The 114,041-nt window shown below is 36.7% G+C and overlaps 1 protein-coding gene across 41 annotated transcripts; it reads right to left on the bottom strand.

Moving 5' to 3' along the window:
* Positions 1-4,075: 4,075 nt before the first annotated feature.
* PHF3 (PHD finger protein 3) lies at positions 4,076-81,257 on the bottom strand. Of its 41 annotated transcripts, XM_036249097.1 has the most exons (20): positions 69,341-69,454; positions 67,531-67,636; positions 53,212-53,270; positions 51,400-51,502; positions 46,651-46,729; positions 42,117-42,162; positions 39,012-39,173; positions 32,571-34,356; positions 26,316-26,625; positions 23,599-23,779; positions 20,047-20,194; positions 19,808-19,964; positions 18,397-18,513; positions 16,634-16,765; positions 15,915-16,050; positions 13,076-13,274; positions 12,427-12,574; positions 10,215-10,304; positions 7,327-7,522; positions 4,076-6,924 (listed from the first exon to the last, which is right to left on the bottom strand). In XM_036249097.1, exons 5-20 carry the CDS (start codon positions 46,651-46,653, stop codon positions 4,808-4,810), a joined length of 5,928 nt encoding a protein of 1,975 aa, XP_036104990.1. In that variant the 5' UTR covers positions 46,654-46,729; positions 51,400-51,502; positions 53,212-53,270; positions 67,531-67,636; positions 69,341-69,454; the 3' UTR covers positions 4,076-4,807. The 41 variants fall into 41 exon arrangements, 38 of the variants coding, with proteins under 38 accessions (XP_036104990.1, XP_036104987.1, XP_036104998.1 ...); XM_036249094.1 differs by lacking the exon at positions 53,212-53,270; XM_036249105.1 differs by lacking the exons at positions 46,651-46,729; positions 53,212-53,270 and adding an exon at positions 40,049-40,144 and having other exon boundaries at positions 42,100-42,162.
* Between the last annotated feature and the right edge of the window lie 32,784 nt (positions 81,258-114,041).

Raw genomic sequence — 114,041 nt, 5'->3', positions numbered from 1 at the left:
GGCTGGTTTCGCTCAGCGGTTAGAGCATCGGCCTGCAGGCTAATGAGTTGTGGGCTTGATTCCAGTCAAGGGCACATACCTCAGTTCCCATTTGTCCCTGGCACTGGTCGGGGTCGTGCAGGAGGCAACCAGTTGATGTGTCTGTCTCACATCGATGTTTCTCTCTTTCTCTCTCTCCCTTTCTCTTACTCTGTCTGAAGATAAATAGAAAAATATACTGGGGTGAGGATTAAAAAAAGAAAAGGAAAAAAGATAATAATGACACTCTTCTCACTAAACCGATTTAGTTTCTAAGTTATTTTCCATTAAAAAAAAATTCTAACACGATGGGATTATCTTTAAACACATTATTCCTCAAAAACAAAAGCGTTTAAAGGTCCTGAAACCGTTTGAGAAGTTTGAGAATTGTTGCTTTAAAGCTGCTTCTCAAAGCTGACTTACAGGGATGTACGTGATCACGCCTTCCATGCTGCAGACGCCGAAGGGTGCAGGCAATGGCGTTGCTCACCATTGCATTCCGAGAACCTAGCAAATGCCTACAGAATAGTCACAAAATAAAAGAACTGAAAACTGCCACCTGGAGATTCTCCTGTAAGTCTACACGATTTGGTGAAAAAATTTTTTCACCTTAAAACTCCATGTGGTAAATTTCAACGTTTGTTTTTGCTTTCCTAGTGATGGTGTTGAAGACAGGTGAGATACTTTTCCAGCACAAAATATGTAGTAATCAATGAAGACCTTAAAGATAATTTTACTATAAATGTTATGATGCTTCTGAAACTAAGTATTGAATGTGAACATGAGAACACTTTTTAAATTGAGTTCAAATATCTAAGCCAGAGGTTGGCAATACTTACCTCGTAAAGATTCCTTTTAAAGAACACGTTCCTGGGGGGGGAAATCAAGGTATTTGGGGATACTGGGAGTTACTTTGGACTCACCATCTTTTCTTTAAACACATATACTTGGGTTTTCTCCAAGGACTGATTTCTGCATCTATAAATGAACAGTGGGCTCATGTTTTCAAAACATTTCTAGCTTTTGATGTATTTGTTTTTCAGCTCCTCTATTCATGTACCCTCTTGCTCTACACATGAATTAGTGAAACTTATGAAACAGGAATCAAAGAATCAGGGTATTTTGCACTTTTTAAAAGCAGTAACTAATTTTGTTTGTGATTTGCTTTGGGAGAAACAAGTCAGGAATTGATTATGTATGTTGCCCTTTGTAGTCAGTAGTTAAGTGGTAACCTGACTGTTTTGGATCTGATGGGAATAATGCAACTGGTATATTCAAATGTTAAAATTATGTGAACTACTTGCTTTAACAATAATTGGTTCATTAGGAAGCTCTTATAATGCAGCTATACTTGATTCATATCCTTCTTTAAAGACACAGCTACTATATTAAAAACTAAGAACAGCTGATTATAAACTTACCAGTTGTTTTATGTTAATACATAAACATGTTAATATCCAAAGTTTTACACTCCATTCTCTCTAATGTTATTATTTGCTCTTACTTCTAAACATACTATGGTCTTAGATGTATTATAACACCAATATTTTAAGATTAGTTCACCCACAAAACTAAACTACAATTAGTATCAAGAGCTGTGTAAGGAGAATGGCCACCCAAGTTGTCTATATCTAATACCTGAAATCTGTAAATGTTAGATTACATGGCACAGATTGAATTTGGGTGCTCGTCAAGGAATCTTAAAAAAAGGAAGATTATCTTGGATTAGCTGGGTGGGTGAGTCCCCGCAATCACAGGGGTCCTTAGACGGAAGAGGGAACCAGAGGGAGCCTCAGGCCCATGTTGTTGGTTCTGAAGATGGAGGAAGGGATCATAAAGCAGGGAAAGTCAGTGGCACCTGGAGGCCAGAAAAGGCAAGGAAATGGATTCTCCTCTAAAGCCTCCAGGAAATGCACCCTTCCGACACATCTTGATCTCAACCCACTGAGATCCACAGCATTCTGGTTTACAGAAATGTTAAGATAATAACTTTGTGTGGCTTTAAGCCACTAAGTTGGAAATGATTTGTTTTAACAGCAACAGAAAATAAAGAGTGGAGAATGATTTGAGGTGACTGATTTGTAGGTACAAGAGAACCCACAGGCCTTTGGTTTTTATCATCTGCTCACTTTGAGGAGTCGGGTGGCTCTGTACAAGGTTTCAGGTAGGTTAGCGGAATGGGCAGGAAAAAGGCTGTGAAGGGTATATGTAATAATCAGGCTTTTGTTTCTCTCTCTAGTTCTCAATCCTCAGAGGACAACTGTCACACATACTGACTTTGGAGAAAAACAGAACTGAGCTAGAATCTCAGCTGATCATGGTAGCCTAACCTGGGTCAAAGTTTTTCCAAGTGCCAGTTTCCTCAGCTCTAAAAAGTCTTTACCTTTCAGGCTGAACAGTTTCTATAAAGCGTTCCGCACAAGGTCTGCAATACAGAGGGGCTGTGGAAGCTTTCTTGTTCCCACAAGGTTACAAGGGGTGGACTTTTTAGGTACTGAGACACCCTGGTACATTTCACTTAACGGAGGTATGTATTATTAAACTGTCTTTAGATGGTTCTAAATTTTAAAAAGTATGAAACTTTTTTAAAGAGCAAGTTTTCCTTAAAATAGAAGAAATAAAGATGGACTTCATATAACTTGCTAGTTTGTAGAAGGCAGGCTGTAGGTGATACTTAAGGGTTGAGAATGGCTTTGGACCTACTACTCGTTGAAAACGTCTCATTTTCCCTTACATTCCCCTCAGAAGTTAAAACCTCAGCCCATATGCTCATATTCTCCCTACTTGCCCCAGTTTCAGTCAACCAGGGGTTAGCAGGCCTATACTCCCAAGAGATGGTCATCACTAACAGGAATGGGAGAAGATCCAATGAGATGTGAATACTTTTAAAACAAGCATCACAACAATATGTATAAGAAAGTACTGGCTAAGAAGCAATCAAAACTGACTTTAAGGTTTTTTCTTCCACTGGTTAACCATTCTTTAAGAAAACTGGTGTCTGATCAACCCCCCCCCAATTTACTGACAACATACGTATTTGAAATCAAAAGGCTAATTTTGGAGGATTTGAGCCGGGTTTTTTTTTTGGGGGGGTGGGTTGGGGAAAAGGGTTGAAGGAAATCCTGACATTTCTTCATAATGGTGCAAAAGATGATCCACTGACTTGAGTTTTGTTTGCAGACTGTTTTCAAACAAGTTTCCAAAAGAAAAGTAGACCAAAATGAAACAAATTTTATTTAAATACAAGTCCTCTGTTTCAGAACTTTTATGGTGAAAAACTTCAGATGATAAAAAAGTTGCAAGTTGTTGAAATTAGACAAAATGTATGGTTTGGAATTTCCGCTCCTCCACTGATTCCATTTCAAACCCTATTTTTAACTCTAATCCTTAAACTTTTTAGGAAATCAATCATTACCTTAATTTTGTGAAGCCATTTATATTCTTCTTCATTAATATAAATAAGTAAAAATACTAGTTTCTTCTCTATTATTTTCTTTTGGCCTCAAATGTTAATATCATTTGGTAGCCACTGCTTTAAATTATATCAATACGATATGTAGTTTAGACGTAAATTAATTTAGACTTGGATTAACAATAGCTCCTGTGTGCCTTCTATTTCACACAAAACCAGCATATGAAACTGCAGTTACCCCCCAAAACAAATTAGGGTTAATTACACATTTTACAAAGAGATTCACCACGTTTCTCACAAATAAAAAGTTCTGTGGTCTCACAATTAGTCAGTGTACCAAATTTTGATAGTATCAAGTCTTCAGAAGCATTACCTATAAAGTGGGCTATTAGCTGCAGTTTTTCATTGGTAGTTCTAAATTCTTGCCTCTCCAGAACTACATGGTTTTTTTAATCAATAACCACTAATCTAACACAAAGAAATAGCTTTTCCCCTCATCTAATCGTCTAATGCCCAACACATAGTTATGCCTGTATGTACGTTCCTGGTTGAGTAAAAAAAAAAAAAAAAGGCAGTATCTGAAGGTAATTAAAGCTTTAGAGAAGAAACTATTTTACTACTGAATTTCAAATCACACACACAAAATAGGTGAGAAATTCTTTTATCATATTTAGAATCAAAATATCCCTTAAAATATTTACATTTTACAGTAAAAAGATAGCAAAACACAAGATCATGTACAAGCTTAAGTATTCAAGTTCCTGAAGAGCCGAAAAGGAAAAGGAAAACAATGGCTACCACAAAGCTGTCGTACACATGGTAACAAATGCCTTCAATGAGTGCAGATTAAAGCAGGAAATGGACTCCTCGGGCTTCTGATTCTTGCTCAAAAACTGCTCAACAAACTGATTAATATAATCTGATTATGAAGTTGCTTGCCTTTTTGTTGTTTCTCTACAGTTCCTTTAAAAACAGTGCAATTTAAAACAAACTTACAGAGCACACATTACTTTCAAATTAGTCATATAAAGAACATTCACTAGAGGCAGTAAATATATTCCATAGTTAACCATATTTACCAATTAAGGAATAAAACTAAAATTTCTAAGCCTTTATTGCATATTAATAAAACAAATCTTTGAATATACAGCAATGTAAAACTTTTAAAAATATTAAATTCCTCTAACTAGGACAGTTGGTATAAAGAAGGGAGGACGAGCACTGGTACAGAGCACTCCGCACCAACACACGACTTTATTGTTCTGCAAACCACCAACATTAAAAACCTGAAAGATGGCACAATCCTAGCAGGCAATCATAAAGTTTTTAAGATACAACATTTAACATTAATTAAAATCTTGAAGCAGCCCGCAAACTTTACCTTTTGCTTTTAGCTCTGTCAGTGTGGTCCCTATCTTTGTGGTACCTATCTCTGTCCTTCTCGCCTTCTCTATGTTTACTTTTTTCTCGTTCTTTGTCCTTGTCATGGTCTTCACTTTTAGGTTTATCTGGTTTCTTGTCTACATTCCTACCATCTCTGCTTGCTTTTCCATCTGCTCCTCGATCACTGTGTGATAACCGTGCCCTCTCTTTATCTTTGTGCCCTTCCTCCCTGCTTTTTCTGTCTCTGTCCTTGTCTTGGGTTCTGTCTCTGCGTCTATGCCTTTCAGATTCTTGCTCCCATTCCTTTTCATGTCGCTCTCTTTTCATATGGTGTGAATCACTATAAAATCTCTGGCGATCCCCTTTACCCCTATTAAACGACCTATCCGGTTGCTGTTGGTCTTGCCTACCCCAAGGGTCACTATGGCGCCTTTCTGGTCTTCGAATGTCTTTAACCTGGTAAAAACTTTGTGGGCCTATATACCTTGATGTTTGTGAAAGGGGACCCATCATACGTTGAGGTTGGCCTGTCAGATGAACAACAGGTGGCCAGGGAACCATGGGATTTTGAGCAAAGCCAAAGCCGGGAGGGGGAAGTAATGGGGGTGGCAAATGTGGTGGAAATCCAAACATGCTTTGTGGGGGGAAATTAGGAGGCCCTGGAAATGGAAATCCAGGGGGGTTAGACTTGAGATGCTGAAGGTTGGGTTGCTGTGGCCTCATGGGTGAAAAGTTTGCACTTGTTCTGGGACTGGTGCTTCTGGAAGTGAAGTTGATGTTTTTTGAAGGAAATTCTGATTGACTTGTATTTCCAACTTCAAAATGAGATGTTGCTGCTGATCCTCTTCGAAACGGGTGCACAGTTTCAATATTTTGCATTAAAATATTCTCCTCTACGGGTTTTGCTTGTTCTGTTTGAGAAGTGTGTATGTCTTCTACTGAGGCTGAGTCTTGTGCAACCCCTGAATTATCACTCTGCTGAACACTTGAGTTTTTGTCTACAGAAGACAACTTCTCCTCTACATTGACTTGTTCTATTAAGTGTTCCTTGTGTGACGGACCAGATGGGGTTTGCTTTTCTCCATTCCCACAACTATCTCCATCTTTGCTTTCTGAAGCAGTTACCTGCTGACTTCGTCCTGCTGCTTGTCTAGGATCCCTTTTCAGGTTGATGAACTGTGGGGACTTTGCCGAATTAACAAGGTTTTCACTGCAATTCACATTACCATCAGTGTTTCCTTTCCCTACATTTGACCTGCATGGAGAACTAGTATTTGAAGTCTGATTATCTTGCAAATTATTCTCTTGATCTTGTAGCAGCTGTCTTTTTAATGTTCTCTCTTTACTTTCCACAGCTTCCTCTGGTTTTGACTGAATTGATAAATTTGTTAAGAATGCTTCTGTAGAAACATCTGGTGGTTTACCTCTGAGACTAAGATTTGTCAAAGGCCCAGGAGAAATGGAGGAAGGCCCCATTATTGAGGTTTCTTCTACGAGTACTGAATTATCTGTAGATTCTAAAAGATTATCTATTTTAACCTTCACCTCCTTAGTTTCACCATCAGTTGCTTCTACTTTCTCTACTTTCTCTGCTTTGTGGTTGGTTTGCTCATTTATGAATGGAATTTCGTTAAGAGTGTTTTGTTCTGTCACTGACTGAGCCTGTTCGTATACTTCACCAGTAGTGCCCAAAAGGCTCTGAAGTATATCGTCCACAGGAAGAGGTTTATTTGCTAATTCCAGAGTGGAAGGCTGATTTTCCCAGCCAATCAAGACCCCAGGAAGGAATCTTAAAGGTTTTGGTGGCTCCTGTTTGGTGACTTCCACCAATGGTTCCACTACTGCTGGAAGGTCTTCCTGAAGAGTTTGCTGAGGCTTCGCTCTCTGCTTGTGTAACACAGTTGTGAACGAATTAAAGAAGTCATTTTCTTCCTCTGGTGCTTCCTCTGCAGAAACTTCTATTTTACTTTTTTTATCAGGTGGCAATGCTGCCGGTACACTTTCAGAGGTCTCAGCAGTATGACTGGCACTGGCACTAGCACTGTGTTGCCGCTTCAGTTTTTGACGAATAATTAAGCCCAACAACAGATTAGGTCTATGCAGTTCAAGCCCTGTATAAAATAAAAAACATAAATTAAGTCACTTTCAATCCCTAAAAGAAAGGATAAATTGCCCTAGCCGGGTAGGACAGTTGGTTAGAGCATCAACCTGATATACCAAGGTTATGGGTTTGATCCCAGATAGGGGTATGTACAAGAATCGACTGATGATGCATAAGTAAGTGGAACAACAAATTGATGAATCTCTCTCTCCGTCTTTCTCTCAAAAATAAATTAAAAAATAAAAGTAAAACGTCAACTTTTGTATCTAGCATATTACAGCCTATTAAATGGTGTCTTTCCCTGTCAGCTCTAGAGGCCTGGATCCCAAGAAAAAGCAGACTCAGTTTTTTCACTCTGGTCCCACCTCCCATTTTGTTTTATTCACACTCTATTATTAAAATGTATACCTACCAGGTCCATCAAAAGGCACGAGAGGGTGTGGAATTTTATCTGTGGCACCCAAAGGAATAAGGTACATATCTTTAACCTGCTTCATGTTGTTAGCAGCTACTCCATAGCGCTTTCTGCTACTGAAGTATGCAAACAGCAAAGTATAAGAAATTTGATCTTCTTCAGTTACAGGTGTAAAGCGAACCACACAAATTTCCTATTCAAGAAAATAAATGGTTGTTCAAAATAATAACCTAAGCAATAACTTGGTTTTAAATACCATTTCTCAACCAGTAATAATCTATTAAATTTTATAATAATGGTTGCCAAATAACATGGTTTACCAACTTAAATGCAGGTAAGAATACTAAAAGAAACATCTCTTCAGAAAAGATCTTTGCTGATCCACTGATGGACTTATCTGAAGGTGTCCCATAAGAAATTAAGTCCTGAATTAATTATTATGTTCTAAAAGACACACTTCTCGGTGGCAGAGATTTTTAAACTCAAGTCTTTTGATATTGATACTATATTCTTATTTCGATTGTTACAACCTCCACAGATGACTGCCTGTGTTCTCAGCATACTACACATTAATAGCACCTACCACCACTACCACCCTACCACGTAAACATACCCACAAATCCACTGATAAACTAATCTGGGGCTGAATTTAGGAATAAAGGGGCTGGGTAAAAAGACCTCAAATACACATAGGACATATATTGTGGAAAATAATTTGGCTTACTTGGGACTAATTTGTTTGACTTTGGGTTCTTGGCTTTGTTTCAGAGAAAAAAAGAGAGTCCCAATTTGGTATTAATTTGGTAGTGTAAAAAAATGGATACTCTGCCCGGCCGGTGTGGCTCAGTGATTGAGCATCGACCCATGCACCAAGAGGTCGCCAGTTCGATTCCCGGTCAGGACAGGTTGTGGGCCTGATACCCAGTGAGGGTCATGCAGGAGGCAGCCAAATAGTGTTCTCTCTCATCGATGTTTCTATCTCTGTCCCTCTCCCTTCCTCTCTCTCTTATATCAATAAAGAAAAAAAATGAATGCTTTTTCATGAAGGTATACTGTCAAAATGGGTGGAGCTAGATCTGTTGCAAAGCTTAAACTGATGCAAGATCCTACAGAAAACATGTGAATGAGCTGAATCATGGTTCTACCTCTTATAAAAGGTCTGTCATCTAAACTGCCCTCTGTCAGAGGTATCAACTATTATAATGTTTCAGTCAGTTCAAGATGGAGGCATAATATGGTTGTTCAGCAATAATATATGGATAGATCAAGAGGGATTCCCAAAATATCTCAGAGTACTACTATCCAATACTTTCCCATGACTTTTGCTATCATGAAAAAGTGTCAGCAAAAAAAATGTAGTTAATTTTTTAGCGCTTCAAAGTTCACTGTATTCTAACACTATTAGTTTAAGTTCTAAAATCTACATTGAAAAAAATATTCCTTTTAGATTATCCATTTTAGATTACATCTAATCCTACTAGAGACTTCTAATCTTATTTTAAAAAAGAAAAATGCAGATTCAAAATTTATTCTTTAAATGTCTATAATATGCTAGGTACTATCATCCGTACAGGAAGAAATAATTTCTTCTAATGATTCATTTTTCCTGTTTAGTAGTAGTGTTCTATGAGTTAAACATATGGTAGAAAATAATCCAGCCAGTGTGGCTCAGTGGATTAAGCGTCCACTCCATGGACTGAGAGGTCCCAGTTGGATTCCCGGTCATGGCACATGCCCAGGTTTTGGGTTTGATAGCCAGCAGGGGGCATGTAGGAGGCAGCCAATAGATGTTTCTCTTTCACATCGATGATTCTCTCTCTCTCTCAAAAAACAATAAAAACATATATATTTTTTAAAATGATAGAAAATAGAAATGCCCGGCCAGTGTGGCTCAGTGGTTGAGTGTCAAGAGGTTGCCAGTTCAATTTCCTGTCAGGGCAAATGCCAAGGTTGTGAGCCAAATTCTCAGTGTGGGGCATGAAGGAGGTGGTCAATCGATGTTCTCACTCATTGATATTTCTATCCCTTTCTCCCTCTCCCTTCCTCTAAAATCAATACAGGAAAAAAAAGAAAATAGAAATAGTATTGTGATAGAAGCTACTAATTATCTCTCAGTATCTATTCCCCTCTTTTCCTATTACAAAAAGAAGCCCTTAACTTTTAGGTGGCACATGGCCATCCAATACATTACATTTCCAGAGATTACACTTTCCATCCTTCTTAGCAGCTATATAAGGCTATGTGATTAAACCCTACCAAAGGAAGGTAGAGGAAGTGAAATGACACTTGCAATTTCTAGGTCTTGCTTTTAAAATAACTGGACATGCATTCTTTATTTTTTGCCACTTGGTGCTATTAAGTCAGCTCTGACAATGCTCGACCGATAAGAATAATACACTTAAAACCAGCAAATTATCAGGACAGAGGAGCTAGTCCCTAAATGATTTGTAGAACCAGAACTGCCGAACAACCCTGAATGAATTACCTCCCTAACTTAATAAAAAAAATAAATAAACTTTCATATTTATTGAACCATTATATTTTAGGGCTTTTTTGTTGGAGCAGCTTAGCCTATACCCTAACTAAAACAAATGTCTATAATCAAAGCAAGGCAGGATGAATCTCAATATTTACTCTAAAACATTTCTTCCAAAACACTGAAGAAGTTACTGAGAAAGCACACCAGGAGGAGAAAAAAAAACGTGAAAGGAATGATGGGCTGTTTTGAGCCTTAGCAAATGGTGTTAGTTTAGTTTTGTCAGGCATATTACTTAGATTTAGAAATTGTATTGGTTCCCTCCCCAGGGGATCTTGTAAAAGAATGCTTAGTGGCTTACTTTGCAAATATTCTCTCAAACTGGTATAATGAAAAAAGTTTTCCTTACCTTGGTTCCTGAGGCTTTAATTTTTTCCACATAATCCCAAACCGTCTGAGGTGATATCCTGCCACCTACTTGAATACTATCTGGTAGATCCTGTGGTAAAAAAAAGGAAGGTGATCAATGTATACAGAATATATTTATTGTAATATTCATAGTTCATACAAATTTAGCTCTGTGACTAATTTGAAATGGTAATATAAAATAAGTACATAAGAATGCAGAGAGACAGCAATTAAGCTTTATCTCAAATTCCAAATGAATTAGGTGAATGCCCAAAATATAGTTAAGAAACAATCTGAGGTCACGTTCATTTTCAGAAGGAAAGAGAAATAGTGGCAAGCATACCACAAGTATAATCCAGACAAAATGCAGATTTCAGAATATTAGGGGAGATTGTTCACGCCCCCACTCTGGTGGTAGTGGGCAGGGGGTATGACTTAATCACTAACAGCTGACTTCAGAAGTTGAATATGATTATAGGTTATATTTCTACACAGAAAAGAATATCACTGTAATAATATAAGGTTCATTTTTTCAAAAGGCACAATTTAAAAAAAAAACAATGATTACATATAAAATCAATTAAGAACTGCAATTAAAAATATTTAAAACTTTAATTACAATACTTCTATTTTCTCCATGAAGACTCAAAAATCATAAAAAGTATAATTAATTTACATTAAATGCAATTAAGTTTATTTAAATTATTAATTACTTTAAATATTTCATTTGGGGTTGTGGTCCCAATCAAACTAAAAATATGCAGAAAGCAGAAATGGGGTTCTGGAAAGCAATCACAAAGAAACTTGCTCAGAAAGAAATTATTACCATTTTGTTTAAAATCTGTCTAAAGGGTTCCATAGTTCAGGACTTAAGTTTCCATTTAAAACAGTGACCTTCACCATGGATGATTAAAGACGAAGTTTCTAAATAGATTTGTTCAAAAATAAGAGTATCATGGGTTCATTTAATCTTTCTCTTATAAATGTCTTACATATATTTCTGAAATAGTTTGTCAAGCAATATTTACAAATAACAATTAGATTATTAATCAAAAACACAACTGCTAAACAAACTGATTAATATCAGATAAGCAACATTACACTGAGTTAAACTAACTTCAGCCTAATAAAAAGAAAAGTGAAATTTATGGTAGTCTTAAAAAGAACAAGCATAGCCCTGGTAAGGTGGGCTTAGTTAGTTGGAGTGTCGTCCCATACACTGAAAGGTTGAGGGTTCTATTCCTGGTACATACAGGAGGCAACCAATGGATGTTTCTCTTTCTCTCTCTAAAGTCAAAAAAAGCATATCCTTGGGCGAAGAGATAAAAAAAAGAACAAGCATATATATGATTTAGACTTCATACTGAAAAAAACATATTTTTTTACTTTTGTCTTTATGGTCAGTGGACTGAGAATGGAAATGGTTAATGTTAGATGTGACCATGATTAATAGAAAAATATACAATACTGCCCTGGCCGGTTTGGCTCAGCGGTTAGAGCGTCGGCCTGCGGTCCTGAGAGACCCGGGTTCGGTTCCTGCTAAGGGCATGTACCTCGGTTGCAGTTTGTCCCCGGCCCTGGTCGGTTGTGCGGGTGGCAGCCACTCGATGTGTTCCTTTCACATCGATGTTTCTCTCTCTCTCTCTCTCTCTCTGTTCCTCTCTCTCCCTCCCACTCTACTTGAACAAAAAAATGGAAAAATGTCCTCGGGTGAGGATAAAAAAAAATATACAGTATATATATATACAGTACAGAGTACTAATATATTTTCCTTCTGCATACACACTGAAAAATACAAGCTTCAGTGTTCAAAAAATGTCATACTTTCTCATTTATCATAATAGTATATATAACAATATAGCTGTTTATTTTCCATAAACATTGCAGGCATAATAGTTCCTTCCTCTTCCCTAAGATATAAAACCAGCCAAGGATACCACTACAGCAATGATGGTCATTGGTCTCATGGGAGCATCAACTAGCTGTAGAGTTTCAACTTCAGTTGATATCTCATTCACAGAAATAGGTAAGAACTGTAGTCATGAAGTTGAGAAAACTGGGACCTCTCAGTCCACGGAACAACATTCAATCCACTAAGCCACACTGGCCAGGCCATTACTTAACATTTTTGTAATTTTTATTATGTTATTTCTTTGCCTACTGCTTCAGAAACACGTCAAGAAAAGCATAAAAGGGCAGAAAAGTTCAATTACCTCTGTCAAGTACTCAGGGGAACCAGACACTGGGTAGGCTTTGGTAACAAATTTTGCCACAGAAGGCATGTTAATAAAACCTTTCCAGATGAAATTCAATCGAGCCAGGAATGTAGATTCAACTTCAACAGTTCCAGGCATCTCTGGACTAAAAAATGACATTAAAAAGTTTTTAGCCTAAAAATATATTCATGAATAAATGCATTTTTTTACACAGTCCTTAATTATTTCTATTTTAGCACATCAAGAAGGCCAAAATATGTAAAGGCTATTAATTAGAGTTTATATTTTCACCTTATAAAATTATAGTCATATTTACATAGTCACATTTGACAACATCATCCTTCTTGGTTGGCTTAGGTAGACTAATGTCCAGAGGAGCACAAACAATTTTTCTTTAATGACCTTTCTCCTGCCTTTTGGGAAGAACATAATTAAAGGGAGTTTTTATAGTTAAATCCCCACATATTCAAATCCCTAATTTAACTTTTCCAGTCTTGTTCTTTTAACTTAATTAGTTTAAAGCACAGGGAGGTACAATTACTTTCTCAAAAGAAAGGTTCCTTGAAAATATGTCACTTTTCTGTTTTTGTGTAAGTTGGCAAATATTTATGATGATTATTATAGAAATTTCGAAAGAGATAATTACCGTGGAGCAGGAGAGAATGTTGTTGACTTTGGAGACTCTTGTTTCTCTTCCTCGAAGAATTCAGAAGCCAAAATGTTTGAGGTTGAAGACAATGCATCTGCTATACTTTCTGCTTCATTGTCTGAATGTTTACGAGATACTCCAACAACAACTTTCACCTTTTTTGGAGAGAGATCATCTACAGGTGGTGCCATTCGACCTACAGCCAGAAGACACCAAAACAAGCTATATTTGTAAACTGAAACTTCTGTAATTTCACTCACTTTCACTCCTAAACTTATTCAGTTTCTCTGACTGAACAATTGCATAACCATACATTTTTTCCTGGAGTACTTTTTAACCCTAAACTGTTCTCATACTGACTTATATTATATCCCTCTTATTGATGTGAAAAATTAAGATGTTAAGCAGCTCAGACAAGTTGAAATGGAACTAACTAGAACCTACAATAGGTTTCTTGATCCCTTAGCAAATTCTTAAAACTAAACTACACCGAATTCCAACAGTCTTGAGAAGTAACTTGAACTGAATAAAACAAATCCATATCCTACTTCGTATTACATATTAAGAGCAGTTAATGACACATATGCTTAGTACAGTGTTATTTCATTACTAAACATGAAAAGTATTAGTCAAGTTTAGAAAATGACACTGATTTTATGCTATTGCATCAAAAAAGGAAATCAATCACTAAAACATTCTGAAAACAAGTCAAGTCTAGTAGCATTAACCACTGTTTATGCTACTAACAGTGCAAAAAATTTTTGTTGTTACATGTTTTTATTGATTTTTTTTTTTTTAGAGAGAAGGGAGAGAGAAACATCAATGTAACAGATATATCAACTGGCTGCCTCCTGCACATCCCCTTCTGTGGATCAACCCCACAACCCCGGCATGTGCCCAAACGGGGAATCAAACCAGGACCTCTCAGTCCATGGGATGATACTCAATCTACTGAGCCACACTGGCTGGGCACTAAGAGTATTTTTTATTAAGATTTTCCCCAGATAAAAAAACTAAATGAGTGTACTTAAAAATATTATTGTGCCACGGATAGCTTTCTTTAGGGATAACAATGTGTAAAAACACTGCCCTTTCATCTTCACCATTGTACAGACTGTAAAATATGTAAATACACTTAATTTGGAGAAGATATAATTTTTTTATTATAGGAAAATTATGTAACTTATAAAACATTTCATATAGTCTAATATAATAATGCAAAGCAGCATATCAACTAACCTAAATAATTTTTCGTATTACTATACAAAGTATCATTCATTTAGCATACTACAGTAAAAATATAAAAATTGAGAGCCAATCTCTAGAGTTTTAAAACAATTCTTGATCCTTCACCTTTACCAATAAACTGAATATAAATGTAAAATCTTTCTTAGCACATCACCATTTCTTAGGTCCTAACTCCAGTCAATCGCCAACATCTGTTAATAGTACTAACTTGAATATTTCAAAGCCCCTAACTTAATTCCATCTCCAATGCTACTGCTCTAATTAAAATATCGTCATCTCCCACTTGGACTAGTATAAAGGCCTCTTATCTATTCTCCCTCCTTTCTCTATTGACTTCTTCCACTATAATCTCTACAGTCAGAGATAACTTCATAATAAAATTCCAATCTTATTAAGTCATTCTCCTGCTAAAATCCCTTCAGTCACTATCCAATGCTCTTAGATAAAAGACCAAAATCTTTAATGTGGCTTACAAAAGTAGATTTGAAGCATTTTTAATTATGATCTCTAAAGTAATATTTTATATTATGATCCATTACTTACAGGGATGTGTGTATGTACATGTGCATTTTTTGTTATTTAAGTCAGTCTGAAGTTTGAAAAGCAATGGCTATAAGATACTACAAAATCTGATTTCTAAGTATCTCTTCAAACAATCACGCATCTCTCTCTCTTTTTTTCATTCTATAAAGAGGAACAGAGAGAGACATCGATTGGTTGCCTCCCGCACATGCCCTGACCAGGGATGAACCCGCAACCTGGGTATGTACCCTGACCGGGAATCAAACCCACCACCCTTTGGTGCATGGGACAATGCTCCAACCAACTGAGACCCACAGGCCAGGGCTCTCTCCTCCTTGAATTCAATTCAAGCTCGTGCCATTCCCAGTATCTACAATGGGCTTTCCTCTCTTTGCAGGCATAGTTCTCAACCTTCATGTCTCAGCTTTAATGTCAATTCCTCAGCTAAACCTCCCCTAACCCACAGTCTAGGCTAGGTCTTTCTGTTACTTAAATACATTTATAACAACTGTACTTCTGTAACTCAAATAATCACCTGTCTGTCTTTTTCATTAGACTATAGTTTCTCTTAAAGCCTGGATAACATGTGACTTTTTCCCTACCATATTCCCTGCACTAGTAAAGTACCTAGCAAGAACTCAGTAAATATTTATTAAATAAATGACCAAAGATAAGAACACTACAGAAAAGGTAATTTCTGACTTGTTTCATTTGTTATATATAATAATACAACATGAATACTATTTCATCCCTTCACTTAGTAAATGACAGTACTATCACCACTGTCCACAATTTCTGAAGTCTATTCTAATGGTTAAATTTTAGTCATTTGATCCTAAGTTGGTAAGTTCAGATCTTATATAATACAATTGATTCTAGATAGTAAAAATAAAGTACACAATAGTATCAAATTACACATCAACACTGAAGAACACGCACACAAAAATGTGCTATTCCTCAAAGGTGTTTCACCACCAATACTGGGAAAACAAAAACCTACTTAAATTACAAATACCAGTAATCCCCTTGTGAAAGCAACATTTTGGGAAGAAAAATTTCCATTTACCTATGCAAATTTTGCAGTTAAGATCAAAAAGATGTTGTCTGTGTTGACTAGTGGTATCTTTAGACATGGAGTCAATCTCTTCTTTTTGTTTTTCAGACCCTTCAGTCTTCTCCAACAACTTACTACCTGTAGGTTCCTAACAAAAGTTATAGTAAAAATTAGTTTTAGCAGACAAAATTTGACCTCAATTATTAAAATCAATTTATAATTCATACTAACATTTTTCTAAAATGAAATTGTTAAATTTAAAGGATGTTTTTCCCTATTTCTTTAAATAATAAATGTTTAGATATCAATTGACTTAAAATAGAGCAAAACTTATACATTCCTCTTTCTTCAAGGTGTCTAACAAGATTCCATGTAATTTCCTCATTGATACTTAATAAGAAGCTGCACCTACAACCTGCTCTCAACCTACAACCTGCATAAGAAGCACATACAGATTTCAAGGCCTACTAAGGAATTCAGTAAGTCATGAAAACCCCAGGAATATACATTTTAATAAGAGCTTAACAGATGCCCATGATGCAGTCTGCACACTACATACAGGGAAACAATACTTTAAATACTCCCAGAAAACCATTCAACCAAAAAAAAAAAAATTGGCTACTTTAAAATATATACATTTTTTAAAAATTCTTCTTTCTACTTTAAGAACATTAGGCAAATAAACCTTTTCTGAATCTGTATGCTTTGAGCACTATTTTTATTATCTTTACCTGAATCTCCATAGCTGCTTCCTGTTCTTTCATTGGAGCATCACTCTCAATTTCTATTTCACCTTTATGAGTTATTTTTGTGATTGGTCGTCTTTCCACTTCTCTCTGCTCTTTTTCAATCATCTCTATGGTCTAACAAGAAACATTTAAAAAAAATGTTTCAAAATTAAAAATATATATTTCCAAATGTAGTTTTAAATAGATCAGAGCTTACTTAAAAATAAAAACATCACAGGTGATTTGGAATCTTTAAGTAGTCTCTCACACAAACATATCCTGAGTACCCACATATGCCAGAGAAGGTTTTAAATGCTGGGGTTATAAAAATCAGACCCCATGCCTCAGCCTTAAGAAGCTCACAAGCACATTAACTGGAGGCCAATGAAATATAATGTAATTTGCAAAGTAATAAAACATAATATTTATATTTTAAATCTGCCTTCTAATTTAGTCTTTTTGCAACTGCCACAAGGAAATGAAAACTAACTTCCACTTAGATCCCTAACCTGAAGTTCATTAACATCCCCCAAATTATCAAGTAGTCCCTATCAGTTGTCTCCTAATCTAGCATATTTTGTGATTGGTATGATAATTCATAGTTGAACAAGCTCAGTGATAAAACATAATAAGTGCAGCAAGAACTAGTAAAAGGTAGCTGGGAGTGGAATAGGTTAAGATAGGTGAAGATGTGTCTGGTCATTTGTCTGGCCTTAAATACAAATCATCCTTTAAAGAAAGAAATCAGGACATGGCTTAAAGATAAAACAAGCTGGTCTCCACTGCAGATGATCCTTGCAGCCACAGTTTCAAAGACAGGCATATGTGCGTATTTGGGATATGGAAAATAAGAAGAGGAGGAGATATTATCTTCAAAAGTAAAAAAAAAATAAAATAAAAACAGGAGAAATTACACAGGGTGAAGTAAGAAGTGTGTAAATAAGCACAATATATATATCAAATCAAGGTCTCTGGCACTTCAAACTAGATTTGACAGAAGACCTACTTAGAGGTTTAATACCTAAGATGCAGGTAACTATCATGGAGAAAAGAATCAGGTAAATCATGTAGAGTTAATATGAACTATAGGTAACCAGTATTTTCTGTAATAAAATAGTAGATGATGTGGCTACCTCACTGTCCAATACTCAAATCACATACTCACTTAAATCTTTAAAGGTATTTCAAGTTCACAACCTCCAACTGAAAACCTTTGGGATCAGTGACTTTCAGATTTTTTTTAGCTTTAAAAATGCAAAATGGTGCACATATTATTTATGTTACATAACACTCCAATTAGGTCTGGGGCAGTGCTACTTAATTAAATACACATTTCTCTGAATATAAACATTCAGACATGACATTTCAGGTGAGGTTTTATGTTACAGAAAAAACATTTTTCAGAGCTTTTGGCATTTGAAACTTTGAATGGGGGATTAAAAACCTGCATTTTCATTCTGATTTAATCTGGCTCTATAAATTGTAGATATTCACAAACTGGGCTTTTCAAACTGGGCTTCTGAAAAATGCAGATGTAATTAAGATAAGATGCATCTATTTTCCTATCCTTCTGATTTACAAATTATATAACAAAACACAAAGTATTTATGGAACCTGATAACTTGAGAAAATGGGGAAAAAAGCAGCAGAGATCAGGAAAAACAAAAGATAGAATTTAAGAACAAGGTTAAGGGAGGTAAGTTACTAGAAGGCTTAAAAAACATAGGCTTTAATAGACTCAAACACATATTCATAAATAATCTTACATGTCTGTTTTCTCTTCGTCTCCAAGCAGCTAACTCTTTAGAAGCTAGTTCTTCTGGACTCATTCTTATAAGATGATCAGGGGTTACTTCTCCTTTCAGTACTTTTTTAAATAATATCTGGAAGTATTTAAAAATTGGAAGGGGAGAAAAATATTTTCAAAAGAAAGAAAAGCTGCTATACAGAAATGTGTAATAAATAAAGGTGCAATTTTGAAAACTCATTTACAAATGTTTTATAATTCACATATTGCCTACTATAAGAAAAATAAATGACAATCTTGAGCCTAGGCAGCAAAATATACATTTCATATAAACATCAGCACATGATGGGGAAGCATGTACACTGGAACTACTACAGCATCTATCCCAAAGTTGTACTGTCTTCCCGAGGACACAATGTCATAACAAAGTATTGCATAAAAAAATAAAATAAAAAAATAAAAATAAAAATTTAGTAAATATGATGTCTTTCATATTTTATAAAACAGATTTCATATGTTTAAATCCTAACAGGCTTTGAGGAACTCCAGAGCAAAGAACCAATGGCAAGAAAGAAACCTAAAGAAAATATTTTCTTACTGAAGAAAAGCTTCCAGATTATATTATTCAAGAAGTAACTGATCCCCCCTGGACCATAATGGCAGATTGTACACTGTACAATTCTCTTAAGTAGTTGTTAGAATACTTCAAAAATACTTAAATCACATACTATAGCAAATATACTTATACAACTTGACAAACTGCTATCACTTAGGTGAAAATCTTGCAAACGTTAAGCAAATATGCAAGGTGTTTGCATCTCTCTTAAGTCACAAACAAGAAATCCCAGGAAAGATGAACTCCACTGCTAATAGATATTTAGAACTAAAGTCATATTTAACCTAATAAAAATGTCTTTAAATAGTTTTGTTTTTTTTATCTAAATGCAATTTATTTTAAGGAATGTAGTTATTTTCAGATTTAAATCTGAAGTGTTAATATAGTATCAATTTTAGCTTAATAGTTTTATAAAAATACATATGAATTATTTTCTTTTTCATTTTCTTTTTTTTTCAATTTATCTTTATTGGTGAAAGTATTACAGGTGTCCCTCCTTTTTCCCCATTGACATGATTATCCCTGCTCTTGCCCCCCGATATTTTTTTTAACAAACTAGATTAAACAGGGCCATAAAGGAAAGAAAATTCACATAAATCAAATTAAGACAGATTTAGTATTTTATATTTTAATAGACTCATCCTATAATACTAGTCACCATTAAGCAGAACTCAATTCAGTAGCAAAAGACTATTCAAATTACATGGTCTCACTCCAATAAATTATAAATCTACTATACTACAATCTTAAATCCCTGTGTATTCAGAAAAGTAGGAAGTATAAAAATCTATGAACATGAACAAAACACACTTACATTGTTTTTAGGATCTTTCAGGTTAAACATCAAACTTCTATATTTGTTCTTATATTTAGCATCTGTGTCCCGAAAAAAAGAGAAAAGCTCTTTTTCAATTTTTGTGGCAACTTTTGATGCCTTTTCCTCTGGTACCTTCAAATTTGAGTCTGTAAGTCTTAAAATTAGAATAATTCAATTATTTTTCAAATACATGAAGCATATGTTACTCAATCTTCTGCAATAATAGTGTGTGTTACCTTTTCATCAGAATGTCTTTGAGAGAGTGTCTGACACTCTGTCTGATCTGATCTGCAGAGGGCTTGGCAGCAGGAGCAGCAGGAGGGTGCGCATTGGGCACTCCTTTCTCCACTTTCTTCTTCTTTATCTCTTGCTTCTCATGTGCACCTAATTTAAATAAATATCAAAGCCCATTACACTGTTTCTAAAAACATATTTTTCTTTTAACATGATATACATTTATAAACAAAATTCACTAATTAAAAATCACTACTTATTACTAATTACTCCATATTGAAATATTCTTCAAATTCTAAATCTATACATGGTGATGGATGTTACCTAGACTTACTGTGGTGGTCACTTCATAATATATAGAAATAGCAAATCATTATGCTGTACACCTAAAACTAAGATAATGCTATATGTCAGTTATACCTCAATTTAAAAAAAATCCTGAAATAAATTTTAATTAGAAATTAAGTGGCTAAAACATGGCTCTAAAGCTAAAAAACTATATCCTTTTTTCCATTTTAGAAAGTGGTTTTAAAAGCTAGTTACTTTTCACATATATACATAAATTAACTTTTAAGAAATTATTTTGAAAATTTGCCCTGAACTTATTAACTGAGCAAATAATTTAATGATTTTACTACCACAAAATTCATGAATCGCCTCTGGTTCTAAAATAATTGTGCTTGCCTGACCAGTATGTCTCAGGGGATTGAGCATCGGCCCAGGGACTGAGAGGTACTGGATCAATTCCCAGTCAAGGCACATGCCTGGGTTGCAGGCTCGATCCCTTGTAGGAGGCATGCAGGAGGCAACTGATGGATGTATCTCTCTCACATTGATGTTTCTATCTCTCTCTCTCCCTTCCTATCGATCTAAAAAAAAATCAATAAAAACACATTTTAAAAACAAACAAAAAAATAACTGTGCCTGATTGATACTGTAATTTGAATGTTAAGCTTTTCAAATGATTTTCCAATCCATTGTTACTAATTCATGTGTATCTCCAAAATCTCAATGTCAAAGACGCCACTACTCTGGCCTCCTATCATACCCAACTTATTTATTCTAGAATTCCCTCATTCCAACAATTCTTAGATCTATAACCTTTTTTTTTATCCTCATCCGAGGACAGTTTTCCATTTTTTGTTCAGATAAAAGCGGGAGGGAGAGAGAGAAACATCGACGTGAAAGGGGCACATTGAGTGGCTGCCACTCACACAACCCAACCAGAGCCAGGGGAAAACTGCAAGGGAGGTATGTGCCCTTAGCGGGAACCGAATCCGAGCCTCTCTGGACCTCAGGCCGACGCTCTAACCGCTGAACCAAACTGGTCAGGGCTAGATCTATAATTTTTACCCTTCATGTCCTCACTTTCTGGCATAACCAACTTTGATTAGATAGTCCAACACTATTACCATGCCCTTGCATACTTAATATACCCTTATTCTCTCTCCTTTAAACATCTTCATTGGCAAAATCACAACCACAGTGAAAGCCAACTTCAATCCTTCACCCAAATAGCCTACAAACAGTTGAAGATAACTGGAGAAAAATAAGCACTGGTGTGGACAGTTCTCAATTTAAATTTATATACCACAAATCTCAAGTAACACAATCTGCTGCCCTAACTAACCCTATTAAAAATTCCTAAAAAATTTGCTCTCCCACTATCCAAAACGTCTATTTTACACATTTTCTCCTCCCTTCTCAAACCAACAATCCCTTCTTTCCCAACTTCAATCTCATTTGATTTTCTCACTTCATATTTTTACTGAGAAAACAGAAAATGTCAGCTATCACATCTTCCCATCGTTAAATCAATCTGCACTTCTCATCCCTATCACATACAATCTTCCTTTTCCATGACCTAACCCTTCTTTGTGGGTCCCACCCCCTCATCTTATGGATATCTTAACCTCATCTAAAACATAATCTCTCTTGTATCACCAAATTCTCTCTCTCTACTGGATCATTCCCATTCATCTTTTAAACATGCTAAATCTCCTTTTTAAATAAAGCCCTAGATCCCACATCCACTTCTAGTTAATCACACCATTTCTGTTCCCTTTAACAGCAAAATTCCTTGGAAGAGTTATCTGTAATCAATACCTTGTTCTTCACTTTCCATTCTTTGATAAGCCACTACAATTGGCTTTTGTTCCCAACATTCCACCAAAATCATTCTAGTCAAGGTCACCAATAATCTCTATTTCACAAAATCACACACTTTTAACAATCTGTGTTAATCTTATTAGATGTCCAGACCAGACAGCATTTGACACAACTGATCATTTGTGGAACTTCAGCTGGCTTCCAGGCCACCATGGTCTCCTACTTCCCTTACCTCACTCAGGCCTTCTCTCTCTTCTTCCCAACTTCTAAATGCTGATGTGCTCCAAGGCTCTGCTTCTGCTTCTTCATTACTGAACTCTATCTGTAGCTGTTTATATCTAAGTTTGTAACTTTAAATTACTATGTACTGATAAATCTGAAATGTATATACCATCCCCCAAAATCTTCTCTAAGCTTGATTCTCATCAGCCAAAGGTTTATTCAAACATCTGCACCGGCATGTCCAATAGGCATCTCAAGTTAAAAATGCCCAAAACATAATTTTCCAATATTCCTCAAATTTTCTTATCTTTCTCATTTAAGTAAATAGCATTAACATTTACCTAATCATCTACTAAGACTCTCTTTCCTTCACCTACCTATTGCTAATCCATCAGTGAGTTCTGCCAACTCTACCATAAAATATATCTGAATCTGACCACTTCTCACTACCTACATTTTACTTCTGTTCCAAGCTACCACCATTTCTTTCCTTGGATACTGCTAATAGACTCCTAAATGGTCTACCCTCCTTCTCTCCTATTCTCCACTTGTAGTCCAATCTCCACAGAAAAATCATAGTAATCCATCATTCCCTTGCACAAAATCCTCTAATGTTTTCCCATGATATTCATGATAAAATATAAACTGTCATGGCCTCAAAGTGCCTACACAACTATCTCTGAATTCTTCTTCTATGACCATTCGATCCCACACACATTACACCTTCCAATCACTCTACAGTGGCCTCCTCAAATCCCAAGCTTGTTTCTACCTCAAAACCTTCAGACTGACTCTGCCATCTACCTAGTCCTTCCTCCAAATAACCGCACACCCTTCAAATCCCACCTTACAAGTTACCTCCTCCATTCTAAAACAAGCTCTCACCATTCTCAACTGTGACTCTATGCCATCACTCTACTTTTTCTTCATAGTATCTGAAGTCTGTAAACTAGCATACCATTTTCTTATCTGTCAGCTTACTGTTTGTCTTCTCCCATTGGTATTTAAGTGCCATGAGGACAGAAGCCTTATCTTAAATTCATTAATACTACCCCAGGTTTTGGAGTAATGGTTTTTAATTTTAAGTAAGGTTAACCACCAAAACTATTTTTATTAACATTAAAATGTTAAAATTTAAAAATTTCCCTAAATATACTAATTGATAATATATGAAATAAAATATAAATACATTAGAATATAATAATTTTTATTAATCTTACTACCTGGTTTTGAAGCTTTTTCTCCTGTGCAAATAACAGTTGTAGAATCTTTTATTTTTTCACTTTTTTCTTCTGAGGATCTCCGAGGTAAAACTGGTTGTCCCATCTTTCGAAGAGGAGCTAGCTGCCATTTTTTCATTTCACTATCTCTACAGTCTGATAAGTTTTTGCCTTCACCAGATTCCTGGAAAAAACAGTATTTAATTTGTTAGAATTAAAACTACTATACTATTTTTTTTTTTTTATCCTCACCCGAGGACATTTCTCCCATTTTTTTGTTCAGGTAGAGTGGGAGGGAGAGAGAGGAACAGAGAGAGAGAGAGAGAGAAACATCGATGTGAAAGGAACACATCGAGTGGCTGCCACCCGCACGACCGACCAGGGCCAGGGACAAACTGCAACCGAGGTACGCGCCCTTAGCGGGAACCGAACCCGGGTCTCTCGGGACCGCAGGTCGACGCTCTAACCGCTGAGCCAAACCGGCCAGGGCAAAACTACTATACTATTTTTTAACATAAAGCAAGCCTCAAGAGATGTAGATGAACAAAATTAAACCTAATTAGTACTACAACCTATTACAATAACAAACATATTCCATTCTTTAGCCCAGTAACTGTTTAAAGGGTTTAAAAATGTATAAAAGAACTGTCAATTAGCAAAAAGGAGAATCGTCCTTTCACTCAAAATCCATTTGTTAAACATTTATTTTCTACAGAACACGTAATAGGCTATTTAGTTGTTCTATATAAACAACTAAAAAATAGAGATCATGTTCCCGATGACAATATTGGAAAATTATATATAAGATAGTAAGAGTTCTCTTAGTTGGCTATGGATATGGGAAAAGGAGGCCGAAATAGGTATTTATATTTTTCAATATTTTCTTTAAAAAAATGAAGTTCTAGTCACCTATAATAAGTGTATCAGTTAAGTTCTCAGTATACCAATTGGCAATTTTAACACCCATAAGGTAGAACAACAGGACACCTGCTACACTTGTCCTAATATAATCCACAAAGAACTGGTAATGAAACTGCCATTCTGAGACCCTTGGGAAAAATTAATCACATCACACTAGTGTTTAAAAGACAGGGAAGAACACTGTGTATAAACATGCAACCATAGGCTTTAAGACACAGTAGATACAAAAACTGATTTTCTTGAGACTAGGAATCTTCTAATTATTTATTTTCTACCTCTCCAACTAGATTCACTTGAGAGTAGGAACATATTTTAATCAGTGCTATATACCCAAGTCTGGTACCAGGCTTGGCATACAGGAAAAATTCAATCAATGGTTTAACATAAAATCTAGGGATAACAAGTGATATTTAAAAAGCAGGTTTCATAAAATAAATCAGACAAGTCTAAACAAGATTGAACAATTCATCAAAAAGGAAATAGTAATCACTTGGATAGCACACACATTTACAAAATCAGACTAAACTCAGTTCTTTTTATGGAAAGGGGTTTCTCAAATCATTTATAATATTAAGTGTTTTTAAAATGTCTCTTTTGACAAGATGGAGACAACTCAAGCTAAATGACAAAACAATGAGGCATATTTCTAAATGGCCAAGCAATTGTTCCCAAGCGATAAGTAATAGTTAATGATAAACAGAAACTTTCTCAAGTTATGTTATAAATTCTTCTCAATGGAGCTTTCAGTTCAATTATTATCATTTACTTTGGTGCTAATCAGATCAACAGACAAAGCAACAGCATGTCAGAAGGACATAATATGATTCTCAAAAAGTCTTGGGGACAGAAAACTGAATATCACAAGGATTTGGCAAATGGGAACTTAATCCAGATTTGTCTAATCTACGGAGTGTGTGGAAGAACTGAGTTTGTAAGTAATAGAGATTTTGGAGAAAACATGCTTATGCTCTTAAATCTGAATGGTTGGAATAAAAGATTTACAAGGTTCCTTCCAACTCTACAATTAATGTCTTTAAGATTATTATATTTAACTCTCCATATATATTTATTGCCACTACATTTTCTAACACTGTATCTGTAAGAATAACAAATCAATTGAAAAAAATCAACAGTAATAAAAAGGCAGACAATGAAAATAAAGTTTAATCAGATAAAATGCTGTATCCCTTATTCATTGCTCCTGTAATTAACTAAATAACTGAAAATCTCTAATTAGAAAATAATTTTAGAAGGTAGTTAAAAATATAAGGATGAGGGAAAACTGACTACTTTAAAGAGTCCACTTTTAAAAAAAAAAAAAGATGAGGTGAGGGTTTTAATCAAACACTGGGACAAAGGTAAAACAAATTAAGATTACTTTTCCTTCAGAGAAAAACACTCTTCCACTTAAAAATAATAATGCCAAATGTAGTTTAAGGACTAGCAGACATTTATGGACCGAAAAGCTTTTTAAAGAAATTTTATCAGTAAGCACAATTTACACTTAACACTATAAGATCACACACACACATGTTCTACCACAGAAAATCCAAGTACCAAACTTGAGACTAGAACTAGCAAAACATAAAAATTGTAAGAAATAAGCTTTGTATGTTTTGAAGATGTCACTACCTGGTTCACTAAAATCACCAAATTATTTTAAGTAAAAATCCATCCATTTTAAAGAAAAGTAGATTTGAAAATGTACACTAGAATAAAACCTAATGAGAAATTTCAAATTCTAATGACCAGCCTAAACCAATTTCTTAAACAACAAAAGAATGTATTAGCAAGCTCACCCGTTTTAAAATTTTGACCTTGTGCTTCACTGTATCATCTAGATATTTGGTTTTGTCATTTGTTGATGTGTGCTTTGATAATCCAAGCTTCTCATATTCCATTGTTTTATCTTCACTATGGACTTCAACTTTAGCTTGGTTTTCTAAAATATCTGGATCTGCTACTTCAGTCTTTTTATCTTCTTCAGCACAACACTTCACACACACATATTCTTTGTCTTCCTCTCCCATTTGCTGTGCCTGAGAAAGACTTAACCCGACACAATCACCATGAAACCAGTCATCACATCTTCCACAGCCAACCATAAACCTGGAAGGAAAAAAAAAACACTCTAATTTGATACATTTTCTTAGAAACCAATGTCAAAATCCTAAATTAAATTTTCAATATTTGACTTTGGTATTTTGCATCGTTTCCATCTCTACCCATTTTATCAGTTCAACATGAAGCAAGTTTTCAAAAAGAATATTCAATGAAAATGAAACTCTTAATTAAGTCTAACTATTTCCCTTCTGGTATAAAGGTATAAATGAAAAGAATATTTAAAACAAACAAACCAAAAAAACCCCATAAGATGAAAGTAAAAACAACTGGCCTTAACAAAGTCCAGAATGACAATTTCTTCACTGATACTGGTGGGTAAGACCTGTGATAATTTGTGATCACAATCCATCAAAGTTACAAATACATTTACCACAGACCTGATTATCATACAATGGAGAAACATTTTATATGCCAAAAAGAAGAAACATAAAATGCAACTCAAAAACATATTGGGATATCTTAAATTGTTTCTTATTAACCATCTTAACTATATAACTATTCCAAGCTCAAAATATTTTGCTTCAGAGTGTGGCATTGATTTAGCTAAAAAATCTTAATGACTTCCTTACTACTGACCACGTACTTTAGCTTATAAACTTCTTCCAAAATAATGATCAATATTATATCTTAATGTGAAAATATTAATATTCAGAAGCTGACTTTTCAAAAAATTTCTAAACAATGCCCTTATAAAAGTTTTCCCTTTACTGCATTTTATCTAAGAATAACTTCACTATCCAATGAAAACATCCAGGGACATGAGATTTATGTCTCTAAAATTACATATCAGATAGATACACAGCAATTTGAGGGAGAAACTATCTTTTTTACATACTTTACAATCCACTGTTAGAAAAACTGCAAAGCTCAATTACATTTAACATTTTCATTTCTTCAGGTTAGTAACTCATGCTATGTTTGGAAATTTAAGATACGATTCAAGTAATATTTCTTAATGATTTAAAGACAGTGCTGATTTTGATGGTAAAAATAGTGATACTACCATGTGTCAAAACTTCTTTTAAAAACCTATGGTCCAATAGGAAGATGTTAAAGGTAAAAGAGTTATATGGCCAGCTCTCCCTACACATAACAGAGATCCTGTTGTAATATGGGAACTATAAAAATCATAAGAGCTTCAATTTTTATAGGGTATCTTGGAAAAAGTTATGCCAAATACCTCATTTCTCAATAGCAGCACTCTTCTTGTGTGGCTTTCTATTATGTGCCAAGCCACTGCTGTGCATTAAGGAAACTAGACTTCAAGTCTACAATTCACTATTCTTTATCCTGATAATGCGTGCTGGCTTTACCAGATTAAGCCATCATTTCCCCAATGATTCGGGGGGGGGGGGGGGGGATCTCATCCCTTACATAAAAACAAAACAACCAGCATGTTTTGGATTCACAACCCTAACATGTAAACTTTTAAACAATGTGTATTAGTTTGCAAATACAAATGGTTTCTCTAGGTGCGGAGAAATTTTAGATGGGTCCATGTTATAATGATACAGATCCTGCAGCCAACAGAAAAATAAAAGTTTGAAAACTACAGGTGCTTCAAAGTTCTATTTCACATTGCAAAGTCTTAAGAACTGCTATTTCTTGAAAGCAATGTCTGAAATGTTAAAAGAAAGCCAATAATGATTTTCCTTTATTTCCATTGTCAGAACTAATTATTTCTTCAAGACAAGTCTGAATATTTTCAATATGACACTACTTAAAAACCTACACATTATGACAGCTATACTTTTGCCTCAAATACAAAGTATCAATTTATAAAACACGTATTAAGAAATTTCAAATTTTTATTTAAAAAGAATAGCTTTATAATCATAAAGTTTTCCACCATGTCTCCTCAAATTTGAGAGGCTCTGAAAAACAAATCTCTAGTATACCATCTACAGATGTTTATTTTAAAAGTTCAGAGATTATATTAAAAAATGCAGTAAAATAAAATTGTGTAATCAAGAAAAAAATAACACTGGTAAAAAATAATTTGCACATATCCTGGGGGAAAAATAATTAACTTGAAAGTGAAACTGAATACCCAAAAACATATGAATCACTGCTAGGATTTACAATTTAGAAGTACTATGCACCTTATGAACCACATTTTTTTAATAATGTCCTATCACAAAGAGATTTTATATTTTTCCCCCTTTTATTTCTCATGGTAGGTGAGTATGGATCACACAGTTTACAGGATTACTCTCCCATTTTCTGCTGTCCTTGAACTTCTGATTACCAACATGTAAAATCACTTAAAAGACTACAACCTGGATGTTTACTCTTTCAATATGGAGTTTAGCTCTGGATTAAGTGGATCAAGTCAGCATAAATCACTTACACTGAAAAGTTTGGAAATATTTGTTTGTTCTCCTATTGTTATGTGTTCATACACAAATTTAAAATTAAAAAACTAAACAAGATCCATTGTAAGGTAATTAAAAACTAATTTAAAAATTCTAATCTTTTTCGAATAAGCCAGAATATATTCTTAGAAAATTTTCAACATTTTTCAAAGTAAACCAGAGGCAACATTGTGAACTCCTGTTCTATGCAAATTCATGTTACTAAATCACTGACAATGTAAATGCTACAATGTGGGGCCTCTGTACTGTTAAGTGTTTCCTTTAAATGTCAAATCTAGACCACATTACTGTGAATGTATACATACTCTTTTCTAAGATGAAAGGGTTAAATTCCACATAAACTTTGTCAATATTTTTGTCACCACCCACCTAATCTGCAGAGAAAAATACTTATCAAACTCTTAAAGTCCTGAAAAAAAGCCAGAATAATTTTCCTAGGCAAAAATTTCCTTCTCAGAATAAAAGGTTTCTTTGATTATAAAACTCTGAATCCCTTCTGCTATGTTTTTAAATCTCATCCAATAAACTAATCTTCTGTAACAAAGCAAGAAATTGTAATATAAAGATACAAACGTCTTCATAAGAGCTGGCCACTACAAGGTAGACATATGAAAAGAGACCTACTTGTTTCTTCCAAAATACTAACTGGTTTATTTTAAAAGTAATTCAAAAGTAACATTAATTTTTTTTTTAAATGAGTATTAGTCTGGTTTTCAAAATAATATGTATTTTGTCTGGCCAGTGTGACTCAGTGGTTGAGGATCAACCCATGCACCAACAGGCTGCTGGTTCAATTCCAGATCAGGACACATGCCCAGGTTGTGGGCCCAATCCCCAGTGGGGGGCATGCAGGAGGTGGCCAATTAATGTTCTCTCTCATCAATGTTTCTCTCTCTCCCTGTCACTCCCTCTCTCTCTAAAATCAATAAAGAAATAAAAAAAATTTTTTTAAATAATATGTATACTTTTGTTATAACACTGAATCAGGAAAGTAAATACAATTTTTAAAAAGTCAATGTGATATGTAAATGGTTAGAGTCGATACTTACTGTCTGTAGGACATATATAAGTTGCTTATGGTCAAATATTACATTTGGCCAAACCATAAACAAATTAAAAAATATAATTTCCATTGGAAGCATATAAAAGAAGCTAACCTCCACTGCAATACATGTAAAATGCTGAAGACATAAAATAGTTTTTATAGAAGCAAAGCTGTCACAAGTGCTTGAAAATATGTCATATTAACCAACAGCTTTCAGTGGGCTAGTGCATGACATAAAAAGATAGATCAAAACTATTTCCGGATATACCCCTCCTAACAAATTCATATTCTTACGTATGAATTAAAGTAAGAAAATTACACGCTACATGACAGGTGCATTCTGTGAGTAATCTCAATATATACAAGCACAGCGTATCATAGTAATAAAGGCAAGTTAATATGTAAAGAAAAAAAAAACAATGAATTATTTAGGGTTCTTTATTCACAAAATTGTAGTAATGGGTAATGGTGCTTCCAAAATTGACCATGTCCAATGTTATTATATATATATTCATGTAATTTACATAGGATGAACTCAAAATCCCTACATATCTAATATGCTATCATTTTCCAGACTGAAGCAAAGAAACTCTAGGTTTTATAGAGCAGATCCAAAAGGTGGCATTTGATTAAAAAAACAGTGGGATTTAACACTTAATCTTCACTTGAGAAAAATAAAAAAACAATGAATTATTTAGGGTTCTTTATTCACAAAATTGTAGTAATGGGTAATGATGCTTCCAAAATTGACCATGTCCAATGTTATTATATATATATTCATGTAATTTACATAGGATGAACTCAAAATCCCTACATATCTAATATGCTATCATTTTCCAGACTGAAGCAAAGAAACTCTAGGTTTATAGAGCAGATCCAAAAGGTGGCATTTGATTAAAAAAACAGTGGGATTTAACACTTAATCTTCACTTGAGAAAAATAACTGTTGATGTTGATAAAGTGAGTCATCATTTAAAAGCCCAAGCAACCTCCTGAGGACTGACCATCAGAATAGAACTTTATCTACCCTCCCCCCAAAAAAGCTACATAATAACATCCTTAACATAGCTTCCAACTCTATGCCAAAGTGTCATTTTAGAAACTCATTCACGTTAAGTAAGGCCCCTATTCCATTCCTCTGACCAGATGTCACTCTAATAATTTATATAGAATATTCCAGCAGAAAGAAAAGAGCTGGCATAAAAGAGCACTTAAATGAACCATCCAGCCATCAATTCTTTAAGGCCTGAAAATTTAGCAGGCCCACTTTAGAATATCTAATAAGGTGTTTTTAATTTAAAAAGTATAAAGAACACATAAGTGACAGCAAATGTAGCTCTATATTCAAACAAGTCACAATTTAAAAAAAACTGGAATATGTTGCTATAAAGTAACCACAGACACTAAAAACAGGCCACAGGCTGAATCACAAATGAAGAAATCTTTGACATGAACAAATTATTTTTTGCAGAACAGCCCCAAGACTTCCCACACTAATACCTCCCCACACTGAAATAATTATTACAACACACTGTACTAAATTGTCCCTACCTAAATAGTTTCATTTTTATGTAATCTGATAGTACTGGGAAAGTCATTATAACATTTACTTTCACAAGTAGAGAGAACATTACAATGTGCAAGTTATGATATTCTTTTATCGTATCGACGTTGATAGAAGTTCCAACAGCAATCTGAACACTTGAACAGGATAATCTTGTAGCTAGAATCTCCACTTCATATCTTGTTTTCCTTTCTTAAAAAGCTAGCAAATAAAATATATGGGCTAGGGCTGGGGGGTGGGAGGCAGTGCCATAAAACTATAAAACACTGGATCCTAATGAAAGAATGCCAAAGGACAGTGCTAAAATCGTTTCTTAAAAGATCAGAAGTCACAAGAAATCCTCCAAATCACTAAACGTTAAAAAAAAAAAAAAAATACATGTTTTCACTCCATTCCACGTTACATACAAAATTCACCTGGGTAATTTAACAGTTGTTTTAGCTATCAAATTTCACTCGAGGTCAAGTTTGATAGTTATGAAGTAATGGTATTAAGTTATAGTGTGCTTCATTTTCACACAACCCCCCAACAAAATCTTCAAAAGAAAAATAGAATTTCCATGATGACCTTCATACTTTATTACTAGTTTTTCTCAAGCCAAATAAAATATATACAGACCCAAAGCAGTGTAACAATTTTATGATTAGCATAAAGGTTTTTTCCCCCAGATGTAATGACTAAATTACACTAAGTGGTTACAATGACAAAACATTTCCATATATACCAGCTATTGGTCACGGTATACTTTTAAAAATATTCTAGGGTAACATATTTGTAAAATCAGTGGCTCCATTTTCTATCATTTATCCAGGATTGATAGTTATTTTGTTTCTGCAAAAGTCTTTGTATGTTAATTTCTTTCTATGAAAGCATTCACACTAATCCCACTGTAAAAAAGGAATTTCTCTTCAATGTACACATCACACATACACACACACACACACACCTGTTGCCATGGGGTTTTTTGCAAAACCCACATTGCTTGCTGGGAGTCCACATATTTTTGCTTTCAGATGAAGAGCTATGATCTGAGCCTTCTTTTTTTATGGTAGCTATGTTATCTGGAATGAACAATGGTGGCTCATCCAAAGAAAAGCTTTTGCTGCTTCTTCTTTGGCGGGGTTGTAGGTTCTTCTCATTTTTTTTTACTTTCAGTTTATCCTCCTCCTTAAAATGCTCTGCACCAACTGCATGTTCAAGTTCTTCCTTCACATGACTATTGGTTTTCACTAATGGAACCAGCTGCTGGGGCTTATGGCACTGTTTCTGGCAGGAATGTAGTAAATGTCCAGTTTGTGCAGGATGATGAGGTTCTTTAGAGCAACCAGGGTGACCATGAGGCTTTTCACTCAATGAATGAGTTACGGATTTGGAAACCTGTACAAAATTTTGATCTTGCATTTTTTTTGATATAGAATGAGCTTGATTTCTCACAGACTTAACCCCAGAATTGCAACTCTGAATCTTTGAATCCTTATCAACTTGTTTTTTCCTCACTTTGACTGGCCTATAAAAAGTTTGCTGAGATTCTGGTTCATCAGCATTTCGTTTCACACTTTTGACACTAGCTTTAGTTTTGTTATGCATTAATTCATGCTTTGCCACAACAATTTTTTTCAGAGTATCTGTGGTCATGTTTTGCTTAGAGTGAATCACAAGTTTTGTGTGTTTAGATTTTATGTTTTTTGACTCTAAGCAAGAAAGATTACTTGACGGGCTGTTTCTGTCATCCTGGAGGTTTGCTGTTTCATGAGACTCCATTTTAAAACTTTCAACAATATTCAACTGTTTTGAATTCTGGTCAGGTGCATCACAAACAGCATTTTCAACAATACTATTTTCTGGTTCAAAAGCACTAGTATCAACCACCTCAAAGTTTGATTTGTTAAATTCAGTGCTCTCCAACTGTTTATGATTAGACTCTGTGTCTTTACAATAACCCAATGGTTCTAGTTCATTTCTATGAAGGGAGTTCTTAGCTTTATCAGATTCCATGGTATTCTTCAATTCTAAATGGCATTCATTTACTTCATCCATAGTATTAGACAAACCTACAAGGTTCTTTTCGGTCTTATTTGAATTTGTACAAGCATCACCACCAGAGAGAGCAGCAGCAGATGTGGGTTCCTCAACAATTTGGTCACCTTCATGGGATAATTTTACTGTTTCCTTTGATTCTTGTTCAACTTCTCTCTTTGCCCTCATTTCTTCAACAATAGTCTCATCTATTTTATCTGAAATAGAATCATTCTGTTCATGTTCTTCTTTATCTGAAAATGTAAACAATGGGCTACTAACAGTCTTGATTTTACATTCCATCAGAGCTTCATTTTTCTTTTCTTCAATACTATCACAAGTCTCTGAAAGGAGTGGACAATTTAATTCATGAGATGGTACATTTGCTTTTCCCTGATTATCACACTTCTGCTTAGAATCCAATCCAGCTTCATCCTTCATTTCAAGACAAGGTGACACTGAAGAATGACTTGAAGATGCTGATACTTCCGGTGCCACTTCAGTTTGTTCCATATGTCGACTGCCCCTTCTGCTCTCTTTATGGTATTCAGGTTTCGGTGATGCGCAAACTTCTTCTTTGATCTGACACCTTTCTGGTTGTTTCCCCCCTGCTTTAGGGGCAGATAGAGTCTTCAAAGATGCTTTTTTTGTGCTATTTAAAGGTGCTGCATTTGAACGCTTGGCAATAGTGCTTTGTCGCAAACTTCTTACTTGTTCTATCACAAGGGAAAAAAATAAAAATAACTTAGCTATTTTGCCATGTGTTTTTATTTCAGTACAACTTAGAATATACGTTTCTTTATTCTGAGCTACAAAATGTATCATTACAATGAAAATGTACTGAACAGTTACTCATGATAGTGATTTTAAATATATATGCATACGTATATATGTTAAATTTTATATTTATCAAAGTTCTATAAATTCTGGCAGAGGAAAAAAGCCTCTTTATAATTTAGACTATTATACCTTAATTACAAAACAGAAATGTTTTCATCATGTCGCTTTTCTATAAGAAATAGCTGAGTAAAATAAGCTTCATTCACATCAATATCCATCCTAAATTTTAAACATTAATATTTTTAAATATATAAAACCAAATAAATTCAGGTGCCAATAAAATATGAACTAAACCACCTATTACAAACAAGCTCTGTGAGTTTCAAAGCACAGCCTCAAAAGAACTCTAATTCCTTTCTGAATGTGCTTCACTTATATCACCATTTTCACATTCTATTCCTAAAAGATGAAGTATACATTACAGTATTAGATATAGGTAAAAAAGAAAAATTACATGTAAAAACGTTTAAATCAAGAAAATGTGTCATAAAAGAAAATGAAGTATGAAAATAATTTAATAAAACTTCCCACCTTTAACAATGCTTCTAACAAAAAACTCTATTAATTTGCATTTATTCCTTTCCCTATCTGTAAATATCCTTTAGGGGAAGGAAAAATACAAAAGTGGGGAGGAACAACAACAAAAAAAAAAACTAAGTAATTCACTAAGTAAAAAAACAAAACCCAAACTAAATTACAAAATAAAAAGCTATTTCCAAATCTATGCATATCCAATACTTCTGAATCAATTCTGTATAATAACTGACCACTACCAATTTTTTAAAATTATCCTTCCTTTCAATGGAAAATCCTACTATGCACCAGTTTTGAGAACACTTCCTCAATTTGTTATTATCGCTGAACTGTGAGACCCTTAAAGAATAGATGTCCCCGCCCTGGCCGGTTTGGCTCAGCGGTTAGAGCGTCGGCCTGCGGTCCGGAGAGACCCGGGTTCGGTTCCCGCTAAGGGCACGTACTTCGGTTGCAGTTTGTCCCCGGCCCTGGTTGGTCGTGCAGGTAGCAGCCACTCGATGTGTCTCTTAACATCGATGTTTCTCTCTCTCTCTCTCTCTTCCTCTCTTTCCCTCCCACTCTATCTGTACAAAAAATGGAAAAATATCCTCGGGTGAGGATAAAAAAAAAAAGGAAAAAAAAAAAAAAAAAAGAATAGATGTCCCCATTTGTCTACAGCAGTCCTAGGCATACCCTTTCACCGTCAAGTGTCCCAGTTTGGACAAGAAATTAAATGGTCATCCTAATCTTAGAGATCCTCCCTAACTTCCCCAGGACTTAGTACAATATTTGGTCATTAGGTTAAGCACTCAATAAATTTTAAAAATTTCTTAGTGGATTATAAATTGTTTATCACATGTTCAACTATGTAACATTTTTAAATAACTAAAATTTTAATGGCTAGTTATCAATATTTAGATGATTTTTAAAGCTCTAGAGACAGCCTGTAATAATGTACAGCTCTATTTTATTCATCTACCCTAACATAAAATAAATGAAGAACGTTTAACGCCCATTACCAAAATGGTGCTTGAAATGATAAATGAATAGCATATTCAACTGTGAAGGTAGTCAGATAAAAAATTGTTTGTAATAGTCACTGATATATTGAGCAAAGAGCAAAGTCACTTTTTCTCCTCCAAATATCAACTGCCTTAGTTTGAAGCCTGGCTACATAGGTCAAACATTTGTCTACAATGTGCATTATATCTTTTCATTTCTCAAAGTCACAAGTATATACCAAATAACTGATTAAAAATATAAACTGAGAAAAAGATGGCAAAGTAAATATATACATCCAAATCAATCCACTTTTCAAAACCCCACTAAAGTTATAGAAAAGACATGAACCTAAAAGGAAAGAACAGGAGAAGAGAAAACAGTGACAGTTTTGGAAGCCAAGCAAGAGGTGATCAAGAAGCAACTGATGTAAGAAATCAAAAATAAGACAAACACGAAAAGCTGTCAGCGGTAGCAAGAACCAATACCACTGACACCTCAAAAGGCTTAGGAATTGGTGACCTCAGATGATTCTAAAGTGGAGATGAAGGCAGTGGTTAAAATGAGAAGGAGTTGAAAGCTATTAAAAAGTAGTTAGATCCCTAGCTGCCTCGCTCCAGCTCCACCTGTTTGGGCAACTCCTCCTCCTCCCTGGTCCTAATCTAAAACTAAAAGGCTATTCTCTGGACAGTGTAAACCAAGAGTTTCTAGGCTAAGGAACATCAGTCACAGATAAGAATTGAAGAGTAAAGTACACTGAAATTTGTGAGATTAACTGAATGTGTACACACTGAGAAGTGATACATCCCAGTCATCTTCCCTCAAGGGCTCCCATAATACACTAGCAATCTAATGAGCCTACGGGGAATAACCTAGATTCTGACATCAGGATTCCTCCAAAAACAGCAGCCAGGTGATACTGTGATGCTCACAGTTAACAAAACCCAATCCATACATTAAAAGGTCCCATACAGTTTTAGTTCCCTACTCCTAAACATAAGTACAGAATAAAGGATCAGACATGTTTGAAAGTCTCTACCATGAAAGACTGAAGGCCAAAAAAAAAAATAAAAAAAATAACATGGAAAAAATTAAACTATTAACTATGAAAGACAAAAACTTTTTAAAACACCGTGAGTACCTTATGAAAGAAAACATAAGATACAGAATACATGAAATGAGACTACAAAAAAGACTATTCCCAAAGCAAAAAGAAAAGAACATTTACAAATTATAAATGTAAAACTTGATGGAAAAATTGGAGGACAAATATGAGAAAATTTCAGCAAGTAGAGGAAAAAGACAGAGGTGGAAAGCAGGCAAAATAAAGAAAATGGAAGGCCTAGGCCCGGCTCTCTAACACTTTAGAATAATAGGAGCTCCAGAAAGCAAGAGCAGAGAAAATAAAGAAGGGATGAAATAATTCAAGAAATTTTCCCAGAAATGAATAATAATAGTTTCAGACTAAAAGGACCTACTGTATATCAAGTTCAATATTTAAAACACACACAGACCTAAACCAAGACACAATACCAGAAATACCAAAACACTAGAGCTCATGAGGAAGAAATTCTACTAACTTCCAGAAGAAAGGCAGCTAACATACCAAAAAAAAAAAAAAAAAAGGGCCTGGCTGGTTTTGCTCAGTGGTTAGAGCATCATCCTATGGACTAAAAGGTATAGCGTTTGATTCCCAGTCAAGGGCATGTACCTGGATTGCAAGTCTGATCCCAGGCCCCAGTCAGGGTTGTGCAGGAGGCAACCAATCAGTGTGTCTCTCTCACATCAATGTTTCTCTCTCTCTCTCTCCCCCTCCCTGCCCCCTGCCCTTCCACTCTATCTAGAAATCAATGGAAAAAAAAAAAAAAAGATCAATGGAAAAATATCCTCTGGTGAGGTTAGACGATAGATAGATAGATAGATAGATAGATAGATAGATAGATGTTTTTTAAAAGGTGAAGATGGGATTCAAAATAAACTTCTCAATAATGAAGTTAAAAAAAAAATGAACTTCTGAAGGAAAATTATTTCTAACTATGAATTCAATGTTCAACCAGACCATGATTCTAATATGAGAACAGATGAAACACATTTGCAAACATAATAGATTTAAAAATGTCTATCTCCATGTTCATTTCTCTCACAAAACTACCAGAAGAGGTGTGTCACCAAAATGAAGGAGTTAAACCAAAAAAGAGGAAACAAACTACAACACAGAATAGAATCATCAGAATGGCAGGGGGAGAGCCCTGAATAACAGCTGTGCCTCAGGCTTATAGGGCTAACACCTCAGTCCAAATAGGAGCAGATCATAAGGCTCCAACCAAGAGATACTTCTTCAATGAAATAAAAATGACAGAATATCTGATATAGACAAATATCTTTAGGAAAGGTTTAGACAACTGGAAAAGTGTTTGGGGTGTAACTAATGATATGTACACAAAAAACTGTGCACAAATGTATAAAGCCATAAGCAAATGAAAAACAAGATTAAAAAAAAACTTCTAAATCAAAAAGACAAAATGTTGTATAGGAAAAGAAAAATAACCAGAGTTTATTAAATAGATCATGTCTGATAGCATACAGAATCACAATAACATACATAATTACTACTACCCTAACAAAATTATATAGTAGAAGGATGAGAAAATATACTTTTGTGTGATAGGGACAAGAGAAAAAAAGAATGCTAAATCTTCATAATCCATAGTGGGAAGTCAATAAATACCTATATTAGAATAATCAAAAAGTAGCAATATACACGTTACTTAGAGACATGGCAGTAAATGTCTCTGGAGAAATAAAAATAGGTAGTGGGGCAGTGAGTACTGGAAACTTATAGAACTAGTCAATTCTTTAAATTATATGAATGTATAATTTCAATTAAAATTTGTAAAAATTTTACCAACAAATTGGTATACACTGAAAACTGATTATTATCAAAATGCTCAACAAGTTGACAGTATCTCACATCTGTCCCTATGCCTTTGATTTTCTAGGTAATCTTTGGAAGGATTACCTTGTGCCATTAAACGAGGTGATTTTCTTGGTGATCTCACTGAATTTTCTTCTACTTTGTCCCTCAAATTCCTGTTAGGTAAAATCAGTTCTTCTTCATCAATGGTATCATTGCCACTTTCTTTAACAACTCCTTCGTCCATAATATCGTCAAGACCAACAACTAGAAAAAAAACAAAAACAAAAAAAATTACTTCTAAAAAAGATTGGGGATGTTTAAGTACTTAACGGCAGTACAGAAAAACATAGTGAGAATTTAATGCAATACTACAAAGTCTTGCAAAATCTAGATCTATTCCTAGTATGTGATATTGCCACTACCAAGCCCCCAATTTAGTTTGGCAAACTTCTACCTTGAGGTAACTAAAAAAAGGAGATTAGCTATAATCTTTCTTGATTTGACCTCCACTCTCCTCTCACTTATCATTCACCGTATCTGTGTGGACATAATAGGCAACTACACCTGAGTACTCAATTACCCAATTTTGCTTAAAGTAGTGAAAAGCATTTACTATCCTTAAAAAACTTGTGATTCTAGGTTCATGCTAGAACCAAAAGATTCCAGTTCTAACGTTTTTTGCTACATGTGTGAAGGTATTGTTGATATACTTTTCAGTGGTAACAAACATACAAATGAAAAACACTATGGAACTTCCCCTTCCCCCAAATGCTAGAAAAAAAAAAGGTAGATGTTTAATTTAGCTATAAAATAAAATTACTTTCTCCTAGTGAAAAGAGAGTGGGGAGATATAGAAAAGGATTGGAAATTACTGAAGAAAATATAAACACTGAAACACTATACTTATATTGTCACTGGGTTTATTTCTTTATATAACAAATGTACCTTAACTAGCTGACAGAGCAATTCTAAATATGCAGTTATATAAAATCTAGTAAAAAGAATGTGACTCTTTAGATCAGAAGGCCTGAATTCAAATTCCTGCTGAAATACTTAAATAAAACTTGACCAAGTCACTTAACCTATCATATCAGTTTCTTTATCTCTAAAATGAGAATAACAATACCTGTCCTACCTACCTCACAGGGCTGTTGTGAGGAAGAAGTGAGGTGATGTATGAAAACTCACTTTGTAAACTTTAGAGCACTATATATATGTTAGTTATTATCTTCATCCTAGGGGTTAGAAGGAACCTCAAGAAGTTATCTAGTCCTCATCTTTGTAGCCAAGTAGAACTTCATTTAAAAGAGCTCAACAAGATAGTGGTCTATCCTAAAATTTAAAGAGAACAAAATTTCTTATAAATATACTTTCAAATGGTACAATCTTTTTGAAGAGCAATCTGACAACAAATGGAATCACAAAACTGCTAATACACTTTGACCAAAAGTTATAAAGAATATATGAATGAATTATGGAAAAAAATGCTGGCTAGAAAATATACTTTGAGTCTTGTTAGTAACAAATAAATAAAATGTGTGTGTATGTATGTTTAGACAAAAATTAGCAGGAAATTGATGAAAATTATAACAACAGTTATTCTATAAAAATAAGAATATACTTTTTTGCTATTTCCATATTTCCTGCCATTTGTATTACTCTGAAAAACAGAACATCACTGTGCTTGGCATTAAAAGCTTAGAGAAGAATATACTTCAGGAAAATTCATCAGGACTCATTTAAGATATAATTAGAGGAGAAACAGGTAGGGCGTTCAGTTAGAAGACTGCCCCACCATGATGGAATACTTATGTTGCCACACATTTCACATATGTTCTCAAAGAATTTTTAATATCATATTTGTAATTCTACCATGTTCATTTAAAAAAGCAAAATTTAAAACTACTTTTAACAATTTTACATAAAAGCATATATAATATATGCACTACAAATATGAATACATAGAAATGAATCAAAGAAAAAAAACAGCAGAGTGTTATATCCATCATTACCTCTAGTGGTAAGATGGACAAGGAATTTTGAGGTTTTTTAATCACTGTTATTTAATCTGTGTTTTCCACCTTTTCTACAATGAGCATGTAGAGAAAGAAACAATTCAAAACAAGAAAATAGTCCAGGAGAAAAGGGATTAAAGCTTGAGTAACAGTGTTTGTTGGTAGGGAGTGAAAAGGCATGTTATGCATTTTAGAGCTATATTGCAAAGCAGAATCAACAGGATTTAGCAAGCCAAATCCAAATGTCAATTATTAGGTTTTATCATATTCCATTTCCTAGCAGCATCTGACATAGCTGACGCTCCTCCCCTCCACACTTATCTCCTCGACATCACATCCTATCTCACTAGCCACTTCTTAAAATTCTTTGATAGAGCCTCCTCTTCTTGCAGATGTCTACATGCTGGAAAACTTAACAGTTCAGTCCTCCCATTTCTCTTATCTACATTCACTTTTCCCTAAGTGATCTGATCCAGGACCATCTATACTTAGATAACTCCCAAAGTTACTTTTCCCATCCCCAATTCACAGGTGACCTTTGGAAAAGCATAATTTCACATCTCCATCAGGTATTTCAAGCATAACATAATGAATATAAACAATCACTCCACCCAATCTCCCACCCCTCAATAAAACTGCCCCACCTAGGATATTCCTAATAACAGAACCTACATTCATTCACCCCATTGTTCAAGCCTAAAAAAACTCTAGAATTATCCTTAGCTCCTCTTTCCCATCTCCTACAAAATACATCACTCATCTGACCATTTACCACTTCCACAGCTAACATGCTACTCTAAATCACCATCAAGACCATAAGTCTCCTAGAGTCCCAGGTTCCTCTATTGCCACCCCACCATATACACACAGCTTATTCTTCACAGTCATTATTGTGATTCTTCTCAAATACATTTCCTTCATCTCAAAAATATCCATCTTTACATTAAACCAAGCTCTACATTGTCTCCATTCCTAGGGCTCTTACAGACCAAGGCCCCCCAACAACTAAAGCACCTACTTAACCTCTCAGTGCCTCAAATTCTTCTATAAAATAGAGAAACTAGTGGTCAGAGGGTTCTGTGATGATGAAATCAATACGTGTAAAGGGCACAGAATAGTAATCGGCATAGAGAAAGTCCCACTTTAACTGTTAACTGTTTTGTTTTGAAGTATACCTGTTCATGTAACTCACAACAAAAAATTATGTATTCCTTCTCCCTTCTTTTCTTCAACTCCCCCTAGAACAAATTAACCATTAAAAAAAGTATCTGAGATTTCTTTCTTCTAATGCAATCAACTGGTTAAAGTAAATCACAGTAAGGAATGAATAATCTCAAGTAAAGCCTCCAAATTAGGTACTTGTGCTTTAAAGAATTTAATCCAACTCTTTTTGCTAAGAAAATGAATAGAAGTAAAGGAGAATCTCGGTTCTTTTCAGAACACTGCCTATTCTCAGGGACTTCCCACATCTCCTCCTCCCAGGGCCGTACTGCAAGCTAAGCTTCAGTATTTGATATCCAACATCCTAAAAAGTAGTCAATCCTATTCAATACATCCACTAAAATGGGAACTTTGAGTTACCAAAAAACGAAAACTAAAAAAAAAACCCCACAATGTCCTGAACTGCTTAAGAGGTAACTATACAATACAGCCAGCCATACCATGCAGGAAAAAAAAAAAAAAAAAAAAAGCTGTTTCTCCCTTCCCACAATCCAGAATTAGGTGTCATTTTCATTTGGAAAAATTTGGCATAAAATCTAGAGTCGTATTCAAAAACTCTCCATGAGCCTAAATGTAAATTACATTAAAATCTCTCTCACCCCATCCCCAAATGGCCCTAATTAAATGTGCTGAGCTCTGATGCCAGTCAAGTCTATGTGAAGTCCTCCTAACACTAATACTATTTCATTTCAGAATACTTAATTCAAATCTGTTTTTGGAAGAAGGGATAAATGAGATACAAAGAAAATAGAACAAAACCTTTTGGAGTTAAATTTATTAAACTTCTCAACAACTGGGATTAGTTTAAATCACTTTAATACCATAGGAAAGGGAGAATCACTAGTAGGAAACTCCTCACATTTGACTTCCCTTAATTCATGCTGGCACTCCAAAAGCCAACTCAACTACTTCTAGAACAGTTATTTCCTCTATTATAAAAGTTCACATGAAGTATCAGATTTGAGAAAAAAACTAAAGACCATTGATATCTTTGCAGAGTCACAACAATAAAGGTTAGATATTTATTTGGTTAAGTCTTGTGTTTTGAAACGGAGTAAGACAAGACATGAATACATCCTCTTAACAGAGCCCAACAGCTTTCTCCTATACCACTGCAGACGACCATCCAGCCTCTACTTGGCCTCCTTTCAGTTTTGAGTTGTTTCCTTCATGGTAATTCACACATGTATTCCTAAAAGAGGCTGCAGCAGGATATACACCATCAAATTGTATGTTACATGTAATTAACCATTTTGGGGTGAATTTATCATTTTAGACATTAGCATATTCCTAATTTGAAATATACAAATGATGCTACTATGCAACAAACTTTAAAACATAGATTTGCGGAGTCAAAAAAGGCAAATATGTATTTTTTACTATTTTATCCTATCGTATGACTTTCCATGAAGATTACATATGTTTTACAGTGCAAAGGGCTTCATATTATGCCTCAATAAGAACTCACTGGCACTGCCCTGGCTGATGTTGCCCAATTGGTTGGGAATCGTCCTGTGCACCAAAAAGTTACCTGTTTCATTCCTGGTCAGGGCATATGCCAGGTTGTAGACTCAATCCCTGGCAAGGAGCATGGCAAGGAGGCTGCCAAACGATGTTTTTCACATGGATGTCCCCCCCTCCTTTCCTCTCTCTCTCAAATCAATAAAATAATTAAAATTTAAAAACTTTAAAAAAAAAGAAACATGGTTACTAAAAAAGCCTAAACACTTCGGATGTATAGACTAGACTGCCTTTTGGTATCTCTTTACCTTTGTTTACGCTCTTCCTACTCAAGTTTTAATATGTCTATCTTTCAACAATTTATATGAATTCTTCATGTAATATGTTACCTATTTAATGTAGTATGTCCCTGTGTTTACCTAATTTTACTGTTACTTGCTGTCAACAAAAGTTAATTTGTCTTCAGAATGCTGTCTTCAGTCACTCCAGCACTATTACATTATCTAACCTTTCTGCTGTAATTTAGATTTACTCTAAGACACTCTAAAGTCTTACATTTAAATATGCACAAATATTTCAACTTTTACCAAACTCAACATCGTACTTTAGGAAAAACAGGTATTTCATGACAAACAGTTTTTCTACCAAACAACTCTGAAAGAATAATATTGGGTTAAACAAAGTTAAAAGTTCCTTCACTGCAGATCTTCAGTGGCTTCAATACGCTGAAGGGCACGATATGAGGAAAAGAACTGCGTGTGGTATAGTGTAACAGTTGCCCATGCTCTATATTCTCTTCCCCCACCCACCCCACACACACCAAAAAAATAATTGAAATGTTATTATTTTAGAAATTTTTCCCCTTTTTCTCTTACATTTTCTAATCCATCTCATATTAAAACATTGTTAAAAAAGTCTCCCTGAAAATGTGTAATACATGTGTATGACTAGAAAAAGGAGTTGAAAAGATATACACTAAACAAAGGTTTTCTATGAAGAAAAGTAGTATTATTGGTGCCACTTTTTAAAGTTTTTCTTTTTTATGAAAGTTATACATACATACATTTAGCTGTCTCTAGTTCCATAAAGTCTGTTAAAAGAAGACATTACTGCCCAGCACCCATTTCCCCTTCACTTCTCCCAATGAACCTCAATTACTTCTCTAGAAAATGTAGACAGCCCTGGCCGGGTACCTCAGTTACTTGGAGCATCCTCCCAATACACCAAGGTTGTGGGTTTGATCCCCGGTCAGAGCACACACGAGAAGCAACCAATAAATGCATAAATAGGTGGAACAACAAGTCAATGTTTCTCTCTTTCCCTCTCATGCCCCCCCCCCCTGCCTAAAATCAATAGATTTTTGCCCAGCAGGTGTGGCTCAGTGGCTGACTGTCCACCCATGCCAAGAGATCACCAGTTCAATTTCCCATCAGGCCCAGGTTGTGGGCCAAATCCTCAGTGGGGGCTGAAAGAGGCAGCCAATCAATGTTCTCATTCATCGATGTCTCTCTCTCTCTCTCCCTCCCTCCCTCTTCCTTCCTCTCTAAAATCAATAAAGAAAAAAATTTTTTTTAAATCAATAGTTTTTTTCTAATGTAGGTGGTGTTACCACCTTTCATTGAAACATGGCTGTGAAAACTGAAAAAGCTTCTAACACAGTGCTTGTTATGCAAACAATAGTATCTTAAGTAATTAGTAGCCATTGTTAATATACCCTGGAAGATTTTTTCAAATTAATTTTCTGTAGCCCTAAGTGCCCTTCATTTTGACCCCTTCCCAACTGTCTAAATAATTGCTCTTATGGCCAGGATTATACTATTGAGTTAATATAAAAGTTAGGTGGTAATCATTCCCTAAAAATTTAACATTTTAGCCTGGCTGATGTGGCTCAGTGAATTAAGCATGGTCCCATGCACCAAGAGATCACCAGTTTGATTCCCAGTCAGGGAACATGCCTGGGTTGCCGGCTCGATCACAGGTAGAGGGAATGCAAAATGCAGCCAATCAATGTTTCTATCTCTCTTTCTCCCTCTCCCTTACTCTCTCTGTAAAAATCAATAAAAAATGTTTTAAAATTTTAACATTTTAATTCTATCCTAAAATATTATAAATTATTCACCTTTATTGAGCACCCAGTATGCATCACATGCTGAACGAGATTATTCTAGATAACAATTATTCAGAAGTCTCAAGATAAATGACCTAGTTCAACAAATAAAAATCAAGAAATGATGGGGGCAGAAGGTGGGGAAAACTAATACAAACTGAAATAAATGGATTACTTCAATCTGACAAAAAGGACTGACTAATCACCACTTAAATTAATGTATACCTTTCACTTGCTCTTTCTCTATTTGGAACGTATTTCACCGATCCAGAATCTTCAAAAGGCTGGCCATCACTTATCTCTAAGGATGCTGCTTACTCTTTTTTTTTTTTTTTTCAAATCCTCACCCGAGGACATTTTTTCATTTTTTGTTCAGATAGAGAGGAAGGGAGAGGAAGAGAGAGAAAGAGAGAGAGAAACATCGACGTGAAAGGGATACATCGAGTGGCTCCCACCCACATGACCAACCAGGGCCGGGGACAAACTGCAACCGAGGTACGTGCCCTTAGCGGGAACCAAACCCAGGTCTCTCTGGACCGCACGCCAACACTCTAACTGCTGAGCCAAACCGGCCAGGGCTGGATGCTGCTACTCTTAAAGTCACCAACACAGAGAGGCCTGCCCTAACCAGACCAATTAGACATTCTCTATCACCTTACACTTTACTTGTAAGCTCCCATGAGAACAAGTACTTTGTCTCAAACACCACTATATTCTCCAGCATGGAGTCTAGCACATAATAGGGATACAATAAATATTTGTTAAATTAACTAACAGCAACAAATATTTTTTATGTCACAGCAAATCATTTCAGATATCACTGCTGATATCTGAAATGCTATTTAATAAGAATGGTACCATAAAAAGAAATCAGTTAAAAAAAAAAAAAAAAAACACAACACAACCCTCTTATAATATAGATGCTACCATTACTTACCATTACTTATTGGTTTCACATGTCAAAGAATTGGATTTCAACTGGGCACTTTATTTTATAACACTGTGTTCCCTTTAACCTCAAATATAAGAAAAACCAGAGACAATCAAAGCTAAAAAAAAAAAAAATTCTTAGAGGATTACATATTTTTCAGTAGGTAAGACAAACATTCAACATCCTTAATCAGTAGCAGCCCAGGAAAAGACTTTTAATGGTTTACGCAACATTAAACAGAACGGAAACTCTATGAGGGCAGAATTTTGTCATTTTACTTTCTGAGATAGACCTAATTCCTGGAACAGCAGCTGAAATATACAGTGCTCAGTGTTAAAACAGCTTGAATTTTTTAAAAATAGATGAATATATACTAAAATGTCTTGGTTCCCAAGTTCTATCTCAAGAGATTAGAACCTCCACATTAAACTACACTCCAAGCAAGAAGTTACCTTTAACAAAAGAAATACAGTAAAACACCTCTACTCCATCACTGTAATGTTAAATAACTCCTTGCAGAACTCAGAGTAAGAATGCTCAAGTTTAGAAAACAGAGATTAGCCCTGGCTAATTTTGCTCAGTGGTTAGAACATCGGCTTGTGGACCGAAGGGTCTCAGGTTTGATTGCCGTTCAAGGGCATGGTACCTGGGTTGCAGGTTTGATCCCCGCCCCGAGTCAGGGTCATGCAGAAGGCAACCAATCAATGTGTCTCTCTCACATCCATGTTTCTATCTATATCTTTCCCCTCCCCCTTCTTCTCTATCTAAAAACGAGAAAAAAAAAAATCAACGGCAAAATATCACTGGGTGAACACTAACAAAATAAAACAAATTTATTTACTTAAAAACAAAAAAACAAAAAAAAAAACCACAGACTGGCCAGTGTGGTTCAGTAGTTGAGCGTCAACCAATGCACCAAGAGATCACCAGTTCAATTCCTGGTCAGGGCACATGTCCAGGTTGCCGGCCAAATTCCCAGTGGGGGGCATGCAGGAGGAGTAGGTCAATCAATGTTCTCTCTCATTGATGTTTCTATCTCTCTCTCCCTCTCCATTCCTCTCTCTCTAAAAATCAATAAAAAAATAAAATAAAATAAAATAAAATAAAATAAAATAAAATAAAATAAAAACAGAGATTAGAAGGAAGCATCCCAACATGGAGCAACCAAACAACAAAAAAGCTATTCACTCCGAAAAATAGAATTTTTCAGGGAATGTGCCTAACAACAAAGACTCTCTAGGGCTACAATTGATAAAGTCTCTTTCTAAAAAAAAAAAAATTTTGATCAAGTATATTAAAAGAGATTAAAGACATAATCTCCCATTTACAAATGCATCAAAAAGAATTAAATACCAAGGAGATGAAAGATCTGTATACTAAAAACATTCATGGAAGAAACTAAGGACACACATATAAAAAAAGAAAAGATACTCCATGTTCATTGATTGGAAGAATTACAATGTTAAAATGTCCATACTACCACCCTGGCCAGGTGATTCAGCTGGCTGGAGTGTCATCCCATACAACAAAATGTTTTCGGGTTTGATTCCTGGCCAGGGTACATACTTAAGTTTTGATTTCAATACCTGATCGAGGCACATACGGGAGGACACTGATGTTTCTCTGTCACATCAATGTGTGTGTGTGTGTGTGTGTGTGTGTGTGTGTGTGTCTCAGAATCAATAAAAACATATTCTTCAGTGAGGATTAGGGGGAAAAAGTCCATACTACCTAAAGCAATCTAATGTTAAATGCAATCCCAATCAAAATTCCAATAGCGTTTTTCACAGAAATAGAAAGAACAACCCTGGCCAAGTAGCTCAATTGGTTGGAGCTTCCTCCCAATATGCCAAGGTTGTGGGTTTGATCCCAGTCAAGACACGTGCACGATTCAGCCAATGAGTGCATAAATAAGGAAGACAACAAATCAACGTTTCTCCCCCGCCCCACTTCTCTCTAAAATATCAATTAAAAAAAAAAATCCTAAAATGTATATGGAATTACAAAAGACCCCTGAAAGCAAAGCAATCTTGAGAAAAAAAGAACAAAGCTGGAGCCAAGCACACTTCCTGATTTCCAACATTACAAAGCTATAGTAATCAAAACAGTATGGTATTGGAATAAAAACAAACACTTAAGATCAATGGAATAGAACAGAATCCAGGAAAAAAAAAAAACATGTATATTTGGTCAATTAATTTATGACAAAGAAGCCAAGAATATACAATGAAGAAAGAACAGCTTCTTCAACAAATGATGCTGGAAAAACTGGAAGGCCACATGCGAGACTGAAATTGGACCCCTTACCTTACACCATACAAAAAAAAACTCAAAACAGATTAAAGGCCTGAACATTAGACACAAACCTATAAAACTCCTAGAAGAAAACATAGGAAGTAAGCTACTTGCCATCACTCTTTGGCATCATTTTTTGGATATGACATCAAAAGCAAAGGCAACAAAAGCAAAAATAAACAAATGGGACTACATAGAATCAAAAACTTCTACACAGCAAAGAAACCCATTGACAAAACAAAAGGGCAACATATGAAACAGAAGAAAATATTTCCAAATCATGTAGCTGATAAGGGATTAATATACAAAATGTATAAAGAACTCACAACTCATAAAAATCAACAGTAAACAGAAAAAAATTTATAAATGGGAAGATGAACAGAACAGACATACAAATAACCAAGAGGTACAAGAAAAAGTGCTCAACATCACTAATCATCAGGAAAATGCAAATCAAAACCACAATGAGGTAGCATCTCACACCTGTTAGAATGGTTATAACCAAAAAGATCAGAGTTAACAAGTGTTAGGATGTAGAGAAAAGGGAATCCTTGTGCTATTGGTGATGCAGCCACTACTGAAAACAATATGAAAGTTCCTCAAACTTTAAAAAATGGAACTGCCATATAATCTAGCAATCCCACACCCGGATAAATACCCAAAGTAAATGCAAAGAAGATAATGAAGAGAAATCTGCACTCCCATGTTCTCTGCATTCACCATAGCCAAAATATGGAAAAAACTCAAGTATCCTTCAACAGACAAAGGAATCAAGATGTGGTATGCACATACATACACATACACAGTGGGAGGGAGAGAGAGAGAGAAATATTATTTAGCCACAAGAAAGAAGGAAATCTTGCCATTTGCAGTAACAGGGATGGACCATGCTAAGTGAGATAAGCCAGACAACAATGACAAACACTACACGGTATCACTTTTATGTGAAATCTAAAAAATAAGTTAAACTTATAGAAACAAAGGATAAAAAAGTGATTTCCAGGGGCATGGGGAGTGGGGGTAAAAAAAAGAGTAAGGTTGAGGTTGAAATCTTCAGCTATAAGATAAATATGGTCTGAGAATTTAACATAAAATACGGTGACTACTGTTAATAACCACTATATTGTACAATTGAGATGGCTAGGAGAACAGAACCTAAATGTTCTCACACATACAAAAAAGGTAACTAACTATGTGAGGTGATGGGTATGGTATATTAACTAACTAGATGAGGGAATCCTTTTATAATGCATATGTATATCAAATCACCATAACGTACACTTTAAATATCTTACAATTTTATGTCAAGTTTACCTAAATTAAGGTAACATTTTTTAAAAACATATAACCTTGATAGAAAACAGTGTCAACTTTGCAATAAATTTAGAACATGCAAGAGAATTACCAGAAGTTAGAATACAGGAAAGAAAATTCTAATAAACCTAAACATACCTGATCACTTTAAATATACCTAGGGTAAGGGTCCTAACTTAATGAGTAAGAAATGAATTAATACTATATGTACTTAGTCTTGAAGCAACTGTATATATAGTTGTAATATACACCTCGTTCTATTCCAAAAAGTAGGTTTAGAAGTCAGTAAATACTTTGTTATTTTCAATAAGTCTCTCTGGTCTCTTATGAGCATTTTGGACTGGGTGCTACCTTGCCAGGTTCATTTCAACTAAGATTCTAATTCTAGAGCCCTTCCTAAGGAAAATGAATAGCAGCCCTCAGAGAAAAACTAACAAGGCTTATTTCTGTTATGTATACCTTCATAAGCATCTATCCCCTTACTTTTAGTTCACATGTTTCTAATAATCTCAGTTTCCTGGCCTCTCAATTACATGGATGTAATATACTAGATGTTTAAGAAAGATACACTAACTAGCCCTGGACGGTTTGGCTCAGCAGTTAGACTCTAACCATTAGAGCGTCAGCCCATGGACCCAAGGGTCACAGGTTCAATTCCCAATTAAGGGCACGTACCAGGGTTCCAGGTTTGATCCCTGGCCCCAGTGGGGGTTGTGCGGGATGCAACCAATCAATGTCTCTCTCTCACATAGATATTTCTTTTTCTTTCTCTCTCTCTCTCCCTTCCACTCTATCTAAAAAGCAATGGAAAAATATCCTCGGGTGAGGATTAAAAAAGATACGCTAGTAAATCCAAAGACATTTTACAGCAGGTCTCTAAATAAAGTTCAACGTCATTTCATTATAAAACATTAAGAACTTAACTTGTTTACATTAATCGACCTAAAGTAAAATTAGTTTCCTTACATACATCATTTCTCTTAAAGTCACAGAACCTACCAATGACATTAAGCGAGGACTCACACTGCATTTTAAAAATCCATGAACCCATTATAGCAACCTGAAAGTAAAAATGAAGGGAAAAAAAAGCCAAAAAATAATTTGCCTCCTCTGACATTGGATGTGATCATTTCACTAGCTCATTACTTTGGAAATTGGTAATCAAATGTCAATTCTTCCCCTTTAATCTGCCTCTTCAGTAGGCACTGCAGTCCAGAGTAACCAGGTAATGAGGGAAAATGTTTCTTTACTAGAAGAATGCAAACAAATAAACGTAAAAGAAAAGATAGAATTAGAAAATCATCACTTTGCTACAACTAATTCCACCAAGTATTATGAATGCATAAAATCATTAGAGGAAAGGCTAAAGAGGAACTAAATAGTTTCATGTTGCCAAAGTTATATACCCCTACAGAACATTTGCTATCTCAAGTATTTAGGAAGAAGAGTTTTGGCTGTTGCCACTTTAACCTAGTAATAGAATTTAACATTAAAAACAAACATTGTGCCCTGGCCGGTTTGGCTCAGTAGTTGGAGCGTCGGCCTGCGGATGAAAGGATCCCGGGTTCGGTTCCCACTAGGGGCATGTACCAAATAAATAAATAAATAAACAAACAAACAAACATTGTAAGACTTCTGATGTGATGTAATATTAACTACACAGCTTTGCCGATGGAAGACTCCTGGTAAAAATATGTTTAACCTAAGTCTAATCAAGCTTTTAAACCTAGCTCCCAATTTCAAGGAAATAAAAGAAATAGAAAAACCAAATAACATTGTATAGAAACAATATTAAAAATCCAAAACTTGGGACTTTTCTAAGAGACATTTGATCTTCTCTCTTCCAAAAGTTAGTATCATTGAAAAGCGTGTGGAGGCTTCAGAAATATAACCAAATACTGGGTTCTTGATTATGTCTTAAACCAAATTAAAGTAGTATTTTGGAAACAAATGGCAAATTTGAATATGAACGGTATATATTAAATTTTAGAAAATTATTTATTTTTTAGGTGTGGTTCTGGTTTTCTCATGTAGAAATCCTTTCTTTGAGATGCGTGATGAAGTTCAATTAGATAAAAGAATTAAATGGATAAAGTGGTAAATTGATAAATGGATACAGCAAATACAGCAAAATATGAATAGCTGAATCTTGGTAGTAGATAAATGTGTGTTATATTTAAGATGAGGTATACATTTTTTTTTAATAAAACAAGACAGCCCTGGCCAGTTTGGCTCAGCAGTTAGAGCATCAGCCTGCGGACGAAGGAGTCCAGGTTTGATTCTGGCCAAAGGCAAGTACCTCAGTTGCAGTTCCTCCTGGCCCCAGTTGGGGTCATGCAGGTAGCAACCAGTGGATGTGTCTTTCTCACATAGATGTGTCTCTCTGTCTCTCTCTGTCTCTGTCTCTGTCTCTCTCTCTCTCCCTCTCCCTCCGTCCCTCCCTCCCTCTCACTCCATCTGAAGATAAATGTAAAAATATCCTTGGGTGAGGATAAAAAAATAAATAAATAAAACAAGACAAAAGTTTTCCAAATGAGACACTGGCCTTATAAGCAGCCATGATATGTCATATTAAAAAACAGGCACACCAATCTGTCTCTTCTAGATAAAGGGGACATTTTAGTAATGAGTAAGAAAATAATTGCTTTTCTAAAAATAATCTGGGCTAAGAAAATTGATGTTTAGGAATATTTCCATCATTTTGTGATCTGTAACTAAAAATGAAATGTAGCACCTATAAAAATTCTTATGTGACTACTTTAAAATCTTCCCAAAGAAAAAGATTCAGTGAGTTTTGAGCTCAAATGGTGAGTATTTTTAAATGTTACAACTTCCTACTGGTTTAAAAGAACAGACAATGCAAGTGGCAGACATCTTCCAACGAAGCTGCAAATAACAGACTTTGTATACTTGACAAGAACAAAAAAATTAGGACTGTGACTTATTAATAGAACCTACAGTGAATTTCTTCCATTTGAATACATGTATCTTTCTTCGGTTATCTTTTTCATCCACAACTGTCATTAAAATCAAGTATCAAATTCAACTTAGAACCAGATGTATAAAAGATGATAGCAGAATGACCAGATGAAATTTTCAAAAATAAGTAAAAGTACAGTAAACCCTCGATTTTGTGGACCTCGATTTAATGAACTTTGGATTTACGGGACAAAATTTCTGATCCATGTATCATATGTGAAAATTAATACCCTGTTAATTTTAAAATGCTTTGAACCAAGATTTGCTTATAATTAAACAGCTTATTTTTGTTATTAATTCACTGTTATTTTTGACAAATTTTAGCAAATAGGCCATATGTTGGAAAAAACACTGTAGTAATTTCACCAACAGAATATTACATATCTACAACTATACTCTACATATTTAAATCCAATAGTTACTGCTCACAAACAATGTTCAGGTAATGATTAGCACATACGTGATCACACTGCATTTTGTGGTAACCAGTAATTGGTTCTGCTGTCGTAAGGTGTGACTTTCTGCAGCAATTTTAACACATGCAGTTTTAACATGTGCTCACCGATGTTCCGATGTGAGATAAGCCACACCCCAGCTGTGTGCATCTGTTTACTCTCAGTGACTGGTGGATGCACACATTTACTAGACCTATTCAGTATTCATTTAAAATTCCAGTAATACATATAGAAATTTTCTGTTAAATTGAACTTTTCATACATACAAATATGTCTACGTAAGTAAAAACAGATTAACTAACTTGTCAATTTTTTAACATATGAATTATTCGGAAAACCTACTTTATTATATAACAGACATTCAGCTTTAAATGAACATCCCCAATCACCTGAATTAGTCCGTTACATGGAAGTTTTACTGTATAGCCCTGGTGGGCGTGGTTCAATTGGACACTGTCCTGAACACCAACAGCTGCCAGTGTGATTTCCAATCAGAGCACATGCCTGTGTTGCAGGCTCGATCCCTGGAGGCAGCCAATCAATGTTATGCTCTCACATCAATGTTTCTCTCTCCCTCTCCCATCCTCTCTCTAAAAATCAATAAACTATTCTTTAAAGAAAAATAGCAGTTTGAATATATATAAGTATATTCAGTCATACTGCACTTGAAAACAGTTCTTGCAAAATTGCAACTTTAATAACTTTTAAAGTATAAATATCACTTTTATTTATCTATAGCTAATCTTTTCAGAATACCTACTGTATTATAATGGACATTAACATATTAGCATAGTAGGACAGATATTTAAAAAACATACAATATTGAGAAGCACTCAGAAAGGTCTTACTGATAAACATGTACAATGAAATGAAGCCTCAGATATACAAATAGCAATTTTGACACCTATCTCCTTTCAGAGTGAAGCAATACAAGAATCCAATCTCCCTCTAAAATTTTTTTAATGTTTTTATTGATTTTAGAGAAAGAGGGAGGGGGGGAAGGGAGAGACATCAAAGTGAGAAAGAAACATCGATCGGCTGCCTCCCTAATGCACCCCAACTGGGGATTGAACTTGCAACCAACCTGGGCATGTGCCCTAACTGGGAATCAAACTGGCAAACTTTTGGTGCATGGGACAATGCTCAATCAACTGAGCCACACCAGCCAGAGCCCACTAAATTTTTTGATACAAGCAAATGATCATGATCAATGAACAGAGACCTCAATTTACAAATTGAGATCCAAGCAAGTTCCATTAGCTAGGGGTAAAAAATAGATATGAACTGTAGAAAAGTCTCTGTCAAGTGTAGCAGAATTGGCACTGAAAACAAGCCAAGTATTCAAACCTCACAGGACCTGTGAGCTGGGGCCAGCTTACCAAGTAAAAGGTCCTGATCTTGCCCTGGCCTGTTTGGTCAGCAGTTAAAGCATGGGCCCGCAGACCAGAGGGCCCTGGGTTCGGTTCCCGCTAAGGGCATGTACCTTGGTTGCAGTTTGTCCCCAGCCCTGGTTGGGGTCGTGTGGGTGGCAGCCAGTCGATGTCGCTCACATTGATGTTTCTCTTGCTCGCTCTTCCTCCCTCTCTCCCTCTTGCTCTATCTGAGGATGAATGCAAAAAATGCCTTTGGGTGAGGATTAAAAAAAAAAAGGTCCTGATCTTCACCCTCCCAGAGTGAACTACAGAAGCTATGCTTGAGATCTTAGATGTTGCCCAATATCCATTCAGCCATCCTTCCTCATTCACTGGAATTCTTGTTTTCTGGCTGGGCACGTGGTCACCCAAAATAAAGACTATAGTTTTCAATCTACCTTACTGGTAGATGTGGCCACAAATTATGGGCAACAGAATGTAACATGAAATGGTGCATGCAACTTTCAGATACAATCATAAAAAAAGGGGCATACCTTCCCCTTCCCCCTTTCTGTTTTACTGACTAGAATCCCAACTTGACAGCTAGAAGAGCGCCATCTCAAACTATGAGTTAAACCTGGAAATAGGAATCATACATGTTGGTGCAGGTAAAGGGGCTTATGTCCCTGATATTGTAGAGCTCTGTACCAGCTCTCAGTCACTATTTTCTGAGTTAACACACAACAAAATAAATGTTTTTCTTTATATCACTGTTATTTGGGAGTTTTCTGTCTGTCACTCCCAGCTGAACCTAATCCTAGACCAAAATGTCAAAAATTTTTGACTGAGCTGAACCAGTGTTACAACCCATGAGAACCAAATCCATGACGGCAACGCACTTGGAAAATAACAGGGTGCCTGGAATAGGAAAAACATTTCTGGGGTCAACCTAAAGGCTGAAGATGCCTAGGTTTATAATTTAGAGAAATTCAGGTAACTAGTTTTCTAATAACAGGAAATAACAACAACTAGTTGAATTATGAAATTCAACTCTGGCTGGAAGGTACACCTATCTGTTAGACAGGGACGGTGGGCCAATAGTAGGGCCCTACAACAAGCTTTTGATCTCTTTTGGGGCCACTAAAAGTCAGCCAGTCTCATCCTAGAGATCCCATAAGAAGAATCACAGACGCAGCTCTCTTTAATCAGAATTCCTTTTTAGGGAGTGGGAAGGAGGATGTCAAAAGAGGAAAAAAAGGAAGAACATCTGTAATACTTTCAACAAAGATAAATTTTTTTTAAAAGAATTCTTTTTCAATCAATATCCTCAACAAAGTAAGGGGCTTAGTGGTTTAATTATTCATTTTTCAAACTGATGGGGGGAAAAACAGTAAGAGAAAAGACTATGGAGTTAATGAGACAAAAGAATAGAAGATCAAAACCAAGGTCAAGAAAGGATTTGGTCAAGGATCCTCAATTTTCTTTACAACAAAATTATTTTTTAAAGTAGAATTCACTATTTTAAAGATTAAATAAGTTAAATATCAGCTTTTGCACATCTCATATACAATAATATTCTATAATTATGAAAAAAAGTACATTTGATCAAGTTGGTACCACATTAAATAATTATCAAATGAAGAATCCTATACGTACACAGACAATGGTGCAGTGAAGGCCTGGGAGGGATGGGAGCATAGTGGAGGGTGATGGGGGAGAAGTGGGGTGGACATCTGTCATACTTTCAACAATAAGGATAAAACGTTTTTTAAAAAAAGAAGAATACTACTCTTTCAAAGTACAAAATCATAGTTTAGCCTTTCTGCCCAAAAAATACTACCATTATCCACACATAGTACCATAAAACGTTTTTACTTCACTATGTTAAAATGTGCAAACAGCCAATAATTTCAAGATCATATGCATCAGAAACCATCCTCGTTTAATAATAACAATAGTTTTGGAACTGTTAAAGAGCTCTCAATCATGTTTAAATTACATACATACTAATATGATAAGCTTCTTGCTTAAATTTGCTGACCTGAGACCATAGACAAGGTATAAAAATAAATACAGCTAGAGTAAGCAATTAATTCTGAAGAAAAAAAATCTTGTTTTCAGATAAAGAATGAAGCTGAAAGAAATTCAGCTGAGAAGAAAGAAGAGGTAGGTAAGAGAATTCAGAAAATAAAATACAAGATGGTTGCCCAGCCAGTGTGCTCAGTGGTTGAGCGTCGACCCATGCACCAAGAGGTTGCTGATTCGATTCCCAGTCAGGGCACATGCCCAGGTTGTGGGCCTGATCCCCAGTGGGGGGCATGCAGGAAGTGGCCAATTGGTGTTCTCTCTCACTGATATTTCTATCTCTCTCTCTCCCCCTTTCTCTCTCTCTAAAATCAATCAAGTAAAAAAGAAAAAGAAAAAACAAAGTTACGGGTTTAAAAAGCATGTGAAAGCTAATTTGGAAATATGACCACTCCTAACCTTTGTAATGAGAAAAGTAAATTCAAATTTATATATCTTCTGAAATGACTCCAGTCTGTTATTTTTTACCTATACCTTAACACAATATAAGATTATCTTTAATACCTGACATGTTTTCTCTACAAAATATTGTGAGCAATACTGTATGAGTATTACATTTACAAATTAATAAAAAAGAATATTTCATGAATGATGACAGCTATAAAATGAACAGATTATGATTAGTTCTGGGAAGACAAAAAAAAAAAAAAAAAAAATACCTTGCCTTTCTGACTCAAACCACAGGAGATATTTTTCTATTTTCTTGTAATAATTAGAGCACATGACCACCAGATGGTGGTAGTCCAACAACCAGATAGCCATCTTGTTTTAGACTAGTTTTTCAAAGTAGTCTTATAAGATTTGTCAAATGTACAGCTTCTCTATTTAAAACAAATTAAAAACTAAAATAACCACAATATGCCCTGGTCAGGTGGCTCAGTTGGTTGGAGAATTGTCCTGTAAACCAAAAAACTTCAGGTTTGATTCTCGGTCAGGCCACATACTTAGGTTGTGGGTTCAATCTCCAGTCGGGGTGCGTATGAGAGGCATCCAATCCATGTTTATCTTTCCTACTGATGTTTCTCTTTCTCTCTCTCCACCCCCTCTCTAAAAATCAATAAAAACATATCCTCAGGTAAGGATTTTAAAAATAAAAAACTACAATATAAACAATTATCAGACATAATTTTAATAACAATATCTATATATAAATTTTGTTTATGCTCTTAAATGCCAGGCTGCTGTGCACTCAATTTAAGGGGGCATCACTCACATGTTCTCTGACTGGTACCTAGTACAGTTTTGCAACCCAATTAGTAAAGTGCCCTCATGCTTATCATGGACTCTGGTTACAGGCAAATAGCTTTACCAGGGAAAGAGGAATTAGATCACTGATGCTTAGAAGAATGTCATCATTTCGTATATTCCTCTGCTTTAGTATACTTCTAGTTAGTCATCCCATGACAATTTACCTCTTTTGTTATATAAGTATATATCTGGTAACTAACTTATCATTCAAGATGCACTTAAAGACATAAAGTCTATAATGATAGAACATCAAAATTAGAGAAACGCGGTACTTCAGGGAAAAGGAGACAGCAAAAGATAATGCCAATACCAGTAGCTCTGTTTCAGAAATCTTTTTAGAACATTCTCCAACTAAAATAAATCATTATGAAATGGGAAAAAGTACAAGGGGTAGAAGTAAAAAGTCCAGGCCTATAGAGTTCCAAAGGAATCCAGGCAGTGATTACGGTGAAAATGGGAGCACAGGATTGTGCAATCCTGTTATGACTGGAAGAAAAAAGCGAGATTAACCAACTGGGAATAAAGAGGTTAGAATTGAGAGTTTTACGCAATAAGCTGCCACCTTATATATGCCAAAAATTATCTATGCCAAAATTATCTGCATTTATGGCTGCAATTATAAGGCTTCTCCTGACCGCTTATGTATAATAGAGGGTCCCAAAATTATCTTCTGAGGAAAATTTTGGCTCTGTCCTCCTCCGCTCAAGATGGGCAGAACAGCCTCCTATTCAAACAAATCTCCCCATCATGGCCTTTAAAGCTACACAATCCCATACATAGCCCTGTTTATTTATAAAGTTTATATCTATGCATTTAGTTGGGGGTGGGGGGGCTGTATTCCCAGCAGTTCTCAAACACTATTATATAACTCAACTTCACATCACTACATTTAAAAATCTGATGAGAAAAAGGATATCCAAGGAAACTACTTGAAAGGTAATTTAAAATCTAACCTGTGATGAGGCCAAACCTTTAGTCCCTGTAATACTGGGTGTACTGGGATACATATTGAGAGAGATTATAGAACATTGACTTATGTTCATAGAAAGCATATTAAGGGTTTTCCTTTATTCTATCACACATCATAATAAAACTGTGGATGAAATTTCTTTCTAGTTATAGTGTCAGAAATAGTTTTCCTTTTCTTGGGCACTGAATTTGTTTTTACTTCAAGGATACAAATTTTTCACGGTGGAATGTTGTCCTCTTACACAATGACAGCTAGAAATCTGAAAGCCACCTGTAGCATGTATTTTACTATGTTAACTTCTGGTCCCATTACCTGACCCTACATTTTTCTCCTTGCCTTGTGTTCTTTTTTGGACCACCCCACCCCACCCCCATTAAATTTTACTGGGCTCCGGCTAGGTGACTCAGTTGATTGGAGTGTCGTCCTGTACACTAAGAAGGTTGCAGGTTCGATTACCGATCAATGTTTCTCTCTCATATGGATCTTTCTTTCTCTCGCTCTCTCCCCCTCTACAAAATATCAATAGTCCAGCTGGTGTGGCTCAGTGGATTGAGCATCATCCCATGGACCAAGAGGTCACCAGTTTGATTCCCAGTCAGGGCACATGCCTGGGTTTCAGGTTCGATCTCCAGTAGGTGGCAGACAGGAGACAGCCAATCAATGTTTCTGTCTCACATTGATGTTTCTCTCTCTCTCTCTCTCTCTCTCTCTCGCTTCCTCTCTAAAAATAGCAATAAAACATATTTAAAATATATATATGTGTGTGTGTGTGTATATATATGTATGAATATGTATGTATACACACACATCTCAATAAAAACGTATCCTCAGGTGAGGATTTAAAAAAAAAAATTACAACCTAGTATGTGCTAGACTAGGAATTATTCCAGTGAACAATACATAAAGCAATTCCTGCCTTCATGGAATCATTTAGTTTAAAATAGAATATTTTTTGCCCTGGCCAGTCTGGCTCTGTGGTTAGAGTGCCAGACCACAGATCAAAGAGTCATGGGTTTGATTCCAGATCAAGGGCACATGCCTTAGTTTTGAGTTCACTCTCTGGCCCTGGTCAGGGTCATGCAAGAGGAAACCAGGAGACAGCCAATCAATGTTTCTGTCTCACACTGATATTTCTCTCTCTCTTCCCTCTCTCCCATTCTATCCATTTAGAAATAATAATAAATGAAAAAAATATCTTCAGTGAGCATTTAAAAATAAATGAATAAATAAATAACTCAGTGATTTAGCCCTAGCCAGTCTGGCTCAGTGGCCCACAGACCTAAGGGTCAAGGGTTCAATTTCTGGCCAAGGAGACAAACCTGGGTTGCAGGTTTGATCCCCCACCCCAGTCAGGGTCATGCAAGAGGCAACCAATCAATATGTCTCTCTTACATCCATGTTTCTCTCTTCCCCCCTTTCTCCTTCCTTTCCACTCTATCTATAAATAAATAAATTATATATTTTTTATCTTTAATAACTAAAGCGCTTTGGTAAGTGCCCATGAATCATTTCTGAGCTTTTAATACCATATGTTTAGAAATGTGAAGGGTCTAGGATTTTACCCTACTTGTAAACTAACAAACTAACCTGTTATGATTCATAGTGTTGATAGAAGACATGAGACTACGGGGTCAGAGACAAAGAATTCTGTCAACATGGCAGAGCAAGTATGATCATGGAATTATGTTCAGTTCCCTTAGCCTCCCCACCCAAGTTCCACAGAGGCAATGCAGGGGGACATAGATAGATGTCTACGCACTTGGTGAGTTGAGATACAGGAGAGAAACAGTGTGGGGAAAGTATTGCTTTATAAGTGAGCAGTGGGGTGGGAGCAAGGAGGAAGGTGTCAAAGGGGGAAAAAAGGACGGATATCTATAATACTTTCAACAATAAAGATAAATTTTTTAAAATATATATAAATGAGCAGGAAGTAAGCTTGCTTTCTCCAGTGTAAGAGTTAGAGGTGAAGGAGCAAATAAATTTGAGCTCATTCTTCAAAGACTGCTTTCTGCAAACATGACCCCAAAAACGGCCCAGTTAAAGCGTGGCCAGGACCTTGCATTCTTGGCATACTAAGCAGGAAAGTTCGGGGACACACAAGGTCCATGGCAAACTCCCTCTCTCAAAAAGTGTATGCTAATTAACTAGCCTTATTAAACATCCTCAGGAAATATCAAAAGAAAATTATTTCTATACTAAACTTTAAGCACCTTAAGAACAGAGACCAAGTTTTGTTTTACTCAACATTGTCTATCTACTATGTAGCACACTGATACAAAACAATATTCAGAAAGTGAATGAAGTGAAAACCCCATTTTTAACAAAATTTCTTCAAGAGGTTTGTTAAGTATCAATTTCTTTAAATGTAAAATTAGTAAGATGTTTCTTTATATCTAATCAAATACCATGAATCAATAGCTTGTTGTACACTTCCCCCTGTTGGCAATTAGTAAAGGCACATCCTTAGAGCATCTTTCCAGTATTCATGATTAACCAAATCACTAGTCAACGCCTATCTCTCTCTAAAACTTCTACATCTTTCACAGCTAAGAGTCATGTCAGGGATTCATACATCTCTCCTATAAAGACACACATTCTTTGAAAGGGAAACAGATCTTTAAAAAAAACGTTAAAGAATATAAACACTCCTTATCCTAATTTTGCTAACTAGGAAACCAAATTAAATATGGGGGTATAGTTTAGAGCCTTGCACTTAAAACCATTCATGTACTTAAAGGCAGAAAAACTAAGAATCTAACCCAATCCAAGTACTATGACTTAACTTATTGGTGAACTTGGAAATTATTTAACCACTCTCAAAATATCAGTTTATTCAACTATAAGATGGGATTGATAATAGTTACCTACAGCTTTTAAGGTTTTTATTAAGAGTTAATGAGATAATGCTGGCAAAGTACTTTCGTACAGTACATGGTATATTAACATACACAGATATTAGCTATTCTATCAGCTTCCTTTATACATATAACCCCTTGTGAGAGAAAAAACCTGAGGGCTTTATAAGTTTCCTCTGCCTGCAATCTCCCCATGAAACCAACTAGTTTCATGACAGCATAAATAAACTAGCAATAATAGTTCTAAGAATACTTTATCATGTTTTAAAAGTCTGGTACCTTGTTCTGATGGTTAATATTATGTGTCAACTTGGTTATGACACAGTATCCAGATATTTAGTAAAATGTCAGTGTAAAGGTTACTATGAAGGACTTTTGTAGATGAAAATAACATTTTAATCATTAAAGAGATGACCCTTGCCTGGCCGATGTGGCTCAGTGGTTGAGCGTCGACCCATGCACTAAGAGGTTGCCAGTTTGATTCCCAGTCAGGGCACATGCCCAGGTTGTGGGCCAAATCCCCGGGGGGAGTGGGGGGGGCATGCAGGAGGAGTAGGACAATCAATGTTCTCTCTCACTGATATTTCTCTCTCTCTCCCTCTCTCTTCCTCTCAAATCAATAAAGAAAAAAATTTTTATTTTATTAAAAAAAGAGAGATGACCCTCTATAATGTGGGTGGGCCTCATCAAATCACTTGAAGGCCTTCAGAGAAAAAATTTAGGTCCCCCACAACATAGGGAATGGAATTCTGTCTCCAGACTACCTTTCAGACACAAGTTACAGTATTAAATGTTCCCTGGGTCTATTCTACCAACCTATACTGCAGATTTTGGATTTGCCAGCCTCCACAATCATATAGACCAACTTCTTAAACTAATCTCAATATCTCAAAATTTCAATCTCTCTCTCTCTCTCTCAGGATTTTTTAAATTCAGTAATATTTTAGTGTTTGTGTTAAAGGGCTTATCTGTCTTATCTCAGTTCACTTCTGTTATTTTAGTATTAAGGATGACTTGCTGCAATGATTAATGAAAAATATCTGTTTGAGAAGAACTAACATAATCCATCAAAAAATGTCTAAATTGAACAGTCATAACATAGAGAAAGCATAGGAAATGACACAGCAAGAAACAGAGTGAATTAAGAGGAATAAAAGCTGTTTACATAAATGTAGTTATCATGTGCTTTCAGGTTGTACTTCAAATAATTTAAAGAAGCAATGAAATATATCAACCCTGCAAATAGGATTTAAGATTAAAGTAAACACAGTCTCATTTTTAACAAAGAAGAAATTAAAGACACTTCTGCTGGAACAGACCATAAAAGATCATCCAGTAAAAATAAGTGCAGGCATACCTCAGAGATACAGTGGGTTCAGTTCCACACCACTGTAATGAAGTATTGCAATAAATGAGTTGTAATTTTTTGCTGGTGGAGGGTATAGCCTTAAGTTTAAAGAACACACACACACACCACCTATGAATTGCAATAAAACAAAGTATGCATATCTGATACCTAAATGCCCAATGAAACAACCCTTCCAGTGGGGGCGGGGGGTCATATCCAGCAAAAGAGTAAATATCCCATATTCCCAGGGAACCTATTATTCCATCTTGGGGGAACCCCAAGTTCCTTTTAGGCAATCAAACTTTGTCTCCCTCTAACTGCTACATACAATCTGGCTCTTTCTTGTTATCCATAAAAACGTCAAATCCTCTTGTCAATGTAACACACTTTCAAGCATCTCTGGCTGCTATTATGTTCTACCCTTTCTACTTTCCAGCATTTTCTCGTTTCCACTAGGTTATATCTTTAATTCTACAAGGTGTCTGCCTCTCTTCTAAACATACCCCAATTTCACCAAAATCCCTTTAAGTGTTAACCAAAATGATTGATATTAATCATTAATCTTACAGAAATAAAGTTTTATTCTTAAAGACTATGAATGTTCTTAAAAGACTAATCAGTTACTATTCTCTAACGTTCAATTAAGAGTATACACTGTCTTAATATATTTTCATCTCATTTGCATGACTTCTTTACATGTATTAAATGTGTATTTTTTGTTCAAATGCAAATTTCAAAAATAAGAAAAATGGCACAAGAGGTTCACTGAAGCACATAAGTTAAATATTTTTAAATGACAAATACACAAGTCGAATAATAAACAAAAAGTGAAAAAATATGGAATGAATTTACATGTGCAGTTGGAGTCACATGTGCGATTAATTTGCACAAAACATTTGCTACCCCTACAAAGTACAAATAAGAATAATAATTCTGAAAACATAAATTTTTTTGGACCAGAGGTCCACTGTGGTTAGTTCAATGCACTGTCTGATTGGAAATGTTGTCCAAAAGAAGCATGAAGCCATAAAAACTCATAAACACCTTTTAAACTAATCTTAGTGATAGACCAAGGACACTAATCATTGTCCACTATTACACAGATGAGAGCTGCCTCTAATGATAAAGCCCCAAACTACAGAGCTATGATTAAAAGTTAAAAATGTGTGTGCTGCCCTGGCCAGTTTGGCTCAGCGGTTAGAGCGTCCGCCTGCGGTCCAGAGAGACCCGGGTTCGGTTCCCGCTAAGGGCACGTACTTCGGTTGCAGTTTGTCCCCGGCCCTGGTTGGTCGTGCGGGTGGCAGCCACTCGATGTGTCCCTTTCATGTCGATGTTTCTCTCTCTCTCTCTTCCTCTCTCTCCCTCCCACTCTATCTGTACAAAAAGATGGAAAAATGTCCTCGGGTGAGGATTAAAAAACAAACAAACAAAAAAATGTGTGTGCTGCGCTGCCCTGGCTGGGTTTACTCAGTGGCCCAAGGACCAAAGGATTACAGGTTCGATCCCCATCCCCAGCTGGGTCATGCAGGAGGCAACTAATCAATGTGTCTCTCTCACATTAATGTTTCTCTCCCTCCCTCCCTCTTTTCCATTTTTTTCAAAAAAAAAAAAAAATCAATGGAAAAATATCGAGTGAGGATTAACAAAAAAATAAAAATAAAAATGTGTGCCAATAAAAGGACCAAATCACACAGCTTTGTAACATGTAATTACCATACTTTGCACAGAAGGAAGCAGGGCAATCTAAAATCCTTATTAAATAACACTGTCTGATGTCATATATCATCAATGTCATTCAAGACAGAAAAGAAACTATTACATATGCATGCTAGCAGAAATGTTCCTTTACAGTTGAAAAAACATTTAAGTACACAATCTGAGTCAACATTTAGCAAATATCCAAGATGCTGGTAAGAATTACATGACTTTGTGATGTTTTACTCTCCAAAAACCAGGCTACAAAAGGGTGGGTTTTTTTTAGTTTAGTGAATAATGATTTTTGCAAGCCATGATATAGCCCAGAAAAGATACCTTGGTTTCACTGAAGGATGCAATACCTATAACTTGCTTTTGAATGAAAGGCTGCTCAGAATACCTTTATACCTACAGTGTGTTTGTCTTCCTGTTCTTAAATAAATAAATCAAATTACAGCCTATGGACATTTCTTTTCAATACAGCATATAAAGAAATAGATCATAAATGCAAGACTTGTTTCACATTTATGAATCATAGCTGTCTATGTATAAAGGGAATACATTTGTTTGCAAAATGAGATAAAACATTTCTTCATGACACTAAAATGCCAGTTTTTCAAACACCATTTCAATGACTCTGAATACATTCCTCAAGTGGTATATATAAACAATATATTTGGTATCTTGAACCTAATGCTTGAGAAAATGTAATTTTCATTTTAAAGGTAACATGTTTTTTTCAAAACACCAATAATTGATTTGATCAAGATCAGACATTTCTCCTATATGTAATGATTTTCCTCACTTGCTGGAGTTTTTAAAAAATGTATTACTGGATAAATCTAAAAACCAGCCCTAGCCAGTTTGGCTCAGTAGTTAGAGCATCAGCCCAAAGACCAAAGAGTCTCGGGTTCGATTCCGGTCAAGGGCACGTACCCAGGTTGCAGTTCAGCCCTGACCAGGGTCATGCAGGAGGCAACCAATCAATGTTTCTCTCTCACTCTCTCCCCTCTTCCCACCCTCCCTCCCATTCTACCTGAAGATAAATGTTGAAAAATATCCTTGGGTGAGGATTTAAAAATAATTATTTTAATCTATAAACCATATGCAACAGTGTAGTGATCACCAGGGTAAGGGGGTGGAGGGCTTTAGTGGGATAAATGGTGATGGAAAGGAGACTTGATTTGGGGTGGTGAACACCCAATGCAGTGTACAGATGATGTGTTGTAGAATTGTGCACCTAAAACCTGTATAATTTGGTTAAGCAGTGTCACCCCAATAAATTCAATAAAAACCATATGCAAACAGTGCAGTTAAAGAAACACTTCACAGTTTAGAGTCAAAAGAGGATCAGAAATCAACTGTTTATCTCTCAAAGCAAAACAATTCATAGCCTAACTTTTGTGCATATGACAGAACACTTGAAATAATCTTCCATTTTTCTTTCCTATTTTTAAACTTTAAAGCTCCTTCTATGACTTTTGGAGACAGCTGAAATATAATGCAAGCCACTCAACTATGTCAACCAAAATACTGTTGTTTCACACCTACAGCAAACCAACGTGGTTTAGCATAGTACAGAACAAGACACAGTAGTCTTATGTGCTAAGTGTAGCACTACCAAACCAATGTTCCCAAATAACCATAATCTGTAGCTTTCACTGGCCTGAGGAACCATGATAGGATCATTCCTGTTAAGCTTCAGTCAAGGCAATTAGTAAAAACCTATACAGTCAGGTACAAACATCTAGGTAAGAACCATGTCATTTGTATTTTATAGCAAAAGTTGAAGTAGTTTCTGACTGCCTGAAAGTTGTAAAAGTTGCTCACACAGGATTTTCAGTAAATAATTTACAATTAAATTTCTTCTTTGCAATTCTCTTAAATCTAAAATTATTTCAAAACAAAATTTAAAAGAAAAACGTTTTAATGTTTTTCACTTTACTATCATTAGAAAATATATAGGCCTTTTATTGTACCAAATATCCCAATGAGCAATAGAAACCTTGAAGCAATGAAGACAAATCCCCTGCATGATGGCACAATGAAATCTAAACAATCCTAGACAGAAGAGCTTTATTATTTTAAGTTATCCCCCAACATATTCCCTTGCATATCTTAAAACATGTACTACAGATATATTAATACAAACAGTTCTGCCTCAGAACCAAGATAAATAATTGTAGCAAACAAATTTAAAATTAAAAATGTAAATAATTCCACTTAAATTCTTAAATAAAATGTTAAAGTTTACAAAATAATAGAACAAACAAATAATAATCAATCATACCTTAAAAAAAGTTTAAGTATGTCAGTAAAGATGTTCAAAGTCTTCTATTAACAAAGGAAAATGTTCACCAAAGCTGAAGAGACTTTAACTTTTCATATCAACAGAACTCAATTTAAAAAAGAAAGAAAAGAAATTGGATTGCATGTAGGAACACCAATATTACTAAAGGGCTGAAATTTTATAAGAAGTCTAACAGGATGTTACATTTAGCAATTCCAGGCCCAGTATAAGACCCTTAAGGGTAACTGCATTCCCAGTAACAAGCACTTAGTATTCAATAAATGTTTTTACTGAATTTGAACTGTGAAATTTTGTGTATACAACCAAACACTGTCAAAAGTGACAATAAAGATAATTAGATATACTGTACTGACACAGGAATCAAAGTAAGAAATTTGAACAATGTATATACATAAAACAAAATTTATACAGCTTTAAAACATTTAGAATACAACAAAAACAATGTAAGCCTATGCAATAACACAACACAATGTATATAAATCAGAGGTACACCATTAGCAAACAATTCAAAAGATTCAGCAATTCGAATGAAAAAGATTCCTAGTTAGCCAAAATGTTGAGGTCTTTAGGCCAAGTTATCAGACAAATTTATGGATGAATAGCAGGCCACCTAATCCCAACTTTAAGTATTATTATATTAAAACATTAAGTAGTAAATGTCAAAAGAAAATGAAAAACTATACTGAAAACCTGTAATGCAGAAGTCTAGAGTCACTGAAAAACAGACCAACACAACCTAAACTTGTGAACTACTCTAGGGAAGAGTGAGGGAAAGCCTAACTTCATGAGAGGCTGATTTTCCTTTATCTAATTCTAGCTTAATTGCACCAAAGTTTGTTGTAATATTTTCTTTGCATTGTAAAAGAAAATTTACATATTTTCCACATATCAATATATCTCCAAAATAATTGATTAAGAATTCGTTTAGCCCTACAGAAAGTTACTTTCCTCAGTCTTTCATTGACTTCAACTACAAACAGATCCTAGAGCAGTGCTGGCCAACAGAAATGTAATGCAAGCCACGTAAGTAATTTTAAAGTAGCCACTTCAAAAAGTAAAAAAAGGGGTGGGGGGCTGTAAAATAAATTTTAATAATATATCTTATTTAACCAAAAATACCCAAAATATCACCTCAACATGTAATCAACATTAAAAAATATTTTGATGAAACAGTTTACACTCTTTTTTATATTGAGTCTTTATCTGATGTATTTAACAGCACATCTCAATTATGACCAGACTCATTTCAAGTGATTGATAGTGAAATGTGGCTAGTAGTTATTATGTTGGATAGCACAGGTCTAGAGTTCTTTCTCTGGTTCTGAGGTACCTGTAAAAATACCAAAAGATCTCAAATGGGAGCACACAATATATTAAAGTTGAGGGGCTGGAAAGGGCAACAAGAAAGGTCAATTCAGTTATTCCCCTTGACTCCAGCAGGCCTAGGGTGATGTCCCTATTTGCTACGCAGAGTCCCAATTACACCAGCTGTCATGATGTACTTATTAACAGCAACCCCTGTAATTCTCAAATGTCTCACTTAGATGATATATTATATGGTTGCCTTATCTATTTCCATAATAGCCTCGAAAACAATTCTACATTCCTTGGAAGAATATTTTAGTTTAAGTTCTTATTCTGATGCCTAGAATATCTAAATTCAAAGGAAAGAACCCTAAACTCACTACCCTCATCAAAAAAAAAAAAGAAAAAGAAAAAAAAAATGCTGCTAAAAATTCTCTTTATTTTAAATTGCAGACTAAAAAAAAAAAAAAAAGTTAAGAATTACCTGTTGAACAAGGCATCTGGAAATTGGGATCATTGCTATCCAAAACAGGCAAACAGAACTGGTTACTTGCAGATCCTAGCATAGGATCCTTATCGCTGAGCATGTTCTTCAGCGAGTCCTCTAAGACATTTTGACTTGTACTAAAATCCTCACAGACTTCATTCTCCAGGTTGGATCCTAGAAATAGGGCATCATCTAAGTGTTCAGTAGGAATTAAATGATTAAATGTATCAACTATATCCATGAAGACTTCTGTGTGTCTTTCAACCCTATAGAAAGACAAAAAAAATACCATAAGAAATAAAGCTACCAATTGATAATCACCTAAAACCAAATTATTTTAATAGTTTTGAGTCTAAGAACACACTTAGTATTTCTGAATTGTTTAAAAAAATCCTTACTGTTTTCAGTATACATTTGGACATGTAGAATGAATTGTTACTAAATAATGTTTCTTCATCATGCATGTAGAACATCATTTTACCAGAAACCCTATTAAATGTTTACTCATTATTTTTAGGGGGAAAAAAACAACAAAAAACAAAAACACTACGTACATACTCCATTCATTTGACACATTTGAAAGAACTGCAAGGCTTAAACCATAAAAAAATCATGTTTTTTTTTTTACCATAATCTTTCCATAAATTAAGAATCAGACACTGGTTTTAAAGTAAGTCCATATAAAATAGCTAAAATCAAATCATTTATTGTCCCATACATATTAAAACTACAAAATAGCTTTGTTTTATTTACAAAGTATTTCAAGAATGGTAATATAGAGAAAAACGTTATTTTGTGGGGGTTGCAAAAAAACTATTAACTAAACCCAACAAATCAAAACTCAAAAAACTACACACACGTAGGCACAAATATATACATACACACACTGGGGGAAACCCCCTTTTACGATAAAATGAGATAAATGAAAATACAACAACATATCAGAGACTTAAATTTATTTTAGTGAGTTATGTGAAGCCCATACAGATATCAAGCTAGTCTCCTATTTGAAATGTACCTACATAGTATCACTGAACAAAAGTTATCTTGTACTCTACAAGAGCCTCAATTATAAAAAGTTAAATTATTCAGTATTAGTTTCAGAGAAAACTGGAACGATGTATTCTGGGGGGCAAGGGAGTCAACAAAAAATCTAGTAAAATTCAGTTAGCTAGAAAATTTCACTAATTAAGCAAAATTCCAAGGTTTTTTAGATTAGCCCAAAATCTACCAAAACTTCCTCAAACTGTCCTTGACGAGTTTGTCCTTTTCCCTATAAAAATGAGGGGAGAGAAAGTTCAAAGATACTCCACAATTTACTGGGTATATATTATATGCTGCTAAACATTTTATCTACCTTTAGTTAATTTATTCCCAATCAGAATAATAAATAGACTATTGCTTTAAGAGCAAAATGCATTTAAATAATTTAAATGTCTTCCCCAAAGTCACAAAACAGAGTCAAGATTCAAACAGAGAGCCCTGGCCAGTTTTGCTCAGTGGTTAAAGCGTCAGCCCGCAGACCAGAAAGTCCTGGGTTCGGTTCGTGCTAAGGGCACGTACCTCGGTTGCAGTTTGTCCCCGGCCCCGTTGTGTGGGTGCCAACAAGTAGATGTGTCTCTCTCACATTGCTGTTTCTCTCTCTCTTCGCCCCTCTTTCCCTCCCACTCTATCTGAGGATGAATGTAAAAGTGTCCTCGGGTGAGGATAAAAAAAATAAAAAGACTCAGGTTTTAAGGTTCCTCAGCCCAGAGCCACAATCCTTATACATAGAACTATGGAGCTAGAAACTAATGAAATTTGACTCATCAAAGGCTCTTCTTTTTTTCTTTTAAGAATAGTTTACTGCCCTGGCCGGTTTAGCTCAGCAGTTAGAGCGTCAGCCTCTGGTCCAGAGAGACCAGGGTTCGGTTCCCGCTAAGGGCACGTACTTCGGTTGCAGTTTGTCCCCGGCCCTGCTTGGGTAGTGTGGGAGGGAGCCACTCGATGTGTTCCTTTCACATCGATGTTTCTCTCTCTCTCTCTCTCTCTCTCTCTCTCTCCCTCTTCCTCTCTCTCTCTCTCTCTCTCTCTCTCCCTCTCCCTCTCCCTCTCCCTCTCCTTCCCACTCTATCTGAACAAAAAATGGAAAAATGTCCTCAGGTGAGAATTAAAAAAAAAGAAAAAAAGAATAGTTTACTGATTTTCAGAGAGAGTAGAAGGGAGAAGAAACATGGATGTGAGAGCATAACATCAATCAGCTGCCTCCTTCAGGTCCCCTACTGGAGAACGAGCCCACAACCTGGGCATGTGCCCAGACTGGCAATAGAACCAGCAACCTTTCAGTGCACAGTACAACGCCCAACCTACTAAGTAATCCACAATGGCCAGGGCTAAAGACTCTTCTTTAAAACTATTTTTCCTACTTTTCAAACAAATCAGTGGTTGCCTGGGGCCTTGAACAAGAGAGGGATGGACTGCAAAGAAATAGGAGGATACTTTGAAATATATAATGAAACTATTCTAAATCTTGATTGTGGTAGGAGTTTCATAAGTATATATATCCACCCAAATTCATCAAGCTGTTCATTTTAAATGTATGTAGTTTGTTGTAACTGTATTTTAAAAAGGAAATAAAATGCTCTCTCACATTAATTAATCTTCTTCTAAGTGGAAGGATGTCAATATCTCTTCTCAAATTCTACAATATAATTACATTAAAACAATAAAGCAATGAAATAAAATGTTTACTATTTGATGACCTGGTTATTTTACATGCATTCTCTAAAACATTAGGAAAAAATTGTAGCTTACAATGCTGAGGAAAAAAGTTTTAATTCCCTAAAACTATCTCAGCTCAGTACCTAAGAAAGGCTCAATTATTATACATCACCAACACTCCCACTGTTTTCAGGTTCCAAAGAACTTTTAGTATAATAAATTTCTAGTAATTAAAAATAATTTCCAAAAATTTACTAAATCTTTACAAATTACGTAGACCAACAAATTTGTATCACCAAATGTGCTGGAATCCAAAGTTTCCAAAAGGCCAAAACTATTCCTCTTCAGAGCTATATCCAAATTAGTAATCTTTTTTTTTCCTCAGAAAAAAATCAAAAAGGAAATAAAAGACAATTTCAGCTCTAGAAAATAATGGTTAATACTCCTTCTAAAAATGGTATGGTTCAACTCCTGAAAATGCATTCATTGCCATAACATCATGTTTCTGGTAAATTCTACAAACTTCACCTGAGGTCAACCTTTTTATTGCCCCAAATACTGTGTGTGCTTTCAAGTGGTGGGGACATTCAGAACAATCAGAAATTAATTAAGGTCACACAGCTTGAAATCACAAAGCTATAAGAAACACCAGCCCATTCAAAATAGAGATCTAGATGAGCAATATTTTTTCTTCCATTACACTGCTATTAGTGAACAATCCCAAAACTCCTTTACTAGAAAGTATCTTTAGAGCCTATGGCATATTAATAAATCTCAAAACTAGACAATATTTAGTCTTTAAAGATCAATTAAGAAAAGTAGTAAAGCATATTGTAAATAAGATGGGTGAACCAAAATTTTCCAATACTTTTTTTTTTTTTTTGCCAAAACTAGTACGATAAAGTGTGCTTTCCTGGACTTAAATAAGCATATCAGAAAAAAGGGCTCCCATGGTCAAACACTGAGAAAGATTGATGTAACAAAGCTACATTTCTTTAACAATACCTTCATTCAACAAACATTAAGTAGCTACCATTGTGTAAAACACCTTTACTAGACCTATAAGACTGGGAATCTTCCCAAGACAGGACAGAGTACCTATAAAGCAACTTAAACCTATGGGTCTAAAGAAGCCAATTTCTACGCCCTGGCCAGTTTGGCTCAGCGGTTAGAGCATCCGCCTGCGGTCCGGAGAGACCCGGGTTCGGTTCCCGCTAAGGGCACATACCTCGGTTGCAGTTTGTCCCCGGCCCTGGTTGGTCGTGCAGGTGGCAACCACTCGATGTGTCCCTTTCACATCGATGATTCCCTCTCTCTCTTTTCCTCTCTCTCCCTCCCACTCTGTCTGTACAAAAAATGGAAAAATGTCCTCGGGTGAGGATAAAAAAAATAAATAAATAAAAAAATAAAGAAGCCAATTTCTACAGGACACATAACAAGACTAGTATTTTGTAAAATTGTTACAAATTAGTAGGAATGATTTTTCATAAGTGGTTCCAAATGGCTCTGGGGGCAATTCCAAAAGAAGAATGTAAAAATGAAAGTACATAGCCATCCCACAAGACTATCTTGAAAGTAACATTTAATGGTGGTATAAAGCAATTTATTTTAAAAAATCAGTTTCAGATATCAAGTGCTCAGTATCAAAAATAAACACCATGCTTAATTGGAAAACAAATTATTAGCCAATTGTAGAAATATTAACTCAATATGAAACAGAAAAAGGACAGTAGTTGAAAAACTAGTAAAATCAGAATATGGTCTGGAATTTAGCTAATAGTGATGTACCAGTGTTAATCTCTAGTTCTGATAAAGGCACTAGCATTATGTCAGATATAACAATAAAGGAATCAATAAAGGATATACAGGAATTCTACAGTATGTTTGCAACTTTTCCATAAATCTAAAATTATTCCAAAATTAATCTTTTTAAAAAATAAACATTATCTAAAATATAATGCCCAGAGATACCTAGTAATGTAAATAGATAATCAGTTCTAATTAAGAAAAAGTCAGTTACTCAACTAAACAGACTAGTAATAAACAGACTGCTTGATTTAAACAAATTTCTATTTCTTACATTGAAATTTTACTTATATACTTCCTTATATTTGGGATTATAAATTTAATAATTAAAACATAAGTCTAGCTAGGGTGTATTTTAAGGGGCTAGTGATATGTACATATCCAATTAAACCAGTACATATATGCTAGAATCAGAAATTATTTCTGAGTTCACGGTCACACTTCATGTTTACAGACAATAAAATGTATCCAGTTAAATCAGAAAACTGGACAATCTGCTTAATTCAACATTATTCATTTATTCATAATATATTTATTAAGCATCACAGGTACCAGTGAAACAAATCCCAGTCTCAAACTCAAGGTTAACTCACAATCCAAAACAGAGGACAGACATACAACAAGTAAATATCACAACAAAATATGAAAGTATTATAGTGAAGGGTTGCAGATAGTATCATAGAGAAAAGTGAAAATCATGAGACCAAGAAAAGTTAAGCAGGTGATGTGTGAGCAGGCTCCTAAAGGTCCAGAAGATACTCAGGCAAACAGAATAGCATGTTCTAATTATAAATGGCCAAGGTTGATACTAATGGGCCATTTAGAAAGACTTAAGTAGTAGTACTAAGATTCTTGAATAAAATTTAATCTGAGTCCAGAGAGAGTTCCCACTTTCAAATGCTTGTTTCACCCTGGCCAGTTTGGTTCAGCGTTTGGAGCGTCAGCCTGCGAACCAGAGAGTCCCGGGTTCAGTTCCTGCTAGGGGCCCGTATCAAAAAAATAAAATAAAATAAATAAAATACTTGTTTCATCTCTGAGAAATATACTTGAGCCAAATTTAGTTTACACTAATGAAACTAGCATACATGTGTTCTAAGTGTTTCATGTATGATCAGAATTCAAAAAGATTTTGAAAGCACCAACAAAAAAACACACTTCCACAAAGATCCCCTTTAACTTCAGAGTAAATTAAAATTCAGTGGCTCAACTTTTCAAAAACATCTTCGAAATAAAACTGTATATCTTATATCTCCTTTTAAAATATAGTACGTATAAACATAAAATTAAATCGCTAAAGCAATCGAAGACCCTAACACGTTATCATATTAGGAAGATGTCTCATGTAGTCTAAAGTCATGTGTGTATGCGGATGACAAGACAAATACATATCAGAAGATTATAAAATCTAGGAAGAAAAACTAAACTTGGTAATAGTGATGGGGAGGTGGGTAAAGAGGGCATTCTGTGTATGATGGTAATTGAAAATTGAAGGACCTGCTAATAGGGAAACATGTGAGCCAAAACCTGAAATAAGAAAATGATCATGCATAAGAGAAACAGCAACCCAGGCAAAGACCTATAAATGCAAAACAAAGGCCCTGGGAATGAAACAACTGCTTGGTGCCCTCCCAGCCTCTACACCAGTTTAAATTAAGCCATCTATTAATTAGGCATGCTCACAATGAACAAATTTTTAATAGGCAGTAAGTAGTAGTAGGAATAGGAGGAGAAGGAGAAAAATACCACTACTACTGAAGATTACAAAATGTAAAACTTAATGCATTCTAACTTTATGCCAGAAACTGTTCTGCACACTTTACATCAGTAGTTTTTTAATCAGAGGTGATTATGCCCCTCCAGAGGACATTCGGCCAATCTGTACAATGTACTATGCACCGCAAAACTGTCTAATAAAGTTAGATTGTGCTAAGAGATTAAAACCTCTGTGCAAGCCCTGGCTGGTTCCGCTCAGCAGTTAGAGCATCGGCCTGCAGTCCAGAGAGACCCGGGTTTGGTTCCCGCTAAGAGCGCATACCTCGGTTGCAGTTTGTCCTCAGCCCTTGCTGGTCATGCAGGTGGCAGACACTCGATGTGTCCCTTTCACATCGATGTTTCTCTCTCTCTCTCTTCCTCTCTCTCCCTCCCACTCTACCTGAACAAAAAATGGAAAAATGTCCTTGGGTGAGGATTAAAAAAAAAAAAAGCTCTGTGCATATTTTGAAGCTTTTACTTAACTATTTCTCTTCATCACCTCTTCATTATACAAATGATCATAAAACTTAAATCCCCTATTAAAAAATAATCTAAATTAAGTACACAATGCACAGAATTGTATAAAGACATTTTTGGTTACTGTAACTAGAGAGGATATGCTGGCATGTAGTAAATATACTACAATGCACTAAGAAAGCCCCACAACAAAGAATTATCCACACAAAAAAACAGTGCCGAGATTAAGAAACTCTGCTCTACATTTATTAATGTAATCCTCACACCAATGCTGTATTATAATCCCAATTATACAAAAAAAAATTATATTGGGATCAGAGAGATTAAATTATTTGATACAGTAAGTGGTGGAGATGAAATCTGAACCCAGAATTTCATTCCAGAGTCAATGCATTTAACACTACCCTATGTTATCTCTTTATAAAGTTAAATTCATTGAATGTTATGTGTCAGGCACTGTGCTAAACTTAAGTGCATAATGTCATTTAATCTTCACAACCACACAATTAGGAAGGTACTATTACATTCTCAATTTGTGAGAGAGCAGCTAAAGCTTAGCAAAGTTACACCCAATATTACAGAGTAAATAAGCTGGGACTCAAATCCACTCTCACACAGAAATCAGTTCTTAACTAACATGATATGGTAACATATAAAAGGAATAATGGGTTATCCTTCCAGTGTAGAATCAAGGAAAATCATTAAATGATTAAGGTATGTGATATGACACAATTCCACAAAGTAATACCACCTAATCACCTGCTCTACACACCCATTTTAAATTCTGGTCCAGTTTCATTGGTTAGAATCTACTAACAAGACTTTATAAGAAAAAGCCAAAATAGTAACTTTCTTTCTGAAATTATCAGGTTAAAAAAACATATAAAAATCCAAGGTCTGCCTTACTAATACCAAAGCAGACCTAAGACCCTAGAAAAGGAACTATCAAGTGCAAGTTGAAATTCCCAAAAGCAGAATTACACCAACAGTACCAAGAGAGAGTTAACTTCAAAGTTTACAATCTATCCTACTGACATTATGGGAAGCATTAGCAGTTTGGATTAACCACGAAAACAGTGGAAGCAGCTTATCACTAAAACTATGGCCTAGGTAATAACAGTTCAAACTAAGATGTACTTAACATGTACTATGTGCCAGGCCCTATGCACTATATCTCATTAGTTCCTTACAACAACCCTGTCAGGTAAATGCAATCATTATTTCTATTTTACAGATGAACAACCTGAGACCTGACCATTACATAACTTCCCTAAGGTCACATACCCAGTATACCCAAATCAGAACCCAGGCAGTATTACTCCAAAGTCTACACTTTTAAACTACTGTACTTTATGCACTCTAGCTGCATAACACATAATAATTTTTATGTTGTTAATATTATCATAGGTTAAAATTATCAAAATCTTAAAAAATATTGGAAACAAAATGATATACTCTTCTTCCAAAATAAACTACATAATATGCACTTAGCCCCTCCCTACACATAAAAAATAAAACAGCTATTCTCAATGTGTATAAACATTTCACAAATTATCAACTACAAACTTTGCAATTTATTTTCACTCTACAATTTTAGAATGTTTTCATGTGGTCAGCTCACACAAATTATGAAGGAATTAAAACTCTAGTTTCGTCTTTCTATACAATCTACTTATGCCATGCAAAACTGTCTAATAAATTTAGATTGTCTAATAAAGTTAGATTGTGCTAAGAAATTCAAACTTCTGTGTAATATTTTGAAGTTTTTACTTAACTATTTCTCTTCATGCCCTCTTCATTATTGAAATGATCATAAAAATTTAAATCCCCTGACCATGAAAAGATAATCTAAATTAAATACACAATGCACAGGAATTAGGCAACTCCTCATATAATAGCTTTTAACTCTAATAACGATTTAACACCTCATTTCTTTACATCTTGTTTCTAGATCCAGACTATGTTCCTTGAGAACACAAACGGCACCTGGGTCTCAATATTTTGAATCAAATCAACACTCTCAGTATCTTTCCCTGTGTAATCAAAGGGCAACAATTAAAAAAAAATTTTTTTTCACTGTTCTAAAAAAATGCAACAGTATCATAAATGTGTAACAATTTGCCAAGTCAATTTTGTAATTAAAAAATAAAATGTCTATGCTTTTGAAAAGATACTCCAGAATTCTCAGAGGGTGCTCCAAGAAGAAATAAAATAGAAACAGAGTTTAAGAAAAGAAGTCCAGCAACTAATTTGTCAGAATTATTGAAATGTGGATGAATGAAAATATTTAGAAAACAGCACTCCAAGAACCCTGAACTCCCTGAAATAGTTAAGGGTAGGTAATCCACAAACCTGAGATGCTAATCAATAAAACTCATTATCCCTAAAATTAGAAAAGATCTTATCTCCAGACAAACATTAAGCAAAAATAATTTCAGGAGAAATCTTTCTGAAGAAAAAACAGTGCACTTAAAAAAGCAAAATGTACCAAAAAGGCCAATGCCATATTACCATGTCAAGGAAGATAACAATTATCTATATTTTGGTACCCCCAAAACAGAACTGTATACATAATTTACATTCACCAGTTTTTTCCCAAGGATAAGCCATACAAAGTAAAAATCTAAACTCTTAAAGATAATTTTGCATTAATCCAAATCGTCACTTGCTGCCTTCCAATTTTAATCAATAGTTTTATTAATAAACTATTATATAGATAAAGATTATTAACCTTTCTTGATTCTATTAAATACAATTTAAATTTTAATAGTATGGTTTTAAGTAATTACTGTAAAGACAAATTCCTTTCAATTTTTCTATCCTGGAATTTGCATTTGACTAAAGGTGTTTTTCACCTATATTTACAGATTCCTTCTCTTAGATTTGAGATATCTGAATATGCAACAGATGAGTATATTACAGGATCAGCTAAAGTTAACTGAGATCTATCCAAACAGCATGGAATGCATTAAGTAATTCAGTGTGATAAATAAGGAAGTTTACTATCCTCCCAAAGGATGCAAAAGCAGTATAATAAATTACATGTTCATGCTCATCAATAAATGGACCTATAAAGCATGCAAGGAATGGGAAAGCTAGTCCTATCACTAACTCATTTTTTATCCTTTTGACAAATCAGTGCAGCTATCAAAAAAAGCTCAAAATCTAAGGTTGTATTTCGGCGTCCTTAAAAAGTGGCCAACTTTCTGCTGCTAAGGAACCAAATGAATAGTGTGTGGCTTACACAGAACAACAATAATTCCTAAAAGTCCCCCCTTAAATTCTGTTACTATCATGGGGAAATGGAGTATGCAGTTAAAAACAGTAATGATGATGATGATGATGATGATGATGATGGAGGAAATTAATTAATATACGGCCAGTAAACAGAAGAACTGGGAATAAAAAACAATAAATTAAGAAAAGGTCTACGTGGTAGTGAATGTTAAAAAGTACTTATGCTAAATTACAATCTGTACACAGCATCTTTCGTGCTCTGGAATGAAGATAAAAATTTAAAAATAAAAGAATAAAAGAATGCTAGCTCTGACTCATGTCTCTTTCCTTACTACAAACACACATCCACAAACATTTCCACAACCCCAAACACTTCATTCAAGAATCGAAAAATGGTAGGAAATGAATGAGTAATGGAGGCATAATTTTGGAAGATCTCAAACAACCAGTATGGAAAAAAGGAATATAAGTTCTACCCCCAAAATAGTAACCAATAGAACGTACTACTGAAGTACTCCCAAGTACTTTCTCTCTTTTGGGGGGGGGGGGGTCTTAAAATAAGGTGGTAAAGTTATCTGGGGAAGACTCAATTATCTATGTTTCACTGTAAATTAAGCATCTCTACACGTAAAGATTAATTAGGGCTAGGTAGATATTAAAGCATTGTTGCCACTTACATTAATGACTATCCATGATCATGTTCTGCGAATGATTCCTGAATAGTACTCAAAATCACACTCATATTACCTCGAATCATAAGTCTCTAGGAAATGGCATTTCCCACCCTAAGATAGGAAAAAACAATCGGACCAGGCAATACACTGCAGGGAGAAAGAGGGGGACAGGACTGTGCGCGGTTCCAACATTCTCTCCCTTTCTCCCTCGTCCCCACCCCTGCTCCGTGTCAGGTGATTAGTTTTTAGCACCATTAACACGCACACACCGACAAGTGGTTCAGTAAATTACACGTATTATCGGAAGGCCATATCCTAGGCTTCTCCATTCAGCCTAGGCAAAAGGCGTCGACAGTTTGGGTCCCGAGCACAAAAGCGCGCGACAGGAGATGGATGGATGGAGCGCCCACTCCCCATCTCCAAAAGCGGGAACCGGACTCAGCCTCGCAGCGAAGGCCAGTCCCGGCTACCTGGATCCAGGGCCCAAAGCTCGATGCCGGGGTTCCCTTGGAGGGAAGAGGCCAGAAGGGCCGGGGCGGGGGGCCTGCAGGCCGGGCCTTCCCAGCAAGGCCCGCCGTGCCTGCAGGGCCGGCCTTGCCTCCAGGCCTGCGCGCCCTCGCGGCGGCGATGGGGCACACTCACCCCCGAGGGCCCGGGAGCAGGAGTGGGGGACAGACCGCGGTCCCGACCCTCCGCCAGGCGACCTCCCCGCCACGGCTCCCTCCCCAGCCCGCGGTCCAAACGGTCCCGGGCGGCAGAGGCGCGGCCCTGGTAGGCCGAGGACGTTGCGCAAGAAGCCAGAAAGGAGATTTCCCCGCCGCGCCGGAGAAAGGCGCGGAGTGTCCGCCGCGGGAGGGGCGGGGAGAGCAGCCGAGGCGTCGCGCGTGTGGAAGGGGTGGGGGAGGGGAGGATTGCCCGTCTCCCTGGCCGCGGCCAGAGCCGCAACTCACCCAGCTCCGCCAGACGAGCGCTACCACTGGCAGCAAGAGGAAGATGGTGGCCGCTGCCGCCGAAGAGGAGGAGGAGGAGGAGAAGGAGGGGGCCCGGTGGGTGCCGTGGAGAGGGGGTACGCGCAGGACGTCGGCGTCGCTGCCACAGCCTCTTTTCCTCACGGGGTCGGACGGCTGCTGCTGACGACACCTTCCTGGTTTCCGCGCCGCCCTCCTTGTCCTCGTTGCAGCCGCCACCGCCCAGAGCCCGAGGGTCGCTCGCCTCGTGGGGACTGTGTGGCGGTGCGAGACCCCACAGCCATCGGCGTGCGGCGGCGGCGCCGGGGTAAAAGCCGAGCTTGCGTCACGTGACCCCTCTGTTTACCGTTCCGGGGCCGCGGCCCAAGCCGCCGCCGCGCCTGCGCGCTGTGGGCCCTCCCGCGCCGTGCCTCCGCCGGGCCCTCCCGCGCCGCGCCTCCGCGGCAGGGGGGCGGACGCCCTGCACCGCGTTTCCGCGCCATTCCTTGGCTTCTATGCGACCCGACGCCGCCCGCGGGCTTATTATAGCTTTCACCTCGCGTGCAGACGGAAGGGGAGAGGGAGATAGATGGTCTATTTTTCTGAGTTTTAATAAGCAGGAGGGCTTCATAGTTAATGCAATATTGATGGGCAGATCTGCACCCCCGGTACTCTTCATCATTTGTGTATGTGTTCAAGAATGGTAGAGGAGGTTGGAGTGGTTAAGCCCCTTGCCCAAGAATCCCTGCGGGCTCTGCACAGAAGTCCCATCATTAGCTACCTCCTCCATCAATAGCTGGTCTACTTCAGGACTCAAGTTGCCTCCTCCAAGAAACATTTCTGGGGTTAAGTCAGCAATTCTCCAAGTGTGGCCAGAGGATCCCCCGAGAGATCCCCAAGACCTCTCAGAGGATCTTCAATTATTTGCTATTACAGATGTATAAGGTCAAATTTTCTTAATCTCTTTAAACCAAAGCTATATGTAGCAACCGATTAAAATGCAGAAGCAAATGTGAGAATTCAGCCATCTTCTAAGCCGCACATTGAAGAAATTTGCAAAAATTTAAAACAATGCCAACCTTTTTTAAATTAAATTTTAGGAAAATGTATTTTTCAAAATAAATATGTGTGATAACAATGAATGTTATTTTTTTGTTTTTGTTTTCCTTAGGTTTAATTTCTAAGAGGATAAATGTCAATAAATATAACCAACCCATATAAACAAAAGCTCTTGGGAGTCCCTCAGTAATTTTTAAGTGTGTAAGGGTCCTGACACTAAAATGTTGAAAAACCACTGGTCTAGGTCATGAACTTCCAACAGCAGCTTGGGCTGACCCCTATCTCAGCCCTTAATAAGCGCTGTGAGGTAACTGTTGCTAGTCATCACCCTGACCAAAATGAGTGCCTTAAGGACAGGAATTGTGTCTGCTGTCTGCAGGAACCAACACAGTGCCTGCTAAGGAAAGAGGCAGCACCTGCTGTGCTCTTCTAAAACCTTTATTTGTTAATTTAAGTCTCACGCCAACCACAGGCCACATTTTAAGATTTGTGCAGGGTAGAATAATAGCTTATGGGCATGTGGTGAAGATTTCTTCTGTACTGTCTCCAGTCTTCTGGTTTTTCAAGCACTCCCAGTTCTAAATGCTCTTCCACAAAGAAAACGTAGACTGTCCTAATTCTATTGGAATCCTAGAATTCCAGTCCCTGCCTTGACTCATCAATCCCTCAAAACTGTTTTTACAATGGTTTGGTTTTTTTTTGAGACAGGAAAATAGTGAGTAATTTAAAAATGTTTTTTGTGGTGTGTGTGTGTTTGTTTTTTTTCTATATTGATTTTAATGAAAGAAGGAAAGGGAGAGGGAGAAAGAGATGGAAACATCCATAAGAGAGAACATTGACTGGCGATTGGCAGCTTTCTGCACGCCCCGCACTGGGGATTTGGCCCACAACCTGGGCATGTACCCTGAGCAGGAATCAAACCAGCAACCTCCCGGTGCATGGGTCAACGCTCAACCACTGAGCCACACTGACCATGCTAATTTTTTTTTTTTTTTTTTTACTTGGAATGTCTGGGATGAATTGCAAAAATAAATCTCATTTTATCTTTATTCTTCTTCTGGACCTCAATGTGAAATTTGGAAAAAAAAATTAGGAAAAAAATAAGATTATTGTTATAAACAAAATCCAACCCTAAAGGAATTCAATAGAGTAGGGCTCAAATGAAAAAAACCATCAGATGGAAAATTCCCTTAGACAAGCTGGGAAAACTTACCATGTTAGAGAAATTTTAGTAAATTTATGAAAAAACAAAATGGAGGTCAAAAGAATGCAGGAACCATAAGCCTGTCACATTTACAAAAAAAAATATTTTTAATCCTAAAAAATCCAACAAGCTTGTCACAAATCCTAATATTTTGATTCTATTATTTTTGAACCAGTCAAGGGCTCAGATTTCACATTCGTCCACTAATGATCTTTGCTTTTTGCTTCCAGATATGAACACAAACTACCTTTCTTTTACCCAATCCATACAAAGGTTGCTAAAACAAAGAACCAGCATAATAATACTGGGAATGGCTCTAACTGCAAGAAAGACACTGTTCTCATTAAAAGACCTATCAGAAAATCAGATTGTATTGGTAACATTGAAAACTCCAAACTAACTCAGGAAAATTACATTTGGTAAAAAAGCTCTGCCGGTTTTGCTCAGCGGTTAGAGCGTCAGCCTGTGGTCCAGAGAGACCCGGGTTCGGTTCCCACCAAGGGCATGTATCTTGGATGCAGTTTGTCCCTGGTCCTGGTTGGGTTGTGTGGTGGCAGCCACTCAATGTGTACCTTTCACATCGATGTTTCTCTCTCTCTTTCTCTCTCTCTCCCTCCCACTCTATCTGAACAAAAAATGAAAAAATTTCCTCGGGTGAGGGAAAAAAAAATTTGGTAGAAAACAAGACGACTAACAATGGCTGCAATTGACAATATATTTGTAACTGACTTGAAGATTATGAGTCAATTATGAGCCGATGTGGCTCAGTGGATTGAGTGAGCGACATCTCATGGACTGACATGTCCCAATTTGATTCCCAGTCAGGGCACATGCCCAGATTGTGGGCTCAATGCCCAGATTGTGGGCTCAATCCCCAGTGAGGGGCATGCAGGAGGTGGCCAATTGATGTTGCTTTTTTTTTCTCTTTCACATTGATGTTCCTATCTCTCTCTCTAAAAAAAATCAATAAAAACACATTTTATAAATGCCTGCCCAGTGTGGCTCAGTGGTTGAGTGTCAACCCATGCACCAAGAGGTCGCTGGTTTGGTTCCTGGTCAGGGTACATGCCCAGATTGTGGGCCCGATCCCCAGTAGGGGGCATGCAGGAGGCCAATTGATGTTCTCTCTCATCAGTGTTTCTGTCTCTCTCCCTCTCCCTTCCTTTCTCTCTGAGGGGGAAAAAAAAAAAATCAATGAAGAAAAAATATTATAAAAATATTTTTTAATCATATTTTTAAAAAAATTATGAGAGCCCTAGCCAGTTTGGCTCAGTGGTTGAGTGTGGACCTGCGGACCAGAGACTCACGGGTTCGGTTCCTGCTAGGGGCACGTACCACCAAAAAAAATTTAAAATTTTTAAAAATTAAAAAATTATGAGAAAATAAAAATTGAAAAAATGTGGATCTTGTAAGCTTTACCCAGAAAAATTGAGCCTGGAAGAGTGTGAAGTCATGGAAAACATCTCTCAATACAGATACAAAAGTTAATTTTGATATGAAAAATGTGTGCCATCACTGAAACTTGTTCCCTACAGTATCAGTTCACTAAAGATGGTGGAGAGTGGGAGTGAAATTTAACTTCAGTGTACAGAAAATCAATAAAAACATTTTTTTTTAATAATTTTTTTTCCTCTGGGAAACACTTTCTATGTACACCAATACACCTTCATGTTAGTTTACAATAGATAAACATTTTTTAAAATTCTTAAACATAGGATCAAAACAGTGGGCTCAAAATATCCTGAACTCATTTTACTAAGATCATCATGAAACTTAGAGGCGTAACCAGAATACATTGTTTCTTAATTCAGGCTTGCTCCTTCCTCATGCATTTCTTTACTTGCTTTCTCCAGAGGGAGGGCTCCCAAACACTCAGGCTTTCAGCAGAAAACAATGGGTGAAAAGGAAATGCATACCCCATACCAGGGTATATAATTTGTATAGCATACCAGAGTTCAGGGGATCCTAGAGAGGCTCGGCCAAACAATCATATAAAGCTTGTCCAGCACCAGGACTGTGCAAGGCATGAAAGCACCTTTGCAGACTTCAGCAACTCTTAAGGTACAGGGAAAGAGCAAACCTATTTCTCTCAATCTCTCTCTCTACTTTACTCTCCCTGAAAAACCACTGTTTATTTGTTCTTTCATTAATCCATTTCATTAAAGACCCCAATGGATTTCAGCAATAAAGGTATTGTTCCTGGCCTCAAGGAACTCAGAAGAATGAGTGAGATGGGCCAGTGGGCAATAACAAGGCTTCAACAGGTATTGGCACAGTAGACATACATTTATTCATGCTTTATCTGGCCTGGAGTGGAAAGAGGGCATGTCTCCCTTTCCTTTTTTTTAAAATTTTTTTTCTTTATTGATTCTGGAGAGAGAGGAAGGGAGAGGGAGAGACAGATAGAAACATCAAGGAGAGAGAACATTGGTCCACTGCCCCCTGCATGTTCCCGACTGGGGATCGAGCCTACAACCTGGGCATGTGCCCTGACTGGGAATCAAACCAGTGGCCTCTTGGTACATGGGTCGATGCTCAACCACTGAGTCACACCAGCCGGGCTCTTCCTTTCCTTTTTAATTTTATTTTTCAATTATAGTTTACATTTAATATTACTTTGCATTAGTTTCAGGTGTATAGCATAGGGGTTAGACAATAATATATTTTACAAAGTGTTTATTCTAATATTTCTGGTATCCACGTGGCACCATACATAGTTATTAAAATATTATTGACTATATTCCCAATGCTGCACTTTACATCCCCATGACTATTTTGTAACTAACATTTTGTACTCTTAAATTCATGATTTTCACCCAGACCTCCAACCCTGTACCCCTCACAACCATTAGTCTGTTCTTTGTAATTGTGAGTCTGTTTTGTTCATTCATTTATTTTGTCATTTAGATACCACATATAAATGAAATCATATGGTATTTGTCTTTCTCTGACTGATTTATTTCAATTAGCATAATACCCTCTAGGCCCACCCATGCTGCCTCAAATGATAAGATTTCCAGAAGTGGAATCACTGCATCAAAAAGCAGTAACATTTTTTATTTTTTTGAGGACCTTCCATAATGTTTTCCATAGTGGATGAACCAATCTGCATTCCCACTAACAGCGCATGAGCTGTCCCTTGTCTCCACATACTTCCCAACATTTGTATTTATTGATTTATTGATAAAGCTATTCTGACAAGTATGAGGTGATATCTCATTGTGGTTTTTATTTACATTTCTCTAATGATTAGTGACCTTGAATATCTTTTCCTATGTTATTTGGCCACCTGTATGTCCTCTTTGGAGACGTGTCTATTTAGGTTTAGAAAGAAGACATTTCTGATAGAGGGTATGCCTACAGGACAAGAAAGTACCAGAGAATCTGGTGTGTTTCAGGCACTGTAACGGATTCATAATCTGGTTTGATATATTGCACATATGAAAATAATAAATATTCTTTTAAAAAAGAAAGTGTTTGTCCCTCATTGATAATGTTACCTCCTTACTTAAATCTTTCTATGGTTCTCCAAAATAAAAAGAATAAAATCCAAAATTCTTTTTATTTAAAAAAAAATGTTTTTTTCTATATTGATTTTAGAGACAAAGGAAGGGAGAGGGAAACAGACATAGAAACATTGATTGGCCTGGCCACCTCCTGCATGTCCCCTACTTGGGATTTAGCCTACAACCTGGGCATGTGCCCTGACGGGAATCCAGCAGGTGACCTCTTGGTGCATGGGTTGATGTTCAATCACTGAGCCACACCGGCTGGGCTAAAATCCAAAATTCTTAATATGGACATCAGACCCTTTAAGATTGGTCCCTGTCCAACTCTTCAGCTCTTATCTCCATATTCTTTGTAATTCATGGTACAGCAACATCTAACTTCTTACTGTTTCCATACTGTCTCTCAACCTAAAGTCTTTGTTCATCTGTTATCCCCTCACCAATGCCCTCCTCCAAACTGTCCCAAACACCACCACATTCCCTCCCATCACTTGTGTTTGAATTGCTTCAGCATCCTCTAAAGATGCAGCTTACTAACAACTGTCCAAACCCATCATATTTCAAGGTGAAACATTAGAAGCATCTTCACTCAAGCCAGGGATGAGCAAGGCTGCCACTATGCCCACCATTATTCAATATTAGCCAATAAGTAAAGGCAAGAAAAGAAATGATAAATATATATAGAAGAAGCAGAGACACAATGATCATTACTTGTATATGATACATGCCTACTGAAGAGCACCAACCAAACAACTACTAGTATTAAGGAGTTGCCTGAGTTCTAGGCCAAACCACTGAGCCAAACCAGCCGGGGCAAAACTTTTTTTTTTTAAGGAAACTTGAATAAATGGAAAGATATACTATGTTCTAGGTAAAAATTATAAAGATGTCAATTTGCCCCCAAATAACCTATGAAAGTATTGCAACTCCATTTTTAATTTGGCAAGAGAATTTTAAAGTTAATCTATGAGAAAAGAAGAGCTGATATAGCCATCAAAGTTTAAAAAAAAAGTGCAGGAGGGGGAGGTAGGCTGTTCAATCAGAGAATAAGAACGTAAAAATTTATCATAATAAAACAGCATGAGACTGCCTGGGGAGCAGAGAGATGGTCAATTAACAGGATAATAAGGCCAGGAACAGGGGGAAATGAGATGTTACTTAATGATTACAGAGTTTCCATTTGGATGATAAAAATGTTTTGGAATAGGTGGTGCAACACTGTGGGTGTAATTAATGCCATTGAATTGTGCACTCACAGTTAAAATGGCAATTTCTATGTAATATACGTTTTACCACAATTTAAAAAAAATTAATAATGTAATATATGAAAAACTACTTAAATGGAAACTTTAAATTAGTGAATTGTGTGGTATGTGAATTTACATCTCAAAAAAGCAGTTATAAAAAAGGTCTAGGAAGGCCCTGGCCAGGTAGCTCAGCTGATTAGAGCATAGTCCAGACACACCAAGGTTTTGGGTTGATTCCTGGTCAGAGCACGTACAGGAATCAACCAATCTATGCATAAAAAAATGGAACAACAAATCAATCTCTCTCTCCCCTGCTGCCTCCCTCTCTCCCTTCCTCCAAGTTAGAAAAATATATATAAATATAAATATAAATAAAAACTTGTCTTTAATAAAGGTGGGATTTCAAGTCTTATAGGTAGAGGATTATTTGCTAGGTGGTGTTATAATTGACAATAAGTGGGGGTAGGGTTTTTTAAATTGGATCCCAATCTCACACTTTATGGCAAAAGAATTTCCAGATATATTCAAGACTCAAGAATAAAATAAGCCCTGACCAGTCTTGCTTAGTGGTTAGGGTATCAGCCCTCACACAACAGGGTCTTGGGTTTAATTTCTGGTCAAGGACATTTACCTGAGCTGCAGGTTTGATCCTGGCCCCAGTCATCGTGTGTTTGGGAGAAAAACAATCCACGTGTCTCTCTCATATTGATGTCTCGCTCTCTCTTACTCTCTCTCTCTCTCTCTCTCTGCCCCTCTCTCCCTCCCTTCCACTCTCTCTAAAAATCAATGGAAAAAATATCCTCAAGTGCAGATTAAATTTTTCGAAAAGAAGAAAATAAATATTTTTTTTTATTCTTTTTTTCTTTATTGATTTTTAGAGAGAAAGAGAGATAGAAACATTGATGAGAGAGAACATGGATTGGCGGCCTCCTACATGCCCCCTACTGGGGATCAGGCTCACAACCTGGGCATGTGGCCTGACAGGGAATCAAACCAGAGACCTCTTGGTGCATGCATGGGTCAATGCTCAGCTACTGAGCCACACTGGCTGTGCAGAAAATAAATCTTTAATAAATGTATTGGAAAACTATCAACTTCACGGGGACATCTGTAATAGTGCCAACAATAAAAATAAAGAAAATGACCAACTTCACGTTGCATGTCATCTGGCAGATAAATTTAAATGTTGATCTAGGCATGTATAAACTTTCATATACCAAGGAAGAAATATAACTTGATAATTTTCTAGAGAGAAATTTGACAATGTGTATTAAAAACCTATAAAGATGCACACTTTTGACTCTAGCTAAAGAAATAAAGGAAGAGGAATCTAATGATGCTTTATTTTATTTTTAAACTGAATTAAAAATTTTTATTGATTTTAGAGAGAGAAAGGAAGGGAGGGAAAGAGGGGGAGAGAGAGAGAGAGAGAGATTTGTTCTACTTATTTATGCATTCATTGGTTGATTCTTGTATGTGCCCTGATGGTGGATCGGATCCACAATCTTGACCAACTGAGCAACCAGACCAGGGAAAAGATGCTTTAATACCATAAATTTTAAAACGTCCTACAAGTCCTATAATTATATTATTGTGTGTGTGTGTGTGTGTGTGTGTGTGTATAAATATATTTAAAATCTTACAAACTGTGCTGTATATAACACATATATGTACACATATACCCTTTCCTCACACTATCTATTTTTTAAATTTTAATCTTCCAACTCTGAAATTCAACTTCTGGAAATTTATCTTTTTAAAAATATGTTTTTATTTAGTTTAGAGAGAAAGGAAGGGAGAGGGGAGAAGAAGAGGAAGAAGAAGAAGAAGAAGAAGAAGAAGAAGAAGAAGAAGAAGAAGAAGAAGAAGAAGAAGAAGAAAGAAGAAAGAAGAAGAAGAAGGGAGAAACATTGATGTAAGAGGAACATCAATCAGCCATTCTCCACACACACCTGACCAGGGATGGAGCCCCAAATCTGGGCATGTGCCCTGATCGGGAGTCAAACCAGCAATTTTTCGGTGCACAGTACAACACCCAACCAACTGAGCCACACCAGCCTGGGTCTAGAAATTAATCTTAATAAAATAAAAGGTTGGGTATTCAAAGATTCGTATACAAAATAGGATTCACCATATATATTGCTTTGAGTTTTTCTTTCTAAAAATCAACCATATACAGCAAAAATTCCTCTGTGTTAACCATGTAGCTCTACATCATTTTAAAGGTTGCATAGCATTCTATTATATAGATGTGTAAAACTTTAATCAACCTCCAATTTTTGGATATTTAGAACATTTCCTCTGAAGTAGTGACTGAGTTTTTGGAATGGCCAAATTGATAGATTTGTGCCCAATCCTATCCATTCTTCTTCCTGAAGATCTCTAGAATCTGCCCTTTCTCTGGACTTTATTTTGTGTGTGTGTGTGTGTGTGTGGTACGTGCCCCTAGTGGGAACCGAACCCGGGACTCTGGTCCGCAGGTCGATGCTCAACCGCTGAGCCAAACTGGCCAAGGCTGGACTTTATCTTGAAGTAACTTCCCATCTAGTCTCTCTCAATTCAATCTACTGACCACATGCCAGGACATAATCTTTCTCAAAGGCCAAGGCTAATTTAATAATGTTACTCCTCTGCCTACTTCTTCTCTAAATTCCACACTGACTAAAGTATAATCTTATGTCTAATTTCTTAGCATGATTTATAAGATCAATGATCTCATCTTAACTCACCACTCTTTTTCTTTTTTCCTGTGGTTCAGCCACCAAATGCCTCATAATTCTATGGTGTGATCGCACCTTCCATTCCTTTGCACAGACTGCTTCTTCTACTGGAAAATCCTATGTAGCAAACTCTTATTCAGATGTCTTCCTTCCCTAATTGTCTCCTTTCCAAAGAGAAGTGCTTCACTCCCCACTCTGTACTTTATATACACTTCTATTATAAAACTTAATAGGCTGCTATCTGTCCCAGTAGAATTTAAAAAATTTTTTCTATCTTTATTGTTGAAATTATTACAGATGTTCCGCCTCCTCCCACCCAATGACCCGGTTCTCCCCACCCCCACCCCCACCCTCTTCCTGCCTTCCCCACACTATTGTCTGTGTCCATTGGTTATGCATATATACATATAAATTCTCTGGTTTATCTCTTCCTGCCTTGCCCCCTCAATCCCTCTTCCCTCTAAAGTTTGTCAGTCTGTTCTCTAGTTCCAAGTCTATGGATCTGTTTTGATCATTAGCTTATTGTGTTCATTATATTCCATAAATAAGTGAGGTCATGCGGTACCCGTCTTTCTCTGACCCCATTAGAATTTGACCTCTTGGAGAACCAGGACCTCATTTCACTTCTGTTTCTACAGTAGTAAGCACATTGTATGGCATATTTGGTTAATGTTGCTCCATACAGCACTGATTTTTTATAGCACTATTTGGTTCTGAAATATTGTTTCTTTAAAATTATGTATATTTAAAATAACCCATTAGAGTAGATATTGATATATTTTTGTACTTATGTATGTTCTGAGTGCTATTGAACTAAGACAGTGAACGCTAACTCTATTTAGACAGAAGTGGAAACATTTGGGCTAATAACATACATAATTAGCCCAAATCCTACTGAATAGCCTCTCTTGCATTATAGCTTTTCTCATAATTATGTTCTGCAAAATATGTGCTTTGCTTTGCTGGAATTTGCATTCTATAATGTATTCTAGGTTATTGAGAACAGTTTTTAACTCATAGTGTCTGACAAAAGACATGCAATTCTTGTTGATGGTTTTGCCACATAAGAAACTAAGGAAAGCCCTGACCAGTGTAGATCAGCTGGTTGGGCATCATCCATGTACCAAAAGGTTGCTGGTTTGATTCACAGTCAAGGCACATGCCCAGGTTTTCGGCTTGGTCCCTGGTAAGGGGCATGCAGGAGGCAGCCAATCGATATTGCACTCTCACATTGATGTTTCCCTCTCTCTCCTCCTTTCCCTTCTTCTCTCTCTAAAATCAATTAAAAAAATTTTTTTAAAGAAACTAAGGAATACTATCAAGCTTGCTATTGAAAGACAAGCTTATTTGCAGTTAAAGCACCCTCCATGAAAACAGAAGAAGCAGTGTGTAATGATTACTAAATGGAAATGGAAGCAGAGACAGCATGTATAGCAGCTATTTTGAATAGTGTTGCTATTAAGGGAGGCAATGGAGCAATGTCAGGAGATAACAAAGCTGTGCTCAAAGAAGAGTTGTGTGTGTTTGAGAGTTTAATCAGTTTGGTAGTTTGAGAGCTAACAATAAACCTTTAGAGGTAGGCCTTACGTAGTGGAAAGGATACTCTCACCATTTTAACAGGGGAGAAGAGTGGGTAAAGCTGCAGTTAAAACTGTTAATTTGTTGTTGTGAGATGATGAAGGAGGTCTTTCCTAATAACTGAGAGTAAGCAAAAGAGGTGTATTGTAATATTTGAGGAGAAAGGAGAAGCACTGAAGTTGATATCTACAAGAGTGGAAAAGCAACTTTACCAAGGGAAACATTTTGGGTAGTGTTGGTGCCTATTTAAGGTTTGCGTTGATGAAATGAAGTTACTTAGCCCAGCTGTATGATTTCCCCCAGTAACAGTCGGATGCTCAGGTAGAGGCCCTGAGAATGTGGGTAATTGAATTCAATTAGAGCTAAGATTTTGCCAGACAAGTATAGTGGAAGACGAGAGAAGCAATGAGTTGAAGATAACTTTTAGGGACTAATAACAGTAATGGAGCTTGAACTGTAAACTGGGTAACACAGACAGTAAAGACAGGAAGGAGATGATAGGTCATGAGAAAGTGGGTTCAATAGGTTGGCATCTGAACAAGGTAGAAAAATAACCGTTCTATGGATAGGCCAGGCTGGTGACCAGATTGTAAGATTTCTGAAATCAACACTATTGGAGGTCGCATCATTTTGGGTGATGGCCAGTTCTCAGATATGACTATGGAAGTTATTAAGGTGAAGCAGAAGTGAATTCTAGGATCTGAGAGATCAATGCATTAAATAGGTCATTTACATGAATATTGGCATCACTGAGCATGATGGCAGGAACAGGAGTGCAGGAGAAGGCTGAGCTAGAAGCTAAAGACATCATGGAAGGAGAATGGGACTAGGAAGAGGTAGATGATGGCAATGAGGAGAGAGAGAGAGTGGTGTCTCTGGGGGCAAGAATTTCACAGGAGCAGTGTTTAAATTTTTTTCCAGAGAGAAGAGAGATAAAGAGTCTAGAAGTAGCTGCAGTGGAGAAATGGAATGCCTAGCCCAAGGTAAGAGGGATGTAAAAAGTACAGAACCTCCACTTGAGAGGGTTGGAGTGCAAATAAGGTCCTCTGAGAACAGCTAGCATTCAGTTAAATTTAGGCGGTAAAGGTCAAATGCTGATAATCAGTTAAATATCACTTCCAATTGGTTAAAGACTCATCTCCCAGCTGAGGGAACATTTGTTCTCCGAGCACACAGAGAACCAGATTCACCAGATATGATTAAGATAAAAGTAAGTTCTACCTGCCTGTACTGAGTCACAAGCATGGTGGGAACCGAAAAGGGCAGGTCCTTAGCCCAAAGGCAGAGGAAAGGTAATAGTTCTCCCTTTCCTCCTAGGCAGAACACAAAAGAAGGAGGTGGCCATCACTGTCCCTGCTCAGTGCAGTTTCCCAAGATGCACTGAGCCTACATCACCCAGCCCAGAGGTGGGGAAACAACAACAGGAATCTCAGCAGGTTGCAGCAAAGCAGAAGCAGAAGGTCCATTGGGCAAGACTGCTTCTGAATGGGAATTCAGGACCTTCTTTTTTGGTGTGTTTCTGTTTTTGTTAATCCTCACCCGAGATATTTTTCCATTGACTTTTAGAGAGAGTGGGAGAGGGAGAGAGAGACACACACACACAAACACATCTATTGGTTTCCTCCCTCACATGTCTCGACTAAGGCAGGTATCAAACCTGCAACCCAGGTATGTGCCCTTGACCTGGAGTTAAACCTGAGGCCTATGCTCTAACCACTTAGCTACACCAACCAGGGCAAAGAACTTCTTTTTATGGCTTTTCTCAAAAGGGACCAGCCCCAGCATTCCTGGTCTAGACTGTGTATTTATGGTTCTTTCCAATTATATAAATCAAGGCTAAAACTTATTTGTCATTTGTGTTTGAATTCAAACTATTGCTGAAGAAAAGGTATAAAATTTTGTGTTCAACTTATCTACAGCGGGAGTCTCAAGAAAACGTAGCATTTGCTAGGAGGGTCCAGGCCCTAGGAGGAAAGTTCTCCCAGGTAGTTCTGTCAATAAAAATCGCAGGAAGCGCCTGGCCAGTGTGGCTCACTGGTTGAGCACCAAGAGGTCGCCAGTTTGATTCCCCATCTGGGCACATGCCCAGGTTATAGGCCCAATCCCCATTGGGGGGCATGCAGGACCCAGCCAATCAATGTTCCCTCTCATCGATGTTTCTCTCTCTCTCTCCCTTTCCCTTCCTCTCTTGCTAAAATCAACAAAGAAAAAAAAATTTTTTTAAATATGCAGGAAGGTTTGCTGATCATGAGCTGGAAATCAGAGCACAAACTGGAAAGGTTGGAAGAGAGGACCAGGGAAGAGGATTTCATCAGATTAGAGGAGGGACTGGGAATGAGGGGATGAGACCATGTGGTTACTTACTAATAACCAAGGAGGTCATAAAATAAGAGTGCTTAAGGGGAAGAGAAAACCGATTCCAAGACTCCACAGTGGTGATGCCTTTGGGGTGTTCTAGAAAAAGAAAAAAGATAGTGTGATTGAATCATAGGGTGCAAGGCAGAGAGCTGAGAAATTGGCAAGAACCTGGTAAACTAAAGCAAGGAATTTCAGTCTGTAGCAAACAAAATTGGAAGCCTTTGGGAGATTTTTAAGCAAGGAGTGACATGATCTGTTTTTTTGTTGTTGTCATCGTTTTTGTAACAGCTCTGTTGAGACATAATTTATGTATCATAAAATGTACCCATTTGAGTTGTACAATTCAGTTACTTTTAGTCCATTCACAAAGTTGCACACCAATACCACAATTAAGTTTAGACTTTTATAGATGAAAAGGGGGCCACATACCAAACCTGACAAATTCAGGGGACACCTACATGGTGGGCCTTACAAACTGAGAGATCTAAAGTAATTGCCTGGGATGGTCTGAAATTAACACTAAACTACAAGTGAGTTAAGGTGGGTAGTCATGTCCTAGGATAGTACTGTATCTTCCATGACAAAGGTCAATCTTTACCTTAACTGAGCCCATCTATCGTCTTTTCGCATTGACAATAAATACATTTGAAATGTCAGGGTAATTTCCTTTTTTTAGACCCCTCAGGGTGCAATCTCCCATGAGGGCAGACCACAAAACCCCCGAATCATTATTGTTATTGTGTTAATTGTTATCGGTTAACTATCCTATACCCACCCCGAATCATTATTGTTATTGTGTTAATTGTTATCGGTTAACTATCCTATACCCACCGATGTAAAAGAAGTGTGTGTTTTTCTGTTTTACTTTTTTATCCAATCCCACAGATTTCCCCACTTTGCTTTCTCCCACTTCCCTAATCTATCACCAATGATTTTCTTGTAACCCCTTTATGCCTTCTTTTATTCTAATGCATAAAATAAGGTGCAAACCTGCCACTCTGGAGCATTTCCTCAATCCGTTGTTATTTTGCTTCCTGGTAATTGTTATCAGTTTGGCTCAAATAAACTCATAAAAATTCTTACAGATCTGGAAGATTAACGTCAACATTTTCATCATTCCAAAAAGAAATCTCCAACCTCTGAGCCATCACCCCATCCTTCCACCAGCCCTAAGCAATCAGTAATTACTTTTCACTAATCTACTTTTTGTCTCTATAGATTTGCCTTTTCTGAACACTTCATATTAACAGAACCATAAAGCCACCCAATCTTTTTTGTTTGTTTGTTTATTTTTTTATCCTTACCTGAGGACATTTTTTCATTTTTTTGTTCAGATAGAGTGGGAGGGGGAGCGAGAGAGACAGAAACATCGATGTGAAAGGGACACATCGAGTGGTTGCCACCCGCACAACCCAACCAGGGCCGGGGACAAACTGCAACTGAGGTACGTGCCCTTAGCGGGAACCGAACCCGGGTCTCTCTGGACCACAGGCTGACGCTCTAACCACTGAACCAAACCGGCCAGGGCACCGCCCAATCTTTTGGTTTCAGTTCAAACATCACTTCTTTTGGGACATTTTTTCTAATTCCCTACACCACAGATCTTCCATTATATTCTCTTGGGCACCTCTCAATTTCTTTCTAACTCTTACCACTTGTAATTACTTAATTAGGCATGTGTAAATTGTTTAATGTTCTTCCTCTCTCCTATATTACATTCTTCAAAAGGGCAGAGGTTATATACCACTCAAACCTTTCTTCATACCCAGCACAATATTTGGCTCATAGGAGAAATTTAATAATCATCCCTAGGCATAATTACTTAAATCTACCAAAAATGGATTTGCATGAGGACTTTAACCTCTAAGAAAGGATTTTTGTTGTGTCTCATCATCATCCTTTATTCTGTCTTTATCCGCCAATACCCCAATCACCCCATCCAGCACCCCCAAGTTCAGGGGTCAAAGAGAGTGTAAACTGAATAACAGTGGATATTGGTTCACGAGTCAGGCTCAGTATAATGTTGTCCTAGTGATTCTGCAGGCAGAAGGCAAAGAAGTTGTTTTCAATAGAAGGAGTTCATGAAATGTGAAGATATAAAGCACGGTTCTTTGGTATCCAGAAATGTGGCGTAGAAGGGGGAGAAGGCATTGCCTCTATTTCTGAGCCGAACACAATCAGCTTTAAAATGTACCAGACTTCAGGAACTGTGATGTTTTGTTGGCACCTTAAGGGTTCACAGTTGTGTGTTTTTTTAAATTGAAAAAATTATTTTTTCTCATTGATTTTAGAAAGAGGAAGGGAGAGGGAGAGAGAGATGGAAACATCGATGAGAGAGAACATCAACTGGCCTCCTCCTGCATGCCCCCCACTAGGGAATGGGCCCACAACCTGGGCATGTGCCCTGACCGGGAATCCAACCGGCGACCTCCTGGTGGATGGGTCGACGTTCAACCACTGAGACACACCAGCCAGGCTTTTTAAAATATTTTAATTTATTTTACTTTTTTGTTACTCCTCCATTTGAAGATATTTTTCCCTCAATTTTCAGACAGAGTGGAAGGGAAGGAGGGAGAGAGAGAGAAACATCAATGTAAGAGAGACACATTGATTGGTTACCTCCCAAAACACCCTAACTAGGGCCAGGGATTGAACCTGCAACTCAGGTACATGCCCTTGACAAGGAATCCAGCCCAAGACCTTTCGATCTGTAGACCAACACTCAAACTGCTGAGCCAAACCAGCCAGGGCAGGGTTCTCAGTTTTGATATCTCTGAGAGATGTGACCTGCAAGCTGGCCATCACCACTGTCACAATGCCTACCCCTCCCCAAACACAATAGTAGTGATTTAATAGGCAATGAACATGAGGACAGCTGGTGCAGGATAACAGGAGGACATGCTGAGCTCATGTGAAACCCACTAATTAGATGAAGACAAATATACATATATATAAACTTACCATTAATAATACTTACGGGATCACTCAGCTCTTGCCCCGCCTCCTCCAACCCCAGTAAATGTGGTAATGAGACAGGCCAGTAAGCCAGGACAAGCAGAATAGGGAAACTGAGACAAATAGTTTAACAAGTTTTCAGCCATCTAGTAAATCTTATCTTCCCTAAACCAGAGATACTTGAGACTCCATGGTTTGCACTTCTCTCCAACCAGAGGGTAAACAGTTTAAATAGCCCTACTCAGGAAGACAGATAGAAGAAATCCAATTAGTGCCATTTGCCAACCACAGTCAAGGACAGAGGAAGTTAAGAGAATAAACCTTATTTTGGTACATCAGCATATAGCTAATGAATATTCTATTGAGATCTTCCCCTAAGACCTATTCTAAACACCCACACCTCTCCTCCCCTTCCTTCCCCACAGCCTGCATCTCCTAAACTCCAGCAATGGGCAGTGGCAGTTAATCCCCAGAAAAGCCCCTGAACCTGTCCCCAAGGCCCCCTTTTCTCTGACTTCTCAGTGAGCCAAAGCAACCCAGACTAGCTCATTTTCCCAGCCTTTCCTTGTTTCACTGTCCCCACCTTTGATAAATGTCTTCTAGCCTGGCTAGTGTGGCTCAGTGGTTGAGGATCAACCTATGCACCAAGAGGTTGCTGGTTCAATTCCTGGTGAGGGTACATGCCCAGGTTTTGGGCCTGATCCCTAGTGGGGGGCATGCAGGAGGTGGCCAATCGATGTTCTCTCTCACTGATGTTTCTATTTCTCTGTCCCTCTCCCTTCCTCTCTCTCTAAAAATCAACTAAAAAAAAATTTTTTTTTTAAAGAAAGAAAAAGAATTAGGCCCTGGCCCAGCCCATGTGGCTCAGTGGTTGAACATGGGCCCATGAATCAGGAGGTATCCAGGGTTCAATTCCTGGTCAGGGCATATGCCTGGGTTTCAGGCTCAATCCCCAGTAGGGGGTGCGCAGGAGGCAGCTTATCAATCTCTCTCTCTCTCTCTCTCTCTCTCTCTCTCTCTCTCTCTCCCCCTTACTCTCCTTCTAAAAGATAAATAAAAACATTTTAAAAAATTGGGCCTCTATAGCCGCGTAGCTCGTTGGTTAGAGTGTCATCCTGATATGCCAAGGTTGTGGTTTCAATCCCCAGTTAGGCACATATAAGAATCAACCAGTGAATGCATAAACACACACAAGTGTTTCTTCCTCTCTCAAAAAAAGGAAGGAAGGAAGGAAGGAAGGAAGGAAGGAAGGAAGGAAGGAAGGAAGGAAGGAAGGAAGGAAGGGAGGAAGGAAAGAAGGAGAAAGAAAGAAAGAAAGAAAGAAAGAAAGAAAGAAAGAAAGAAAGAAAGAAAGAAAGAAAGAAAGAAAGAAAGAAAGAAAGAAAGAAAGAAAGAAAGAAAGAAAGAAAGAAAGAAAGAAAGAGAAAGAAAGAAAGAAAGAAAAGAAATTTAAAAAGGAGGGAAAATATGATTGATTAAAAGAAATTTAAAAGACACATGAAACAAATACAATATGTGCGTTTAAAAAAAAGTTTTTATTGATTTCAGAGAGAGATGAAGTGGGAGGAAAAGAAACATTGACATGAGAGAGAAACATCAATCGACTGCCTCCCGCATGCACCCCAACCGGCGATTGAGCTGGCAACTGAACCGGCAACCTTTTGTTGCACAGGAGGACACGCAACCAACTCAGCCACACTGGCCAGGGTTGTGGACCTTATTTGAATTCTGATTTGAACAAAGTAATAACAATGGAACAAACTAATAATTGAACAAACTAATAACTAAACCTTAAAAAATTGTAGAACCTTTGGTCAAAATTGAACACAGACTCAGTATTTAACATATTTAAAAATATTGTTAGTTTCTTTCCAACTTGGACCCGACATAATGGCTCCCGCAAAGAAGAGTGGCAAGAAGAAGGGCTGTTCTGCCATCAGTGAGGTCATGACCAGAGAAGACACCATCAATATTTGCGAGGGCATCCACAAAGTGGGTTTCAAGAAGTGTGCCCCTGGGCACTGAGAGATCTGGAAATGTGCCATGCAGGAGATGGGAAGTCCAGATGTACACATTGATACCACGCTTAACAAAACTGTCTGGGCTAAAGTAATAAGGGATGTCCACTACCCTGTTATCCAGAACACGTAATGAAGATGAAAATTCACCAGACTCTATACATTGGTCATCTATGTACTGTCACCACTTTCAAAAGTTTACAAACAGTTAATATGGATGAGAACTGCTGATTGTTATAAAACTGCAAAAAATAAATGAAAATAAAAAACTTTGCTAAGTGTAATAATGGTATTTTTAAACAATCCTTATCTTATAGATGCAAGTGAAAATTCATATAGGTATAACCATATGATATTTGCTTTAAAAGATTCCAGAAAATATAAATACATTTAAATTAATGACTAAAGACCAGGTAAAAGAAGAATGACAAAATGCTGGTAATTGTATATGCTAAGTGATAAGTATAAGACGGTTTATCATAATGTTCTCGTGCGTATATTTGAAAAGTTTCACAATAAAAATTGAATTAAAAATTTTGCTGTTACATGTATACATCTATTTTAATATATTTTCATGAACTAGATTTTTTATATAAACATTTTTGTCTTTAAGTTTTAGATCTAAAAATGTGGCAGTGGGCCCTGGTCGGTGTGGTTCAGTTGACTGGGCATCGTCCTGTGCATCGGGAGGTTACCCGTTCAGTTCCTAGTCAGGGCACATGTCTGTGTTGCAGGCTCAATCCCCAGTAGGGAGCAGCATGCAGGAGGCAGCTGATTGATGTTTCTCTCTCACCAATGTTTCTTTCTCTCTCTCCCTCTCCCTTGCTCTCTTTCTATATTTTTATTGATTTCTAGAGAAAGAGGAAGGGAGGGGGAGAGAAACATCAATTGGCTGCCTCCTGTACCTCCCCTACTGGGGATCAAACCCAAAACCTGGGCATGTGCCCTGACCAGGAATTGAACCCAGTGACCATTCGGTGCATGGGTCAACGCTCAACCACTGAGCGACACCGGCCAGGTTCCCTTCCTCTCTTTTTAAAATTAATAAAACATATTTAAAAAATAAAAATAAAAATGTGGCAATGGATCATGGATTTGGCTTTAAGGAAATAAAATTACCACAAAATTTCTGTCTCCTTCTTCATGTTCATTATATACATATTAATTTCAGAATCTTCCTTGGAGTTAAATGACGGTAGGATCTATATGCCAGGTATTATGTGAGGAATGCTTGCCTCCTCCAGGCACATCAGGTTACTTCTTCAGCAGCAAATACACTTCTTTCACAGGCAACCATTGATTGTTAGTAACAATTGATTGTTTACTAACAACCATTGATTGTTAGTAAATCCTGCTATGCTAGAAGTATAATCTGTAAACAGTAAAACAGCTTTCCTTTGTTCCATCAGCCTTGTATATATATAAGAGCAGATATTCCATCTTGCTTGAACAGTTTGTCAAAAAACAACTCTAAAGTCTGAGTGGATTAAATTAATATCTGAGTTGATAAAATTAATATCCTCTTTTTAATTTCTCCTCACAGAAGTAAATAATGTCCAAAAGGGGATTTTTCCTTCAAAGACTTTATAATATAAATAAAATTAAGTAACTAAAAGTAACATATAATTCTTGAAGATTACTTTGTTTGAGAATATAAATTCTAGTACATCAAATGGTTCTATAAAAATTCTACAAAGATTATAATGATATATATATATATATATATATATATATATATATATATATTTTTTTTTTTTTTTTTGGTACATGCCCCTAGCAGGAACCAAACCTGGGACTCTCTGGTCCGCAGGCCGACCCTCCAACCACTGAGCCAAACTGTTCAGGGTGATAAAATTTAATTTTTATTATTATTTAAATGTTTATAAACATGAGCTAGCTTGAAGGGATATAACATTCTTAGCATTTTAAAATTTAACTATTTATTTTAGACACAGAGAGAGAGAGAAAGATTTGTTGTTCCACTTATTTATTCATTCATTAGTTGATTCTTATATATGTGTCCTGACTGGGGATTAAACCCACAACCTTGGTGTGTCAAGATGATGCTCTAACCAACTGAGCTACCTGGCCAGGGCCTATAATATTCTTCTTAAAGTTATCTAGCAAATATTTTCTCTTAACATTGATATTAATTATGAATCTATTGCCTATGTGTTTAACAATGTGAAAGTTCTAAAAAATTGTTTTAATGCATAAAATTAACAGCTTTACAATCATCATTAACCACTGCATCATTTACTCTTGAAATAATATAAATGTATATTTATACTTCAAGCAATTGATAAAACTTCAAAATATAAAGCCCATAAGGGCATGTTTATTCTATTTTTAGGATGCGTATCTATATTTTAGCTTGCATATTCAAACAGCAATAACACATCCAAATGACATGTTTGGTGTTTATTACTAGGTCATTAGACTTATTGTCTGTGATGGTAACTGATGTGTTCACAGAAGCACTAATCATATACAAGTTCAGGGCTGCCCAGAATGATGCTGAAAAAAAGGCATTCAGCTATTCAGCCTTCCAAAGAAAGGCCAAAACGAAAGTGAAAGTGAAGATTGCAGTTGATTATGAGGGCAGAGGCTGCATTAGAAAGGAGAAAGGGGACAGTATATTTTGTGGGATTTATATGTTCTCAAGGAGTCCCACTGGGAGAAGAACTGACTCTGCAATGGAGTAGATAGTTAAGAATACCAATTGTCACTATAAAATATCTATTCTATTAATTAGTGTGGTTATAGTAGCTCACCAAATCCCACTGCCAGGACCATCAGTAAACCCAGTTATATTCTGAAGTCTTTGTCAGTCCAGTATGCAAGAGAGTGAACTGACAAAGGGACTAAAGTTTGGAATTCTAGCAGCAGGTATTAGGAAGTATGATTATGGACGAAATGGCGGATAATCCAGACTAAGGCTCCAAGCACAAAATTTATCTTCTGCATTTATCCTTTCCTTTTCTCTTCTTGTCTCATCATAAAAGAGGCTCTTTCCCCCGCCCAAAGCTAGTATTTCCACAGTGATACTTCATTTATTGGTAGCTTCCTTTCCTGCCTGGTTTGTTTCTTATTTCTACTGACTCTTTCTTTTCACAAATTTAACATGTTCAAGTCAAGTCTTCCCTCTCTTTCTCTTCACAGACAAGCTTAAAAAAAGAAAGAAAGAAAAACCAATACTTTTCTATAAAAGTAACTCTTGTTCATTGATTGAACTAAAAAGTTGTTCAATCCCCTAACACCCAACCTCACCACCAGATTTCACTCCATGCAATTTGTATCCTTCTAACTATTTTCTAAATATTTGTAACTGGGCTTCTATTTGCATTCCGATTCCAATTACCATGCACTAGTCTGTCTGTTCCAATCAAGTAGCAACAGAGGAGTTCTTAGTAAAAAGCACTAGAATGCAAGCTATTTGAGGGGAGGGATTTTCAATGTTTTTATCACTGATATATCCTTAGCTCTTCCAACAGAGTAAGACACATATTACTGATTCAATAAATACTTGTTGAATAAAAAAGGGATCTCTGACTAAAATTAAGAGGGAAGAATATCACAGGATAGCAGCTGGTCTGGAGGCTCACAGATAAAATTGAGCTGAAAAACCAAATAAAAACCAAAAAACAATACTCTAGCTATTGTGGTAATCAGAAAAATTAGTAAGCAGTATCTTAGACCACAGGAACTGGGTGGCATCTGACTCAGGAGGCTTCCAGAATATTAGGGAGCCATGCCTCAGAAATGGAATAATGGGCTGGCCTCTGACCTACCAGGTGATGGGGAAAATAGTGAGCAGCCTCTCCTGCACACAGGGCTTCTCTCAAAGTGCTGAGTTGGGGTCCCCCTTTATCCTTTCCATACTCTAGGTGAGCCAACACCCTTTAGCCAACAGAAATCCTGAAATGTTAGATTTGGCTGACTTCAGGGCAGTTGATATCTCTGGATTGCAACTCCTAACACCTTTGATTCCCCAAAATATTAAGAGCACGTGTCCCACCATTACAATCCTGGCTTTACCAGTTACACAAATGACATTATACTGTATAACCCAAGACAAGTTGTTTAGCCTCCCTGTGTGTTGGGTTTCTCCTCTGAAAATATAGAGATAATAAGAGTACCTATCTCCTAGGACTGTTGTGAAGACTAAATAATGTTCTTTCAGAACATTGCGTAATGTTATCATGGACTGAATTATGTCCCCCACGAAATTCATATGTGAAAGCCCGAACCTCCAATGTGACTATTATATGAAGATAAGGTTTTTAAAGAGATAATTGAGGTTAAATGAGTTGATAAGGATAGGACCCGAATTCAGTATGACTGAACTTCTTATAAGAAGAGGAAGAGAAAAATGATGGTGGAGTATAAGGAAGCTACACAGACTGTCTCCCAGGACCAAACTGGAATTACAACTGAAATAAAGACAAATCGTCTGGAAAAAACAACTAAAGAGCAGGGGTGTAAAGAGAACCCCAAAATGACACTGGCAGGAGGTTCAGAGGTACAAGAGGGCTGGCTGGGCTCCCATAGGCAGCAGCTGAAGGCTAACTTAGCTGTGAGAAGTTCCCTCTGAGATGTCGAAGGTTTAAATTTTTTTTTCTTTATTGATTTGTTTGTTTGTTTGTTTTTGAGAGAGAGAGAGAGAAAGGGAGAGGGAGGGGGAGATAGAAACATCGATGAGAGAGAACATTGACTGACAACTTCCTGCATGTCCTCCACTGGGAATCAGGCCCACAACCTGGGCATGTGCCCTGACTGGGAATCGAACCAGTGACCTCTTGGTACATGGGTCGATGCTCAACCACTGAGCCATACTGAGGATTTCTCCTAGGCAAAGAAATCAGGAGTTTATTATTATTTTTTTTAATCTTTATTGTTGAATGTATTACAGATATTCCTCATTTTCCCCCCCATTGACCCCCTCCTCCCCACTCCCGCCCCCCTCCTGCCTTTCCCCACACTGTTGTCTGTGCTCATTGGTTATGCATATAAGTTCTTTGTTTATTTCTTCCCACCCCCCAAACCCCTCTTCCCTTTGAGGTTTGTCAGTCTAGCAACCAATTTGTTCTTAATTCCTTCACCTTTTTCACCCATTCCTCCAACCACTCTTCCATCTGGCAATCAACAAAATGTTCTCTGTATCAATGAGAATGTTTCTATTCTGCCTGTTCATTTTGGTTGTAGAGTCCATTGTCAGTAGATATGTATTCATTGACATTTTGTCTGTTCATATATTTTATCTTATTCTTCAAAAAGACCCTTCAACATTTCATATAATAACGGTTTGGTGGTGACGAACTCCTTTAACTTTGTCTTGTCTGGGAAACTCTTTATATGGCCATCGATTCTAAATGACAGCTTTGCAGGATAGAGTAATCTTGGTTGTAGGTTCTTACTTTTCATCACTCTGAATATTTCTTGCCACTCCCTTCTGGCCTGCAAAGTTTCTTTGGAGAAATCAGCTGACAGCCTTATGGGAACTCTCTTGTAGGTAAACAACTGGTTTTCTCTTGCTGCTTTTTAAGATTCTCTCTTTGCTTGAACCTTTTGCATTTTGATCATAATGTGTCTTGGTGTGGACCTCTTGGGGTTCATCTTGTTTGGGACTCTCTGTGCTTCTTGGACTCATATGTCTGTTTTCTTCACCAAGTTAGGAAAGTTTTCTGCCATTATTGTTTCAAACAGGTTTTCAATTTCTTGTTTTCTCTCTCCTTCTTCTGGCACCCCCAAGATGAGAATGTTGGCACGCTTGAAGTTGTCCCAGAGGCTCCGTACACTATCCTCGTTTTTTTGGATTCTTTTTCTTTTTGCTGTTCTGATTGGGTGTTTTTTGCTTCATTATATTCCAAATCAATGGTTTGCTTCTTGGATTTATGTACTCTACTATTGAATCTGTGTAAATTATTCTTTATTTCAGTTAATTCCTCCTTTATTTCTGACTGTGCATCCATCATTTCTGACTGGTCCTTTTTGATGCTCTTGAGGTCCTCACTAAGTTCGCTGAGGTTCTCACTAAGTTCATTGAGCATCCTTAAAAGCAGTATTTTGAACTCAGCATCTGTTAGGTTGCTTATCTCCATTTTGCTTAGTTCTTTTCCTAGAGATTTTTTCTGTTCTTTCATTTGGGACCTGTTTCTTTGTCTCCTCATTTTGCTTCCTCCCTGTGTTTGTTTCTGTGTATTACTTAACGAGAGGTATGGGGCCATCTGAGACCAGATGCCGCTCGTTTGAAAGAATTTAGGAAACCTGAAGCAGGATCCAAGATAGGCCAATCCTATGGTTAAGCAACTGGCAACAGCTTGGGTGGGCCTGAAAGTTGAGTGGGGCGGGGCCTCAGGGAATCACCAGGGCGAGGCCACCAGTGTGAGCCAGGTTGCTGGAGTCCCAGATATGGCGACTGTCTGCCGCCCCAGGGAAGGGCTCACCAAAGGAACAAAGGCCTCTGACAGCAAGCCTGTCCCAGAGAAAGCCCTCTCTCCAGCCCTCGCTCCAGTGCCAAACAGCTCAGTTCTTCCCTGTGTGTCTCTGGTGCCCTTTGAGCTGCCTCCCCTCCAAGCTTAGAGGGAGGGAGTCCTATAAGTCCATGCATGGGCCCTTTAAAGAGCTGCCTGGGGCTCAAGCTGCTTCAGCTTCCCTGAGCCTCAGTTCCCACTGTTTTTTCCAGCCAGAAGTTATGGGGACTTCTCTTCCTGGAACTGGAACCCTGAGCAGGGCATCTGGTATGGGACGGGGACCCCTCAGTCCTCAGGGAGGACCTTCCCAGCTGAGGTGTCTTCCTGATTTTTATTCGCCACACGTGGGTGTGGGACCAGCCCGTCTGCCTCCACCACCTCCTACCAGTCTCAATGCAATTGCTTCTTTAATTCCGTAGTTGTAGTACTTCCATTCAGCTTGATTTCAGGCAGTTTTGAATGATGGTTGTTCTGTAGTTTAGTTGTAACTTTGATGTGGCTGTGAGAGAAAATCACCAGAGCAGAGGTTCTGTTTGGCAAGGAGAGGTGCTGGGAACATTGGCAATTCCCTGAAGGGCCAGTGCACTAAATTATAGCTACAGCCACTCACCTTGGGCTCCAGCAGAGAGGACTAGATTGGAGCTGTGTGAGGAAAGTCAGGGGATTGTGGCACTCGGGAGAAAGCTGGGAAGGAGGCAGTCAGAAACTTTATCTGAGTCATTACCCCACATGGCAGTAGCCATCTTCCTCAAGAAGCCCCTTTACATCAGAGTGGCTTTAGCCTAGGGAGAAGCGACTGCTCCTCCCTCAGGAATTTAAGATGACCTGGCTAGGAGAAGCACAACCTGAGGCTCAGTAACATCCAGAGACTACGTGCCAGTCAGTAGACAGAGAAGGGCCTCTGAAATATTTGAGCTCTGGACCTGGCTCTCAGTGTTTGGTGTCATGGTTCTAGGGACTGAGCTGTGAAAGCTGAGGCCTGGGTCCCTGCGGTGAGCCATTAACCCACACTGCAGATACTAGTTTCTCCTCAAACCAACTTTAACCCAGTGGGAAAGCAATTACCCCACCTGCTGAAAATCCTCTTACCTTGCCCACCTGTGGGATTTTTCATTCAGCTGAGGGCTACAACCTGAGGCTCATTAAGTAACTGAGTGTAATAGTCAGCCTGCCAGCAAAAGCTCTGGGATAACTGAATCTTTCCTTGGTCTGTGACTCAACCCAGGAAAGTAAGACTAGACATTGGTGTTTAACATGGTCCCTTTCATATTCATCCAAACCCAATAGATGAAGCCACAATCAAAAGAACACTGATATTCACAGGGAAAACTTGACAGGTTTTAAAACCTGCTGAGACAGCCAAAATGGTAAAACAAAAGAACAAATCCCAAAGGAAAGAACAAGAGAATTCTTCAGAAGGGATAAATGAAATGGAATTAAGTTATCAGAGGTGGAGTTCAGAAATGATTATGAGGATGCTCAACAGCATGAGTAAAGATATAGAAACAATGAAAATCAACCAACTGGAAATGAAAAACCACCAAGTGGAAATAAAAAATGACATAGCAGAAATAAAGAACACATTAAAAGAAACAACCAGCAAATTAGAGGAAGCCGAGGATTGGATCAGTGAATTAGAAGACAGGGTAGAAGAAAATCACCCAATCAGAGAACCAAAAAGAAAAAATAATTTAAAAACAACAGACAGTTTAAGAGATCTGTGGGACAAAATGAAACATAACATTTGCATCATAGAAATTCCATAAGAAGAAGAAAATGAGCAAGGGTTAGAGAATGTATTTGAAGAAATAGTAGTAGAAAATGTCCCTAACTTGTCAAAGGAAAAAGGTATACAAGTTCAGGAAGCACAGAGAGCCCCAAGTGAGAAGAACCCAAAGACGCCCACACCAAAACACACCATAATTAAAATGCAAAAAATTAAAGACAAAGAGAGAATCTTAAAGGCTGCAAGAGACAAGCAACAGGTTACCTACCAAGAAACTTCCATAAGGCTATCAATTGATTTCTCAACAGAAACACTACAGGCCAAGAGTAAATAGCATGAAATATTCAAGGTAATGAAAAAACAAGGTTCTGAATCCAAAACTACTATATCCAACAAGGCTATCATTCAAAATTGAAGGTGAAATAAAGAGCTTTCCAGACAAAAAGAGGCCAAGGGAATATATTAACACCAAACCAGCACTGCAAGAAATGTTAAAAGGACTGCTGTAATAAGTAGAAGAAATAGAGAAAGAAACATAGTCATAATAAATAAAAATGGCAATAAATAAGTACATATCAATAATACCCTTAAATGTAAATGGATTAAATGCTCCAATCAAAAGACATAGAGTAGCTGAATGGATAAGAAAGTGTGACTCATATATATGTTATTTACAAGAGACCCACCTTACAACAAAAGATTCACACAGGTTGAAAGTGAAGGGATAGAAAAAATTTTCCAAGAAAATTGCCCAGCCAGTGTGGCTTAGTGGTTGAGCATTGACCCATGCACCAGGAGGTCACCAGTTTGATTTCCAGTCAGGGGCATATGCCCAGGTTATGGGCCCATTCCCCAGTGGGGGCATGCAGGAGGTGGCCATTTAATGTTCTCTCGCATCGATGTTTCTATCTCTCCCTCCTTCTGCCTTCCTCTCTCTCTTAAATCAATAATGAAAAATTTTTTTTCCAAGAAAATGGAAATGAAAAAAAAAGGACTAGGATAGCAATACTCATATCTGATAAAATAGACTTCAAAATGAAGGCCACTCAAGAGACAAGCAAGGCCACTACATAATATTGAAAGGATCTATTCAACCGAAAGATATAACCTTGTAAACATATATGCACCCAATATAGGAGAACTAAAATATATTTTAAAACTTCTGGAGGACTTCAAAGGAGGAATAGACAGCAATAAAATCATAGCAGGGGACTTCAAAACCCCTCTGATATCACTGGATAGATCCCATAGACAAAAAATTAACAAGAAAACAGAGACTCTAAATGACACACTAGATCAAATGGATTTAATAGGTATTTATAGAGAATTACACCCCAAACCTGCAGAATATACATTATTCTCAAGTACACACGGAACAGTCTCAAAGAGACCACATGTTAGGACGCAAACTAAGTCTCTACAAGTTCAAGGAGATTGAAATCATATCAAGCATCTTCTTAGATCACAATGGCATGAAAAAAGAAATTAATTACAATAAAGCACTCAAAAACATTCAAACACCTAAAGGCTAAATAGCATGTTATTAAGCAATGAATGGGTTACCAAGGAGAACAAGGAAGAAATAAAAAAATTTCTTGAAAGCAAAGAAAATGAACACACAGTAACACAAAATCTATGGGATAGAGCGAAAGCAGTCCTGAGAGGCAATTTCACAGCATTACAGGCCTACCTCAAGAAACAAGAAAAAATTTCTAATAGACTGTCTAACTCTACAATTTAAAGAACTAGAAAGTAAACAAAAAGAAAAACCCAGAGCAAGTAGAAGGAAAGAAATAGTAAAGTCAGAGTGGAAATAAACGATGTAGAGACAAAAAACAATTCAAAAGATCAATGAAACAAAGAGTTGGTTCATTGAAGAGATAAACAAGATTGATGAACATTTAGCCAGATTCACCAAGAAACAAAGAGAGAGGACCGAAATAAAGTCAGAAATGAAAGAGGAGAAGTCACAACTGACATTACAGAATTACAAAGAATCATTAAAAAATATTATGAACAATTATACACCAACAAATTGGACAATCTAGGTGAAATGGACAAATTTCTAGAATCACACAGTTCCCCAAAACTGAACCAGTAAGACACAGAAAACTTAAACAGAGCACTAACAACTAAATAAATTGAAGCTGTAATCACTAAATTCCCAGCAAACAAAAACCTGGGTCTGGATCGCTTGACAGGGGAGTTTTACCACACATTCAAAGAACTAACATCCGTCTCCTCAAACTATTTGAAAAAAATTCAAGTGGAAGGAAAACTTCTAAGCTTTTTTTATGAGGTCAGCATAATCCTAATTCCGAAACCAGGTAAAGACACTACAAAGAAAGAAAATTACAGGCCAATATCCATGATGAACATAGATGCCAAAATTCTCAACAAACTATTAGGGAATCAGATCCAGCAATACATTAAAAAAATTATTCACCATGACCAAGTGAGATTCATCCAGGGATGCAAGCCTGGTACAATATTTGCAAATCAATAAATATGATATACCACATCAACAGAATGAAAGATAAAAACCATATGATCATATCAATAAATGCTGAAAATGCATCCAACAAAATCCAGCACCCATTTATGATAAAAATGCTTTGCAATGTGGGAATAGAGGGATCATATTTCAACATAATAAAGGCCATATATGGAAAACCTACAGCCAACATCATACTCAATAGGCAAAAACTAAAAGCATTTCCTTTAAGAACAGGAACAGGAATTCCCACTTTTGCCACTCTTATTTAACATAGTACTGGAAGTCTTAGTCACAGCAATTAAACAAGAAGAAAAAATACAAGGGATCCGAATTGGAACAGAGGAAGCGAAACTGTCATTATTCACAAATGACATGATATTGTACATGAAAAACCCTAAAGACTCCATCAAAAATCTAGATTTAATAAATAATTTCAGCAAAGTAGCAGGATACAAAATAAACATCCAGAAATTACGGCATTCTTTTTTTTTTTTTATCCTCACCCGAGGATATTTTTCCATTTTTTGTTCAGATAGAGTGGGAGGGAGAGAGAGGAAGGGAGAGAGAGAAACATCGACGTGAAGGGACACATTGAGTGGCTGCCACCCGCATGACCAACCAGGGCTGGGGACAAACTGCAACCGAAGTACGTGCCCTTAGCGGGAACCGAACCTGGGTCTCTCCGGACCACAGGCCGACGCTCTAACTGCTGAGCCAAACTGGCCAGGGCTTTCTTTTTTTTTTTTGACGGCATTCTTAAACACCAATAATGAACACTCAGGGGGGGAAAAAAACAAACAATCTCATTTACCACCACCACCACCAACAACAAAAATACCTAGGAATAAACTTAACCGAGGAAGTAAAGTATTCGTTCTCAGAAAACTACAGAGCATTGAAAAAAGAAATAGAGGAAGATATTAAAAAGTGGAAACATATAACACGTTCATGGATTGGAAAAGTCAACATTATTAAAATGTCCATACTTCCCAAAGCAATCTATAGATTCAATGCAATCCCTATTAAAGTATCAATGGCATATTTCACAGATCTAGAACAAATACTCCAAAAGTTTATGTGGAGCCATAAAAGATCCTGAGTAGCCACAACAATCTTGAAAAAGAGAAAGAAAGCGAGAGGGATCACAATACCAGATATCAACTTATACTACAAAAACACCGTAATCAAAACAGCCCAGTACTGGCACAAAAACAGGCATATAGTTCAATTGAACATAACAGAGAACCCAGAAATAGACCCAAGACAGCATGCACAATTAATATTTGACAAAGGTGGCAAGAGCATACAATGGAGAAAAGACAGTGTCTTCAATAAATGGTGATGGGAAATCGGACAGCTACATGCAAAAACACGAACCTAGACCTCCAATTTACGTCATACACAAGAATAAACTCAAAATGAATAAAAGACTTAAATGTAACTTGTGAAACCATAAAAAACCTAGAAAAAAATGAAGGCAGAAAAATCTCAGACATCATACAGAGGTGAATTTTCAGCAATACATCTCCTAGGGCAAGAGAAACAAAGAAAAAAAAATTAATAAATGGGACTATATCAAACTAAAAAGCTTCTGCACGGCAAAAGAAGCCAGCATCAAAATGGAAGGGGAACCATGCTCTGGTAGAACATATTTGCCAATGATACATCAGATAAGGGGTTAATATCCAAAATATATAGAGTACTCATACAACTGAACGAGGGAAGACAAACAATCCAATTAAAAATGGGCAGCCTGGCTGGTGTGGCTCAGTGGATTTAGCATTGTCCTATGGACTGAGAGGTCCCAGTTCAATTCCTGGTCAGGGCACATGCCTGAGTTTCCGGCTCATTCCCAAGTGGGGGTAGTGTAGGAAGCAGCCGATTGATGTTTCTCTCTCACATTGATGTTTCTATCTCTCTCTTTCTAAGAAATCAATAAAAACATTTTTTTAAAAAGTGGGCAGAGGACCTGAATAGAAACTTCTCCAAACAGGATATACAAATGGCCAGGAGACATAAAAAAAAAAATCGCTCAACATCTCTAATCATCAGAGAGATGCAAATTAAAACAACTATGAGCTATCACCTCACACTTGTCAGAATGGCTGCCATCAATAAATCCTCAAACAACAAGTGCTGTTGAGGGTGTGGAGAAAAGAGGACTCTAATACACTGCTGGTGGGAATGGTGCAGCCACTATGGAAAACAATATGATGTTTCCTCAAAAAATTAAAATTGAATTGCCATTTGACCCAGTGATCCTACTTCTTGAATATACCCTAAGAAGCCTGAAACACCAATCAGAAAGAGTATATGTACACCTATGTTCATAGCAGCACTATTTACAATAGCTAAGATCTGGAAACAGCCCAAGTGTCCACTAATAGATGAGTAGATAAAAAAGTTGTGGTACATTTACACAATGGAACACTAAGCAGCTGTAAGACAGAAAGATTGCTTACCCTTTGAGATGACACGGAGGGACCTAGAGATTATTATGCTGAGAGAAATAAGCCAGAGAAAGACAAATACCACCTTACCTTACTTATTTATGGAACATAATGAACAAAATAAGTTGTCGACCAAAAGAGATCCAGAATCATGGAAGTAGGTAACAGACTAACAAACCTCAGAGGGATTGGGGGTGGGAAGAGAGAAACCAAAGAACAGAAAGAGGAAGGAAGGAAGGAAGGAAGGAAGGAAGGAAGGAAGGAAGGAAGGAAGGGAGGGAAGGAAGGAAGGAAGGGAGGGAGGAAGGGAGGGAGGGGAAGAGACACCAGGAATGCACAGAAAAAAAGGCCATGTGAGAATACAGAGAGAAGGCAGATATCTGCAAGCCAGGGAGAGACCTCGGGCAACCCCAACCCAGCTGACATCTTGATCTTGGCTGTCCAGGCTCAGGAATTGTAAAAAAAAAAAAAAAAAAAGAAGTCTGTTCTCTAAGTCACTCAGTCAGTGATATTTTGTGATGGCAGCCTTACCAGACTAAAACATTTGGTGTATAGTAATGTTCAGATTCTGTCAGCTCTTATTATCTATTCTTTTCCAAGCCCTGAGGGAACTAGACTCTCTCCTGTTAGGTTCTCAAGATTAAAAGGCTGTTCTGTCTTGCACACTTAACCACTCCCAGGTATTACTTTGTATGGTTTTCTATTCTTTGAAGATATCTCCAGAAAAATTAGCGTTTGTGTCAGGGCATGTTATAAGTCCTGGACCACAGAAAATCAAGTTCACATCTTGAACATCCCAGAAGATTCTACTGGCTGTGTTTCTACGTGGGCTCTTAGTACAGCCAACCCCTGTTCATTGCAGTGATGATCCTTTAGAGCGCCTCATCTCAATCTTTGTTCAAGGTTTGGGTGGATTTGTCTCTCTTGTTCTCCATAAAGTTGTCAAATTTTACTCCTGCCCTTGACCTTGTTGGTCAAAAGCAGTCCCCTTTATAGAGTAACTTTCTAGGTTCTTGTTTTTTCTTCAGATTTGGCCTAATAATTCCTCAATGTCATGTTGTTGTTGTTGTTGTTGTTTTTCTATACTTTTGAGAGTTTGTGGAAGCCAGACTGAAAGGAGTAAGAGAAAGGTGAAACAGCTACGGTAAAAGTAGAAGGAAAAGGGACCTTGACTGCTGATTTAGGCAGAGAGGTCAACAGCTCCATCTAGTTTCTCTTTCTTTTTTAAAAAAATATTTTTAAAATTATGTTTTTATTAATTTTTTTAGAGAGAGAGGAAGGGAGAGAGAAATAGAACATTGATGTGAGAGA

The sequence above is a fragment of the Molossus molossus genome, unplaced genomic scaffold (assembly GCF_014108415.1).
Source record: "Molossus molossus isolate mMolMol1 unplaced genomic scaffold, mMolMol1.p scaffold_m16_p_8, whole genome shotgun sequence".
Lineage (NCBI taxonomy): Eukaryota > Metazoa > Chordata > Mammalia > Chiroptera > Molossidae > Molossus > Molossus molossus.
Note: the sequence above shows the minus strand (reverse complement) of the source record. Positions and strands in the feature narration are given on the sequence as shown.

Excerpts from the sequence above, each read along its gene's own strand:
- PHF3 (XM_036249088.1), bottom strand. Across the intron at positions 34,357-39,011 it reads ACCTCGTTTAATGGCACAAG|AACAAGTAAGAAGTTTGCGA; the intron begins GTAATCCTTCCA and ends CCCTTGTGATAG. Across the intron at positions 6,925-7,326 it reads CGTGCCTTTTGATGGACCTG|GGCTTGAACTGCATAGACCT; the intron begins GTAGGTATACAT and ends TATTTTATACAG.